At 40.0% G+C, this 144,179-nt stretch overlaps 1 protein-coding gene and 2 pseudogenes across 2 annotated transcripts; all 3 read right to left on the reverse strand.

The window, feature by feature from the left end:
- Positions 1-13,041: 13,041 nt before the first annotated feature.
- LOC101011421 lies at positions 13,042-14,809 on the reverse strand (annotated as a pseudogene).
- A 6,860-nt stretch (positions 14,810-21,669) lies between these two features.
- On the reverse strand, positions 21,670-86,296 carry ELOVL7 (ELOVL fatty acid elongase 7). Its single transcript, XM_021939378.2, has 8 exons — positions 85,971-86,296; positions 56,688-56,785; positions 40,186-40,376; positions 36,072-36,152; positions 34,771-34,827; positions 32,428-32,533; positions 27,394-27,530; positions 21,670-24,721 (listed from the first exon to the last, which is right to left on the reverse strand). The coding sequence occupies exons 2-8, from the start codon at positions 56,749-56,751 to the stop codon at positions 24,512-24,514; spliced, it is 846 nt and encodes a 281-aa protein (XP_021795070.1). The 5' UTR covers positions 56,752-56,785; positions 85,971-86,296; the 3' UTR covers positions 21,670-24,511.
- On the reverse strand, positions 82,958-85,981 carry LOC103885125 (annotated as a pseudogene). The gene has a single exon (XR_001903410.3). The product of XR_001903410.3 is annotated as a dihydrolipoyllysine-residue acetyltransferase component of pyruvate dehydrogenase complex, mitochondrial pseudogene (transcript).
- Positions 86,297-144,179: the final 57,883 nt, after the last annotated feature.

The following is a 144,179-nucleotide window of genomic DNA, read 5'->3' on the forward strand; positions in this document are numbered from 1 at the left end:
CTAAAAATACAAAAAATTAGCCGGGCGAGGTGGCGGGCGCCTGTAGTCCCAGCTACTCGGAGGCTGAGGCAGGAGAATGGCATGAACCCGGGAGGCGGAGCTTGCAGTGAGCCGAGATCGCGCCACTGCATTCCAGCCTGGGTGACAAAGCGAGATTCCGTCTCAAAAAAAAAAAAAAAAAAAGAAATAAATAAAATCCTTTACAGACAAGCAAATGCTGAGAGATTTTGTCACCACCAGGCCTGCCTTACAAGAGCTTCTGAAGGAAACGCTAAACACGGAAAGAAACAACCAGTACCATCCACTGCAAAAACATGCCAAATTGTAAAGACTGTCAACACTGTGAAAAAACTGCATCAATTAACAGGTAAAATAACCAGCTAGCATCATAATGACGGGATCAAATTCACATATAACAATATTAACCTTAAATGTAAATGGGTTAAAGGCCCCAATTAAAAGACACAGACTGGCAAATTGGATAGAGTCAAGACCTATTGGTGTGCTGTATTCAGGAGACCCACCTCACGTGCAAAGACACACATAGGCTCAAAATAAAGGGATGGAGGAAGTTCTACCAAGCAAATGGAAAGAAAAAACAAAACAAAACAAAACAAGGGTTACAATCCTGGTCTCTGATAAAACAGACTTTAAAGCAACAAAGATCAAAAGAGACAAAGAAGGTCATTACATAATGGTAAAGGAATCAATGCAACAAGAAGAGCTAACTATCCTAAATATATATGCACGCAATACAGCAGCACCCAGATTCATAAAGCAAGTTCTTAGAGACCTACAAAGAGACTTAGACTCCCACACAATAATAATGGGAAACTTTAACATCCCACTGTTAACATTAGACAGATCAACAAGACAGAAAATTAACAAGGATATCCAGGACTTGAACTTAGCTCTGGACAAAGCCAACCTAATAGAATATACAGAACTCTCCACCCCAAATCAAGAGAATATACATTCTTCCCAGCACCACATCACACTTATTCTAAAACTGACCACATAATTGGAAGTAAAACACTCCTCAGCAAATGTAAAAGAACAGAAATAACAACAAACCGTCACTCAGATCACAGTGCCATCAAATCAGAACTCAGGATTAAAAAACTCACTCAAAACCACACAACTACATGGAAACTGAACAACCTGCTCCTGAATGGCTACTGGCTAAATAACAAAATGAAACCAGAAATAAAGATGTTCTTTGAAACCAATGAGAACAAAGACACAATGTACCAGAATCTCTGGGACACAGCAAAAGCAGTGTGCAGAGGGAAATTTATAGCACCAATTGCCCATAAGAGAAAGCAGGAGAGAAAACAAGTTCAAAGATCAGAGCAGAACTGAAGGAGACAGAGACATAAAAAACCCTTCAAAAAAAAAAAAAAAAATCAATGAATCCCGGAGCTGTTTTTTTGAAAAGATCAACAGAATAGATAGACTGCTAGCCAGGCAAATAAAGAAGGAAAGAGAGAAGAATCAAACAGACACAATAAAAGGTGATAAAGGGGATATCACCACTGATCCCGCAGAAATACAAACTACCATCAGAGAATACTATAAACACCTCTATGCAAATAAACTAGAAAATCTAGAAGAAATGGATAAATTCCTGGACATATATACCCTCCCAAGAATCAACCAGGAAGAAGCTGAATCTCTGAATAGACCAACAACAGGTTCTGAAATTGAGGCAATAATTAACACCCTACCAAGCAAAAAAAGTCCAGGACCAGAGGGATTCACAGCTGAATTCTACCAGAGGTACAAGGAGGAGCTGGTACCATTTCTTCTGAAACTATTCCAATCAATAGAAAAAGAGGGAATCCTCCCTAACTCATTTTTTGAGGCCAGCATCATCCTGATACCAAAGCCTGGCAGAGACACAACCAAAAACGAGAATTTTAGACCAATATCCCTGATGAAAATCAATGCAAAAATCCTGAATAAAATACTGGCAAACCAAATCCAGCAGCACATCCAAAAGCTTATCCACCACAATCAAATCAGCTTCATCCCTGGGATGCAAGGTTGGTTCAACATATGCAAATCAATAAATGTAATCCATCACATATACAGAACTAAAGACAAAAACCACATGATTATCTCAATAGATGCAGAAAAGGCCTTTGACAAAATTCAACAGCCTTTCATGCTAAAAACTCTCAATAAACTAGGGGTTGATGGGACGTATCTCAAAATAATAAAAGCTATTTATGATAAACCCACAGCCAATATCATACTGAATGGGAAAAAACTGGAAGCATTCTTTTTGAAAACCAGCACAAGATAAGGATGACCTCTCTCATCACTCCTATTCAACATAGTATTGGAAGTTCTGCCCAGGGCACTAGGCAAGAGAAAGCAATAAAGCATATTCAGATTGGAAGAGAGGAAGTAAAATTGTCTCTGTTTGCAGATGACATGATTGTATATTTTGAAAATCCCATCTCTCAGCCCAAAATCTCCTTAAGCTAATAAGTAACTTCAGCAAAGTCTCAGGATACAAAATCAATGTGCAAAAATCACAAGCATTCCTATACACCAATAACAGACAAACGGAGAGCCAAATCATGAGCAAACTCCCATTCACAATTGCTACTAAGAGAATAAAATACCTAGGAATCCAACTTACAAGGGATGTAAAGGACCTCTTCAAGGAGAACTACAAACCACTGCTCAGTGAAATAAAAGAGGACACAAACAAATGGAAGAACATACCATGCTCATGGATAGGAAGAATCAATATCGTGAAAATGGCCATACTGCCCAAGGTTATTTATAGATTCAATGCCATCCCCATCAAGCTACCAATGAGTTTCTTCACAGAATTGGAGAAAACTGCTTTAAAGTTCATATGGAACCAAAAAAAAGCCCGCATCTCCAAGACAATCCTAAGTCAAAAGAACAAAGCTGGAGGCATCACGCTACCTGACTTCAAACTATACTACAAGGCTACAGTAACCAAAAGAGCATGGTACAGGTACCAAAATAGATATATAGACCAATGGAACAGGATGGAAGCCTCAGAAATAACACTACACATCTACCACAATCTGATCTTTGACAACCCTGATATACACAAGCAATGGGGAAAAGATTCCCTATTTAATAAATGGTTTTGGGAAAACTGGCTAGCCATATGCAGAAAACTGTGCCCCTTCCTTATACAAAAATCAACTCAAGATGGATCAAAGACTTAAATGTAAGACCTAGGACTATAAAAATTTTAGAAGAAAACCTAGGCAATACCATTCAGGATATAGGCATAGGCAAAGACTTCATGTCTAAAACACCAAAAGCAATGCAACAAAAGCCAAAATTGACAAATGGGATCTAATTAAACTAAAGAGCTTTTGCACAGCAAAATAAACTATCATCAGTTTATTTTGAATGGGAGAAACCTATAGAATGGGAGAAAATTTTTGCAATCTATCCATCTGACAAAGTGCTAATATCCAGAATCTACAAAGAACTTAAACAAATTCTCAAGAAACAAACAAACAACCACCTCAAAACATGGGCAAAGGATATGAACAGACACTTCTCAAAAGAAGACATTTGTGCAGCCAACAGATATATGAAAAAATGCTCATCATCACTGGTCATTAGAGAAATGCAAATCAAAACCACAATGAGATACCATCTCACACCAGTTAGAAAGGCGATCATTAAAAAGTCAGGAAACGACTGGGTGTGGTGGCTCATGCCTGTAATCCTGGCACTTTGGGAGGCCGAGGTGGGCAGATCATGAGGTCAAGAGATTGAGATCATCCTGGCCAAGATGGTGAAACCCTGTCTCTACTAAAAATACAAAAATTACCTGGGTGTGGTGGTGCATGCCTATAGTCCCAGTCACTCGGGAAGCTGAGGCAGGAGAATCACTTGAACCAGGGAAGTGGAGGTTGCAGTGAGCTGAGATCATGCCACTGCACTCCAGCCAGGTGACAGAGTGAGACTCTGTTTCCAAAAAAAAAAAAAAAAAAAAAAAAAAAAAGTCAGGAAGCAACAGATGCTGGAGAGATTGTGGAAAAATAGGAACATTTTTACACTGTTGGTGGGAGTGTAAATTAGTTCAACCATTGTGGAAGACAGTGTGGTGATTCCTTAATGATCTAGAATTAGAAATACCATTTGACCCAGCCATCCCATTACTGGGCATATACTCAAAGGATTATAAATCATTCTATGATAAAGACACATGTACATGTATGTTTATTGTGGCACTTTTCACAATAGGAAAGACTTGGAACCAACCCAAATGTCCATCAGTGATAGACTGGATTAAGAAAATGTGGCACATATACACTATGGAATACTATGCAGCCATTAAAAAAAGATGAGTTCTTGTCCTTTGCAGGGACATGGATGAAGCTGGAAACATCACTCTCAGCAAACTATCACAATGACAGAAAACCAAACGCTGCATATTCTCACTCATAAGTGGGAGTTGAAGAATGAGAACACTTGGACACAGAGAGGGGAACATCACACACTGGGGCCTGTGGTGGTTGGGGGATAGGAGAGGGATAACATTAGGAGAAATACCTAATGTTGGTGATGGGTTGATGGGTGCAGCAAGCCACCATGGCACGTGTACACCTATGTAACAAAACTGCATATTCCGCACATGTAACCCAGAACTTAAAGTGTAATTAAAAAATAATAAAACTAAAAATAAATAAACAAATAAAAGGAAGTCCCATGTGCTGTTGAATAGAATGTATGTTCTGTGGTTGCTGGATGGAATGTTCTGTATATATCTGTTAAGTCCATTTGTTCTAAGGGTATAGTTTAAATCCGTTTTTCTTTGTTGACTTTCTGTCTTGATGAACTGTCTAGTGCCGTCAGTGGAGTATTGAAGTCCTGCACTACTACTGTATTGCTTTCTATCTCGTTTCTTAGGTCTATTAGTAACTGTTTTATAAATTTGAGAGCTCTAGTGTCAGGTGCATATATGTTTAGGATTGTGATATTTTTGTGTTGGATAAGTCATTTGTCATTATATAATGCCCCTCTTTGTCTTTTTTAACTACTGTTGCTTTAAAGTTTGTTTTGTCTGATATAAGAATACCTACTCCTGCTCGCTTTTGGTGTCCATTTGCATGAAATGTCTTTTTCCACCACTTTACCTTAAGTTTATGTGAGTCCTTATGTGTTAGGTAAGTCTTTTGAAGGCAGCAGATGGTTGGGGGGTGAATTCTTATACTTTCTGCAGTTTTGTATCTTTTAAATGGAGCATTTAGGCTATTTGCATTCAATGTTAGTATTGAGATGTGAGTTACCATTCCATTCATTGTGCTATTTGTTGTCTGTGTACCTTAATTTTTCATTTTTAAATTGTATTTTTTTAATATGTCCTGTGAGATTTATGCTTTAAAGAAGTTCTGTTTTGATGTATTTCCAGGGTTCATTTCAAGATTTAGAGCTCCTTTTAGTAGTTCTTGTAGTGGTGGTTTGGTAGTTGTGAATTATCTCAGCATTTGTTTATCTGAAAAAGACGGTATCTTTCCTTCATATATGAAGCTTAGCTTCGCTGGATACAAAATTCTTGGCTGATAATTGTTTTGTTTGAGGAGGTTGATGATAGGGCCCCAATCCCTTCTAGCTGGTAGGATTTCTGCTGAGAAATCTGCTGTTAATCTGATAGGTTTTCCTTTATGGGTTACCTGGTGCTTTTGTCTCACAATTCTTAAGATTCTTTCCTTTGTCTTAACTTTAGATAACCTGATGACAATGTGCCTAGGCAGTGATCTTTTTGTGATGAATTTCCCAGGCATTCTTTGTGCTTCTTGTATTTGGATGTCTAGGTCTCTAGCAAGGCTGGGTAAGTTTTCCTCGATTATTCCCCCAAATATGTTTTCCGAGATTTTAGATTTCTCTTCTTTCTCAGGAATGTTGATTATTCTTAGGTTCAGTTGTTTAACATAATCCCAGACTTCTTGGAGGATTTGTTCATATTTTCTTATTCTTTTTTCTTTATCTTTGTTGGATTGAGTTAATTTGAAGACCTTGTCTTCGAGTTCTGAATTTCTTTCTATTTGTTTGCTTCTGTTGCTGAGACACTCCAGAGCATTTTGCATTTCTGTGTGTCCAATGTTTCCTGAAGTTTTGATTGTTTTCTTTGTGCTATCTATTTCATTGAATATTTCTCCCTTCACTTCTCATATCATTTAAAAAATTTCCTTACATTGGGCTTCACCTTTGTCTGGTGACTCCCTGATTAGCTTAAAGACTAACCTCCTGAACTTTTTTTTTCAGGTAAATCAGGGATTTGATTTCTTCCTGGTTTGGATCCATTGCCGATGAACTAGTGTGATTTTTGGGGGTACTAAAGAATCTTGTTTTGTCATATTACCGGAGTTGGCTTTCTGGTTCCTTCTCATTTGGGTAGGCTCTGTCAGAGGAAGGGTCTAGGGATGAAGGCTGTTGTTCAGATTCTTTTGCCCCACTATTCCCTTAATGTAGTACTCTCCTCCTTTTCCTATAGATGTGCTTCCTGAGAGCCAAGGTGTAGTGATTTTTATCTCTCTTCTGGATCCAGCCATTCAACAAGTCTACCAGGCTCTGGGCTGGTACTGGATTGTCTGCACAGAGTCCTGTGATGTGAACCGTCAGTGGGTCTCTCAGTCGTGGATACCAGAACAGTATTTGGGGTGTCTCCTGGGTCCTGCAGGAACAATCCACTTCCTTCAGAGGGTCTGTGGGTCCTCTTGGGTTTCCTGATTTATTCCTGTAGTCATTCTGGAGCAAAAATTCACTATGTGAATTCACTATGTGAATTTTTCGGATCATGTGGTTCCTCCACATGTTGTTCTGTCCATCCAAGTCAAAGTTGCAATCTAGTCCTGCCACCTATCTGCCACAATCCCTAATGTTGAATGGATTTTAAAATGTAGTATTTACGGCCAGGTGCGGTGGCTCCTGTGTGTAATCCCAGAACTCTGGGAGGCTGAGGTGGGTGGATCAACTGAGGTCAGGAGTTCGAGACCAGGCTGGCCAACATGGTGAAACCCCATCTCTACTAAAAATAAAAAAATTAGCCGGGCACAGTGTCAAGCACCTGTAGTCCCAGCTACTCAGGAGGCTGAGGCAGGAGAATTGCTTGAACCCAGGAGGTGGAGGTTGCAGTGAGCCGAGATCATGCCACTGTACTCCAGCCTGGGTGACAGAGTGAGACTCCATCTCAAAAAAAAAAAAAAAAAAAAAAAAAAGTAGTATTTATATACAGTGCTGTTTGGCCTTAACACACACACACACACACACACACACAGAGGAAATTCTAGGCCAGGCAGAGTAGTTCACGCCTGTAATGCTCCGGGAGGCTGAGGCAGGAGATCTTGTGAGGTCAAGAGTTCAAGACCAGCCTTGGCAGTACAGCAAGACCTCGTCTCTACCCTCTACTGTCTTTAAACACCTAAACCACACGTTTCTGCCTTATTTTAAAAACAGTTTGTTAATTGTAAAACAAGAAAAAGAGAGACTGTGAAGGATTGATATGTTATTTAATCATCAACTAACTACAGGGAAAAGATTGAAATGTAGCTCTCATGATAGTGAAGAATCCCACCTATTTATCTACTTTTAAACCATGATAATACTCTGTTCCACGTTCTTATTTCATGTGTCACAGTAAAAGTTATTTATCTATACAGCTAAGTTCTTTTTCCATATTAGCTCATATTGTCTTTAATTATAAGTGAGTGCCCATGTTTGCTACCTTGCTCTTTTCAGCCATAAAAACATATCCTGGGGAGTCAGAGCAAGATAGCTAAACAGAAGTCATCGTCCTCCCAACAGGAACACCAAATTTAACAACTGTCTACACAAAAAAGCACCTTCATAAGAACCAAAACTCAGATGAATGGTCACAGTGCTGGTGCTGAAGAGGGTAGAAAAGACAGTCTTGAATCACCAACACCACCCCTCCACCATTCCCCAGCAGCAGCCATGTGGTGCAGATAATCTGTGCACTTTAGGGAGGGAGAACACAGTGATTGTGAAACTTTGCATTGGAACTCAGTGCTGTCAACCTTAGGCAGAACTCAGCCAATGTCCACAGCAGGCGCATTCGGACCAGCCCTAGCTAGAGGGGAACCACCCATGCCAACAGTCAGAACATGAGTTTCAGCAAGCCTCGCCACTGCAGGTTAAAGTGCTCTAGGGAACTAAATAAACTTGAAGTCTAGGCCACAAGGATTGCAACTCCCAGGCAAGTCTGAGTGCTGTGCTAGGTGAGCTCAAAGCCAATGGACTTGGAGAGCATGCAACCTAGTAAGACACTAGCCAGGGCAGTTAAGGAAGAGCTTGCACCACCCCTCTCACAAACCCAGGCACTGTAACTTACCACTCTTAAAGATGATTTTGTCTTGCAAATTGGATACCAGCTCAGCCATATTACAATAGGGCACCAGGCAGAGTTGAGAGGCCCCCATTCCAGGCCTTAGCTCCCAGATGACATGTCTAGACACACTCTGGGCCAGAAGAGAAACTGCTGCCTTGAAGGAAAAAACCCAGTCCTGGCAGGATTCATGACCTGCTGATGGAAGGCTGTGCCCTGAATAATCAGCAGAGTAACCAGGTAGTACACTCCATGGGTCATGGACGAGATTCACATGTGTTAGCATCATGTGTGATCCATCATATTCCCAGCTGTGATGGTCATAGGGAGAAACTCCTTCTGATTAAGAAAAGGAGATGGAAAAATAAAGGGGACTTTGTCTTGCAGCTTAGATACTAGCTTGGCCACCCTGGGGTAGAGCACCAAGCAGGCCTGTGGGGCCCCTGATGCCAGGCCTTGGATCTTGTACAGCATTTCTGGACCTACCCTGGACCAGAGAGGAAGTCATTGCCCTGAAGGATGAGTCCCAGGCCTGGCAGCATTCACCCCACAAGCTAACTGAAGAGTCCTTGGGCCTTAAGCGAACATTGCTGGCACCCTGGAGTACTCCCTGTGGATCTGTGGTGGTGGGGGCACAGGGAGAGATACCTCTGCTTATGGAAAGGGGAGGGAAGAGTGGGAAGGACTTTGTCTTGTGGTTTTGGTACCAGCTTAGCCACAGTAGAATAGAGCAGTAGGTTGAGTTCAAAGGTTTCTGACTCTAGGCCCTGGCTTTTAGACAGCATCTCTGGACCTGCTTGGGACCCAGGGGAACTGGCTGCCCTGAAGGGAAGGACACAAGCCTGGATGGCTTCACCCCTTCTGACTGTAGAGCCCTAGAGGCTTGAGCAAACATAGGTAGTAGCCAGGTAGTAGTCACAGTGGGCCTTGTGCAAGACCTAGGGCTGTGTTGCTTTCAGGTATGGCCCAGTGCAGTCCCAGTCATGGTGGCCACAGGGGTCCATGTGTCACCCCTTTCCCAGCTACATGCAGCTCAGCACAGAGAAAGAGACTCCACTTGTTTGGGAGAAAGTAAGAGAAGAGAACAAGAGTCTCTGCTTGGTAATTCAGAAAATTCTTCCAGATCTTATCCAAGGTCACCAAGGTAGTACCTCTATGAGTCTGCAAGAACCACAGATGCAGTGGCCAAAAACTTAGATTACAGCACCCAAGTTCTTTCAAATACTTGGAAAGCCTTCCCAGAAAGGATGAGTACAAACAAACCCAGTCTGTGAAGACTACAAGAAATACTGAACTCTTCAATGCTCAGACACTGACAAACATCCACAAACATCAAAACCATCCAGGAAAACATCCCCTCACCAAATAAACTGAATAATACACTGGAGACCAATCCTGGAGAGATAGAGACATGTGACGTTTAGACAGATAATTCAAAATAGCTCTTTGAGGAAACTCAAAGAAATTCAAGGTCACACAAAAGGAATTCATAATCCTATCAGATAAATCTAACAAAGAGATTGAAATCATTTAAAAGAATCAGGCAGAAATACTGGAGTTGAAAAATATAATTGACACACTGAAGAATGCATCAGAGTCTCTTAATAGCAGAACTCATCAAGCAGAAAAAAAGATTTACTGACCTTGACAACAAGCTGTTTGAAAAACACATTCACAGAAGACAGAAGAAAAAAGAATAGAAATGAATAAAGCACACCTACAAGATATACACAATAGCCTCAACAGGACAAATTTAAGAGTTATTGGCCTTAAAGAGGAGGTAGAGAGAGAGAGGAGTAGAAAATTTAGTCAAAGGAATAATAACAGAGAACTTCCCAAACCTAGAGAAAGATATTAATATTCAAGTACAAAAATATTTAACCCAAAGAAGACTACCTCAAGGCATTTAATAATCAAATTCCCAAAGGTCAAGGATAAAGAAAGGACCCAAAAGCAACAAAGAAAATAAACAAATAACATACAATGGAGCTCCAAAATGTCTGGTAGCAGACTCCTCAGGAGAAATCTTATAGGCCAGGAGAGAGTGGCATGACATATTTAAAGGGCTGAAGGAAAAAAAATCTTTTATCCTAGAATAGTATATCCAGCAAAAATATCCTTCATGCATGAAGGAGATACAAAGACTTTCCTAGAAAAACAAAAGCCACGCGATTTCACCAATACCAGACCTGTCCTACAATAAATGCTAAAGGGAGTTTATCAGTCTTCAAGAAAAGGATGTTAATGAGCAACAATAAGTCACCTGAAGGCATGAAACTCACTAGTAATAGTAACTACACAGAAAAACACAGAATATTATAATGCTGTAATTGTGATATGTAAAGTACTCATATCTTAAATAGAAAGATGAAAAGATGAACCAATTAAAAATAATAATTACAATAACTTTTTAAGATATACACAGTATAATAAGATATAAATGGAAACAACAAAACATTAAAAAGTGGGGAAATGAAGTGAAGTGTAGAGTTTTTATTAGTTTTCTTTTTGCTTGTTACTTCGTTTGCTTATGCAATCAGTGCTATCATTGGTTTAAAATAATGGGTTATGGCTGGGTGCGGTGGCTCACGCCTGTGATCCCAGCACTTTGGGAGGCCAAGGCAGGTGGATCACCTTAGGTCAGGAGTTCGAGACCATCCTGGCCAACATGATGAAACCCCGTCTCTATTAAAAATACAAAAATTAAGCCCGGGTGAAGTGGTTCCTGCCTGTAATCCCAGCACTTTGGGAGGCTGAGGCAGGTGGATCATGAGGTCAGGAGTCCAAGACCAGCCTGGCCAATATGGTGAAACCCTGTCCCTACTAAAACTACAAAAATTAGCCAGATGCAGTGACAGGTGCCTATAATCCCAGCTACTCTGGAGGCTGAGGCAGGAGAATCACTTGAACCTGGGCAACAGAGGTTGCGCTACTGCACTCCATCCTGGGCAACAGAGTGAGACTTTGTCTCAAACAAACAAACAAACAAAAAAACAACAAAAATTAGCTGGCTGTGGTGGCAGGCACCTGTAATCCCAGCTACTCGGGAGGCTGAGGCAGGAGAATCGCTTGAATCCAGGAAGCAGAGGTTGTAGTGAGCCAAGATCGCTCCATTGTACTCCAGCCTGTGGGAGAAGAGCAAGACTTTGTCTCAAAAAAAAAAAAAAAAAAAAAAAAAGGATTATAAGATAGTATTTGCAAGCCACATGATAGCCTCAAATATAAAAATATACAACAGATGCAAAAAAAATAAAAAATAAAAATTAAAAATAAATTATGACATACCACCACAGAAAATAACATTCACTAATAGGAAGTCAGGAAGGAAGAGAAGACTACAAAACAATTAGAAAACAAATAACAAAATGACAGAAGAAAGTCCTTACTTATCAGTAATAACAATGAATGTAAACGGAGTAAACGTTCCAATTAAAAGACATAGGGTGGCTGAATAAATTTAAAAAAATATATCCAATGATCTGTTGCCCACAAGAAATACATTTTGTCTGTAATGACACACACAGACTGAAAACAAAGTGATGAGAAAAGATAATCCATGCAAAGGGAAACCAAAAAAGGGCAGGAGTAGCTATACTTATATCAGACAAAATAGATTTCAAGACAGAATCTACAAGAAGATACAAGGAAAGTCATTATAGAATGATAAAGGGGTCAATTCAGCAAAAGGATATCACAATTGTAAATATATGTGCACTCAACACTGGAGCACCCAGATGTATGAAGCAAATATTATGAGAGCTAAAGAAAGAGATAGACCCCAATACAATATTAGCTGGAGACTTCAACACCCCACTTTCAGGATTGGACAGATCTTCCAAACAAAAGATAATTAAGATGTGTTGGACTTAATCTGCCCTATGGAACAAAGGGACCTAATAGATATTTACAGAACATTTCATCCAACAGCTGCAAAATACACATTCTTTTCTTCATCACATGGATTGTTCTCCAAGAATAGGCCATAGTTATATTACAAAACAAATCTTAAAACATTCGGGAAAACAAATAACATCAATCATCTTCTCTGACCACAAACAACTCACCATTCACCCCGCCCCTCCCATCCCAATCAGTACTTCTCCTGGTCCTGCACTCTTGAAGCCGAAACACTGGGCTCGCCTTTCACATCTTCCTCAAGCTCAGGCCAGGGTGTTTCTTTCCTTTTCTCACCTGCAATTACCTGTTGGGCACACTCTTCTCCCTCATTTTCTGTCTAGCAAACATCCCCTTATTGTTCATGAGGCAGCTGTTATTACCTCCCCTTTCAAGTCTCTGCTTAAGTCCTACCCACAGCCCAGATAGAACTATTTCTCCTTTCTGCCCCTACATTGTACAGGCTAAAAACTTCTTCCTTCTCCCTTCGCCTTCCCTTCTCCTCCCTTCTCTTCCCTTCCCCTTTCCTTCCCCTTCCCTTCCCCTTCCCTTCCCCTTCCCTTCCCCTTCCCTTCCCCTTCCCTTCCCCTTCCCTTCTCCTTCCCTTCCCTTCTTCCCTTCCTTCTTTTCTTCCTTTCTTTCTTCTTTCCTTTTCTTTCTGCAGAGCTAGCTGAGGTTTTATTTTGGACCCCCTCTCCTCCCCCCCAAAAAAGCAACTGAATTGTTTTGTAGCTGGAGGCACGGGCAAGGGGGATCCCCAGGCAGTAAACTCCCCTGGGGGTGGGCTGAGGGCTAGGGCTGAGCCTCAGGTGGGTGGGTCTCCCATTCTTTGTGCTCCTCTGCACAGCTGTCGCCCTCGCGTGCTCCAGGGCAGCCGCAGGAGGGGCAGGCTGGGAGGGGCTGCCGCCTCAGCTGTTCACTTGGGCAGGACATCAGAGGACTCGGACACTAGCTTCCCATCGCCGGTGTCGATCTTCTCTACAATCATGGCCCTAATGGAGCTGGTGTGGCTGAAGGCGCTGGAGCCCAGGCCTTAGCTGAGGCCGGGGCTTGTGAGGCCGCCATAGGTCGAGCTCAGACCACCTGCATAGCCGCTGGTGGTCTTCGTATGGATACGCATGTTTTGAATCCCAGACGCCAGCCGGCTCTCATCGCCCTCCAGCAGCTTCCTGTAGGTGGCGATCTCGATGTCCAGGGCCAGCTTGACGTTCATCAGCTCCTGGTACTCACGCAGCTGCCGTGCCATGTCCTGCTTGGTCCGCGGCAGGGCGGCCTCCAGCTCAGACAGCTTGGCCTTGGCATCCTTAAGGGCCAGCTCCCCAGGCTGCTCGGCATCCGTGATGGCGGCCTCCAGGGAAGCCCGCTGGCCTTCCAGGCCCTCAGTCTCAGCCTGAAGCCAGCTTATGTTCCAGTTCATCTGGGAGATCTCAGTCTTCGTTCACTGCAGGTCATCCCCCTGCTTCCCAGCCAGCGTCTGGAGCTCCTCATACTTGATCCGGTTACATGCTCTCAGCCTCAGCCCAGCTGCGGTTGCCGATCTCCTCGTACTGCGCCTTGACCTCAGCGATGACGCTGTCCATGTCCAGGGAGCGGCTGTTGTCCGTGGACAGCACCACAGACGTGTCTGAGATCTGGGACTGCAGCTCCCGGATCTCCTCTTCGTACAGCTGCCTGAGAAAGTTGATCTCCTCAGTCAGCCCTTGCAGGTGAGACTCCAGCTCCACCCTGTGCATGTAAGCTTCATCCACATCCTTCTTGATGAGGACAAATTCATTCTCCATCTTTGCACCCTTATTGATCTCATCCTCATACTTGTTCGTGAAGTCCTCCAGCGGCCCCTGCATGTTGCCATGCTCCGCCTCCAGCTTCATCTTCTCCTGGCCCAGCCTCCAGCTGCCACCTAAAGTTGTTGATGTAGCTCTGGAACATGTTGTCCATGTTGCTCCCAGCCTTCTTCTGCTGCCGCAGGAGGCTCCACTTGGTCTCCAGTATCTTGTTCTCTGTACCTTGTCTATGATGGAGGCAAACTTGTTGTTGAGGGTCTTGACCTGGTCCTTCTCCTGGGTGTGGACTCCTGGATGTTGGAGTCCCTTTCCAGGTAAGGGGGCTCAGCAGGCTCTGCTTGACCATGATGGTGGTGATGCCTTCCATGCCACTGGCCCCACTATAGCCTCTGCCCAGGCCGCCCTGGAAGCCGCTGCTGCCCACTTGGGAGAGGCTCCAGGAGCTGATGCTGGCACCGGGCCCACAAAGTGGACACCTTGAAGGACCTCTGGGTCATCCTGATGGACATGGTGGAGGCAGGAGTGGAGGCAGGTGGGCTGAACCAGGCAGAGATTCCAGAAGGAGAGGAGAAGCTGCTTCTTGGTATTTACTTATTTATATTTTAAATTCAGGGGTACATGTGCAGGTTTGTTTTATAGGTAAACCTGTGCCGCGGGGGTGTGTTGCATACATTGTTTCATCACTCCGGTATTAAGCCTAGACTCTCATTATTTTTCCTGATCCTCTCCCTCCTCCCAGCCTTCACCCTCAGATCCCAGTGTCTGTTGTTCCCTCTATATGTCCATGCGTTCTCATCATTTAGCTTCCACTTATAAGTGAGAACATGTGTTATTTGGTTTTCTGATCCTGTGTTAGTTTGCTAAGGATAATAGCCTCCAGCCCCATCCAGGTTCCTGCAAAGGGCATGACCTTGTTCCTTGTTATGGCTGCATGTATTCCATGGTGTATCTGTACCACATTTTCCTTATGCAGCCTACTATTGGTGGGCATTTAGGTTGATTCCATGTCTTTACCATTGTGAATAGTGCTGGAGTGAACATATGTGTGCATGTGTCTTTATGATAGAATGATTTATATTTCTTTGGATATATACCCTGTAATGGGATGGCTGGATCAAATGGTAGTTCTGTTTTAAGCTCTTTGAGGAATCACCACATTGCTTTCTACAGTGGTTGAACTAATTTACACTCCCACCAACAGTGTATAAGCATTCTTTTTCTCTGCAACCTTGCCAGCATCTGTTTTATTTTTTGACTTTTTAATAATAGTCATTCTGACTGGTGTGACATGAAATCTCATTGTGATTTTGATTTGTATTTCTCTAATGATCAGTGATGTTGAGTTTTTTTTCATGTGCTTACTGGGCGCATATATGTCTTCTTCTGAAAACTGTTCATGTCCTTTGCCCACTTTTTAATGTTTTTTTCTTGTACATTTGTTTAAGTTCCTTATAGATGCTGGATATCAGACCTTTGTTAGATGCATAGTTTCCAAAAATTTTCTTTCATTCTATAAACTGTCTACTTATGCTCTTGATAGTTTCTTTTGCTGTGCAGAAGCTCTTTAGTTTAATTATATCCCATTTGTCAATTTTTGCTTTTGTTGCAATTGTGTTTGGCATCTTTGTCACGAAATCTTTGCTTGTTCCCATGTCCAGAATGGTATTACCTAGGTTGTCCTTCAGGGTTTTTATAGTTTGGGGTTATACATTTAAGTCTTTAATCCATTGTATCTGGTGTAAGGAAGGGGTCCAGTTTTTATTGTCTCTACTAAAAATACAAAAATTAGCCAGGTGTGATGGCAGGTGTCTACAATCCCAGCTACTCAGAAGGCTAAGGCAGGAGAATTGCTTGTACCCGGAAGGCGGAGGTTGCAGTGAGCTGAGATCACGCCTCTGTACTCCATCCTGGACGACAGAGAGATACTCCATCTCAAAACAAACAAACAAACAAGCAAGCAAACAAACAAAAACTACTCGTTTAACAGCAGAATATCTGACTTGACTTGTTTACATGTTTGTTGCCCTCTAGCCAAGTGAAAATCTCTGTGGGGATTGGTATTATTTGACTTGTTTTTTTATATTCTAGCACAGTGGTTGGCATACAGTAGGAGTTTAACAAATTGTTGGATGATTGCCTAAACCACTAGAGTGAGCAGAGGAAGAAAACTTATAACAATAGCACATGCTTATTCAGTGCTTCATTCATTCATTCAACAACAGTTATTGAACTCCTGTAATATGCCAGTCATTGTTCTAGGCACTTGCAGTGAACAAAATAGACAAAATCATCTACCCTTGAAGAGATTACTTTCTCATGAGGAAGACAGTTAATAAACAATATTAATAGTAACTAAATGCATTGTAGAGCATGTTAGAAGGTAATAAGTGCTGTATAGAAAAAAGAAAGATCAGGGTGCAGGCTGCAGTGCTGAAAAAGTGAGATTTGAACAAAGGAGGGAATTGAAGGGTTTAGCCAAGCAGTTATTTTGGAAACAGTCCTGTAGGCAGAGAAAAATAAATGAAGAACCCTAAGATGGAAATGCACTTATAATGGTCCAGCGACCAGCAAGGAGGCCAGTGTGGCTGGAGCAGAGGGAGCAAAGTGGGGGTTTGTACGCGGTGAGAACAGAGAAGCAATGACACGGTTTTTATGCTCAGTAAAACCAGAAACCTTTGGAGGGTTCGTAACAAAAGAGTTACATGGTCTGATGTATATTTCAAGAGATGACTTTGGTTGCTATTTGGACAAGAAGTTTTAGGGAAGTAAAGGCAGAAGCAGAGAGTCAGATAGGAAGCTATTCCAGGAACCCAGGCATGACATGATAAGGGCCCAGGGTTGGTGAGATTCTGGTTATACTTTGAGAGGAAGCCAGTAGGATTTCTTGTTGGATTTGACGTTGAGTGAGAGAGAAAGGACCTGAGGATGACTCTGAGGTTTTTAGCCTGAGTAACTGGAAGGAAAGCACTGCTCTAAAAGTTTTCCCTGTTTTAACTCATCTAATATCCCTCAATAAGTGGATAAAGAAGTATTGTCTCCATTTTCAGTTGGGACACTAAGAGACAGAGAAGCTGTCCAGGTTATAGACCTATTAAAAAACAGAGTCAGGATTTCACCAGGCAGGCTGTGCTCCCAACCAGTCTACCATGCTTCCTCACCATGACAGCATCTAGTAGGATGAAAGGCTTTTATACAGAGATAATATAATAATATTATAATCTAGGCAAATATTATTATAATATAATCTAGACTATATTATAATCTAGGATAATATGATAATCTAGGAAAAATTATTCGGGTCTGAACAAGGAGGGTGGCCACAAGAATAAAAGGAAAGGCATAAATTCATGGGCGAGATAACCCATAATGGGCAAAAGACACACTGACCAGAATTTGTGCAACTTTTAAGATAGAAGGTTAGGCAAGGGGGCTCCTGTCTGTAATCCCAGTGCTTTGAGAGGCTGAAGTGGGAGAATCGTTTGATGCTAGGAGTTCAAGACCAGCCAGGGCTACATGACAAGACCTCGTCTCTACAAAAGATAAAAAAAATTATCCAGGCATGTTGCCACTCAGGAAGCTGAGGCAGGAAGATTGCTTGAACCCAGTAGTGTGAGGCTACTGTGAGCTATGAAGGTGCCACTGTGCTCCAGCTGGGGCAACAGAGCAAGACCCATCTCTTTAAAAAAAAGAAAAAAAGAAAAAAGAACACAGTAGCTCTGAGTTTACATCTCCACATTCAAATACTCAGATGCTTATATCATTCTTATTTAAGTTGTAAGGACTATGTACAGAGTGTCCTTTGGTGTGGCCTGGGCACTTAGAGATACTACCTCATGCCAAGCTTTCTCCCTTTAGTAACCTGAGTGCATCCCACACTAACTGAATCCTGTAGGTCCTAGAATACAAACAAGGTGCAGCAATGTTTTCATAATGCTGTAGTTTGAATATAGGCAAAAATGTTCATATTTAGATTTGAAGAGTGTTATAGTTTGTAACTTTGTTGAGTTATAGGTACATGTACAGCCTGACCTGATACCCGCTGTCAATAAAAGGTATGAACATGCCCAGCCAGCACCAGGAAGAGCCCTGTGGCCCTCTCTCTGGGGCAGCCTGGTATAAAAGACATGTTGTGTGGCCTGTTATATTGTGGTTGTATCTGCTAGAAACATCTAGAGGGATTTCCATCCCCACCCCCTCCCCAATCATTATGTACCTTATGCTGCTTGAAACAAAGAGAACTATAACCCTTGCTCTCATTTAATCAAGGGACCTACCTTCAACTCCACACTCAAATCTGAGTCTATTTCTCTGTGCAAGGGGCCATTTTCTTAGTGAAAAAATAAAACAGCACTTACTTTCATCTACAGAACTAGTCAATACAAACCAGAACTGTGTGAATTAAAGATAGGCTTTAACTCTTCTAAAGAGAAAAATAAGTATTCCTATCCATTTTAGGTAATACTTTGTGTGGCAGACTGCATTTTCCAAGTACAGTATTTCTCCCATCCTACATGTTCTTATGAGGTAACTTTTACATTCCTCCCGTTGAGGGACATGGTCTGTGTCCTCTCCTCTTGAAAATGGGTGGGCTTTTGTACAGGGGAAGTGACATTCCCTGACTTCTATGGCTATGTTATAAAAGGCAATACTGCTTTCATTTTGTTCACTGGAATGCTTACTGCTGAAGCCTTCGGTCCGACTCCCCTGAGACTGCCATGCTCTGAGGAAGCTCAAAGTAGCCCAACGGGAAAGACCACACGGAGAGGACTTGAGACTACACAGAGATCTCCAGTCATCCCCCACTGTCTCAACATCCTGGTTCCTGGTTAAGCCACAGTCTGACTGCAATTGCACCAGGGACCCCAAACAATAACCACTCAGCTCCTCAAATCATTGATCCTTCAAAGTGGTGAGAGATGTAGCTTTGATGTAGCTGTAAGTCATCACATTTAGGGGTGATTTGTTAGTCAATAATAGATAAACTGTAACAGCTTGAGAAACAACAATACTATTTATATAAAGATAATAAAGGCTATACAAATACTATGCTAACTGATGGGAAAATATATGCTAAATATATACACTGAATTATAATATATAGACTATATTTTAAATTATATATCATTTTGAATGAATCTATTATATATAATACATTATGTGTAACTTATGTGTATATATATTCATCCAAAAGTAATGATTTAATCATTTGCTGATGCCAGGCACAGTGCTGGCCCTAAATAAGTGTGTTCAATCACTTTTCCATTTAGACACTTGAAAAATTATATGTACTTCTGTGCAAAATAATGGCCCATCATGGTGGTGGATTCTCAGTGGGTGAGGTTACATCAGGTGCTTACTCAAACTTCATCTCTTACCTTCTTTCTTACTAACAGAATCTAATTTCGTTGGAGAGGACAATGTACCTGTCTAGAAAATTAGTTCACAGCTTCCCTTGCAGCTAGAGATGGCCATGAGGCAGTTTTGACCATTGACATGTAAGTGAAAGTTGTTGTGTAGGACTCCTGGGAAAGTAGAAGGAAACAGACCTAGACTCTATTGTATTTGGTACCCAAGGAGGCATACAAAGACATCTTCTTCCCTGGTGGTATATGGTATATGCAGATTTTCTCTGTATCCCTGCCCCTCCCCAGAGTACTTAGCTACATGGCATGATGCTTTGGAATGACAGACAATAACTACAGTCTGTTACACCCAATTACCTCCTACAAGAGGGAAATACTGGAAAATGCTGGTGACAGGGAGCCTTGGGCTCCATGGAAGGGATTCTTTTCCAGAGGCTCTCCTAACCAGGCTGATATTGCTACTCCTCCATCAAACATCTTCAGTGGGTCCTGATGAACATTATTTTTTGTTTCATCAAAGGTAACTACTTAACATTAGGAAAATATATATTGCAAATCTGTAATACACTTTTCACTTGTCAACAGGTATGCCACCTTTGTTTTTATTAAAATGTGATGTAGGCCTGTCTTTTCAAACTGTACTGTAAACATTTTAAGGGCAGGGACCACGTCTAGTACATTTTAAAGTTTCTCATGACATTTAGATGCAGTGAGCACCCTAAATACTAACTACCAGTGAAAATCATGTCAATTCTGTCATTTTGGTTCCTAACTTAAATAACATCTATACAAAATATTATAATACATACATTGCTTTTTAAAAACTGGATAATTTCAAACATACACAAAAGTAGACAGAAGAGTAAAATAAACTCCTATTAAGTGAACCCATTAGCCAACTTTAACAATTACGAACACCTCCTTTCTTTTTACTAGAGTATGTTAAAGTGAAATCAGACAACCTATCATTTTACATATACATACTTCAGTGTATGTATCTCACATCTAAGGACTTTAAAAATATACATCTGCAATACAGTAATAATATCCAATATTAATCATTTGTCTTTTAAAGTTTAGTTCCTGTTCAGTTATATCTGATTATTATAAGAATATCCTTTTATGATTTGGTTTGTTCAAATCAGGATTCAAATGACATTTGGTTAGTATATCTTTTTTTTTTTTTTTTTTTGAGACGGAGTCTTGCTCTGTCGCCCAGGCTGGAGTGCAGTGGCCGGATCTCAGCTCACTGCAAGCTCCGCCTCCCGGGTTCACGCCATTCTCCTGCCTCAGCCTCCCGAGTAGCTGGGACTACAGGCGCCCGTCACAGCGCCCGGCTAGTTTTTTGTATTTTTTAGTAGAGACGGGGTTTCACCGGTTAGCCAGGATGGTCTTGATCTCCTGACCTCGTGATCCACCCGTCTCGGCCTCCCAAAGTGCTGGGATTACAGGCTTGAGCCACCGTGCCCGGCTGGTTAGTATATCTTAAGTCTTTTATCTACAAAAGTTGCCTTCTCTGCTTTTCTTTTTTTTTAAATGTCATTTATTTATTAAAGAAACCAGGTCATTTGTTCTATGGAATTTCCTACATTTTGGACTTGGCTGATTGTATCCTCTTGGCGTCTTTTAACTCTTCCTCTATATATTGTATTTCCTGTAACTAGTAGTTTATAAAAAGAGGATTGATTAGATTCAAGTTCAAAAAAATTTTTGCCATGAAAACCTCAGAGTATTATAGTGTATTAAGAGACAAAACATCTGGTTGTCCCACTCTGAATGACATTAAGATTGATCAATGGGTTCAGTCGTATCAGCACAAGTCATCCCCATCAACCTTTCATCTAATTGTTTTAGCAACCAGTGATCCCATTTATTAGAGCCAGCAGGATGGCAAAATTATTCTTTTTTGTTAATTCTTTCCACTTAAAAAACCTTGCCTACTAACATACCACCAATTTTGAAATTCTGTACAACCAAAACACATAACTCAAATTCAAATTCCTTCATAGAGTCTTCCCTGTCTGCTAAGTGGCAGAATTGTCACTCATCTGGCACCTGTCATCTACTGCCCTGTCACATAATTTCATCCGCCAGTTGGTAAGCTCCAGGAGATCCCAATTATGTCCCAGGTATCTCTGTATCCCAAAGATGAACACAGCACGTGTACAAGAAATATGTAAAATAACTTTGATTGGTGAGTATTCAAATTAAAAGCCACCAACCCATGCAAACACATGCAGCTAGATTCCAAAATGAAAAATACACACACATATACATGCGATATCACAAATTTATTATAGTACACGGAAAAACAAACTCAAACTTTGACAACATCCACAGAATGTTCCAGTCTTTAAAAAGTTAACAGAAATAAAGGGTAATGGAGAGAATATAATCTCATAATTTTATAATTAAGGCTGTAAATGGCAAAGTCCCATAGATATTTAAAAATCTATATTTGTATTTATTTATAATATAGATATAGGCCCTCAAGGATTCATAGAGATTTATGTAATAAACTAGATTTTGGAACTGCTTATTTTGTTGTTGTTGCTGGTTAGGTAAGCAAACCCAAACAAATTAAGTCCTGAAAAGTGGGATGAAATCCCAAAAGAACTCTATGTGACCAAACAGAACTCTTTTAATAAATATGGCCCATACAAATTCTATATCCAGTGAAAATCATTTTGATCCACAATCATGTTGATGTTTCTATGGAGGATACTTCTAGCAGCCGTGATTTCTTTTGTAGCATTCTGGCTCTCCACTTCTATTCATATAATTGAGTACGTGCTTTATTACATGTTAGCTCATAGGCAAGTTAAACATTTTAAAGACTACGGGGAGGTTAGGAGAGGTTGTATGATGAAGGTCGGAAAGTATGCAAGAAATAAACTCTCCTGTTTCATCTCTTTTATTTTTGCCTCATTTTGGTCTCTATACTACTTGGGGTCTTTGGAAATGGTGTGATTTATAACAGCACCTAGCATACCTTCTCATTTTAGCACACGTTAGATATGAAGAGCCAAACCTGGAAAACAGTTAAGGAGTCCTGAGACCTTTCCAGTGGAATAAATTAGAGCAGTAGTTTCATTTAGCTGTGCTTTTTTGTCCTTTATTCTTTTTTTCCTAAAAATATAAAATTATGGCCGGGCGCAGTGGTTCACCCCTGTAATCCCAGCACTTTGGGAGCGCGAGGTGGGAGGATCACCTGAGGTCAGGAGTTCGAGACCAGCCTGGCCAACCCTGTATCTACTAAAAATACAAAAATCAGCTGGGCGTGGTGGCAGGCGCCTGTAATCCCAGCTACTTGGGAGGCTGAGGCAGGAGAATCACTTGAACCAGAGAGGCAAGGTCGCAGTGAGCCAAGATCGTGCCATTGCACTCTAGCCTGGTCAACAAGCGTAAAACTCTGCTTCAGAAAAAAAAAAAAAATAAATGTTATATATATAATTACTCCCATTTATCAACCTTTACCTTCTCATACAGTAATCAAGTAAAATCACAAGAGATCACTTAAAGGCAAATAACCTTATGAATCTGGTAAGTGTAAACATAAAAGGCCATGGTATTGAGTAAAACTTAGGCATTGTTGTACAATAAGTATCTCTGTGTGTTCAACATTCACTGGGGCTTTAAGTACTAGTTGTTTAAAGTCCTACAAACATAAACAGTCCTTCAAAATTGACTATAAATAAAAGAAGAAAAAAATAGGGAAAAATTCACAAATGTCCAAATATTGTTATTTCTTGGACAAAACTCTATTGACTAGTAGTTTTGATTCTCTAACAGGAAAATGTAAAAATAACAGAATTTTAGAAAGTAGCAATTTTAAAGAAACAAAGCCTATGCCAAATGAATTTCAGTCTTTCATTACATGGTTTATAGGTCTGGAAACAGAAATCCAGGTTGTTAATTAATTCATAATTCCAGAAAATACTTTATTGGTCAGTGTATCTATAACATTAATTATATAATCTATAACTATTATATAGTCTGTCTGTCTCTCTCTCAAAGTAGAACAGCCCTTGCTTACATAATCAATTTTCCCCTGGATATTCTCTGTGCCACAATTTGCCTCTAGTTGCTTCACAGCCACTCTAAACCATATCTGGAAACTGTGTACAATGGGTAATATTATTTATAATTTAAGGGTAGTACCTGTAGTGTGCTCATGATATGAACATTTAAGTATCTAACCTATATATTTAACCAAGATAATAATTTAAACCATGACAATGTAAGACAGTGATGTGATACTATAACAGACAACAGGTTTTTCCCACTGAACCACACAGTACTTTTTCATTGACAAATTCACCTCTTTCCAGAGATCTACAAAGTTAATTGTAAAACAGTAATAGCAAAGTGTTCATTAACCCATTAAAACAAATCACCTTGTTTTGAAAATAATCAGCTGAATGAAACTTGGTGTCAAGTGCATTAGTGTACTAACCCAAAGTATGGTTACTCTGAAACAGTTTGTACAACAAATGGGTTGTGAGGAAGTCTTATCAGCAAAACTGGTGTTGGCTACTCAAAAGATCCATTGAAAATTATCAATGATGATTTTGAATGACAAGTTATCAAAAACTCACTCAATTTTCACCGTGCTAGCTTGCTAAAATGGGAGTTAACTCTAAAGCAAACATAGCATCTTCTGAATACAGCCAATAAATGACAAAGCTAGGGCCTATGGTTGGTTTCCAGACTTTCCAGACCCGGCAGAAGGAATCTATTGTAACACATGGATCTCTGTTTGTGCTCAAAATATCTAATGATATCTTTCATCTTTACTGGACTTCCTTGAAGAGTACTGTATTGCTTCATATCTTTTTGCACTGTAACAAAATGTGTTAAACAAAACCTTTGGATTAGCTTTAAAAGCAGCTAAAAAAAAAAAAAAAAAAACTTCTGGATGCTGTAGGCTCTAATTATCAGAAGACTGTTATCTGGAAGCTTCGGGCTCTCAAATATCAGACATCCCAATAACTTATCATAAAAATACAAGCTCTTAGTTTTGAAAAATATACAAAATGCACTGCATAGGCAAATATCTCTTGATTGTCAAGGAAGACAATGTATCAGTTTCGATCATAGACTTATGTTGGGCTTCAGTTATCTTTGTATTTGCAAGTTCCATTTTTCACAGTTTTGGGCAACCTCTGACCTTTGGTGTAAGCACAGTACCAAAAATGGAGAAAGAGCAGCAGAAACATGCAACTGTAACTCATTATGATGCACGCAAAGACTGGAAACTGATACTTGCAATCCTCCATGAAAAAGAACTGGCTTATGTGGATGGTGACAATAACAAACTGGACCTAAGAAATGAAAACACGAAAAAAAAATTATTCAGATATCGAGAGTTACAATTCTTTACCTACCTATGTTTACGCACTCCCAAAGTGCAGGGAGTGCACTGTTGGGCAGAGAAGTCCATCTTTAAATCTAGCCTCCTTGGGAGTGATAATGGGTAGTATAATGTCAAAAGCCAGTTGGAAGTATGGATCCACCATTCAGAACCACAAAATGGCACAACCGCAGGGTCTATATTTAAATGTTCCCTGGAGCTGTGCAGTGCAGCAACCTTTTTACTACTCAGAGAATCAACAGAGCAGGTTTTCCCTATAAGTCTCTGACTTGAGTCCTTGACTATGATGAAATGACCATGTACTACATTGTGGCCTATTTTCTCAGGATGAGTTCAGTTTCAAATATTCTGTCCTGTTATTGGACCAGATATTTTAATTTTTGGAAAATACTTACATTTTACTTAGAGCCCCTTGAATTTTGTAGTAGCCAAAGCATCTCTGAGTCCTTATACCTGCCACTTGTCCTCCACGGTCATAGATAAAAATGTGTCTGGGCCAGGTGCAGTGGATTACGCCTGTAATCGCAGCACTTTGGGAGGCTGAGGCGGGTGGATCACGAGGTCAGGAGTTCGAGACCAGCCTGGCCGAGATAGTGAAACCCCGTCTTTACTAAAAATACAAAAATTAGCCAAGCGCCTGTAGTCCCAGCTACTCAGGAGGCTGAGGCAGAAGAATTGCTTGAACCTGGGAGGCCGAGGTTGCAGTGAGCCGAAATTGTGCCACTGCACTCTAGCCTGGGTGACAGAGCGAGATTCCATCTCAAAAAAAAAAAAGGGTCTGAACTGCCAACTGAGGTAGAGAATCTATAAGGTGTGAGAGAGAACTGGTGGCCCTTCTAGTAGTGCTCAAGGGCTCTGTGGGGCAGAACATCTTACACAGTCCCAAGAAGGACCTTTTCTAAGCTAATATTCAGATTTTCTGGTTATCATGTTTTCCCTGATTAAAAAGCAACATGTATTCTGCAGAAATTTTAGAAAAGTAAAACTCTATAAAGAAATAGGTAACAATTACCCACAATTGGTCTTATTAATCATGGTTAAGATTTTCATATAGTTTATTTTATTATTTTATCCTTATCATCAACTTTCCTTGCATTATCTTAATGTATATTTATGACATTCCCATAGCATAGCCACTTGTTCCTCTCATTTTGCAAAAGAGAAAAAAAAAACTTTAGGAAGGCTAAGCGATGTCCTCAACATTCTATGCATGTGTATGTTTGTGTATAATTGACATCTTTGATAATATAATAAACAAATGTTCATCCTATTTTTTCTACATCCATATTTTTCCACATTATTAAAAAGTTTGTATAACATTTAAGAGTATGCTAAGAGAAAAAAAAAGCCTAAATACAAAATACAAAATTATATATGCAATCTATACAAATAATGTAAAAGGTGTACACATATGCCTGAGAGAAAAACTGGATGAAAACAAAATAAAAATATCATCAGTGATTATCCCTGGGTGGCAGAATTACATGTATTTTTTTCTCTTTTCTTAATTAGGTGTTCTCACATATTTGCAATGAGCATATACTACTTTGAGAAAATAATATTTTTTAAAGAAGCAATGGTGAGTAATTTTCATGACTTCATAGTATCTCAAAGTATGAATTAAAATAATCTGTTTTACCATTTCCTTATGGTTGGTCATTTAGTTTGCTGCCTGTTTCAGATACAACAAATAACTCTGCAAGGAAATACTCTGATCTTGATTTAGGATCCTTATACATTAAAATGTCAGTCTCTCACCTGGGAGAATACATTATATGAATGTGCCAAATTTCATTTAGGAAGTTACAGAATTTTAATAAAGAATTGATCTTCAACACGCTATCTAAATCAAATTCATACTTTCTCATTGATGTTACTGGCAGAATATGACATCAATTTATCATAGATTGCAAATGTGGAAATACAAGGATGGCAGAATTCTCCTTTTAATGGACACTAATAAAATGTAAAGCAAATCATCATCTCAAACCCATAATGAGTCTCCAAAAAAGTTAAATACCATATATGTTGAGAATTAATACTTAGAATGTATTATTAGGTCTAAACTGAGTGCCTCTGCTCTTTCAAACATTGTTTATATAAGGGCAGTATTCAAATTTAGGTAATACATATATGTTGGTCTAACCCTCTACATGTTTAATTCTCACAATGCTTTTTATTGACTGGAGGAAAGACGGACTTATAAATGTTAGGACTAGATAGGTAAGCACACAGGAAGGCTCATCGTTCCCTCAAAGTTGCATTCCCTCAAGGCCATCTAGAGCTAATGGAATTTCTAATTTCTAATAGGTATTATGCCTATTGAGGGTCATATAACTTTGGAGTTATTTTAATCACAAATTTATTTATTCTTGTATAAATGCATAAAATAGTATAAAGATGGCATAAAAATGCACACTTGTTTAATTGTCTCAGCCTTTTGGTTACCAAAGTTCATCTAATGTTATTAAGAACAATGATGGCATATCATGTAGGGGACAGACACTCTACCCCTATTGTTTTGTTAACTTTCTTCTTTATATAACTAGTATCCTAGTTCACAGTGAAAACAAGTGACTGTAGTTGCTTCATATATGGTTTTAAAGAGAGTTAATTACTCACAAGCTGTAATGACGTCAAATATTTTTTCCACCACAGATACTTCTGGTAGGCTGGTCCCAGTGCAGAGAGTCCGTAGTAGGAATACATGACTACATGTACAGCTGTATTTAGAAGGGCATGGAATGTTCCCAAACCACCTGGAAAATAAAATTATTGTAACGTGGGGCCATTGTTCCTTAAAATGAACCACATTTTCATCCGAACTGAGATTTTTGTATAATTATTTCTTGAATTTTGGAAAAAAATATATAAAATATCAATCCTGTTAAATAACTATCAACTTAGAGGGGGCTGGATAGTATATTTAGTAAAATATAAGATATGAACCTGAGAAAGTAAATTAGCATATCTTCATTTTGTTATATCTTAGCTTAAGGTGGTCTTACAATTTGAGTTTACTTACACTTAGTTGAGTTACCTTTTAAATATATGTTGCTAAATAATAGTATGCTAAATGCTAAATAAATATATGTTGCTAAATAATAATAGTTGCTAAATAATGTTAATTGATATTTTAGTGAGGGTTAATGTATAAAAATATACAAAGTACATTAATCTTAACTTGATGATTTTTCATGTATGTATGCACCCATGTCACTACCAAGATCAAGATATAGAACATTTCCAACACCACTTAAGATTCCCATGAGCTCCCAAGGTAGCTTTAACTTCTTATCACCAACTATTACTTTTGTCTGCTATTAAACTTCACATAAATGGAATTACACAGGATGTACTCTTTTGTACCTGGTACATATATTGGTAGTTTGTATTTTTACTACTGTGTAGTATTATACCATATAAATGCATCATCATTTACCCATTCTCCTATCGACAGACATGTGGGTTGCTTCCAAACTGGGCTGTTCTGAATAAAGCTGCTAAGAATATTTTTGTATATGTGTGGAATCAAATTTACTTTTCCTACTCTCAATAATCTTCATTAAATAATTTTGGCAGTAAAACCACTGGCTTTCATTAGCAAACTGCTGAATTTACTTTAATGAATTATTGTTTTCCCAAAGTAAATATCTACTAACTGTTACACCATCCTTATTTACGGCTTCCAATTGATTATGCCTTCCTATCTTGGTTTTCCTCTTCTCATTTCACCACATTTCCTACCGATCCCCTTCAATTGAGAATAGAAGCAAAGAACACATGGGAATGTAAGAAAAGATCACTTCAGTTGTCTTTAGCTGGACCAGTAATACAGCAGAAGGGGTAATGGTGTTTAGCTGAAAGTGTGGCGGAGGGAACACTCTCCCTGGGGTCCCTTGCCTAAGAGAACAATCTGGAAGAATATGTGTTCTTTATGTATAGCCTGACTCAGCTTAGTAATGTTGACCTGGAATTTACATTTTTCTCAGAAACATTCTATTTTCTTAATTCCAGTATTCTTTAATTCTGGAAATAAAGCAAAACCTCATCGATTTAGATTATGGTAGAAGAACTGAATTCATAAACACTATGCATTACGGAAAGTTTAAAGGAAAATACAAATTCATCACTTCTAATATAATCTAATGAAAAATCTAATAAAACCATTACACAGTAGAAATTGCTTTTAAATAATTATTCATAATTGCAGCAATTCTAGATATTTCTAGATACTAGCAATGCTGAAGTACTCTGTTAAAATAACCTGTTTTAAATAATTACTTTTAAGTAGTTAAGTATTCTCCCAAAGCCTCATTTATGCTACACTGTTCTACATAAACTTTCTCCTTCTGACGAGAGAAAGCCATATTTTAGCTAATCCCTCAATTACCATAAATTTCAAGTCAGAAGGAACTGAATTAATTAAGCTTATTAACAACTTTCCAGCTTGTATTATTTACATTTGGATTGGTCTTCTTTCCCAAAGGAAATTTGAATAAACACATTATTGTGGTGTAAGAACACCTTTTCTAGGTTAATTTAAAAATAGAATAGTTGTCTACTACTGATAGTTTAGGAGTCAAGGTGCTTAAAAGGAAGATAAGCCAAATACCTCTCAAATTCATTTGTGTTTCATAATAATACACACATAGGAAATCTATTTCACCTTTGATATGGAACTATGTCAGAGCTTTTCTAAGACACCTATCCTATTATTTAATAGAGGAGTGCCTATTTTCTGTTTGGATACTGTCACCATTAAATGTCCTAAAATGAGGATGTTAGACACAGGGATTTAACAAAGCACTAGCGTAGCCAAAAGTATTTAGTAAGGTTTACTGATCAAAATAAGCTATCAAATAAAAGTAACATGTTTACTTTCTCTAGTTATGATTTTTTCTGACAAGCTATTTTAATAAGTTTATTTACAAAACAACCATATTTTAATTAGTAATGTTTTTTGTATCTTCTTTGGAAAGCTTTCCTAACAAAATATTTTCTAAGCCTGTTTGTTTTCTGCTTTATGACAATGGGTCTGTAAACAAACATCTCAGAATGAATTACGATTAGTACCCATCACATTTTACTCCTTTGCACAAAACAAAGGAATCACCTGGGTAATTATCACAATTCTCCCTATCTCTGGAAGGGGATATATGCATAAATTAATATTATAATTCACATAATTAATATTATAATATAATTAATATTATAATTAATATAAAAACCTACCACAGAAATATTTACATCCTATTCAAAAGAAAAGCTGGATTGCTATTACCCTATTGAAGAGTACAACAGAAAAATAGGAAATTAAATACTAGATAGAGATCAGCTGTGCTCAAGTTTTTGCAAAGAACAGTTTAGAATGGACAGTTTCATTCTAGGAATGGACATCAGTACCAAACATTTCTGGGAACAGCTTTTGTTGCTGTGTTTGTCACTGAAATAGGTATCAGATCTGCTAAACAAGTGTTTACTAGAATTCCACATGTAAGACTGAACAGAAGTGCCAATGCATGGAACATATGAGAGAGAAGAAAACTATCTTGTACTATTTTCATTTTGTAAAGAAGAAGAAGGATTAAGGTGTGGACAAGAAACCTGTTATAAAGTGACTGATGTCCATAAACATAGTACCACTTAAAAACTGTGGTATGTCACTTGAACCTGGGAAGAGGAGGTTGCAGTGATCCGAGATCACACCATTGCACTCCACTTGGGCAACAAGAGTGAAACTCTGCCTCAAAAAAAAAAAAAGTTGAGGTATATCATATTTAAATTATCATTATTGAAAGCACTGCTTGCTTTTTAAACGGAAACCACACTATCAATGAACTCAAACATAGAAGTTAGAAAAATGCTCAATTGTATTCATTAAATAAAATTTATTTCTCCCATTCTTTAACAGTCAGATATTCAGTATTTAACAATTAGAAAATACAGAGAAAGGGAAATACAGAGGGAGAAAAAAACCACTTTTTGTTTCAATATCTCCCAATTACCTCTGTTTATATTTTGGGATATTGCCTTCCAATCTTTCTTCTATTCACATTTAGTTTTCAGTGTGTATCCTGGCCTCATGAGAGAAACCAGAATAAATAAACTATAAGAATGTGAAAGCACCTTTTCTAGCATACTTTAAAAATAAAATAAGTTCATCTACTTCTGATAATTTTGGAGTCAAGTTGCTTAACAAAGAAGATGAGCTTTGTTAAATCCTTATGTATAGAATCCTCATTTTAGGACATTTAATACCTCTCAATATCATTTTTGTTTCACAGTTATATACACACAAGTAATAATAACCACTCTATTAGTGAATGTTTAGGTATTTTCCAGTTTTTCACAAACACCAGTAAGTGTCAATGTATATCACTGTAGAAAGAATGGGAAGGGGCAATATGCATATAAGAGGAAACAAAAACACAGAAAGTAAGGATAAGTAAAATAATGGAGATTAATATAGTCACTGTTGATTTGGCAAATGGACACCGCTGAGACTATCTTGTTTTAATGTAAATGAAATGTTTATACTAACAAACCTCGTAAGAAAAAGCAGCCAGTTTTAAGCCACTTTTGAGCAAGGAGGTACTTTACATCCTGGAAAATCCGATGCCCATAAGCCATGGTAGCGACAACTGTTCACTCATGATTCACGGCCCCTGTGGCTCCTCTGAGTTTTGGCATCCCCTTCCTGACATGGGCTTATCCATGTCCTCTCATGCTCTGAGACACACAGATCTTTTTCCTCCATGCTTAGAGAGTCTAGAACTCAAACAAGAGTTCCTCAATTGTGGTTCCCCCTTTCTTTTAGTCTGGCAGAGTTAGAAAGGCCAAAAGAGGCAAGCTATTCACAGAAATGTTATGAACTATGGGTCTATTTGAAGACTTTTAAAATTTAAGAAACTGGAGCAAATAAATCCCCCAACCAAATTTTCCTAAGGTAAAAACATATCCTTGGGGATATCACTTATTTAAAACTGTGTAATAGGATAAAATTACTTCTGGTTTCTCCAATTCTAGACGATCAGAAGCCTAAAACGAAAAAGAAACAACCAACCTGTTTTCCACGCTTTCAAATTAAACTATTTTGGACCTTAAAAATAGTATCAACACATTCTTTACTATGGTAGGATGCTTTAGGAAGTTGGGGTAACCACAATTTGACACATCTTTAAAGAGCTGTTAGGGGTTACAGTGTGTGTCAGCTATTAGAAATTTGAAGGCAAATAAGACATAGAATTTGAGATAAGCATTCTAACTTCCTGGGAACATGCAGGAAATTGTTCTCTATACTTCTATAAAGTCAAAGCTTTTGCCATTTTAGTTATTTGTTTGTTTATATTATTTATTTCTTTAAATGTATTTAATAAACCTCTCTGGGAAAATAATAAAATACAAACAAAATGACTAAAGAATATGTGCAGAAGGCTGTGCCCAGAAATTATGCATATCTAAAGAGTGGGGTAAACCTAATTATTATGAGTCTTACGTTTATTTTTCAAGTAATAGTTAATGAAAGAAGTAGAAACAAAGGGACTCTTTGATTTTTTGAGTTTCTTATAAATCACATTTCAGAAAAATATTTTGTTTATAGCATATAGAAATGTTATTGTTTATAACACATGATCCCAACTTCCCCTTATCTACCTGCAGCAAATTTGACTCCAAACCACCAGGTCCACGGCATGATGGTATGATGGAATACATGAAGGAAAGTCACTTGGTTATTTTTCTTGCGCAGAACAAAAAAGATCTGAAATAATTTAAAGAATATCAAGTTCATAGAAAATCATGTGATAGTGTATTGAGTATTATTAAAATATTGGCAAAGTGCAAAGTATTTCATATCATGATTTCCTCTAAAAGCGTTGCCTTATAGAATGCTTACAGAAGCAGCTAATTCCCCGAAGGGCAGCTCAAAATCTCATTATTATGAAGTAACTGAGGTACGATGCCTACACATGGAAGAACCAACAAAAAGGTGAAAAGAAATTGTATGCAGATTTAAAAATCAAAGATATAAAGTAAGGAATATGACCAAAAATTATTGAAAGAAACTGTATTAGTAAAAAAAAAAAAAAAAAATCCAGTGGATTTTGAAGTATATGGGAAAGCAGGAGACTTAGGATTGAAATATTCTACATTGCTCTCTAATACATCTTACCGATATGGATAAGGGATTAGGCAAACGAAGAGGACTTGCAACAAATCAAAAGTTAGCAAATTATTATTAAAGAAAAATGAAGGGAGAAAAAGTTGAAAAGTTAATTTGAGAAATATGAGGGAAAATAAAGCAAAACTGTATAGAAAAAAATGAGAAGGGGAAGGAAGGTAACACTCAGAATGAACATTATCCAGTGGTTTGTAAAAACCCTATAAACAAGATGGTAGAATTTGGGAGAGGGGGAAATGTTTAAAAAATATTCGAAAGTGAAATTCAGAATACAAGTGTTAAGATTTTTAAACACAAGACTGAATAGAATAGCACAAAGAAAAGTATTAAGAGGAGTATTTGAGAAATGTAGTTTACGGAAGGACATAGAAGCAGTACAGTTTCCTTATGGAAGCTGGAACTGAGAATATGCAAAGCAACTGAGAATATGGAAATTTTGCACATTTCCAAGTGCAAAATGCATTTGCTTATGCACATGGAAGAAGGCTGAGTGGCGCAACAGAAAAAGCCATACACTAACAATCTAGGTCCTTGTCCCACTTAGTAGGAGCATTCCTCTGGGTAAGTCACTTAACTTCTTGGCTTCAGTTTCTCAGAGTGAAGGTTCTGGACTAATGCTTCTCAATCCTGGCTGCATATTACAATATCCAAGAAGCTTTTTAAAAATAGCTATGCTTGGTCTCTGTTCCAAACCATTTGGCACCAAATCTCTGGAGGTAGGGCCTTTTTTTGTCGTCGTCGTTTTCCCTAATGCAATTAATTCTATTGCACAATGCGGGCTGAGAACCACTAGAATACAGGTTCTCAAAACGTGGTCCCTGTATTAGCATCATCTGAGAACTTGTTAGAAATGCAAATTTTGAGCCCCCATCCAAGGCCTAGTGAATTAGAAACTCTGGGAGTAGGGGGTTCAGGCATCTGTGTTTTAACAAGTCTTCCAGGTGATGCTAAACGCATAAAGTTCGAGAACCACTAGATTGTATGTTCACACAAGTCCTTTCCAATTCTAACGTTATGTGATTAGTCATTTTAAAAGGTGAAGCATATTGAGATTTCCTACAAGAAATATCATGGTATGCATTCCAAAGAAAACACACTTTTCAGTCTCAGAGCCAAAACTAGCTCCAAATAACTAAGATACACTTGCTGCAAAGATACAACAAATATTCAGCTTTCCTAAGCTCCTCTGGAAACAAAGGTTCATGGCTTTCTCCTCTAAATCACAGACCTAATTCATGACACTTGCTTCTCCCAGGACCCGTTCATACAAGTTCAGAGGCGATCCTACTTCCAAAGTAGGAAGAGATAGGGCCCAGTAAGCAAAGACTTCAGAAAAGCAGCTGAATTACTGATACCCCAGGGGTAATGCAACATTCTCACGTAAGTTTATGAATTTTTAAGCATTTATCCTCCTAAAGGAATATAGATGACTGTGCTTTGGGATTAAAAAAAAAAAAAAAAGTAAGATGTTTTCTGCTTTTTACTTCCTGAACTTGATTCATAAAACAACTGTCATCCATCTATATATAGATGCAGTTTTGTAGTATATGACACAGTTACTGTGCTTATCTTAATCAACTGATAGCTACATAACAGAAACCTTTCAGAGTCTGTAAAATACTGAAAAAGTAAGTTTATCCTATCTATTCTCTAAAGTTACTGATAATAAAAGGTAAAAAAGATAACAGTAGGTCTGCCTGAAAAGGAGAAATGACCAAAGTTATCAGACAACTGAAACTACAGCAGTTTATTGGTTTCATTGAAAGATCAAACATTTAAGATCAAACATTTACCAAATGTGGTGGCCATATACTCACCGTATCTAATAGCTCAACAAATTTGGAGAAGTAATAAAGCCAGCAGGTACGTGCCATCTGCAGAAGCACAAATAAACCTAAATTTATTTTGTTTTACTTTGTATATGGAAGAAAAGCTTGTATTTTTAAATTTTGGTAAAATATGCATATATTTTATGTTAACCATTTTTAACATAATGGTTATGTTAACCATTTTTTAGTGCACAGTTAAGTGGCATTAAGTACCTTTCACATTGTTGTTCAACTATTACCACCATCCATCCATAGAACTTCTTTCATCTTGCAAAACTGAAACTACACCCACTAAACTACATCCCATTCCCCCTTTCCCCTCACCCCAGTTACAATTCTACTTTTTGTGTCTATGAATTTGACTACCCTAGGCTCCTCATATAAGCCAAATCATGCAGTATTTGTCCTTTTGTGACCTAATTATTTCACTTTGCATAGTGTTCTCAGGGTTCATCCATGTTGCAGCATGAGTTAGAATTCCCTTCCTTTTAAAGGCCGAATCATATTTCATTCTATGCATATGCCACATTTTGTTTATCCATTTATCTTATTTATCTTTTTTTTGTTTTTTTTTTTTTTTGAGACGGAGTCTCACTTTGTCACCTAGGTTGGAGTGCAATGGTACGATCTCGGCTCACTGCAACCTCTGCCTCCTGAGTTCAAGCGATTTTCCTGCCTCAGCCTCCCGAGTAGCTGGGACTACAGACCCACGCTGCCATGGCCGGCTAATTATTGTATTGTAGTAGAGACGGGGTTTCACCACATTGCCCAGGCTGGTTTCAAACTTCTGAGCTCAGGCAATCCACCCGCTTCAGCCTCCCAAAGTGCTAGGATTACAAGCGTGAGCCACTGAGCCTGGCCTTGTTTATCCATTTATCTATCCATGGACTATTGAGTTGCTTCTACCTTTTGGCTATTATGAATAATACTGCTATAAACATGAGTATACAAATATCTCTTCAAGTATCTGTTTTCAATTCTTTTAGGTATATACCCAGAAGTGGAATTGCTGGATCTTATGGTAATTCTATTTTCAATTTTTTGAGGACCCAGATGTTTATTTATTTTTAAATCCAAGAAATTCAAAAAGTAAAGCACCAATTTTCATTTTATACAAAATTATACACGACTTTCTTTTATTCTTGTAATTTTTCACTTTCTCCACCACAACACACACAATCTGATAACTGAGTCATTTGCTTATTCTAAGTTTACATTAAATGTTACAAACAGTTCACAAAATTTTAACATTGATTTTGAATTTCAAGTTTTTCCAAAGAGAAACTTACCCTCAAAGCTGTGGGTGACTGTGAATAGTCAACAATTTCACATCGAAATGAATAACCTATACCCCAGCCAGACATCACAAACTGCAAGAGAGCACATGCATATTAAGAAAGGAAAGCATTTTCCCAACAGCCACAACAAAGGTAGTTTTGATAGTGTCTCTTCATTACATTTTCAGCTGAGTCAGTGCAGAGGAAAAGTAGCTGGAACAAATACAAACTATGAATATGCTTGATATCAGAGCTTGATATCAAGAATTTTCAAAACCACAAACCCATATATTATTTATATAAACTGTGTTCTGACTAAAATGCTCATCTCTTGGGATGATTATTCTAACATGTGAAGAATAAAACACTTGCAGTGTTTTGCTTAAACAGCAAATACTGGTAGGTGACTTATCTTAGGTTCATCTGTATATGTGTGAGTGAATGTGTTTCTATACTCTTAAAGGGGACACTTGGATCTGAATCAGTCATTTCTAGCAATTTCCAGTCTTTCTACTTAGTCAAGAACTAAACATGCAAACCAAAATGCCTCAATGTACTCATAAGATGGCTGCGAAAACTAGGCTTTTCCCATCATTGGCTGGTGAGTGTGATGTGAGGTGGTAGTCCATGGCTCAGATATTATTAATAGTTTTACTGTGGACTCACAAGACAAGCAAAAGAAGAAAATGCTCTTGTTAACAATAAAAGTGCAATCTGGCACGCCTTAATTCCAACACACCCACAAAGTGATCCAAGGCTGATGGTGAGAAGAAAGAGCCTATTGTTGATAAATCTGAACTGTAATTCAAAGATTATAAAGATTATACTGACATTCTTTCAGTCTGATGGTGGGACGGTCTTCTTTTAAAACAGTATCTGAAAAGGAAAAGCCAAGGGCTCCAATTTTAACTTAACACATACATGAAATGATTGGCTTAATTTAGGGTACTGACAATACGATCAGTTCTTCTCTTTTCTGACTTCTTATTCTCATACACGCCAAATCCGCCCTGGGAGATCTTCTCTCTCAGTATAATGGTTATATCCTTTTCTGCCATCGAATCATATTTTAAATTTCTAGTTTTAATTACTATTAAAGCTAAAATTGCAACCTTACAATAAATTAAATTCTAAAAACAAAAGCTTATGAGGCATTGTCAGAATAAAATTCTGATGGTGTAAAGAAAAGAAATGAAGAACAATTATTAGACACTATGGTATTATAAAATGTATCGCTCTTTTCTGAGATTAGCCCCTAGCTTGACTTATAAGATAATTTAATCACACTGTTAACTTAGTAAGTTATAAAATCTTGAAAATTAAGACTCAGAAAAGCACAAGACATATATTTCATGAATGAGAAAAATATTTAACAAAAACAAATCAATAGATTTTGCCAAATGAAAAAGGGGACATGACATAGAAATGGCTAATTCTGTTTTGAAAATCCTACTGTGAGTGAGTGTCCTCATATTCTCTTGTGCTCAGACTCATTTTTGACTAATGTAACGCTCCATAGCCAGGAGCTATTTACTGGAATTGTGATGAATAATTCTCCACCTTACCCTACCCCAAACAAGCACTGTGTTGAATGAAAGTTGCGTGACTTGGCCTTCTGTTGGGTCTTAAGTGGTCTCTGCTAGTGTCTGACTGGTGCCAAGTAACTAGCACTTTCAAACAATCACTACGCAAGAAGGCATCTGAGTTCCTTGAGTCTAATGTGCTTCCCTTTCAACTTCCTCAAATTTGGCCTAATATCACTGGTGGAGGTGTTTGCTTTGTTAACCAAATGAAATCATACTCCATACAATAAACCATGTGTTCAGATGTGCCATCAACAAATGGATGGCACGCTGTGTGGCTATTAAAAGCCTTTGTTTAAATAAAGAAGAACACTTAAGAACATTCCAACAGCCTGTGGAACTTTTTACATATATGTCTATATTTCAGGCTAGTAATAAGAAAAATCAGGCCAGGCCCAGTGGGTCACACCTCTAATCCCAGCGCTTTGGGAGGCTCAGGCAGGTGGATCACTAGAGCCTAGGAGTTTGAGACCAGTCTGGGCAACATGGCAAAACACCATCTCTACAAAAAATACAAAAAATTAGCTAGACATGGTAGCGCCATGCCTGTAGTCCCAGCCACTTGGGAGGCTGAGGTGGGAGGATCACTAGAGTCTGGGAGGTCAAGGCTGCAGTGAGCCAAGATTGTGCCACTGTACTCCAGCTTGGGCAACAGAGAGAGACCCTTTTTGGAGCGGGGGGAAGTGGGGGAAGAATTCCCTGAATTCAAAAAGTAATAATTTATATTTGGCAGGTAGTTCCTGAAACTGACACATAAGTAACTCAAGTATTAGCAGTAAATGAGAGTCAGAAACTCTCAAATTCAGATATTTTAAAACCTTCTTTTACATTGTAATTCATCAAGTAGGAATCAAAGCTGCCTGGTGATGACTGGATTCTTTCCAAGCCTGAGAAATATATTTGGGGACATTACAATCAATGACAAATCAGACATAGACTCTAAGAATATGAGAGCAAGGAGGGACCTGAGTGACTATTTGGTTCAATCCTGTCTTTATAAAATGACAGAACTGAGGCCCAGAGAGGTTAAATAACTTGCTAAAAATCAGGCAGCCAGTCAGTGGCAGAACCAGAACTAACTAGTCCCTAATCTCCTGGCTTCCAGGTATGTTCTTAACACCTTACTACAACATGCTGTCCCCTAAGACCATGCTAGGACCTTGTGTTTTCTTTGCTCTCACCTCTATCACTCTTTTCCTCTCAGTTGCTCATACTCCTGAAGGGACATTAAGAGTGGCCTGTGAGTTAATTTTGAAAATAAAATAGAAGAAATGGAAAGCAGCAGAGTGAGTCTAGATTATAGGGAGGACTGTGAGAAATAAGGCCAGAGTATTTTATTTATTTATCTATATATTTATTTATTTATTTATTTATTTTGAGACAGGGTCTTGCTCCATCACTAGACATGATCACGGCTCATTGCAGTCTTGATCTCCCAGGCTCAAGTAATCCTCTCACCTCAGCCTCCCAAGTAGCTGGGACCACGGGCATGCACCGCCATGCTGGGCTAATTTTTTTTGTATTTTTTGTAGATACGAGGTCTTCCTATGTTGTCCAGGCTAGTCTCAAACTCCGGGGCTCAAGCAATCCTCTTACTTCAGCCTACCAAAGTGCTGGGATTACAGGTGTAGGCCACCACACCTGGTCAGCCAGAGTAGATTTAAAGTGATCAATATGATGGATCTATAGTAAGAGTCAGGTCAGAAGAATGTATGTGGATAAACTATGGTGTCAGGAGAGGTCAGTGGGGCCACATTGGGCCCTCATGAGCCCTACTTATGACTAAGCATGAGGTATGCTATAGAGGAAGTTAATAAAAAAGGATGATGAAGCCAGCCAGAGTTGGAAAAGAAGGAAGGAATCTCAGAAAAGAACATACACGGGGGTGGCTGAGGCATGTTAATAGCACAGGGGAAGAGAGAGAATTCATGAATCTGTTTTAGGGTCCTGGAAGAGCCCTATCTCTCTTATTAACAATTAAGGAACAGCAATGAATTAATGAGTTAATGGGAAAAAAAATGAAGGAACAGGCTCCCTCACCTATTGCTTTATATGAGTCTAGGCTCTCTGTCCCCACAAAGCCCAGCTAAACCAACCAAAACAGTCTACCATCCTATAGTTCATCAGAGTATCCAGAAACCAAAGGTTCCTACCATGATGATGACATAGTGAACTCTGATGTCCGACAGACCTGGGTTCAAATATCAGCCCTCCACTTACCAGCTATGTTACTTTAAGTTATGAGTTTCCTCAAAACTAAAATTTATGGATTAATTCAATCATCCACTAAGGCAATTATGTACAAATCCATGGACTAGATGTTAATTTTTCTCATTATCTGTGAGATAGATTATACCGAGATCCTCAAATGAGGTTATTATGTGGTCTATACCCAACACTATTTTGGCAAACACCTGCTCTAGTGAGATCAGTTTCTTAATTCCTTAAATTGCAAAGGTTACCCTTATAACAGAAAACATAATGACACATAGACAGAAAAACTCAGGCAAAATTCTCCCATTAGGAATACTGAAGACACTTGCCTCATAACACATATACACAGAAAAGAGTACTATTAAAAAATTGTACGTTATCATCACTTTCTTGAGTTCAAAGGGCTTGCGATTTTCCATGAGCTTTGGTCCCAGAGAAGTGACAAAATAGACGTAGAATCCTAGAAGGATGGTTTGCGGCAGAGGCGAGGACATGAGGAGCCAATCTTCAACTCTTGGATCTAAGAGAAAAACAATATGTGAGTATACACCTGCTTAGCCAAGGGATAACTAACAGCAACCAACATTTCTTTAATTGAGCATCCAGATCCTACTATTGACTGTGAGCTATTTGGACAATGATCACTAGTATCTGTAGAAAGGTGGAAAATAAATCAACAGGCATAAGGAAGTATCTGGGCCTAGAAACAGTGGGGCTCTCAACAACCCCAGGCCTCAACAGGCTAGGGGAAATAGTAGTTACCAGAACTCAAAAGGAAAGAGAAGCCCTCCTGGAGAGGAGCTGTGTTATGCTCTGATCGCCTGCATGATGGTGTCAGTGTCCTGATAAAAGGCACCCCAGGGAGCCCTCTTTCCCCATGTAAGGATACAATGAGAGGATGGCAGTCTGCAACCTGGAAGAGGGTCCTCACCAGTACCTGACAGTGCTGGCACCCTGATCTCAGACTTCTACCCTCAGAACTGTTAGAAATAAATTTCCATTGCTTATAAACTACCCAGTCTATGATAATTTCTTATAGCATCCTGAGTATGCTAAGACAAGCTTTGACTGTCAGTTGAGGGATTCGGCCAGCCCAAGACAATTTTGTAAGTATGGGGCCAGAGAAATAGATACCCCAACTCCACCCTCCTCCCTCTCTCCACTGGGTGAACCTAACCAGAAAGTATACAGCAGGGGAGCAAACCCAAGGATACAGTCTTCATGGATCGTTCTCCAGGGCCCAGCACAGGGCGCAAAGCTATCTGGAAGACAGAACATCCAGCAACATCCTGCCATGTGTCTATAGCCACTATTAATATCTTGGAGTTTTTCCATCCATATGTGCTTTTATATATTTAAAAAATGTTTGTATTTGCTGCTTATTTTTTTTCCTTCCCTAGGAAAACTGGCACACTTCCACATATACTGCATCACAGGATCACAGAATAGAAAGGGGGCTGAACATCCTCTAAGTAGCTAAAGTATGGGATTTTGGAGTCCATGTGGGCTAACCACTGTGATATTCTGAGCAAAAAAAAATGCACCGGCCTCACAATTGCAAACAGAAACTTATCTGCTTACTGTCAGCTCCAGGCCAGCAGAGATGGATGAATAAAAAATTACAACTCAGGATGAAATGTGATTAAGTCTATAATTTCTAGTAGTTCAAGTTTAATTTTACTAAATGGCCTCATGAAGCCAGATTATTATGAAGGAAAGGAAGTATGGACAAGTTTTCAGAAGGATCTGACTCAAAATTATGCCATGACTAACCTCAGGATGCTAACTACTGTCACTTTTATCAGTTGGAAATGAAGGGTAGGGAGAATGCTGCTCTTGCTTTTTTAAGCTGCTAATTATGTGGCCAAGCACTGACAAATTCTGAATACCCCGGCAAGTGTGACTTCCCACTCAAAATTTCTTCAGTAGGACTCTATGACTGATAACTCACTTGGCCTCAATTTTAGTGCTGGAGTGCTTACATTTGACCGTCAGATGTGCATGGGTGATTATTCTGCATTCAAATAAGCCTCCCTCAAAAATACTGGCAGAAGTCTCTGTCTCAAAAAAATAAAGAAATAAATAAAGCCAAAGAGTCAAGAGTCAGCTCCAGACTAGATCCCAGGACATTTAAGAATTTAATATATGATTAAGGAAGTGCTCGCTTCGGCAGCACATATACTAAAAATAGGAAGTCCCAGAAACAAGCAGGGAAGGAAGAGATCTTTAACAAATGTTGATAGGAAAACTGACTGCTTGGGAGAAAAATGAGTTTGGTTCTTATCCGATATTCTATAAGAGTATGTTCCAAACTATGCATGGAAACAAGCTATTTAAAGACTTTCCACAAAGAATTGGGGAGTACTGGAATGCTGGGTTAAACAAACAGGTTGCATTACTACAGGATTTCTTAATACTTCATGTTCATCATGAATTGCCAAGATGGGAATGGTAGTATGCCATAGTCTCCAAACTTATTTGACCAAAAAACACTTTTTTTTTTAGTAGAATATTATTTAACATCTTATGAAACTAGTGTTCTGTGGAACACAGTTTGGGAAATATAGCCATTCACTAAAATAAATTTATAAATTAAACGACTGAAGATTAGGTGGTCAGACATACAAAGAAGAGTTAGTACCAATCCTACGGAAACTATTCCAAAAAATTGAGGAAGAGAGATTCCTCCCTAACTTATTCTATGAAACCAGTATCATCCTGACACCAAAATCTGGCACAGACACCACTATCACCACCACCACCACAACAAAGAAAACTACAGGACAATATCCCTCAGGAACACAGATATAAAAATCCTCAACAAACTAGCCAGGTGAATCCAGGAGCACATCAAAAAGTTAATTCACCACAATCAAGTGGGCTTTATTCCTGGGATGCAAAGTTGGTTCAACACAGTCAAGTCAATAAATGTGATTCACCACATATATAGAATTTAAAACAAAGACCATATGATTATCTCAATAGATGCAGAAAAAGCTTTCAATAAAATCTAACATCTATTCATGATAAAAACCCTCAAAACTAGGCATTAAAGGAATATACCTCAAATAATAAGGGCCATCTATGACAAACCCACAGCCAACATCATACCTAATGGGCAAACATTGGAAGTATTACCTTTAAGAGCTGCAATAAGACAAGGATGCCCACTCCTATTCGACATAGTACTAGAAATCCTAGCCCAGAGCAATCAGGCAAGAGAAAGAAATACAAGGCATCCAAATTTGAAAAGAGGAAGTAAAATTATCCCTGCTTGCTGATAATATGATCTTCTACCTAGAAAAACATAAAGACTCCACCATAAAACTTTTTTTTTTTTGAGACGGAATCTTGCTCTTGTTGCCCAGGCTGGAGTGCAATGGCATGATCTCAGCTCACTGCAACCTCTGCCTCCTGGGTTCAAGCGAAACTCCTGCCTCATCCTCCTGAGGAGCTGGGATTACAGGTGCCCGCCACCATGCCCAGCTAATTTTTGTATTTTTAGTAGAGACGGGGTTTCGCCATGTTGGCCAGGCTAGTCTCAAACTCCTGACCTCGTGATCTGCCCACCTCGGCCTCCCAAAGTGCTGGGATTACAGGCGTGAGCCACCGTGCCTGGCCAAAACTCTTATATTTGATAAATGAATTCAGTAAAGTTACAGGATACAAAATCAATGTATGAAAATCAGTAGCATTTCTATGCAGCGAAGTATTATCCTCAAGAGCTGGAACAGCTCTTCAACCCTCAAGCTGACAGCCAAATCAAGAGTTCAATCCTATTTACAATAACCACACGCACAAAAAATAAAACACATAGGAATACATCAAACCAAGGAGGTAAAAGATCTCTACAAGGAGCATTACAAAACACTGCTGAAAGAAATATGGAAAACACAAATGGAAGAACATTCCATGCTCAATGATTAGAAGAATCGACATTGTTAAGATGTTCATACTGTCCAAAACAATCTAAAGATTCAATGCTATTCCTATCAAATTACCAATGTTATTTTTTACAAAATTAGAAAAAACTATTCTCAAATTCATAGAAAACCAAAAACGAGCCCAAATAGCCAAAGCAATCCTATGCAAAAAGAACAAAGCTGGAGGCATCACATTATCTTACTTCAAACTATACTACACAGCTACAGTAACCAAAACAGAACGGTATTGATACAAAAATAGACACATCGGCCAATGGAACGAAATAGAAAACCCAGAAATAAAGGAGCATACCTAAAACTAACTGATATTCAACAAAGCCAATGAAAATAAGCAATGGGTCCTTGAGGAATCGCCATACTGTTTTCCATAATGGTTGAACTAGTTTACAATCCACCAACAGTTAGCCAAAAAGTGTTCCTGTTCTCCACATCCTCTCAGCACCATTTGTTTTCCGGCTTTTTAATGATGCAGCCATTCTAACTGGTGTGAGATGAGGTATCTCATTACTGTGGTTTTGATTTACATTTCTCTGAAGTGGCGAGAGTGATGATGAGGCATTTTTCATGTGTCTGTTGGCTGTATGAATGTCTTCTTTTGAAATTGTCTGTTCATATCCTTTGCCCACTTTTGATGGGGTTGTTTGTTTTTTCTTGTAAATTTGTTTTGAGTTCTTTTGTAGGTTCTGGATATTAGCCCCTTTGTCAGATGAGTAGTTGCAAAAATTTTCTCCCATTCTGTAGGTTGCCTGTTCACTCTGATGCTAGTTTCTTTTGCTGTGCAGAAGCTCTTTAGTTTAATGAGATCCCATTTGTCAATTATGGCTTTTGCTGCCGTTGCTTTTGGTGTTTTAGACTGGCAAAGTCTTTGCCCATGCCTATGTCCTGAATGGGTTACTACCTAGGTTTTCCTCTAGGGTTTTGTAATTATTGGGTCTATCTAGAACTATATGTACCATATGGCCCAGCCATCCATTACTGGGTATACCCAAAGGATTATAAATCATGCTGCTATAAAGACACATGCACCGCGTGTGTTTATTGCGGCTTTTATTCACAATATAGCAAGGGCTGGAATCAACCCAGTATGCATCAGTGACAGACTGGATTAAGAAAATGTGGCACATATACACCATGGAATACTATGCAGCCATAAAAAGGATGAGTTAGGTGTCCTTTGTAGGGACATGGATGCAGCTAGAGTATCATTCTCAGCAAACTATCACAAGAACAGAAACCAAACACGCATGTTCTCACTCACTTAGGTGGGAACTGAACAATGAATTACTTGGACTTCCGGGAAGGGGAACATCACACACGGGCCTATCATGGGGAGGGAGGGGGAGGGAGGGGGGGAGGGAGGGATTGCATTAGGAGTTATACCTAGAATGTAAATGACAGTTGATAGGTGCTGACGAGTTGATAAGGTGCAACACAACAACATAGCACAAGGCATACATATGTGAAAACAAACCTGCCACGTTATGCACATGTACCTAGAACTTAAAAGGAAGTATAATAATAATAAAAAAAATAATAAAAAAAATAAATAAATAAATAAAAAGAAAATATCTCAGGGAAAAAAAAGAAAAAAGGAAATAAGCAATGGGGAAAGGATTCCCTATTCAATAGATGGTTCTAGGAAAACTGGCTAATCATATGTGGAAGACTGAAACTGGACCACTACCTACCACCATAAACAAAAATTAACTTAAGATGGATTAAAGACTTAAATGCAAGACCTAAAACTATAAAAATCCCAGGAGAAAACCTAGGAAACACTCTTCTGGACACTGGCCTTGGCAGAGGCTTTATCACCAAGTCCTCAAAAGCAATTGCAACACAAATAAAAATCAACAATTAAGACCTAATTAAACTAAAGAGCTTTTGCACAGTAAAAGAAACTACCTGTGAACTGGGGAAAACACTTACAAACTATGCATCCAACACAGGACTAATATCCAGAATCCACAAGAAACTTAAATTGACATGAAAAAATAAATAACTTCATTTAAAAGTGGGCAAAGAACATGAACAGACACTTCACAAAAGAAGACATACAAGTGGCCAACAAACATTAAAAAGTCAAATAATTACAGAAGTTGTTGAGGCTGTGGAGAAAAGGGAATGCTTAAACACTGTTGGTGGGAATGTAAATTAGTTCAGCCACTGTGGAAAGCAGTTTGGAGATTTCTCAAAGAACTGCAAATAGAACTATTATTCAACCCAGCAATTCCACTATTGAGTATATACTGAAAGGAAAATGCCAAAAATATACATACACTTGCATGTTCACTGCAGGACGATTCTTAACAGCAAAGACATGTAATCAACCTAGGTGCCCATTAATGGTGGATTGGATAAAGAAAATGTGGTACATATACACTGTGGAGTACTATGCAGTCATTAAAAAGAACAAAATCATATCGTTTGCAGCAACATGAATGTAGCTGGAGACTATTATCCTAAGCAAATGAACACAGAAATGCAAAAACAAACACTGCATGTTCTCACTTATAAGTGGAAGCTAAGTCTTGGGTACACGCAGGTATAGATGGGAACAACAGACTGGAGAATCCAAAATGTGGGAGGGAAGAAAGGGGACAAGGGCTGAAAAACATCCTTTTAAGTACTATGTTCACTATATTCATGATGCAATCACTAAAAGCCCAAACCTCAGCATCACGCAATATACCCTAGTAAAAAACTTGCACGTGTACCACCTGAATCTAAAATAAAAAGGAAAATTTTAAAACCAGGTAGTGATAGCGAAAGATAAATAGGAGATTATTTTGATATACAGTAAGGAAGAAGAAAATATAAAAATTTATAATTGGTTAAACACAGGGAATGGAAATAGGTAAATGTTAAGAAAAATATTCAGATGATCTCATTTATATGTGGGATGTAAGAATCAAAACAATTAAGCTCATGGAGATAGAGTAGAAGGGTGGTTGCCAGAGGCTAGGAAGGGTACTAGGCGGTGGGGGTGGTGGTGGGAATAGCTAATGGGTACAAAGAAAATAGAATGAATAAGACCTAGTATTTGGTAGCACAACAGGGTGACTTATAGTCAATAATAAGATCTAGAATTAGGAGAGAGATCTGTGCCAGAGATGTAGGATTGAGGGTTGCCATCACGTAAATGATGAACAATAAAAGCAGTGAGATTGGCTTAGGTTAAGTGGGTAGAGTAAGGAGAGTAAGTGCTGAAGTCAGGATCCTGAGGACTCAGCATTCACAAAAGGAATTACTGAAGGAAAAAACATAAAAACCAAAAAGGAGCAGTTAAAGAGGTAGAGTGAAAACCATAAAAGTGAGATATCCTGAAGCCAGGGAAGAGTGAATTTTCAGGAGTCAAAACATTAAGTGTGGCAGAAAGGGGAAATAATATATGGAAAGAAAAGTGCCACTACATTTAACAAAAAGAAGTCACTGATGCTCTTAGCAAGAATAATTTTAACAAGGTATCATGCACAAAATGAAATTAAACAAAAGTTTGATGACAGACACTTTTCAAAACATAAAGTTCTAACAACTTTGGAAGTATTTTCTCATATTAAGATTTGTCACAGTTCTAAATCAGGAAAAACTTCGAAATCAGCTATCCAGGTACACATCACTGAAATCTTTTATTGTTTCTATTGGTTCCCCTCCTTGCTTTTAACAATGACAACTTTTCTAGGATGTCTAATTGCTTTGTGCAATTAAAACCACCACAAGGAATGCTTGCTATGGGTCTGCATGTCACAAAGAAGTCTCCAAATATAAAAGTTGTCACAGAACCAGGGACCAAGGGAAAAAATTAGAACTGATCAAACTTTGATAGATTTCTTCTATAAGTGGGTAGTACAAACCTTAAATACATGAATATCAGTATATTAATCCATTCTTGCGCTGCTATGAAGAAATACCCGAGACTGGGTAATTTATAAAGGAAAGAAGTTTAATTGACTCACAGTTCTGCATGGTTGGGGAGATGTCAGGAAACTTACAATCACAATGGAAGGCACCTCTTCATGAAGTGGCAGGAGAGAGAATGCGTGCCAGCAGGGGAAATGCCACACACTTAAAAAACCATCAGCTCTTGTGAGAAACAATCACGACAACAGCATGGGGCAACCGTCCCCATGATTCAATTACCTCCCACCAGGCCCCTCCCATAACATGTGGGAATTATGGGAACTATAATTCAAGATGAAATTCGGGTGGGGACACAGTCAAACCATATCATTCTGCCCCTGGGCCCTCCCAAATCTCATGTCCTCACATTTCAAAACACAATCATGCCTTCCCAACAGTCCCCCAAAGTCTTAATGCATTCCAGCATTAACTCAAAAGTCCAAATCCAAAGTCTCATCTGAGACAAGGCAAATCCCTTCTGCCTATGAGCCTGTAAAATCAAAAGCAAGTTAGTTATTTACTAAATATAATGGGAATACAGGCACTGCATAAATATATCCATTCCAAATGGCAGAAATTGGCCAAAACAAAGGGGCTACAGGCCATGCAAGTCCAAAATCCGATAGGGCAGCCATTAAATCTTAATGCTCCAGAATGATCACCTTTGACTCCACATCTCACATCTAGGTCATACTGATGCAAGAGGTGGGCTCCCATGGCCTTGAGCAGCTCTGCCCCTGTGGCTTTGTATGGTACAGTGCCCCTTTCCTGCTGCTTTCACTGGCTAGAACTGATTGATTGTGGCTTCTCCAGGTACACAGTGCAAGTTGTCAGTGGATCTACCGTTCTGGGGTCTGGAGCATGGTGGCCCTCTTCTCACAGCTTCACTAGGCAGTGCCCCAGTGGGGTCTCTGTGTTTTGGGTCTGACCCCACATTTCTCTTCCACATTGCCCTAGTAGAGGCTCTCCATGAGGGCTCCACCTCTGCAGCAAACTTTGGCTTGGACATCCAGCAGTTTCCATACATCCTTTGAAATCTAGACAGAGGTTCCCAAACCTCAATTCTTGATTTCTGTGCATCTACAGGCTCAGCACTATGTAAAAGCTGCCAAAGCTTGGGGCCTGCACTCTCTGAAGCTATGGCCTAAGCTGCACCTTGGCTCTTTTTGGCCATTCCAGGAGCAGCTGGCATGCAGGGCATCAAGTCCCTAGGCTGCACACATCAGGGAGGCCCTGAGCCCAGCCCAAAAAACCATTTTTTCCTCCTAGGCCTCCAGGTCTGTGATGGGAGGGGCTGCTGCCAAGGTCTCTGACATACCCTGGAGTTCAGTTCCTGCTACTTATGCAAATTTCTGCAGCAGGCTTGAATTTCACCCTAGAAAATTGTATTTTCTTTTCTATTGCATCATCAGGCTGCAAATTTTCCAAACTTTTATGATCCTTCCTCTTGAATGCTTTGCTGCTTAGAAATTTCTTCTGCCAGATACCCTCAATCATCTCTCTCAAATTAAAAGTTTCACAGATCTTTAGGGCAGGGGCAAAATGCTGCCAGTCTCTTTTCTAAAGCATAGTATTATTTATTCCAGTTCCCAGCAAGTACCTCCTCCCCATCTGAGACCACCTCAGCCTGACCTTCATTGTCCATATTACTATCAGCATTTTGGTCAAAGCTATTCAACAAGTCTCTAGTAAGTTCCAAACTTTCCCACATTTTTTCTTTTTTTTGAGATGGAGTTTTGTTCTTGTTGCCCAGGCTGGAGTGCAATGGCGTGATCTCGGCTCACTGCAACCTCTGCCTCCTGGGTTCAAGTGATTCTCCTGCCTCAGCCTCCCCAGTAGCTGGGATTACAGGCATGCGCCACCACGCCCAGTTAATTTTGTATTTTTCGGTAGAGATGGGGTTTCTCCATGTTGGTCAGGCTGGTCCCGAACTCCTGACCTCAGGTGATTCACCTGCCTCGGCCTCCCAAAGTGCTCGGATTACAGGCGTGAGCCACCGTGCCCAGCCAAACTTTCCCACATTTTCCTGTCTTCTTCTGACCCCTCCAAACAGCTCTAACCTCTGCCTTTAGCCTGTTTCAAAGTCAATTCCACATTTTTGGGTATCCTTATAGTAGCGCCCCATTCTCTGAGATACCAATTTACTGTATTAGTCCATTCTCACACTGCTCTGAAGAAATACCCAAGATTGGGTAATTTATAAAGGAAAGAGGTTTAAATTTGCTGGGGAGGCCTCAGGAAACTTACAGTCATGATGGAAGGCACCTCTTCACTGGGCAGCAGGAGACAGAATGAGTGCCAGCAGGGGAAATGCCAGATGCTTAAAAAACCATCCGATCTTGTGAGAACTCACAATCATGAGAAGAGCATGGGGGAGCTGTGCCCATGATTCAATTACCTCCCACTGGGTCCCACCCAAGACACGTGGGAATTATGGGAACTACAGTCCAAGATGAGATCCATATTACTATGTCTAGTTTTCATTGCTAATGAAATTAAAAACTACTGAAAACAATAATAGCCAGGCACCATGGCTCACACCTGTAATCCCAGCACTTTGGGAGGCCAAGGCAGGTGATCACTTGAGATCAGGAGTTTGAGACCAGCCTGGCCAACATGGTGAAACCCTGTCTCTACTAAAAATACAAAAACTAGCCAGGCATGGTGGCACACGCCTGTAATCCCAGCTACTTAGGAGACTAAGGCAAGAAAATAGCCTGAACCTGGGAGGTGGAGGTTGCAGTGAACTGGAGATCATGCCATCGCACTCCAGCCTGGGCAACAGAGTAAGACCCTGTCTCAAAACAACAACAACAACAACAACAACAACAAAAAAAAAAAAAAAAAAAAAAAAAAAGGAAAGGAAAAAAAACAATACCAAAAGAAGCCCTCTGGAAAGATGTTACATCACCACCTTTGCATGGTGAGAGTTTAGTTGACTTTTGTTCTTTCTTTTGCTCTATAAACAATTTCAAATAACTCTATTATTAACAGTCATCACACATATGGTTAGAAACTAGCTTAAATGTCAGTAAAAGAATTGCTGAATTAGAGATATATTTTCTTTTATTCTTTCATTGACTCAGGAGGGGGAAAAATCAAATGACATCATTTTCTCTGTTCTTCCTCTGGTAGCAGTAGAAAGAAAACAAGCCAGGAAAAGCATGCTGGGCTGGCTCAGGAAGCAGAACAAAATAATTTTAAAATAAATAACTTTTTCCTGTAATTTAATATTTTCAGCACACACCTTAAGTCCTGTATGTGACTTTCAAGTTCTACAGATAAAAAATAATTATGGGAAACACTGATTAATTTAATTGGATATTTTCAAAGCAAATAATAAAACAAAATACCAAGCTTTAGAAATTCGACTTCGGCAAAACTCTGGAGTCAGATAGTTTGCATTCTGATCCTGGTTCTCCCACTGGCTCACTATGTCACCTTGGGCAATTGACTCACCTTCTTTGTATTTAGTTTCCTCATCTGCAAATTTGGCATTAAAAGGCATGTATTTCATAGAGGATTGATTGAGTTATTATATGTAAAGAGCCTAAGTACTCAGTATGCTTGCTACTGTTATTACAGCAGATCTCAATTCTGTTAGCACAGCCAAATTGCCTCCGCAGTATTTAAAAGTCAAATTGCAAAAAGCAATCTTGGTCCAATTGAATCAGAATCCTAGGACGTGGTTTCTATGCATCATTTTTTTAAATGGGCAAAGGACCTGAATAGACATTTCTCAAAAGATGACAAATGGCCAACAGATAGATGAAAATAATTCTCAACATCACTAATTATCAGGAAAATCCAAATTAAAAAGACAAAGAGATATAACCTTACACCTGTAAGAATGTCTGTTATCAAAAAGAAAAAAGATAACTAGTGTTGGCAAGGATGTGGAGAAAAGAGAACCCTTGTACAATGTTGGTGGGACTGTAAATTACTATACCTATAAGGAAAGCTACAGGGAGGTTCTATAAAAAACTAAAAATAGAATTACCATATGATCCTGTAATCTCATTTCCAGATATATATCCAAAGGAAATGAAATCAGCATATTGAAGGGATATCTGCACTCTCATGTTCACTGCAGCATTATTCATAATAGCCAAGATGTGGAATCAACCTAAGTGTCCATCAGTGGGTGAATGGATAAAGAAAATGTGATATCTGTCAATCTAAAGTTATGCCTTTCTGAGTTACAGACCTGTAGATATATAGAGAGAAATAACCAATGGACAATTATTCAGCCTTCAAAAAGAAAATCCTAAAATTTGTGACAATGTGGATGAACTTGGAAGACATTATGCTAAGTAAGATAAACCAGGCACAGAAAGACATGTTCTCACTTATAAAGAAGTCTAAAATAATCACATTTATATAAGCAGAGTAGAATGGTGGTTACCAGAGGCCAGGAGGTTGGGGGAGTTGGGAGATGTTGATCAAAGGGTACAAAGTTTCAGTTCAACAGAAATATCTTTTTGAGATTTATTGCACAGCATAACTAGAGCTAATAATAATGTGTATTTCAAAATTGTAAAAAGTAAATTTCAAATGTTTTCACCACAAAAAGATAAGTATTTGAAGTGATGGACAAGCTATTTAGATTGATTTAATCATTTTACATTGGATACATATATCACAACATCACTTTGTACCCCATAAATATATGTAATTATAATTTGTCAGCAGTCAACAATTTGTTAATTGGTAACTGTGATGAGCTGTCATTGTTAAGAGCTAGGGGTCTGGTGTGAGACCAAGTTTCCTCACCTATATTTAGGGCTCCAGCACCCCTCACTGGGTATTCTTCAATAGTCTTTTATATGGTTTCACTGCCTCCTGATCCAATCTGCTACACTAGTCTTCCATGCAATTGTCAAATTCATTTTCTAAAAATCAAGTTGTCCCTAAATTCTTCCTTTCATTAAATTAGCTCTCCCTTACTGAGCAAATGAAATTGCTTAAATTAGCTCTCCCTGACTCAGCAAATAAAATACAAAATCATTAGGATGACACCCATGACTCTGGCCATTGTTCACTTTTCTGGCTGTCTCTCTTAACAACAATTATACCTTTCTGAATAGAGTCCACTTCCATGTAAGGTAGTGGGCATGTTACAGGGAGTATCAATGCACCTGCTGGGTGACAGTTAAAGTTAATTCTGACTCCGTCTATGATCCCATTTGGGATAGTGAATAGCAACATTTGGATAGCAGGGGATCTGTTCTTCAAAACAGCTCTATTTCAAAAAAACTGCACCCAAATCTACTTGGTTCCTAAGCTCAAATAATGAGAGTTCAGGTAGCAAGGCACAGCTCTATTTGAAAAGCAATGAAAATATTAGTACTGAAGTTAAATACTGAATTTATGAGAACTACTATAAACCTTCAGAAAAGGATGACCCCCTAAAGAAACTTGAATGTTCCCTGTATCATTACATAAGTTGAAAAAGTTAGATTTAGGCATGAGGTGCTCTGTCTGCCCCAGAAAAAAAAAGGCAAATGGGGTGGGGGATGTTTCATGTACCTTCTTTTCGGCATCAGATTTGGTTTAAGTGTCATGAGTAGAGCCATGATAGAAGCAGAGGATGGGAAGGCTGTCTGACAGTCTATATCCCAATGATTACCAAAGTTCTGATTTATCACTTGCTTAATAATTGTTTTCTAAGAGTGTCCCAGGGAAAGAGCATAGGGAAAGTAGAATGCCACATACATAGAATATTAATGAGCTTTTCCATAGAATATTAATGAGCTTCTAAGAGAGTGTTCTCTTCTTAAGTAGCATGTACTGGCTCAAACAGTACATCTTTAAGATACCAAGTACCAATGAAATGAAGAAGCTGGAAGGAAAAGCAAACATGTACCTTAAGTACTTTTTGAAGTACTAAAGTTTCAGAATGGCAGCAATCTTACTCATACTCCATCTTCTTGCAAAAAAGGATCATGACTAAGTCTGAAAAGTCATCATTTCTAATCAAATACAAGGAAAGCTGTATTTTAAACATTAAAAACTTTTTTCATTTCTCTATAATCCAAAATGCTACTATAGAATTATTTCAAAATCTCACCATTTTACATCTAAGAATCCAAATAAATCCTCTTATAGCTAAGTATTAATTAAACCATTTTTTATTCTGTAGCTGTGGAATTTTTCCACATGAAATAACTATGCATGACCACTACTTCTCTAGCAATCAGAAAGCCAATGAATATCAGTAAGTTTCCTTAGGCTACTCAGGGTTAGGGCTAAAGCCAAGAATACACTTGAAATTCTTGGCCCTTGATCATAAGTTCAGACATTTCCAGGGTAAGCAAACTAAAACTGGACTAAGATGGCCAGAAATGATTACTAATGGATCTCAGAGATCAATATTACACTAAGTAGAAGGCAAAAACTTTCCTGTTACACCTGACAGGGTTTCCATAAAGCTGTATATCTCAAAACAAAACATTTTAACCCTTTTAGACCATGCCTGGGAAAAAATAATGTAAAGAAAACAATTTTTAAGTATACGCTATATGAAGAGTATTTTCAGATGAAATCTATCATCTGTAACAACCAGCACCACTATTTATGTTGGGATACTTCCAAAATAGCAGAGCACTTTCATGTATGTTACCTGGTAGCTGGTAGATGCTATTCTCACTTATGTTTTGCTAATAAACAAACAAAGACTCACAGCCAATAAATAACACATTCAAGATCATCCAGCTGGGCTACAGCAGTGTCAGACCTTAAATCTAGGTATTCTCACTCCACATCCCCGTACCCTCTTTCCCCTCCCAAGTCTTCAAATATGCTGCATAACTTCAAATACAGGTATTCCTTGCCTTCTCCCTGCCTCTCTCCCCTCATCTGCCCTGCACCGTTTGCAATGCTGTTTTCAGGCCTCCACTCCACATCTAATCTAATTTTACCCAGCAATTTCAATGTAGGTATTCCTAATAAAAATTAAGGAGTTGATCCAAGGATAAAAGTGGAAGTGGAATTCTAAAGAAGTTCATATTAAGGCATTTTTAACTTCTAGGACTACATAGATATTATCATTATCTACATCTATTGGGCTCTTAAGTTAGCATGTTGATTATTTGAGTCTCGGATTCTTGTATTTGGCATAATGACTGTCAAGAATTGGATAGCAAGAGATCTGTTCTTCCAAATAACTCTATTTCAAAAACCATACCCAAATTTACTTGGTTCCTAAGTTCAAATAGTGAGAGTTCAGGTAGTAAGGCACATCTCTCTTTGAAAAGCAATGAAAATATTAGTATTTAAATTAATACTGACTTTATGAGAACTACTGTAAACCGTCAGAGAAGGATGACTCCTAAAGAAACTTGAATGCTCTCTGTACCCTTACATATATTGGAAAACTAAGAAAAAAAAAACTAAGAAGAAAAGATTGGCACAGTCACTATGTATCCCCTACCAGAGTGAAGTTTCTCTATCTATGAGATACTTACAAAGAGCCTTGGCGTTCCTCAAAGGAAAAACTGTTGGGAACATTTTTAGTGAAATAAATTTGGTTTTTAGCAGCTACTGAGAAAGCTGCAAACCATGAAACAGGGTATCTTTGCTGAAATCATTGTAAATTGGAATATAATTTCAACTGTGGTAGGTGCCAAGAGGTGGTGCATTTCCCTCCTGAATTTGATAGACTTGCAATTTCTAGGTGATAGGTAAGAATCAACCTAAAGTAGTGATGTTGGTAAGTATGTATAGCTCAGTATCTCAAAAATAAACTCAAATGTTAAATACCATACTACTACAACTAATAATCAGAACACATAGGTTCTACTCTTTTCTGCCATCAACTAACCATGACTTTGAGGTCACATTTCTTCAACTGTAAAATGAGGCATAAGCTTCAATGATATCTAAGATCCATCTCAGCTGTAAGATGCTCTGATTCTTTCTTTTTGAAATTTTACTTTTGTTCTGCTTTTAAAACTTCAAAAAATGGTTATAAAAGCAACACAACATATTTGTTGTGATTTAAAAATATGTAGACAAATATAGGTAAGGAAATAAAAAAATACCCATAATCCTACTACCCAGAGATAACTGCTAAACCCTGTGAAAGAAACGTATGGGGTATTTTATAACCTGCTTTCATTTAACATATTTTAGACTTCTTGCTATGGCATTAATGTTCTTCTGAAACACTGACTTGTAAAATAAATGGGCAAGGGTAAAACGCAGGCATATCAGAATCACTCAGGGGTGTCCCAGGCAGTCATTCCCTGGCTTTTCTGTTCCCTGTTCACTCTGACAGGTTCCTGGGGGCTGCAACTCTTTCATTCAAAAGAGCTGGCAGTGGCCGAGTGCCGTGGCTCACGCCTGTAATCCCAGCACTTTGGGAGGCCGAGGCAGGCAGATCACGAGGTCAGAAGATCAAGACCATCCTAACACAGTGAAACCGTCTCTACTAAAAATACAAAAATTTAGCCAGGCGTGGTGGTGGGCACCTGTAGTCCCAGCTACTCAGGAGGCTGAAGCAGGAGAATGGCGTGAACTCGGGAGAAGGAGCTTACAGTGAGCCAAGATTGTGCCACTGCACGACACAGCGACACTCTGTCTCAAAAACAAAAAACAAAAAAAAAAAAGAAAAGAAAAAAAAAAAGAGTTGGCAGTAACTGTAATTTCCCTCAGGAGCATTACGGAAGAATCAAGCCGAAGAGCACTGTCCCTCCGAAATCACTTTTAATGGCTACTCAGTTAGAATGAGCCATCATTTATTGATCAGTTCCTTTCACTGGATATCTAGGCTATTTTCATTACTGTAAACATTGTAATGAACATCTGTGTAGCTCCATCTTTGTACATATCAGTAATGAAACTCGTGCACTTCCTCTTCATTAACTAGTAATAAGGGACTGTTAAGTTGCAAAGTCTCTCATTTTGTTCCAATGAAATCCTATTAAATATGAGAATCTGACATAAAAAGGAAGGATGAACCTCAATTAGGAAATGTGGCTACTCACCAGCATCTTTGATCCAATTATCATAAAGATGCACAGTCCTCGATGTAAGATCACTGAAGGCCATTTTCCACTGGATTTACTGGCTCTTTTAATGGGTTCTTCAGTAAAATAAAACAGAAATGAGTTTATGATCTATAAATGCAAATAAAGATAAGCTTATAGTAATACATTATTTAAAATGCTAAAAATTTAATATGAATAACTGGCAAGACAACAAACTCCCACTGAAGGCAAATGCATTAGTAAATTACTTTAAACCCTGATGCAGTTGCAAACATTTCAGCTTTTCTATCCTTCTAGAGACACTGCTAACTTCACTGAAAAAGACTAATATTCTATGTACAAGACTCAAAGCAGTAAATGAGTCTAAGAACTTTCATAGGAGCAGCTCCCTTTTATGCTGACAATATAGATCAGGAATGGACTGCACTTGAAGTGACAAAGCTAAAGCAGAAACCCAGGAGAAGAAAGTCAAGAGATACACAAACTTTCAGAGAAGATCAGCTGATCCTAGACTTAGAGCTCATCTGCAGGCCTCATAAGGTCATCTACATGAAAATTTTTATAATTTAAGTAGAATAGAGATAGAAAGAGGGAAAGGAAGGTCTATAAGAGCCAAGGAAAGGCGGCTTAGTTTATCTAGACAGCTACACAAGAATAACTGGAGAAAGAAATCTGAAAAAGAAGACCAGTGAGGAGAAACTAGCCTTATTATGTATTAAAAGATATTGTAAATCTGCAATAATTAAGACAGTGTGGCACTGGCACATGGAGAGAAAAATGAATGTAATAGATTAGAATGTTCAGAAATAAACTAAATACACTTGAAAATTGAAAACTATACTTCAGTAACTAAAATATACCTAAGATGTATATTTTACCATATTTTAATATCTCTAAAATCAGGGCTTACCTTACAAATGAATGGTATGTCATAAAATTACTGGTATATTTGATTCAAAGCCATGTGATGGGAACATGAAAAAGTCCTAGAGATGATGGTGGTGATGGTTGCACAACAATGTAAATATACTTAATGCCACGGAACTTCACACTTAAAAATGGTTAAAGTAGTAACTATTTAAATTAAAATATATATAAAACATAAAAATAATATTTTACCACGATTTAAAAAAAATCGGCTGGGCGTGCTGGCTCACACCTGTAATCTCAGCACTTTGGGAGACTGAGGCAGGCAGATCACCTGAGGTCAGGAGTTGGAGACCAGCCTGACCAACATGGTGAAACCCCGTCTCTACTAAAAATATAAAAACTAGCCAGGCATGGTGATGGGCGCCTGTAATCCCAGCTACTCAGGAGGCTGAGGCAGGAGAATTGCTTGAATCCAGGAGGCAGAGGCTGCAGTGAGAAGATTGTGCCACTGCACTCCAGCCTGGTCCAGCCTAGGCGACAGAGTGAGACTCGGTCTTAAAAAAAAAAAAATCCTCTAGTGTTCCCACAAGAAAATTCAGACTTTCCCCTAGGATTCTAAAGTAAAGCCATTCTATTTACATAAGTATAGATAAAATTATATATGGCATATGGAATATGATAAAGGTGGTATCTCCAATGACTGGGGATTGAATTACCAGGCATTATTCACTAAATGGTGTGGTACACCTGGACAGCCATCTGAGAAAAAAAGGTTCAATCCAAGTGTTATAATATAAACCAAGGCCGGTTGCGTTGGCTCAAGCCTGTAATCCCAGCACTTTGGGAAGCCGAGGCGGAAGGATCACAAGGTCAGGAGATCGAGACCATCCTGGCTAACACAGTGAAACCCTGTCTCTACTAAAAATACAAAAAATTAGCCAGGCGTGGTGGCAGGCGCCTGTAGTCCGAGCTACTCGGGAGGCTGAGGCAGGAGAATGGCGTGAACCCGGGAGGCGGAGCTTGCAGTGAGCCCAGATCGCGCCACTGCACTCCGGCGACAGAGCAAGACTCTGTCTCGAAATAATAAATAATAATAATAATAATAATAATAATAATAATAATATAAACCAAGATAAACTCCAAGTAAAGCAAATATTTAAGTAAGAAAAACCGAACTATGAAATCACTAGATGACACAGTAGAAGACTTGTATAACCTTGTAGTGGGAAAGGCCTTACTAAGATCTAAAATTCAGAAGACATAAGAGAAGGCTAACAAGTTTAAACATAAATAAATGGCAAACAGTAAAAAATATGCTCAATTCATATCATAGTCAAGGACAACTTTCCCTAATATAGGATGAGTTTCTAGAAATTGATAAAAGACCTTAAGAGGAAATGGGCAAAGTTCATAGAAAAGGAAATACAAGTGGCACTTAAAAATATGAAAAGTTGCTTAACTAATCATATTTAAATAATCTGCAATATTTCTTATCTATTGAATAGGCCAAAATCCAAACATTTTTAATCAAATGGGCCAAAATCCAAACAACCATTAGCTATGTTGGCAGGAGTGTGGGAAATTCTCTCACTTCATGCATTACTAGTGGAAGTACAAATTAGTATAACTCTTATTGTGGATAATTTGCCATTATCAGTCAAAATTATAAATGCATACTTTTAACACAGCATTTCTACTTCTAGAAACTTATCCTGTAGAAATACATACACATATTCAGAGTGGCATATATGCAAGTTTATTCATTGCATCAGTAAGAGCAAAAGACTGGAAACAACCCAAATATCTACTAATAGAGAGCTGGTTAATAAATGATAATAGATTTAACACCATGAAATATTATGACATTGTAAATAAGAATGAAGAATCTCTCCAAGTGCTGATATGGAAATATTTCCAAGATAAATCACTATCTGAAAAAGCAAAGAGCTGGGCACGGTGGCTCACATCTGTAATCCCAGCGCTTTGGGAGGCTAAGGTGGACAGATCATCTGAGGTCAGGAGTTCGAGACTAGCCTGGCCAACACGGTGAAATCCTGTCTCTATAAAAATACAGAAATTAGCCGGGCATGGTGGCAGGCGCCTGTAATTCCAGCTACTCGGGAGGCTGAGGCAGGGGAATCACTTGAACCTGGGAGGCAGAGGTTGCAATGAGCCAAGATTGCGCCATTGTACCCTAGCTTAGGCGACAAGAGCGAGACACTACCTCAAAAAAAAAAAAAAAGAAAAAAAAGGAAGAAGAAAGAAAGAAAGAAAAGAAAAAAGCAAAGAAAGTACAAAATTTAAAAATGATGACCTTGTATATAAAAGGAGAAAAGGCATATGAATATAATTTTACATTTACTCAAAGTTGTATAAAAGGAATTCTTAAGAGGTAGACATGAAAAAGGGAATGGGGTATAAACTGGGCTGAAGGAATAGAAGAAAGATTTTATATTGTTGTTTTGTGGCTCATATGGATATTTTACCTGTCTAAAAATAAAGAATAAAATCAGTTGTACCTTTACTGGAACATTCCTATTCAAAAACCCATAAATAAATACACATATGTAGATACACCCAAAATAGAAATTTCCTCTAAATTCTTTAAGAGTCCATCCTCTCCAGAGAATTTCTCCAAGTCCAGGAAGTCATGTCGGCATGGCCTCTGTATTGATACACCCAGTCATCTCAGCTGAGTTCAGACTCAAGACTGGCGTGGTGATGCCAGGGTCTTGCCAGAGTCAGCCTGGACTCTTAGTTTCCTAAAAAATCATCTCTCATCTCTATAGCAAAGGTGTAATGTGGGGCTGTGAGCAGGGGCTCTGGGCTCCCAACGACCTTGGTTTTTCAGCCCCACCATTTAATAGCTGTGTGACTCCAGCAAAATTACAGCTCAATTTCTTAACCTGTAAAATGGGAATTCCATTCATTACTCACCAAGATAAAAGAAACTAACTCACAGAGTTGTTTTGAGGACCACATTAAATAATATATATTTGTAAAGTTTGTAAGCATAGAATCTGATTTTTAAGAATGAGCATTCAATCAAACTCATCCTTTTGTTTTAGTTTTAGGGTTTTTTTTTTTTCTTTCTTTCTTTTTTCTTTTTTTTCTGAGACAGGGTCTGGCTCTGTCACCCAGGCTGGAGTGCACTTGAGAGAGCTTGGCTCACTGCAGCCTCAACCACTCAGGCTCAAGAGATCTTCCTGTCTCAGTCTCCCAAGTAGCTGTGACTACCAAAGAGTGCCACCATACCTGGCTAATTGTTTTATTTTTTGCAGAGATGGGTTTCACTACGTTGCTTAGGCTGGTCTCAAACTCCTTGGGCTCAAGCAGTCCACCTGCCTCAGCCTCCCAAAGTGCTGGGATTACAGGTGTGAGCAACCGCACCCAGCCAAAATCAGTCATTTATCATTTAGAGAGAGAAGTTGTGCCAATTTATGGGTATATACAGACATAAAGATTAGACACTGGAGACTTCAAAAAGGTGGGGGAGGAAGAGGAAAGGAGAGAGGAGGACGCAGTCTGTAAAACTTCCTATGGGTACTACGTTCACTATATGGGTGACAAGGGTAATAGAAGCCCAAATCTCAGCATCACACACTATATACCCTTGTAAGAAACCTGCACATGTACCCCCTAAATCTAAAATATATATATTTTAAGTTGTGCCAATTTAATTGGAAAATATCTGGCCATCTCATTAGCTGGTACAGTTAAATGGCAGTTTATGGAACAAATCTAGAAAAAACTCTACTACTTTCCTTTTAAGAGCTAGCATATAACAGATTGCATGATTCTTCCCTTTGGGTCTTCCAGTTGTCTTAGTATGAGTGCTTTAGACCACACAAAAAGCTACATTTCCCCTCATCTTAACCACAGATATACCAGCCCTTGACCCATTATTCTCAAAATTAAAGTAATGAAATAATATTCATTAAGTTATTTAGAATCAGAGTGAAATATTCTAGTTTTACAAGCCATGTGGCAGGGTTACCTTTCAAAGTATTATTCTGTTTCTGTGCGATTTTTTCCTCTTCTTCTTTCACTAGCTCCACATAGGCCATTTTCCCCTCCCCAGTCCTCACCAAGGCACAAAGACTCAAAGAAACCACACTCCAATGCAGGTCAGAAATATTCACAGGCAGCCAAGAAAGCTGGTTTATCCAACCCCAAAAACTACACAAGACTGAGACGAAGGAAGGAGGAAAGGCAGAGAGAAGAAGAACCCAAACTGGATGAGGCAGGAGTAGATGTTATCAAAGCCAGCAGGGGATGAAGGACTACAGAGGTATGAAAAAGATCCAGTAACCATAGCTTTTTGGAGTGTGGACTCCTCTCTCACTAATCTACTGCTTGTAGAGAACCTGTTTTCCTGTCGGACTCCTCTCTCACTAATCTACTGCTTGTAGATAACCTGTTTTCCTGTCCATAGTCTTTAACATTTGTGGGCCCACCAGAAAAGAAGGAACATCCACAATTGCACAGGGATGGGGCACGACAGAAAAACCTGATCCCCTTACCTTATTGGAAGTGAATACAAACTACTGAGTATTTCATTATGAGCTGAGAGTGATGGACTGGATGCCAGTGTTGCATTGTAGGGACTGACTGATCTAGAAAACTGTTAACAACTGAATTATACTGCAAGTATAGTGATATCCCTAGACTAGACCCAGACATATCTTTGCCTTCTTTTACCATGACTCATCATGGGCACTTGATAGCTAGACAATGGGCACATAAAGATAGGAGGCAAGCCTGGCATGGTGGCATGTGCCTGTAGTTCCAGCTGTATGAGAGGCCGAGGTGGGAGGATTGCTTGAGCCTGGGCAACACAGCAAGACCCCATCTCTAAAAAGAAAGCAGGGGGAGCAATTTGCTCCATGTGGTATAGGTATATAGGTAATAGAGATATCCTTTAGTTAGCAGAACTAGGACCTGAAAAGACAATTTAGAATATTTGATGGCAAAGAAGCTCAGACCTGGCAGTGGCTTAAAAATCAAGGCTCTTGTATGAATGAAGCTCACCAGACTATTAAGCACAAGAAGGAAGATCCTAAAAATAATCTACAAACCTATCCCTTTGATGCATCCCTGCCTCATCCCAGATCTGACCATCGCTGGCCTAAGTTTAGTGGAGGTGCCCCATAGCCTAAACATGGCCCATACAAACTTTTCATGGAACAGAGAGCTGGAGCAGGGAGTTGGTTGATTGCTTGAGCTATTATGAGAAGACTGAAGAGATACTATCAAGGGTTTGAGGAGTGGGAGGCCCTTCATGATGGGTCACAGGGAGCTTTAATGTTCAGGTTGTTCTTGGACAAGCACCCACTGTACCTCTCAATGCAGTAGTTAAAGAGGTTGGTGTTATGCCACAGAGGTTCAGAAACTCATCTCATACTTGGGTAACATGATCATTAGATTGCAATTTCTCAAAGGAAGAGTGGTAATTCATGAATAGGATAATACTGCTACGATTTTTTTTGCTCAGACCTGGAAGCCATGGGGAGAAAAATGGACTCACGAGACTGAACTCCAGCATCTTCAAAGTGCTAGCTCAACACTGCCCTAAGCTAGCAGGCACCAAATACCAGGATGACATGTTGCTGCTTACGGTAAAATCAAGTAGAGGAAAACTAGATTTGGGTTTGGGGGTAGCATCCACAGAGCCCTGGAAACATTAAAGTTCAAGAGCTTTAATCTGACAGACTTCTGATACCCAAGAAATGAAGCAGGGACTTAAAACTCTAAACCAGGGTAATATCTTATCCTGCTGCTAAGGGGATGTGGACCTCTTACAAAGTGAGCAGCAGAGGACAGAAGCAAGAGATCCTTGTCCTTTTTCTGGGAGGACTCTTGAAGGACTTGTCTGAAATGATCTACTTGTAAGACTATAATAAAGAGGTGCTAGCTGCATACAATATCCAAGTCCTGGGGCCCATGATGGTGAAAAAGAAAGTAGACTTAAAAAAAAGGTATTGTACCATAATACTACCTGACTATATTTTTAGCAGTTGTTAGAGATCAGAGCTCAGCAATGAAGACATTGAGAGGTTGACAGGAAGGTAATCACAAGCAAGCAGTGGCCCAGAATTTGGGGCTACGTTAGATTACAAGGCAGTAGAAAAATCACCACCCCTCCATTAAGGGTGGAAGAAACAAGAGAGGTAATTCAGAGAAATAGCTAAGGCTCACAGTCAGAGCTCAGCCTGCCTCCAAAGGCCTGAAAAATGTGTGGCAGGAGTAGAGTAAACAGGAGCTTACTCTTGAGTCCTGGTGCCGGTGTTTCATTCCCCTCGCCTGCAACTGCCCCATGAATACTGCTCCTTGATTTTGATAGTATCACATGACAACTCAGTCATTTGGTAAAGAAGTGACTTAATTTGCCTCTTTAGACCCAAATTAAAGATGTCAGGTTCAAACGTGAGAAATATGCCTTCTTCGTAGAGCAGAAATCCCTTCCCATAGGATAACCTGCCTGGAGACTACTCAGAGCCACAAGCTGCCTACGTTAGCATGATGTAGACCTAACACCAGAACATACACAGTGTGCTTGGGCACCTCGTCACTTTGTCCTTTTTGCTCAGGTCTATTTCAACAGTGATCAGAAGGCAGAACTCTGGAAGAGCATCTTGCTGGAATTCACTCAGATGAGGATGGGACCTGAGAGGTGCTTGCAGTGGGAAGTACCAGACAAGAGCCCAGAAATCATGGCCAAACATTTCCAGGTGAACTTTCAAATGTACAGATTTATTCTAATTCTGCAACAGACATTGGAGACACTGTACCTGAGGGAAAGGAGTGGTAGAACCAGCACATGGCTTTCTAGGGCATGTTTTAATCCAGGAACAGAGCCATATGGTTTTCTCTTTCTCTTTTGAAGTTTGGGAGGATCTGGCCTCCCCACTGATCTCTGCTTTGGGAATCAGATATCAGGGACAAACCTGGAAGAATAAAACTGACTAGCCACAGATGCTGCTCAAGGGACCACACACTGAAATGAATTGCAGGAAGGTACCAACATAGGGATGGAACTCTGTGGTGAAACTATGGACTACAGGGTAAAAACCAAACAGCTAACCTTCCTATGGAAAGCTATGTCTGGCCTCATATGGGGAATGGGGTATTTGAAACTTTACCCTCGCACACAGTAAGGGAGGAGAAGGGCACAGGGCAAATCAAGTTATTCCACAGAAATAACAAATGCTTAATAAAGAACGGATCAGAACATGCCTTCAAATGCAGAAACTGTTGAGCAAGAGCAGTGTGGAGAATAAAAAGGCAAAGGCAGCTAACTGTGACTGATTAGATAGGGACAGGGAAGTCCAGATGTGAGTCAGAATGGGGCAGTGGGATCACAGCCCACAAGGTGGTGAAAGCCTCTCCGAGAGGAAGGTATTGAGAGACAGGACTAGCTGGATTTCCTGGGCCAACTAAGAATTCCTAAGCCTAGCTGGGGAAGGTGACCACACCCACTTTTAAACATGGGGCTTGTAACTCAGCTCACACCCAACCAATCAGGTAGTAAAGAGGGCTCACTAAAATACAAACTAGGCTAAAAGCAGGAAGTAAAGAAATAGTCAAATCATATATCGCCTGAGAGCACAGGAGGAGGGACAATGATCGGGATATAAACCCAGGCACTGGAGCTGGGAGCGGCAACCCCTTTGGGTCCCCTCCCATCGTATGGGAGCTCTGTTTTCACTCTATTAAATCTTGCAACTGCACTCTCTTCTGGTCTGTGTTTGTTCCAGCTTGAGCTGCACTTTCGCTCGCCATCCACCACTGCTGAACGCTGACGTCGTGGACCGGCTGCTGACCTCCACCCCTCCGGATCCCGCAGGGTGTCACTGTGTTTCTGATCCAGTGAGGCGCCCATTGCTACCTCCCATGGGGCTAAAGGCTCGCCATTGTTGCTGCATGGCTAAGTGCCCAGGTTCATCCTAACCAAGCTGAACATTAGTCCCTAGGTTCCACGGTTCTCTTCCGTGACCCATGGCTTCTAAAAGAGCTATAACACTCACCGCATGGCCCAAGGTGCCATTCCCTGGAATCCCTGAGGCCAAGAACCCCAGGTCAGAGAACAAAAGGCTTGCTGCCATCTCGGGAGCGCTCGCCACCACCTTGGGAGCTCTAAGAACAAAGACCCATGTGTGGTAACAGTATTGCACAGACAGTCTCTCTCTGGGTTATGACCCTAGAAAATCAGAGGCCCCAAGTCTCTACTCGTACCATGTTAGGCAGGAAAAATCCCTGAGATAAGACATAAACTTCTTAGTAAGCATTCAAAGGTTGCTAGGGAAACTTCCACTTAGATATTACTCCACACATTTCCTAGTATTCCTTTCCTCATCTATTTTCTCACTGGAACTGGTTCCCCAGTCTCGTCCCCACCCTTTATACTTTAGCAGAAACAAAATCTCAAAGAGGCCGTGAGGCTGGAGGAAAGTGACCAGAAGTTCTGAAGTATATTAAAACACGAGGGATGACTATAAAGTAATTATTTGTTTAAAGCAGGATTTCTCAACCTCGACAGTATTGATATTTGGGAGCAGATAATTCTTAGTTGTGGGGAAGTGTCCTGATTATTGTAGTCCTGGCTTCCATCCACAAGTGCCAGGAACAAGTCCTACCCAGTTGAGACGATCAAAAACATTTCCAGAAATTGACAAACGTCCCCTGTGGGGCAAAATCCTCCCAAGTTGAGAACTATTGTTCTAAAGGAAGCTACCAACATGTATTCATTCAAATAAAAGCTTGCTTCTGAGTAATCACTTTGGCAATTATACACTTGTGTCAGTGATACAGTCATTAAAACAATTTTTGAGCTTTTCTTTAAAAATCAACTTCAGAGTTTTTTGGAATTTCATTTAAATGGTTTTAAAGGAGGAAAAATTTTGGCCTACTGCTTCTATACAACAAGTTCATAACCAATCAGAAGTTAAGGTTGGTTTAGAGGCAAATGGATCAAGTGGAGCTACATTTTGAGGTGGGAAAGGGTGGGGAATAAAGCTGGGTTTAATGAAAAAGTAATTTGCTACGGACATTTTCAGCTCATGGTTTATAAAACAAGAACAATTCCAAAAAAACTTGGGAAATGTTTGGGGCTATGGCAATATTAGTGGAAAAGATATATAGTAGGCTGAGGTGAATATTTTTGAGGAAACACTCATTAGATGTATATATTCCAGCAGAATAGTTTATCTGCTGGAATTATCACTTATTATAACTCCAATTAAAAGGAAGCAAACCTAGAATGTGGAACAGTCTCAGTGAAAAATTATTTCAAATGACAAATTTTCAAATGTGTTAATTATAACATACACGCATGTCTGTATGCGACAATATATACATACCACACACACACACATTACAGAAGCAAAAATACATGTCCATTCCACCTACTACACAGGATTTTGTGTTTTGTTTTGATGGTTCATGTTTATTAACCCACATTTCTCCCTGGTATTTTATCACCCTCCATTCTCTTTTTGCCATTTCTCTCCATTGAATAGGTTGTTAACACTGCCTTGGAAATAAAAGAGAACAGCAGAAAGCAAAGAAAGTTTTATCGTAGCTTTTGGGTTACAAAAGCTTAGGCACTTAGCCATACAGAACACAGGGTAGACACAAGAGGTGCCCATGCGTCCTGGCACAGAAAAGCATCCTTCAGGCTTGAGGGAAGGAGAGTTCGAGGAAAGGAATTAGTACAGATCCCGGACAGAAAGGTAATAAGCCCTGAGGAAGTGCCAGGTAGGAAAACGGGAGGCAAGAACAGAAGAGCTCAGGCACTATTGCCTAGGCAGAGCTGGGACAGGTGGCCAGTTGGACTTTAGGCAGCCACTGAAAGTTTCTTTTGCTCCAGTCTGGTGCAAGAGCAGTATAAAGACTTCTGAGCACCCCCAATAGGCATGGAAGTGTGAAAGGAAAATATCTTGGGCCCCCACAACCACTAAAGGGAAAAAGCAGCTGTGAACTGCTTAGGGCAAATCTGCCCCCAATTCTTTTCAAAGTTATCCTCTGCTCTCTGAGATAAATGCGTTCCTGATCACCTCTTTTGTAAAGGTTAATCAGAAATGCAAAAGAATGCAAGCAATCCTTTGTCTCTCACCTATCTGTGACCTGCAAGCCCCCTCCCTGCTTCGAGTCTTCCTGCCTTTGCTTTGAGTTGTCCCGCCTTTCCACATCGAACCAATGTACTTCTTGCATACACTGATTGATGTCTCATGTCTCCCTAAAATGTATAAAACTAAGCTGTGCCCTGACCACCATGGGTACATGTTGTCAGGACCTCCTGAGGCTGTGTCACAGGTGTGTGTCCTCAACCTTGGCAAAAAAAGTTTCTAAATTAACTGAGAAAACTTTCAGATTTTCTAGGTTTATGGAAGTATTGCATAAGAGCCATAGAAAATGAAGGAGTCATAAAAGTAGAAACAATGTATATCTCTTCGGATCTGCAAGTATAACTGGCCAAAGACCTGATGGGACCCTGAATATCTCAAAGGATGGCATTGTAGACAGAGAACATGGAGGATTAAAGGGTTCCTCCTCCCAATTACCTTGATACTACATAAGCTTTTTTAACTTGCTGAGGTCGGAGGGGAGGTACTTAGAGATTAAAGCTGACTAAAATAGTTTTCTACCACCCCAAGGAATAAAAGTTTGAAATAAAAATAAAGCTGTAAAAAAAATAATTATTTACTTATATCAGACCAAATAGACTTTAAGTCAAAAACTGTCACAAAAGGTAAGATCATTATATGGTGATAAAGGGGTCAATTCATCAAGAGAATATAACAATTATAAATATATATGTATCCAACATAGTAGCACCAAAAATAATGCAAAGATTAATAGATCTGAAAGGAGAGAGAGACTACAATACAACAATAGTAGGGGACTTTAATGTCCTACTTTCAACATTGCATAAATCATGAAGACATAAAATAAATAAGGAAACACTGAACTTGAAGTATGCATTAGACTAAATGAACCTAACAGACATGTGCTGAACATTCTATCCAACAGCAGCAAAATACACATTCTCCTTAAGTGTACACAGAACATTCTCCATGACAGATGATATACTGAGCCACAAAACAAGTGTTACCAAATTTAAGAAGACTGAAATCATATCAAGCATCTTTTCTTATCACAACGGTGTGAAACTACAAATCAGTAACAGGAGGAAAAGTGGAAAATTCACAAATACATGGAAAGTAAGCAACATGCACCTGAACAACTCATGGTCAAAAAAGAAATCAAAACGGAAATTTTAAAATATTGAGACAAATGAAAATGAAAACACAACTTACAGGGCCGGGCGCGGTGGCTCAAGCCTGTAATCCCAGCACTTTGGGAGGCCGAGGCGGGTGGATCACGAGGTCAGGAGATCGAGACCATCCTGGCTAACATGGTGAAACCCCGTCTCTACTAAAAATACAAAAAACTAGCCGGGCGTGGTGGCGGGCGCCTGTAGTCCCAGCTACTCGGAGGCTGAGGCAGGAAAATGGCGTGAACCTGGGAGGCGGAGCTTGCAGTGAGCCGAGATCGCGCCACTGCACTCCAGCCTGGGTGACACAGCGCGAGACTCCGTCTCAAAAAAAAAAAAAAAAAAAACTTCGGGAGGCTGAGGCGGGAGAATGGCGTGAACCCAGGAGGCGGAGCTTGCAGTGAGCTGAGATCCGGCCACTGCACTCCAGTCTGGGCGAAAGAGCAAGACTCCGTCTCAAAAAAAAAAAAAAAAAAAAAAAAAATAATAATTAACATTACACTTCAAGTAACTAGAAAAAGAAAAACAAAGTCAGCAGAAGCAAGAAAAAATATAGATTAGAGTCGAACTAAATGAAATAAAGACTAGAAAAACAATAAAAAGATAACAAAACTAACAGCTGGTTATCTAAAAAGCTCAACAAAATTGACAAACCTTTAGCTGGACAAAGGAAAAAAAGAGTATTAACAAATAAAATTGGAAATGAAAAAAGAGACATTGTAACTGATACCACAGAAATGCAAAGGATCATAAGAACTGCTATGAAAAATGATACACCAGCATATCCCAGAATAAATGGATACACTCCTGGAAACATATAACCTTCCACGATTGAATCATGAAGCGGGAGAAAATCTAAACAGACCAATAGTGGGTAAGGAGATCAAGTCAGTAATCAAAAACCTCCCATAAAATAAAAGTCCAGGACCTGATAACTTCACTGTTAAATTCTTCCAAACATTTAAAGAATAACTAATAGTGATTCTTCTCAAACTCTCCCAAAAAAAACTGAAGAGGAGGGAATAATGAAGAGGAGGGAATACTTCAGAACTCATTTCATAAGGTCAGCATTACCCAGATACCAAAGCCAGACAAGGACACTACAAGAAAAGAAAACTTCAAGCCAATACCCTTGATGAACACACAGGCAAAAATCCTCAAGAAAATACCAGCAAATGAAATTCAATAGCACATAAAAAGATCATTCACTATGATCAAGTGGGATTTATCCCTAGGATACAAGGATGGTTCAACACATGCAGATCAATAAATGTGATACACCACATTAATAACATGGAAGACAAAGACCACATAATCATTCCAATGGATGCATAAAGAGCATTTGACAAAATTCAGCACCCTTTTATAATAAAAACTCAATGAATTTGGTTTAGAAGAAACCTCAAAACAATAAAGGCCATATATAAAAAGCTAACATAATACTCAGCAGTAAAGAGTTGAAAGCTTTTCCTCTAAGATCAAGACAAGGATGCCCACTCTCACCACTTTGTTTTTTGTTTTAAAAAATAGAAATTTATTTCTCACAGTTCTAGAGGCTGGAAGTTCATGATCAAGGTGCCAGAAAGATAAGGTCTCACTCTGAGGTCTCTTCTCTTGGCTTGTGGGTGGCAACCATCTCACTGTGTGTTTGAATGACCTCTTTGTTGCGCCCTCACTTCTATTCAACATAGTAGTCTTCCCTCCATATTCATGGGTTCTGCATCCATGGAATCAGAGGGTCAATTATACATATTTTCAATCCACTGTTGGTGGATGTGGAATCCTCAGTTATGCAAGGTCAACTGTACTATACCATTAAGCATTCTACTTTTTAAAAATGTTTTACTTATTTATTTGGAGACAGGGTCTCGTTTTGTCACCAAGGCTAGAATGCAGTGGCATGATCACAACTCACTGCAGCCTTGATCTCCTGGGCTAAGGCAATTCTCCCACTATAGCCTCCTGAGTAGCTGGGACTACAGGCATATGCCAAAATGCCTGGCTAATTTTTTATTTTTTGTAGAGATGGGTGTCTTACTGTGTTGCCCGGGCTGGTCTCAAACTCCTGGGCTCAGGTGATCCTCCCACCTTGACCTCCTGAAGTGCTCAGATTATAGGCATGAGCCACTGTGCCTGGCCTGGACTACAGCAATCTCAGATTTTGGTATGGGGTCCTGTAACCAATCCCCTACAGATACGAAAGGCAGACTGTATTGGAGGATCTACCCACAGCAATTATGCAAAAAAGAAATAAAAAGGCATCTAAATCAGAAAGGAAGAAGTTAATGTGTCTCCTTGTAGACAATAGGGTCTTACAACTAGAAAACCCTAAAGAGTACTGGGTGTGGTGGCTCACATCCATAATCCCAGCACTTGGGAGGCCAAGGCAAGGGGATCACTTGAGCCTAGGAGTTGAAGACCAGCATGGGCAACAAAGTAAGCCCCCATCTCTACAAAAAAAATAAAAAAATTAGCCAGGCATGGTGGCGCACACCTGTGGTTTCAGCTACACAGGAGGCTAAGGCAGGAGGATGGCTTGAGCACGGGAGGTCAAGGCTGCAGTGAGTCATGATCGTGCCACTGCACTCTAGCCTGGGTGACAGAGCAAGATCCTGTCTCAAAAAAAGAAAAAAAAGAATGAAGAAACTAGAACAAAGCAGGCAGAAGGAAGGATAAGCAGCTTGCTGAGTCTGTTCACTCTTTTTCCCTTGCAGGACGCTTGCTCCATCTCCTCCTGCCGTTGAATGTCAGATTCCAGGCTCTTTGGCCTTTGGACTCTGGGAACTTGTACCAGCGGCCTCTCAGGGGCTCTCAGGTCTTTCACCTCAGACTGAGGGCTGCACTGTCGGCTTTCCTGGTTTTGAGGCTTTTGAACTTCAAACGAGTCACACTACTAGCTTCTCTCTCTCCAGCTTGCAGATGGCCTATTGTGAGACTTTGCCCTGTGAGCCAATTCTCCCTAATAAACTCTCTTTTATATATATACATATATCCTATTGGTTCTGTCCCTCTGGAGGACTCTAATACAGACTTGTGAGTTTGTCAAGTGAGATTTAAAACCATTTACTTTAGGTATGGGATTGGGTCAGTACAATTTTTCTTTTATATCCCTTATGTCAGTGGTTTTTAAACATGGTTGAAAACCAGAATCACCCAGAGAGAGATTTGGATTCAGTTAATGTTTGGGAAAATTCTGATGGGCCAGGTTTGAGAATCTTTTCTTAAAGCTTCATAAATCATTCTCAGACATGACGACACCCATGACAACATGAGCAACAGGCATAAAATACGTGACAAAGGATTCAGTTAAAGAAGGTCGGAGCAGTGTGAAGAAGAAGCGAGAATGACCCCCGGACCAACCAAAGCCCGCGCGCGCTGCATCTCGCGTCCAGCTCCTACCTCCCGCCGCGTCGCCACCACGCCCAAGAGAAAGGCTGAAGGGGATGCTAAAGGAGATAAAGCCAAGGTGAAGGACGAACCACAGAGAAGATCCGCGAGGTTGTCTGCTAAACCTGCTCCTCCAAAGTCAGAGCCCAAGCCTAAAAAGGCCCCTGCAAAGAAGGGAGAGAAGGTATCCAAAGGGAAAAAGGGAAAAGCTGATGCTGGCAAGGAGGGGAAACAGACCAGGCACAGAAAGCTGAAGGTGCTGGAGATGTCAAGTGAAGTGTGTGCATTTTTGATAACTGTGTACTTCTGGTGACTGTACAGTTTGAAATACTATTTTTTATCAGGTTTTATAAAAATGCAGAATTTTGTTTTACTTTTTTTTTTTTTTAAGTTATGTTGTTAGCACACAAAACACTTCGTTGTTGTTTTTGGGGGAAGGGGCATATGTCACTAACAGAATGTCTCAAAGCTGGATTGATGTGGGGAAAACACCATTCCCTTCCAGTTTTGACAGACTTCCTCTTGGCTCTCAGGAGGAGGGATTCCCTGACTTTGACACACATGGCCACCTTGGCACAAAAGCCTTGTGGTATGGAAAAAGAAGTTTGTTTTTATGTCCTCTTCTCCCTTTCTACCTTTCAGCACAGACTTAACTCCCTTAAGCCCAGACATCTGTTGGGACCTGACCCCTAGTCAATGGTTACCAGTGTGTCAGGCAATCTGGACTTTCCAGTGATGCCACTGAGATGGCACCTGTCAAAACAGCAGTGGTTTCATTTCTAGATTGTGGATCTTCAGATAAATTCTGCCATTTTCATTTCACTTCCTGAAAGTCAGGGTCGGCTTGTGAAAAGTTGTTAAACAACATGCTAAATGTGAAATGTCAACCCTCACTCTAAACTTTCCCTGTTCAGACCATCAGATGAAGACTTCATTGGGTTTTATAGTGGCTTTCTGATTTTTGGTAGTCCATTGAAGAAGGGAGTTTGAAAGTTGTTGTATACTGTTAACAACTGTCTGCCCATGTCCTGCCTGAAATACCATGATTGTTTATGGAAAGTATCTTTAATAAAGCTGGATACAGTTTGGCTTGGGGGAAAAAAAAAAAAAAAAGGTCACTCAGGAATGATAAGGCTTCTGGGTCAAGAAGGGCAGGAATAGGAGGTGCAATCAATGCTGGAAAAGATTAATCTGGGGTTTCAAAAGAACTCATGAGAGATGTGAAATATGGGGACAGATGTTTGAATCAGCACATATATCCAGGATGTAAACTAACATTTTATATCAGGGACGATTGCTTAAAGTTCTTAAGTATCTGTGAAAGAGAAAATCACTACCTACTATATCTTGTATCTTAGTAAATTACAGAAAATTAGACCACAAGCCTTGTAATTTAGGCAAACAAAACTGATGGAGAAACGTTAAAGATACTAGTCACCTAACTTTCTATTTTTCAAATGGCAATGTTATAGAATCAGGGAAGATGCTTTCATCTGCAAGTAACAGAAAACTCAAAATGGCTTAACCAGTAAGAGGATATGTTTTCTCATAGTATAAGAAGTCCAAAGATAGGCGAGTTCTCCTGAGTTGGCAAAATTCTCTTTTGTCGTTTTTACGGAAAAAGATAGTAGCAACCATTCCAAATAGCACATTCTCATACACCTTTATTTAGAGCAGTGAAAGAGAATTTTCTCTGTGTCTCTTTTTAGGAGCTTCAAAATCCTTCTTAATGCTCCTCCAGAGGCCCTTAAATGACCCTTCCCAGAATTGCATCACATGCCAACATTTAAACCAACCACTGAAAACAAAAACAAAAACAAAAACAAAACAAAACACTGGGACTGCAGTGATTTCTTTGTTAATCTACATTTTACCGTCCCATCCCACCCCGCAAGTCACAAGCGGAAGCACATGACCTCAGGGAGAAAGGAGAATCCCAGAATAAGGAAGAAGAGTGGTTAGCTCACATGGAAGAAGGAAGGCTGAGAGACAATGCTGCCTGTAGCCGTGACACAGAGATTACCCTGTAGTGTCTTTTCAAATATAAACTGAAGCTTACAGCCTAAGCCTATCCAAGTGATCTCTACCTCTCCTCTGATAGGTGCTCAGGCTAAACTAATCTTGATTTTCGTTTAAACAAAGCATGATCAATAAGTGAATATGTTAAGTATGCCCGATAAACATACTTTGCAACACCATATAAGACTTGTTAGTGAATTTTATATCTGCTATTTAGAAGTATCTTGTGCCATTGTCTCTTTGATACAGATAACACACTATAAACCTATAAACACAGAGAGCTTAGGGTTGGGCTACTACTTGTAATTGTTGTTTTATCACTTCCATGAACTCATGTTGTTCTGACAGGTATACAACATATTTAAATAAAATAGATGTTTCCCATCCCCCAATAATAGAACATATTACCACGTTTTCTATATGAATTAACTCAGGCCTGTCTTTCAATTAGGTTTAAAAGTAATCATTTCCATGTCAAACAGAACCTCAAACAAGTATTTTTACCATCCTTTCCACTCCCTACTACTCCGTTATTTCATCTCAATTTTCACTTCCTCATTTTCCCTTCATAAAGGGATTTATTAAGAATTAAATGCCTCTAGAAAGGATAACATATGTGCATGACCTACCAAAGTAATTCAGATTGCATTTCTGTTTGGCACAGGCTCTTCAGTATAATCATGACAAACTAGATGTTTACTCACCAACCTCAACTAGTTTACATGATAACTGGTAAGAAATGAAGGAGTCCTAGAAGCCAGTGATACAGCAACAGGAACCACTAGCAAATACAATTCATGTAAAAACCTTATCACGAGTGTTAAACATTGTGCTACTTATTGCGCTTATTTTTACTCTTATTGATAATAGACGGCCTCTCAATCTAAGCAGAGCAATCAGTATCCTTCTGAAGTCTCTGGTCCTAACTCAGCATTCTATAACTGGAGAGACAGGGCAAACTTAGAAAAGAGTCAGAGCATCTTTAGGGGAAATAAAGGACCCACTGAAGTCACCATCAAGTATAAGCTCAGTGCTAGGCAGTGCGGAATGGGAGGATAAATACAAGGGCCCTACTCTCAGGCAGCCTTAACATGTGCAAAGAGTCTGGACTCTGGGATGAATAAATGTGAGTAAAGAAAAGCATCCTAAAAACTGTACAGATGATAGTGACCACTGGGACCAACTGGGACGTCTATCAGAAGAAGTGATAAGTACCCCAAAGGCAGTTTAATTCTTGTTTGTAATTCAAGTGCTAGGACTTGAATAGTCCTAGTCTTGAATAGAACAGGTGCTTAATAAATATCTACTGAATGAATTTAAAAATGTTGTAAACTCAGAAAAATAAGGGAAGGCAAGAGGGACAGACCAAATGCTCCATTTCTTAGGCCTTCTTCCCTACTTTTTTTGAAACAAATACAAAATACTCCTCTCATTCATTTTCTCTTCAAACATAAAGTAACTTTTGAGCATCTGTTATTGTGCAAGAAGTGCTAAGCAAGACACAATATTATTTTTAAAATATGATTCCTAAATTCAAACAACTGAATCTGGCAGGGAAAAGGTACCTACTCAGATTTCTACAATGCAAAGCAGAATGCAGGGGCATGCAAACAGTTCACACTGACTGCAAAAGTCTTTAGGAATGAAGAGTCACATCTGTACCCACACGTGACCTAGAAGAAAGGCATAATGGAGGAAAGGACACATGAGCTGAGCCTTGAGAATAAAATTTCAATAGGGCAAAAATGTGCACAGCTGAGAGAAAGGAGAGGCCTGCATTGCAAGTAGAGAAAATTCATTTGCTTATTCAACCAATATTCTGAAGTATATGTTATAGGCCAAACACTTTTTTAGATGACAATGATACAGTAGGAAACAAAACAAAAATCCTGGCTTCATGAGATTATGAAAAGTTGCAGATGTGTTTCCAAAATGTTTGTTGCTACACTTGGCAACATACAGGGCTAACGATGGAAACAACAGGAAGATCAAGACAGGAAAGGTAGATTACAGCAGTGGCACCTGATTCTGGAGGAACCAAAGGCCAGCGAGGCTAAATAATTTCTTTAGAGTTAGTTCTGTTGACCATGAGGAGTCATTACAGGTTTCTCAACTGAGAAATGTCTTAATCAAAGTGGTGCTTTGGAAAGATTGACTGGGTGGTGGAATCCAGGGCTGGGTAACTAAGGGTGTGGTTTAAAAGCAGGGAGAGCAATTACACAGTATTGCATCCTATTGGGAAGGATCCAGCATAAGCCAGTATTGCATCCTACTGGGAAGGATCCAGCATAAGCATCACTTCCTTCAAGATGTCATTCTTGATTCAGCCAGTCAGGGCCAGGTGTGCCACTAAGGTATCCTCAAAAGAATCCCTCATCTATGAGAGCACTTCCTGTACACAGTATTGCAAATCTATTCTTATGTTTTCTACTCATGAAGAGGAAAGAGACTGAGCCTCATCACCTCCGTGTTCCCAGGGCCTAGACCAACGCCTGGCATGTAGCAAGAAATATGTGTGGTATGAGGAAATATCCAAGTGTTATGGATTGAATTGTGTCTTCCCAACATTTCCTTGTTAAAGTCCTAACCTCCAGTTCTTCAGGATATGACCTTATCTGGAGAAAGAGTCTTTCTAGAAGTCATCAAATTATAATGAGGTCATTACGTGGTCCCTAATCCACTATGACTGGGGTCTCTATAAAAAGGGGAAATTCAGACATAGACATGCACACAGGAAGAACACCCACCTATAAGCCAAGGGGAGAGGCCTGTACAGATCCTTTCCTCACAGCCCTCAGAGAGAACCAACCCTACCAACACTTGGATTTCAGATTTCTCATCTTCAGAACTATGAGGTAATAAACATCTGTTGCTTAAACTACCTAGTTTATGTCACTTTATTATAGCAGTTGTAGCAAACTAATACACCAAAGTGAAGATGTTCACTCAACTTGAAGAAAAATCCAAAATTGGAGCCCAGGATTAAGGCCAGGGTTACCTATAAAGAGAAGCAATCATTGTCGTGGGAGCAGACTAAATCTCTGTGAGAAATAATATAGGAGGAGACATGGCAAAGGGTAACACTTAGGGGACACCAGTGTTTAGGAATCAGGAAGAGCAGCTGAGACAAATTTAAAGAAGGAATAGCCAGAAAGGTGCAGAAGGAAGCTGCCTGGTAGGAGCTTCAAATACTGCAAAAAAAGAAGAAGAAATGATGGAAAAAAAAAAGTAACAGAAATTTATTGTCTCACAGTTCTGGATGCTAGAAGTCTAAAACCAAAGTGTTGGTAGGGTCGGTTCCTTCTGAGGGCTGAAGGAACTGTTTGTGGTCTCTCTCCTTGGCTTGTGAACTGCCATCTTTACGTTCACAGGAAGGCAGCCCCTCAGGGAACACCCATGTTGGCGAATAGAAAGATAATCCAGGGACAAACATAAAGAAGCAAGTCAGAGAGCTGCAGAAGGGAGCTTCTACTTTGGTATTGGTAGCAGCTGCAAATACAGAAAAAAGAAAAATAAATGGTCAAAAGAAAAACTGCCCACAAAATTTCAGAGAGGCAACCAAATAAGGAACGGCTACACACAAATGTTCTAAATTGCAAAACGCTGTGGCCCAGGAAAGGGTTGGGAGCACAGTGGCGTCTACAACATAGCAGGGTTCCTAACCCAACACGGCCTCTTTCTCCAGCTGCACTGGGGATGCAAAAGAGCCTGAGAATCCTCACAAGCAACCCCACATCGGAGGAGAAGCAAATGGACTAACAATCCTAATTTTTTTTTTCTCCAGGTGGTGAACGGAACAACAGGATTGATTCTGATTATGGAAACTCCATATACTAGTAAACAGATAAAAATGCCTTAAAGGGAATGGGATGCAACCTATGAGGTGGAATGAATCTTGGTATGAATATTGAAAACTACTTAAAAGTGAAAATACAACCCAGGTTCCTGAATTCTTCTTTCCTTCACTTTTCATGTCCTCAGGCTACAGGAAAAAATGACTATGAACTGAAATTATCAGCCCTCAAACTATTGCTCAGTGAGAAAAAACAAACTGGCTCAAAAATACTGAGGGAAAGAGACAGCAAAGCACCCAAATTGTATCAGAGCGAGTCTGACTAGAGGTGCCCTAATATTCATTTGATGAAAAAAAAAATCACTGGAAAACTTTATAAATAAACTGTAAGGGGAAAGAAAGCAAAGCAAAAAGGACCCAGAAGACAAAAAAGAACCAAGAACAACAAAAGGTAACTAAAGGAACAAAAGGAAATTCTCCAGAAGTGTTTTGAGTTAAAAACATGTATTCACAAAATGATAAAAGAATAAAATGGAATGGGAGACTGTAGAACCAATGAAACAAATTGAGGACCGAAGCATCATTAGCACACTAAAAAATAAATCAGAAACAGCCAGAAACAGAGTATTCAGAGCCAAGCAGTGATTTCTAGGTATAGGAGAAAAACTGAAGCGTTCAAATGAAAATGATAAAGGTTAAAGCAATATATATGTAAAAAAAAAGGAGGGCAAAGATGATCCTAAACAAGGGTAATTGGTCTTTCTAAAGTACAAGATTCAACCAAAGAAAAAGTAACATATTCAAATACATAACAAAAAATAATTTCCTACTGACTTTATGACAGACTGAGAAAACAAAATTGTAACAAAATCTGATGCATAACAATCAATAGCAAGACAAATCCTGATTAAATTGATGAACTCAAAGAATAGGAAAAAATTCTTATGCATCGATGCAGAAAAATCAAATTAAAGAAATCAAAGAAAACCTAAATAAATGGTAAGTGATACCATGTTCATGGTTTGGAAAACTTAATATTGTTATCAATTCTCCTAAATTGATCAACACAATTCTTATTAAAATCCCATACGCTTAGCACATGACCCAGCAATTTTACCCTTAATATTAACCCAAGAGAAAGACTTATATTCATTCCAAAACTTGTACATAAATGTTTACAGTGACTTTATTCATAGTCACCCAAAATAATAAACAACTGAAATTTTCTTTGACTAATAAATGGATAAACAGTGGTATATCCATTCAATGAATTACTACGCAGCAATAAAAAGAAAAAGGCTACTGATACAACATGGATGAATCTGAACTGTATTTCTGTTAAGTGAAATAAGACAGACTCCAAAGAATACATACTATGAAATTCATTTATGAAATTCTGGAGAAAGCTAAACTATAAAGATAGAGAACGTGTCAGAGGTTGCCTGGGGTTGGAGGATGGAGGGGGGTTCACTACAAAGCACAGCACAAAAGAATTCTGGAGGGTGATAGAAATGTTATGAGAACAAAATGATTTTTTTCTTTAAAAAATAGTATTAAGAGACTGGTGAAATGTTGACAATTTTTGAGAATGATTGATGATAGTACATGGGTGTTAATCTCTACTTCTGTGTATGTCTGACAACTCTATTTTAAAATGTTTAAAAATGAAAAAAAGAAAATGTTAAGGATGACAACTGGTATTGGTAGTGTCAAAGAATCTAAAGAAGAACACTAGTTCTTCAGTGTTGAGTGAATATGAAGAAAAAACCTACTGAATTATGAAACTAGCTAATAATTTATAAACTTCTACAGTATAATACACAGTTGGGTGGCAGAAATCAAACCTAGGCTCCAAGGAGTGAGGAGGCATTGAAAGTAGCTTGTCTTGATAAATATAAACTCATCCCAGAGGAAGGTTTGAACTGGAGGGACTTCTAGAGTTTGTCTAGCTGTGATGACTGAAGTTCTGAAGGATTTTTCAAGAAAGAGTTGGATCCAACACTCAGCTCAACCGACTTCTGGGATCACTCCCTTTCTATGATCCAGTTACTCAAGATACTTATTTATAGGAGAAAGAAAGAAGGTAGTAGAGAGAAGGACAGACTTATTTCAAGGACGAAAACATCTTGAATACATTTGTAAGGCCAAGAAAAGTTGGTGGAAGAGGAGAAGCTGAAATTGCACGAGTGTTTAGGGATATGCCTCAGGCGAAAGCTTTGATTTCACAGGAAATCAGAAAAAAGTAGGAAAATACAGAAACCATAGCCTCAAGTGAAGTTCCACTGGCCACAAATGCAAAGCAGGCACGCAAGATAAAGTCCTTATTTTAGCACCTGCACTCAACCTAAACCAGCTAGGGTTCTAAAGCATATTTGCATTTCAGTCAGCTGGAAATTCACAGTAAGTATTTCACTGAAACAAAAGCAGAATAGGTAGTTTTCTAGATAAGCCACAGACACTGACTTAGCCCACCATCTGAGTACATTTTAGCTGGAGTTCTAGTTTTGAGAAATGGAGAGATGATTGGCGCAACAGAAGGAAGGAACAGAAGGGTGTAAGATCCCTTACACCCAGGGATCTCATTCTGTCCTAAATCCATCAAGGCCTTAAATCCACCAAAAATGTCCCAAGTACACAACTGCCTAACTCTCCTCAAACAAACAAACAAAAAGTCAGTTTATTAAACTGCAACACATGTTGGCTACATAATGGAAAGAAAGTAATTTCATCATTAATTCTGAAGCTTGAATGTACATTAGGCTTTCCTGAGGTACTTGGTGAAAGATATTTCCAGGGCCTCCCCCACAGGCAATCTCATTTAGGTGGTCCTTCAACCACACTTAGGGAAACACAGCACTATGATTTTCTGGTTTTGTTTTTTAAGACAATGCTTGTTAACACAAATGAATCTTTGAATGTTTTAGGTACTTAAGAAAATGGAGCATTTCTTATAGTATGAAGGAAAACATTTGTGGGCAGAAGAACAAAAGAAGCAGTTTGGCCCAGTTTAAGGCAGTACCCCTAGGATCCTCCTCCTGTTATATTTTAATACTTAACACATACCTTCATTTCCCATTCATGGGTGAGGACATGGACACTGGAATCACATACTGAAGGGAAAGGGAGATGGTGAATTCATTCATTTATTAAAGGCTTTTCATGTGGATTTTTCTAAGCCCACTGCTTATCTAAACTTCTGTTTAAAAGCTTCTACAGGCCGGGCGCGGTGGCTCACGCCTGTAATCCCAGCACTTTGGGAGGCTGAGGCGGGCGGATCACAAGGTCAGGAGATCAAGACCATCCTGGCTAACACAGTGAAACCCCATCTCTACTAAACTACAAAAATTAGCCGGTGTGGTGGCGGGCACCTGTGGTCCCAGCTGGCTGGGAGGCTGAGGCAGGAGAATGGGGCCTGAGGCGGAGCTTGCAGTGAGCTGAGATCGTGCCACTGCACTACAGGCCTGGGCGACAGGAGCAAGACTCTGTCTCAAAAAAAAAGGTCGGGCTGTGGCTCAAGCCTGTAATCCCAGCACTTTGGGGAGGCCGAGATGGGCGGATCATGAGGTCAGGAGATCGAGACCATCCTGGCTAACACGGTGAAACCCGTCTCTACTAAGAAATACAAAAATAGCCGGGATGCAGGGTGGCAGCCTGTAGTCCCAGCTACTCGGGAGGCTGAGGCCGGAGAATGGCGTGAACCCGGGAGGCGGAGCTTGGAGTGAGCTGAGATCCGCCACACTCCAGCCTGGCGACAGCCACTCCGCCTCCCAAAAAAAAAAAAAGTTTCTACAAAGGCCGGGTGGGCATCGTGGCTCAGCCTCCAGGTCCTGCACTTTGAGAAGCTTCCAGGCGGCGGATCACGAGGTCAGGAGATCCGGAGACACATATCCCTGGCTAACACACAGTGAAACCCGCCTCTACTAAAAAATACAAGAAAAATTAGCCGGGCGTGTGGCGGATGCCCAGTCCCAGCTACTCGGGAGGCTGAGGCAGGAGAATGGCTTGAACCTGGGAGGCAGCCAGGTGAGCCGAGATCGCACTCACTGCACTCCAGCCTGACGCACAGAGACTCCCCATCTCAAAAGAAAAAAAAAAAAGCTTCTACAGAGAATTCATGTTAGAAACATTATTTTATTCAAAACTGAAGATAGATTAGCCCATTACCTATACGTGATTATTCAGTGGAATCAATAATTACTAAAATACACAAATATGCAACCCTACAGCACATTATATGTAACCAGTACTGATATTCCACTCTTGTGCTTTAGGACAGGCAGGACAGTTTTTCAGGGCTGGCATCTGATCTGATTCATTGGACAGCCATACCACACTAGTTTATTAATATTTTGGTTCTAACTCCTGCACATACCTCTATATTTGGGAGTCATTATACTGCATTTCATTTGCAGATATGTTTCACCTCACCTAGAATTTTGTAAGTTCTTGTAGGGTAGGGTGGAAGGGTTTCTTAAGCAAATTTGTATTGTGTACAGTACTGACTCAGGGGAGGTTAGTCAAGGACTAAATATCCATGGTATTCATCAATCAGTAAAGAAATTCTCATAGCTCTACTGGGCAGTAAGAAGGCCCAATTTTGTCAGTTTCAATTTTAACTTAGAAGAATAAGTAAATAAGGTATATTTCTCTGTAAATAACTCACATGACAAGGTCAACCTCTCAGCTTTCTGTTATCTAACTGTATTCTATTTGTGCTTCTGCCCTTTACTGAGAGGCTGTATTTGATATTCTCAAAAGATTTTCTTCACTGAGATTGGTTCTCAAAAACTTGAGGAATGCGTTTTCATTAAGGTCAGTTGTACTTTTTTATTAAAAAAAACTTTGTGAATTAGCTGCATTTTATTCATTTGAACTATGATCACTCATACCTAGAAGGAAAAAATAGTATATCGTATGTGTGTGTATATGCACATACTATATATATAGAGAGAGTACTATATATAGTATAGAAGACAGTATAGTCATTAGCATACTGGGCATTCTAAGTGTTTCTCTTTATTGGCTTCAGTGTCTTTCTCAAGTAGTCCATCTGACTTATTTTCTGATAAGTAGCAGGCACCTTCCTCTTTCCCACTACATTTTGTTAGACTAATAAATAATGACATATTCCTGAAAGGGGAAATGGAAAAGGTAAAAATAAAAATAAATAAATAATGACATACCAAGAATAAAAGATTAGAAACTGAAAAACTGGGGCCTGTATAACTCACACAAAGGCCATCAACCTTTGTCTTCACGGATGTATATATTTTTTTCTTTCATTTATAAGTGGCTGGTTTATATTTAGATTATCTCAAGAGGAAGGGAAACAACTGTGTATAGGGATTCACAGAAAAATAAACAATCAGCTGAAAAGGTCTAACAAAACGTTGACTTTGAAAATTTCACTTATTTTCCTTGAAGTTTTCTACCCTTCCCATCGATGATAAACCAAGATCATATAATGGAAAATTTCAAACCAGGGTTAAATTCTAAAGTAAAGCTTCAATTCAAGCCCTTCCCCTACGAGAATTAGTTTTCCTGATTTCTCCTTCTCTCACATCTAAGGAGAACATTTTAGGAGATTAAATTTCAGAACTTCAAGGTTCCATCCAGGTTACCTTTATGTCCTTTTCTTTAGGGAACCACAATTCTACCTATTCTACATTTCCTAGTGGAAGTACTTATCACCAGAGGGCTAGGCAAGGCCACATGTTCCTTAATTAGGAGTACAGAGCTAAAAATCTGGTGTCTGATTATTAAATGTGCACAATATTTGGGTGTAATCGGCATTTTAAAAATTCAGTAATGTCCATTATAAATAACTTATCTAGACAGACTCAATAATAAAAATAACTGGTTAAAATAAAACGAACCACCTGTTTAATACATAAATATATTGATAAGAATGAATCATTGTGACCTGGGAGAGTCTTTTCTTCATACCCCTGCACTTCATACCCCTGCACTGGAGGATTTCTCCCCTCAATCTTTGGTGCTCTCTTTTCTTTCTATTGAGTTAGTTACAACAACATGATGATAGGTTTTTCAAGGTACTTTCTAAACTCAGCAAGTCACTGGTCTCTAACTGCTCCATCCACCACCTGGTGATCACAACTGAGTGTAACAGACATCATGCTAGCCACATCAAACCCTTTTTCATTATCTGTGGGAACCAGTTTATCCTCTGAAGCACCAATTGCCAAAATACATGCTTGAGGTAGGTTAATAATAGCAGAGAAATTCTTAATTCCAAACATTCCTAAATTGGAGATCGTAAAAGTGCCACCCTGGAATTCGTGTGGCTGTAGTTTACCCTCTCTTGCTTTGGTTGCTAAAGAAACATCATCATTAGTAATGGTTTCCAGCCCTTTTATATGTGCATTAAACACAATAGGTGTGATGAGTCCTATAGGAGTACTGACTGCAACACTGATATCAACAATGTGATTTTGTCTCATAACTGTGTCCATCCAAGAAGAATTTGCTTCGGGAACTTTTAGACATGCCAAAGCTGAAGCTTTTATGATGAAGTCATTGACAGAAATTTTGCTTCTCCCTTCTAAAATCTTATTAAGTTCTTTCCGTACCAACAAAACTTCTCCCATATTTACATCTATAGAAAGGTAATAATGAGGTATGGTTTGCTTTGATTGCATTAATCGTTGTGCAATAACCTGACGAATGTTGCTAATTGGGATATCTGTGAAGACATCTGTAGGAACTGGTGCCATTCCAGGACCTGTGGGAGGCACAACAGCTGCTGGAGCAGGAGCAGCTTTACTAGGCACAAAAGAGTCAATATCCTTCTTGGTGATTCTACCATCTGGTCCTGTACCTTTTACTTGTGTAAGATCAATCCCTTTCTCTACTGCCAACTTCTTTGCAAGAGGGCTAACAAACACCCTTCCCTTTGGTCCAGCAGGAGTAGCTGGGCAGGGTGCTGAAGGTGTAGGAGCTAAAGGCTGGGGAGTTGGAGGAACAGTGGCCACCGGGGGTGGGGTAGGTGGTAGTGCTTGTGGTTTTAAATCTGTTACTTCAGTTGGCCTATAGTCAGCAAATGCTGATATATCTGCCTCTTTTTCTACAATGATACAGAGTAGGGTTCCTAGAGGGACATCTCTTGTGCCTTCAGGGACCAGGATTTTTGCCAGATAACCTGCTTCCTGTACTTCAAAACCTATAGTGGCTTTGTCGGTCTCTATCTCTGCCAGTAAGTCTCCTTCACTTAGCTTCTCACCCACTTTTTTTTCCCATCTCTGAACTGTGCCCATGGTCATGGTGGGAGAGAGGGCAGGAAGAAGTACCTGCATGTGAGGGGGATATGAGCTACCAGGAGCCTGAGCAGAAGGTGTAGGTGGTGAAGCAGTGGCAGCAGGGGTTGGTGCTGGGGCCATCTGTGGGGTAGGTGCTGCTGAGGAATCCAATGTATAATTTTTAAAAGCCTCAATATCCTCAGGCTTGCCAACTGTGATACAGATGATCGCTCCAATGGGAACATCCCTGGTACCTTCAGCAACAAGTATCTTTGCCATATAACACTCCTCCAGGCTCTCAAATCCAACAGTGGCTTTATCAGTTTCAACTTCTGCAATTGGGTCACCTTCGTTGATTTTGCCCCCGTCTTTTTTTTCCCAATGGGCTATGGTGCCTGACTGCATTGTGGGGGAAAGAGAAGGCAATGGAACCTTCTGATGCGGGGGAAGACTGTAACAGCAGCAGCCGGGTGACCCCAAAAGCTGCAGCAGTAAGCGGTTCCGTGGCGTGGCCCCAGAGCTGGGGGTCCAGCCACACAGTGCCCGGACTCCGCCATATCCTGTAGTCGGATGTATGTTTTTTAAGACATCCATGTTGTATCAATAGCCTTTTTCTTTTTATTGCTTTTTATTTCTTTTTATTCCTCCATAATGGGTTATGGAGGGAGTGAGTTACTTACCAGGAGAGTGAGTCTGTTATAAAAGCCAGTCTAGCCAACTCTCATGAGCCCCCTCACCATGTGATGCCTTGTACCATCTCAGGACTTTGTAGAGAGTCCCACCAGCAAGAAGGCCCTCACCAGATGTGGCCCCTTGGCCTTGGACTTCAGCCTCCAGAACTGTAAGGAATAAATTTTTTCTTATAAATGACCCATTCTTTAGTATTCTCTTATAGCAACATAAAGGGTAAGACACCTAATCTCAATCTTAATCTAAATTTTAGAAAAAGAACATAAAAGAGAAATATAATTCCAGGTACGGTGGCTCAGACCTTTAATCCTAGCAATTTTGGCGGCCGAGGCAGGAGGATTGCTTGAGACCAGGAGTTTGAAACCAGTCTGGACAGCACGGAGAGACCTCATCTCTACAAAATTGTTTTTTAAAAATTAACTGGGCATGATGGCACACACCTGTTGTCCCAGTTACTCAGGAGACCAAGGCAAGAGGATCACTGAAGCCCAGTAGTTTGAGGTTACAGTAAGCAATGACTGTGCCACTGCACTGCAGCCTAAGCAACATAACAAGATCCTCTCTCTCAAAATAAATAAATAAATAAATAAATAAATAAATAAATAAATAAATGAAAAGAAAAGGAAATATAAAGAATAAAATGCTATCTTGAGAGGAAATGAAACAGTTCAATGTTTAACAAAGAGTTTCTTGCTGTTAAGTTTGACAATAGAGAACCAAATTTATTGCTTGGTATATATTTAATTTTCATCAGAAAATGTGTTAGAATAGAAAAAAGTTTTACTGGTTGTGACCTATGTTGTTCAATAACAATAGTGACAAGCCCTCTCTAGGCTGGAGAGGACAAGTTGCAAAATTTAATTGGAAAAAAAAAAAAAGAATAGGCATATAATAATGAAATAAAGGAAAGGGATAGTTCTTCAGTAGATCTGACAGACTGTGATTCAGCACGGCAGGGATTCTGGATCACAGCATCCAGAAAAGGGATGCTTGATGGAATGTGTGACTCTTCTCAGGTAACTATCTTGCTTGGTTAAAGGTTTCCTCTCTCACTGGAATTATAAACAAAGGTTAGGAACCTCCCTCTTGCTAAACCCCAAGGCTTCTCCTAAGTTTTTGTCTACTCTGATCTGCCTGCAGTCCCTCATTGTTGACCTCTCCTTCCTTCTCACAGCCCTGACCTTGGCTTCCACAGTATAGCATTCATCGCACTGGCCTCAAGCCTTTCCATCATTTAGCTCTTGCTTCTTTTGTTTCGTTGGTTCTTTTCTTCATACGCCTGCACTGGAGGATTTCTCCCCTCAATCCTTGGTGCTCTCTTTTCTTTCTTTTCTTTTTTTTTTTTTTTTTTGAGATCTGAGTCTCGCCTGTCAGCCCCAGGCTGGAGTGTAGTGGCCGGATCTCAGCTCACTGCAGCCCGGCCCCGGGTTCACTTCATTCTCCTGCCTCAGCCTCCGGAAAGTAGCTGGGACTACATGCTCACCACCTCACTCAAGGTTTTTGTATTTTTTAGTAGAGACGGGTTTCACTGTGGTTAGCCAGGATGGTCTCATTTCCTGACCTCGGATCCTGCCTGCCTCGGCCTCCCCAAAGTGCAGGGATTACAGGCTGAGCCACCGCTGCCCGCCGTGCTCTTTTCTTTGTATCTACTTGTTCCTAAAAAAAATGGCAATGACTCCTAAGTCTACACTCTGAACCCTAACCTTTCATCCATGCCAGAGTCCATTTTTTCCAACTGCCGATAAACATTATAATTTGGATATTCCACCATCACAGGAAGCCTAACTAATCCCAAAAGGAACTCATCTTGCCCAGCTTCTGTCTTCAACCAACAGGTTTCTTTATTCATCGCCTTCACAGGTGTTAATGGCTTGACTTTTCTTTTACTCCAAACCATTGGAATCATCTTTGACTGTGTTCTTTCACCTCCAACCTGTGAGCTGTTACAACTTGACTTTTCTCAAGTGAAAATGTTCCCCACAATTCTTACTGCTAACAACTAGAACTTCAGTTGACACGTGTATTACTATAACTGGGCCTGGATAACTCTTGCCTCTACTCGTATATCTCTTAAATCTATGCTTAGGGTTAGTCTTGTTAAGAGAAAAAAACAGTCCTAAAATACCACTTTCATCACCTTTTCCCCTTTCCCTATTTTAAATTACATCAAGTCCCAAGTTCTCAGCTCTACTATCTGACTCCACTCTTCTCATTCAACACTCCCTACTGCCCTCCGATACAAAAATCTCTATTTCCCTTCAGTAAGTTATTTCTCACCTGCTCCCATTCCTCCCTCCCAATCTCAGGAGTCATCAACTCTTTGTTTTTGTTTCTATCATATTTTTTTTCTGTCAACAGAAACAGGGATTGTTACTTCAGAGAACACTTTTTAAAAGACCACTAGCCTGGTTGTAGTACAAAACGGATTTGCCAAGAGGAGAAGCGGGAGCTAAAACTGGACAGGTAGATTGGGGCTGACTAAGAAGGTCCCTAAGGGCAAGTGCATCACAGTCTTTTCTCTTAGACAGTTAGTTCTCAGGCAAAAACACTGAAACAATCATCAAATTATGGTAAAGCCCAGACAAGCAAAACAAAATACGAAGGTCTCCCTTGTGACCACCACGTATGAGATTTGTAAGAACAAACATTTCCTGCCATGGGAACTTTGCCACTGTCTGCCTCAGATGAAAGCAGTTCCTCTGCTTTCATACATTAACCAAGAGGCTCAAAAGCAAGGTGGCAACAAGAACGAACTCAGCTAAGTTACTTCTCTGACAAAAGTCGGAAAGACTTCTCAGTTGCCCAAATCAGCCTGTGCCAACCTGGAATCCTCATTATCAAAATCTTTTGCAATAAGAAAGCTGTCTTGATTAAAGTTTTAAAAATTGGTGGTTCTGAAAAGAATAAAATTTTCATAATGAGTTATTACGAAATCTGTGAAATGGGTCAAAAATGCATAAGGAAGAAGCAGAACCACAGGTGACAATCAGCCTTCTCATCCAGCCTCAGTAGTCATCCTGGAGTATTGCTCAAAAGTCAAAGAGGTGTTAACAGATTCTGTGAGACGATTGCAAAGTTTTCTTGAAACAAAGGGAGCTGACCCAGCATATCACACACAGCCTCTACTTCTTGAGGCAAAGGAGTACAGTGAGTTACTACCCAAGTTATCCAAGAGAATAACAACAACGCCCACTAACTGAAGGCTCTGGGTCATGTACTGTGCTAGGTATTCCACTGACATTATCACATTCAATCTTCCTAGCAGCTCTATCAGAGAAATGCCATTATCTTTATTTTACAGATAAGGAAACTGAAGCTCAGAGAAGTTAAGGAACTTGCTCCAGATCACATAGTTATTAAGCTGTAGAGGAAGTGTTCAAAGTTCAGGGTTCCAGTCTATGCTCATCATGATAGCACACAGCTTCCCAGTGTGAAGGGCAGTAAGAACAAGATGGTGAAATGAATTTTGTCAATCACCCAACATTTATTAACAGCACACTAAGCACTATGCTGGGCTTAATTGTGAATGGTAGGCAGAAAATACAGGGCTGGAGACTCACCTCCACTCCATCCCCATTTACTGCTCCTAAAATCCCTATCCCATGAAAAACATCACATGAACTACATTGCAACTAATTGCCAGGAAACTATAAGTGGACCTAACAAAGCATATGAGCTGATAGTCTTAAATTCTAAGTATATACAGAATTTTAAGTGGTAGACTTTAAACATATGCTACCAAGCTGATATATAATAAACTGAAATCAAAACTACTATTATACAATAATCAGCCCACATGACTTTTCATAACAAGTGTGATTTTAATTGGATTAAGGAATTTGTAGCATGTTTTCCCTCTAAATAACCCACATGAAAATACTTATCATTCTTTAAATGTTTTTGTTCACTTCCTCCTATATGGGAACATCAAACTATGGAAAATACTAGCAAGAATCATACAGCTGGGAAAGAATTTTAGAATTACCTAAATCTAAATAACCTAAATATACACTAAATCTACTACTTACATTCAGGTAATGAAATAAGCAGATGAGTATTTCATTTTCCTTTAGCATCACTCAGAGTGAAATCACAAAAACCTTGCAGAAGTTATCTACCTTTGCTTAACCCTTTTATTAAAAAGTAGAAACTAAAAATGAACATCACATTGTAATGTGATGTTCACATTACATTACACAAATATACACAATAAAATGTATTTATTTTTTTTAAGACAGAGTCTCGTTCTGTTATCCAGGCTGGAATGCAATGGCACTATCTCAGCTCACTGCAACCTCTGCCTCCTGGACTCAAGTGATTCTCCTGCCTCAGCTTCCCAAATAGCTGGGATTACAGGGGTGCACCACCATGCCTGGCTAATTTTTGTATTTCTTTTTAGTAGAGACGGGGTTTCACCATGTTGTTTAACATTTATTTTAAAAATAAAATAAAAATGGTGAAAGTCTTTAGGTTTGCTAAAGCAAAGATGGAATAGTAGAGTTATGTGTAGCTCACAAGTTATGGTAGTTTTTATCTGAGGTCAATGGAGTGAAAAGACATCTTGGGCAGATCTGAGGCATGTCCTGGAATGGTATGGAATAACACTAGTAATCAAAAGACCAGAACCTGGGTTTGAGCTCTGCCAACTTGCTCTGTGACTGGATATCAGAGCAACTTTAATCTTTGAGTCTCTATTATCTACAAAATGGAGATAATATATGTCATTTAAAAGAGTTTTGGGAAGGGCCGGGCACGGTGGCTCACCCCTGTAATCCCAGCACTTTGGGAGGCCAAGGCAGGTGGATCACTTGAGGTCAAGAGTTCGACACCAACCTGGTCAACATGATGAATCCCCGTCTCTACTAAAACTACAAAAATTAGCCAGGCATGGTGGAGGGACCCTGTAGTCCCGGCTACTCAGGAGGTTGAGGTAGGAGAATTGCTACCAGGATTCAGAGGAGATGGCGGTTGCAGTGAGCCAAGATCCTGTCACTGCACTCCAGCCTGAGCAACAGGAGCAAGACTCCATCTCAAAAAAAAAAAAAAAAAAAAAAAAAAAAAAGAGAAAAAAAAAAAGGGTATAGGGAGGATTAATTGGTTAACTTTAAGCACTACATAGTCTAAAGACTTCACCTGAATAGATTGGGATCAACAGACAGCAGAACTCCTGAGGGCAAAGAATAAACAAGTTATTTACCTATACCCCACCACACAACCCATAAGACCACACAGTTCTAGCCAAATAGGCCAAATTACACTATAAACGGATTTTTGAAACAAAGTCAGCACTGGTTATTTCAACATGTGGCCCTTGAAAAAATGTACAATGATAATGCCATGGCAACTTCTCTTCCAGTTGATACTTTAAACATTTAAGAAATTAACCAGCAGACTTAGGAGTTAGTTGATGATAGATACACATGCATTTTAAATTATTGGGGAAAATACAGATTATTCAACAAATTATGTGAGGATCAATGGGTAGCCAATTGGAAAAGAATAAATTGAAACTATATCTCATATTAAACAAATTTCAGATAAATAAAACATTCAAATGTAAAAATGAAATTATAAAAATACCTGGTGTTTGGGGAAACTGAATGAAAAGTACACAGATCTCTCTGTAGTAATATTGCAACTTTTGTGAATCTATAATTATTTCAAAATTAAAAATTAAATAATTGGTAAACCTGAGATAATTATTTTATAATACTGGAATGAGGCAGGCTTTTCCAAACAATGACAATAAAACATATAGAAGCCACAGGATGTAAAGAGATTGAATATGACCACTTTAAATATTTATACAGTGAAAAGCTTAAGCACACAAAATCAAAAAAGAGAAATCAAACTGAAAGAAAATGGGTATCTCATATTCCAAACATTACTTCTCTGATATATAAAGGTTTCAACAAATTAAAAAAAAAAACTCAACATGTCTGGAGGGGAGAGAAATGAAAAAAAGACACAAAAATCAGAGGGCTCACAGAAAGGAAATACAAATAGCTCTAAAATGTATTCAAAAAAAGATGCCCAATGTTACTCAACAATGCGGACAAGTGCAAATTTAAATCAGAGTGAAATATCATTTTACTTATCAGATTGGCCAAGACCATAAAGTCTGATAACACACTTTGTTAGTCAAGGTGTGGAGAAACAGGGTGGCACTCTCATACATTGCTGATGGAATGTGAACTGGTACAACCTCTATGGGAGGATTTCCAGCAATATCAACTATAAAAACAAAATGGTGTGTGTGTGTGTGTGTGTGTATATGTGTATATATGCATATATATGGTGTGTGTGTATATATATGGTGTGTGTATAACATGGTGTGTGTATATTATACATTATTACATACCATATATGCAATAACTACATGCATATACCATAGATACAATAATAACCATATATACCATATATACACACCATATATACACATACATACTTATACTCTGCATGAAAGATAAACATAGAGATTTTATTGTAGCAATCTCAATAGCAAAAGAAGTGGAACAATCCAAATGTCCACCAATATAAGACTGGTCTAAAAACTGGTATATTTGAACAATGAAATACTATGCCATAAAAAAAAAGAATAAAGAGTAAAAGGGCCAGGTGTGATGGCTCACATCTGGAATCCCAGCACTTTGGGAGGCTGGAGGCAGGTGGATCACTCTGAGGTCAGGAGTTCGAGAACAGCCTGGCCAACATGATGAAGCAATCGCCTGTACTAAAATACAAAATTAGCTAGGCCTGGTGGTGGGCACCTGTAATCCCAGCTACTCTGGAGGCTGAGGCAGAATTGCTTGAACCCAGGAGGCGGAGGTCGGCGGAGCCAAGATCGCGACTACTGGCGCCCAGACTGGGCAATGGAGTGAGGCTCCATCTCAAAAAAAAAAAAAAAAAAAAAAAAAAAAAAAAGGTTATTAAAAGAATAAAGGAATGAAGCCAGTTTCTTTTTACCTTATGCTTTGCTATGGAATAATCAATTAAAAATATATAATTAATGCCAGACACAAGACAAATACTTCCTTGTATATGCACAGATCTCTGAAAGAGTAATAAGCAACTGTAACACTGGTTACTTGAATAAAGTTAAAATGAAAGCAACGATAAGATACATGTAGTAATGGTTCCTAAATTCCCTTATGGCCATATTAGAAGGAAGTAAACTAAACAGTAATTATAATAATTACTCACATTTACTCTAGAACTTGGTACAGGGCTTGGAAGCTATAGCATACTAAAAACAGATAATTCAATTATATACAGAGAAGAAAACATCAACATAAGACAAACTTATCAGTAGACAGCATAGATCTAAGAAATTCTGAGGCTGGGCATGGTGGCTCCATGCCTGTAAACCCAGCACTTCGGGAGGCTGAGGCGGTGTATCACGAGGTCAGGAGTTCCCGAGACCAGCCTGGTCAACATGGTGAAACCCCCTGCCTCTACTAAAAATCCAAAAAAATTAGCCAGGCATGGTGGTAAGCATGTAATCCCAGCTAGGGAGGCTGAGACAGGAGAATTATTTGGACCTGGGAGGCGGAAGTTACAGGGCTGAGACACCAAGGCCACTGCACTCGCTCAACAGGGTGAGACTCCATCTCAAAATTTAAAAATAAAGAAAGGTGGGGGGAGAGAGAGGGAGGAAAAGGGAGGGAGGGGGAGGGGGAGAGAGAGAGAGAGAGAGAGAGAGAGAGAAAGAAAGAGAAAGAAAGCAAAAGAAAGTGCAAAAGAAAGAAAACTTGATATAGACCTCAATATACTAAAAAACTAACTGACAGAAATCATCAGGTGTCATCTTTTGTATCTCACTTTCTTCCTCATTTCTCAACCTAGCATAGACTCTTTAAAAAAATGCTACCAACAAGCTTATGAATTAATGAATGAATGACTACTAGTTGAATAGATGGATAGGATGGATAGACAGATGGATGAGATGGACAATGTAATTACAGAAGAAAGAGTGGAAGCTGAAGGGTCATGATCTATCTCTGTTCATTCCCTTCTGACACTGGAGCAACCAGTCCCTTTGCTTCCCTGTACAAAATGAGAGGTCCCACAATGTACAATGTTTATGAACCACGCATCAGGCTGGGAACGGTGGCTCATGCCTGTAATCCCAGCACTTTGGGAGGCCGAGGGAGGGTGTGGATCACCTGGGAGGTCAGGAGTTTGAGACCAGCCTGACCAACATGGTGAAACTCCGCCTCTACTAAAATACAAAAAATTAGAAGCGCGGAGCAAGATGGCCGAATAGAACAGCTCCAGTCTCCAACTCCCACAGCCACACAGAAGACCGGGTGATTTCTGCATTTTCAACTGAGGTACTGGGTTCATCTCACTGGGGAGTGCCGATATCGGTGCTGGTCAGCTGCCGCAGCCCCACCAGCGAGCTGAAGCAGGCATGAAAAAGTAATCACCACCTGGGGAAGCGCAAAGGGGAAGGGAATCCTTTTCCCAGCCAGGGAACTGAGACACACAACACCTGGAAAAATCGGCAACTCCCACCCCAATATTGGCGCTTAAGCAAACAGGCACACCAGGAGAGATCATATCCCACACCTGGGTCGGGAGGGTCCCATCACCACGAGCCTCCCTCATTGCTAGCACAGCAGTCTGTGATCTAGGGCAAGGCAGCAGCCAGGCTGGGGAGGGGCCCGGCCATTGCTGAGGCTTGCTGGGAAGCTCCAACTGTGGAGCTCACAGCAGCTCAAGGAAACCTGCCTGTCTCTGTAGACTCCACCTCTGGGACAGGGCACAGCCACACAACAACAACAACAACAACAACAACAAAAAGCAGCAGAAAACCTCTGGCACGAAACTACCTCTGTCTGGACAGCTTTGAAGAGAGCAGTGGGATCTCCCAACACGGAGGTTGAGATCTGAGAAGGGACAGACTGCCTGCCTCAAGTGGGTCCCTGACCCTGAGTAGCTCTGCTAACTGGGAGACATCCCCACTAGGGGCAGTCTGACACCCCACACCTCACAGGGTGGAGTACACCCCGAGAGGAAGCTTCAAAGCAAGAATCAGACAGGTACACTCGCTGTTCAGAAATATTCTATCTTCTGCAGCCTCTGCTGCTGATACCAGGCAAACAGGGTCTGAGTGGACCTCAAGCAATTCCAACAGACTCCACAGCTGAGGGTCCTGATCAATAGAAGGAAAACTATAAACAGGAAGGACACTCTACACCAAAAACCCCATCAGTACATCATCATCATCAAAGACCAGAGGCAGATAAAACCACAAAGATGGGGAAAAAAGCAGGGCAGAAAAGCTGGAAATTCAAAAAAATAAGAGCACATCTCCCAGCAAAGGAGCCGCAGCTCATCGCCACAACGGATCAAAGCTGGACGGAGAATGACTTTGACGAGATGAGAGAAGAAGGCTTCAGTCCATCAAATTTCAGAGCTAAAGGAGGAATTACTTACTCCAGCTTAAAGAAAAACTAAAAATCTTGAAAAAAGTGGAAGAATTGACGGCTAGAGTAATTAATGCAGAGAAGGTCATAAACTAAATGAAAGAGATGGAAAACCATGACACGCAGAAATACGCGGATAAATGCACAAGCTTCAGTAACCGACTGACCAACTGGAAGAAAGAGTATCAGCCATTGAGGATCAAATGAATGAAATGAAGTTTGGTGAAGAGAAACCAAAAGAAAAAGAAGAAAAGAAATGAACAAAGCCTGCAAGAAGTATGGGATTATGTAAAAAAGACCAAATCTACGCCTGATTGGGGTGCCTGGAAAGGAGGGGGAAATGGAACCAAGTTGGAAAACACTCTCAGGATATCATCATCCAGGAGAACTTCCCCAACCTAGTAGGGCAGGCTGGGCCCAAATCCAGGAAATACAGAGAACGCACAAAGATACCTCGAGAAGAGCAAGATCCCAAGACACACATAATTGCCAGATTCAAAGTTGAAATGAAGGAAAATCTTAAGGGCAGCCAGAGAGAAAGGTCGGTTACCCACAAAGGAAGCCCATCAGACTCACAGCAGATCCTCGGCAGAAACTCTACAAGCCAGAAGAGAGTGGGGCCAATATTCAACATTCTTAAAGAAAAGAATTTCCAACCCAGAATTTCATATCCAGCCAAAACTAAGTTTCATAAGTGAAGGAGAAATAAAATCCTTTACAGATAAGCAATGCTTAGAGATTTTGTCACCACCAGGCCTGCCTACAAGAGACCCTGAAGGAAGCACTAACATGGAAAGGAACAACCGGGTACCAGCCATTGCAAAACATGCCAAATGTAAAGACCATCGAGGCTAGGAAGAAACTGCATCAACTAACGAGCAAAATAACCAGTTAATACTTCATAATGGCAGGATCAAGTTCACATAACAATCTTAACCTTTAAATGTAAATGGACTAAATGCTCCAATGAAAAGACACAGACTGGCAAACGGATAAAGAGTCAAGATCCATCAGTCTGCTGTATTCAGGAGACCCATCTCACACCAGAGACATACATAGGCTCAAAATAAAGGGGATGGGAGGAAGATTTACCAAGCAAATGGAGAACAAAAAGCAGGGTTGCAATCCTAGTCTCTGATAAAACAGACTTTAAACCATCAAAGATCAAAAGAGACAAAAGAAGGCCATTACATAATGGTAAAGGACTAATTCAACAGGAAGAGCTAACTATCCTAAATATATATGCACCTAATACAGGAGCACCCAGATTCATAAAGCAAGTCCTTAGAGACTTACAAGAGACTTAGACTCCCATACAATAATAATGGGAGACTTCAACACACTCCACTGTCAACATTAGACAGATCAACAAGACAGAAAGTTAACAAGGATATCCAGGAATTGAACTCATCTCTGCAGCAAGCAGACCTTAATAGACATCTATAGAACTCTCCACCCCAAAATGGCATCTCAGCACCACCCACTGCACTGTTCCACCTAATTGGAAGTAAAGCACCCTCAGCAAATGTACAAGAACAGAAATTATAAATAAACTGTCTCTCAGACCACAGTGCAAATCAAACTAGAACTCAGGACTAAGAAACTCCAATCAAAACCTACTAACCATATGGAAACTCGAACAACCTGCTCCTGAATGACTACTGGGTACATAACCTAAATGAAGTAGAAATAAAAGATGTTCTTTTTGAAACCAATGAGAACAAAGCAAGATACAAATATACCAGAATCTCTGGGACACATTTAAAGCAGTGTGTAGAGGGAAATTTATAGCACTAAATGCCCACAAGAGAAAGCAGGAAAGATCAAAAATTGACACTCTAACATCGCAGAATTAAAAGAACTAGGAGAAGCAAGAGCAAACACATTCCAAAGCTAGCAGAAGGCAAGAAGGACAACTAAGATCAGAGCAGAACTGAAGGAGATAGAGATAACAAAACCCTCCAAAAAATCAAAATGAATCCAGGAGTTATTTTTGAAAAAGATCAACAAAATTGACAGACCACCAGCAAGACTAATAAAGAAGAAAAGAGAGAAGAATCAAATCGACGCACTAAAAATGATAAAGGGGATATCACCAACGACCCCACAGAAATACAAACTACCATCAGAGAATACTATAAACACCTCTAATGCAAGTAAACTGAAAAACCTAGGAAGAAATGGATAATTTCCTGACACTTACACTTTCCAAGACTAAACCAGGAAGAAGTTGGAATCCCTGAATAGATTCAATAGTAGGCTCTGAAATTGAGGCACACTCATTAGCCTACCAACCAAAAAAAAAAAGTCCAGGACCAGATGGATTCACAGCTGAATTCTACCAGAGGTATAAGGAGGAGTTGGTACCATTCCTTCTGAAACTATTCCAATCAATAGAAAAGAGGGAATCCTCCCAACTCATTTTATGAGGCCACCAACTGATACCAAAGCCTGGCAGACATTAACAAAAAGAGAATTTTAGACCAATATCCCTGATGAACATCGATGCAAAAAAATCCTCAATAAAAATACTGGCAAACCGATCCAACAACACATCAAAAGCTTATCCACCATGATCAAGTGGGCTTCATCCCTATGCAAGGCTGGTCTAACATTCTCCGCAAATCAATAAACATAATCCAGCATATGTAAACAGAACCAAAGACAAGAACCGATTATCTCTTAATAGATGCAGAAAAGGCTTTTGACAAAATTCAACAGCCCTTCATGCTAAAAATGCTCAATAAATTCGGGTATTGATGGAATGTATCTCAAAATAATAAGAGCTATTTAAGACAAACCCACAGCCAATATCATACTGAATGGGCAAAACTGGTACCTTTGAAAACTGGCACCAAGACAGGGATGCCCTCTCTCACCAATTCTATTCAACATAGTGTTGTGCTCTGCCTAGGCAATTAGGCAAGAGAAAGAAATCAGGGGTATTCAGTTAGAAAAGAAGAAGTCAAATTGTCCTCCTCGCTTTGCAGATGACATGATTGTATATTTAGAAAAACCCCATTGTCTCAGCCCAAAATCTCCTTAAGCTGATAAGCAACTTCAGCAAAGTCTCAGGATACAAAATTAATGTGCAAAATCACAAGCATTCTTATACACCAACACAAACACAGAGCCAAATCATGAATGAACTTCCATTCACAATTGCTTCAAAGAGAATAAAAATACCCAGGGAATCCAACTTACAAGGGATGTAAAACTGACCCTTCAAGGAGAACTACAAACCACTGCTCAGTGAAATAAAAGAGGACACAAAACAAATGGAAGAACATACCCATGCTCATGGATAGAAGAATCAATATCGTGAAAATGGCCATACTGCCTAAGGTAATTTATAGATTCAATGCCATCCCCATCAAGCTACCAATGAGTTTCTTCATACAGAATTGGAAAACTGCTTTAAAGTTCATATGGAACCAAAAAGGGCCCAGATCTCCAGACAATCCTAAGTCAAAAAGAACAAAGCTGGAGGCATCACGCCACCTGACTTCAAACTATACTACAAGGCTACAGTAACCAAACAGCATGGTAATTGGTACCAAAAACAGAGATATAGACCAATGGAACAGAACAGAGTCCCTCAGAAATAATAACACACATCTACACCCATCTGATCTTTGACAAACCTGAGAAAAACAAGAAATGGGGAAAGGATTCCCTATTTAATAAATGGTGCTGGTGTACCATTAGCCATAAGTAGAAAGCTGGAAACTGATCCTTTCCTCACTTTATAATGGGTAATTCAATTCAAGATGGATTAGAGACTTAAAATGTTAGACCAACACCATAAAAAATCCTAGAGGAAAACCTAGGTAGAACCATTCAGGACATAGGCATAAAAGACTTCATATGTCTAAAAACACTAAAAAGCAACGCAGCAAAGCTAAAATTGACAAATGGGATCTAATTAAATCCAAAGAGCTTCTGCAAAAGAAACTACCTACCAGAGTGAACAGGCAACCTGTGAGAATGGGAGAAAATTTTGCAATCTACTCATCTGACAAAGGGCTAATATCCAGAACCTACAAAGAACTCAAACAACTTACAAGAAAACAAACAACCCTATGACCAAAAAGTGGGCAAAGGATATGAACAGACATTTCAAAAGAAGACATTCATATGAAAACAACAGACATGCGAAAAAAAATGCTCATCATCACTGGCCATCAGAGAAAATGTGCAAAATCAAAACACCAAATGATACCATCTCACAACCAGTTAGAATGCATGCATCATTAAAAAAGTCAGGGAAACAACAGGTGCTGGAGAGGATGTGAAATAGGAACACTTTTAACTGTTGGTGGATTGTAAACTATCTAACCATTAAGTGGAAAACAGGCATGGCGACCTCAAGGATCTAGAACTAGATGCACTATTATGACCCAGCCATCCCATTACTGGGGATATATATCACCTAAAGGATTATAAATTATGCTGCTATAAAGACACACACATGCACGTGATGTTTATTGCAGCACTATTCACACAGCGTGACTGGAATCAACCCAAATGTCCATCATCAGTGACAGCTGATAGTACCGTGGCATTACATACACCCGGAATACTGGTGCAGCCATAAAAGCGATGAGTTTGCGCCCTTGTAGGACATGCAGCTGAAACCACTACTCTTAGCAAACTTCATCACAAGAACAGAAACCAAACACCGCATGTTCTCGTTCATATGGGAACTGAACAATGAGATTTTGACTCAGGAAGGGGAACATCAACACAATCGGCCCATCATGGGAGGGGGGGAGGGGGGAGGGATTGCACTGGGAGTTATACCTGATATAAATGACAAGTTGATGGGTGCAGCAGACCAACATGGCACAAGTATACATATGTAACAAACCTGCACGTTATGCACATGTACCCTACAACTTAAAGTATAATAATAATAAATAAATTTAAAAAAAAAAAATACAAAAATTAGCTGGGTGTGGTGGTTGGCGGGCGCCTATAATCCCAGCTACTCAGAAGGCTGAGGCACAAGAATCACTTGAACCTAGGAGGTGGAGGTTGCAGTGAGCCGAGATCGAGCCACTGCACTCCAGCTAGGGTGACAGAGTGAGACTCTGTCTTGAAAAAAAAAAAAGAAAGAAAGAAAAAACCACAATCATAATGCCTACATGACTTGGTGGATAACTACCATTGTAGTAGACAAAATGATGCTCACCCCTCCCACCAATATGTTCAAAAGGGTTTCTACAGATGTAATTAAATTTATAGACCTTAAAATAGAGAGTTACCCTGGATTATCATGGTGGGCCCGATGTAATCAAATGCATCCTTTAAAGTAGAGAACTGTCTCTGGCTGGAAGAAGGATTTGAAGCATGAATATTCAATGCAACTTTGCTGGCTCTGGGATGGACTGGCCCACATTCAAAGACTGGGGAGAGGTTCCTAGGAGATAAGGGTGGCCTCTGACAGACAGCCTGGAAACAGGAACCTCTGTCCTACAGCCACAAAAAAAGTAAATCCTGCCAACAACCTGAATGAGCTTAGAAATGGATTCCAAGCTCCCACTGGAGCTCCAAAAGGAGCCCCCTAATAAGAGCCCAATTGACCAACACCTTAATTGGGCCTGTGAAACACAGAGCAGAAAAACCAGCTGTGCCAACCTGGAATTCTGACCTACAGAACTGTGAGATAATACATTCGTGTTATTTCAATGAACTTAAAAAGTTTGTGGTGATTTGTTACAGCAGCAATAGAAAACTAATACACTATCTTTCAGTTTAGTTTAAGAACCATTTGTTAAGCCTGTTCCACATGTCAGGCCCTGTGCCCCATGTCTGGGATAGAAAAATGGGTACACATTCTCAAGGAGCTCACAAGTACTTCAGCCCAATGGACAATTCTATGCAAGAAGTTAGCACAAAGCATTACAGGAGCAGAGAGAGGCACCTAACTGGTATGACATCTTTAGATTCATGACTTCTCACTCCTCCAATACCCTCCCCTTCTATTATGCATTCTCTCAATGAGTTGGACCATGAACCTTATCACAAATCAGAAACTGTGAGCCATCCTTAAACTTCACTGATCCCTTAAGACCTGTGGTGTATACCACCTTTATGGTATTTCTCCTAAAAGTCCCTTTCCCTTTCCTTCAACCCCACTTCCTCCCCTCAACCCCTGACTGCTACTTCCTGAGCTTTATCATCTCTTGGCCACACACAGAAGGAAGTGAACTAATAAGTTTGTCTACTGATAAGTCTGTCTTGTGCTGATGTTTTCTTCTCTGCTTAGTGAATTATCTGTTTTTAGTATGCTGTAGCTTTAAGCCCTATACCAAGTTCTTAGTAAATTTGAGTAATAATTATAATTACTGCCTAGTTCACTTCATTCTTTGTGTGGCCAAGATTACTGAAATCACCTTTCAACTAACTTTCCTAAATGAACAGCCATCCATTGTACACAAGGCCACCAGAGTCATCTTCCCAAGGATTAAAACAATCACACCATGCTCTACTTCAAAATCCTTCAAAGACTGCCTAAAGTTACTAAAAAGTCTAACTCTTTGGTGATGCTTAGCACTCTTCTAATCTCTAGTAGAGAAAAACTGTCCCTGCTGGACTTCTAACCCCAGTGCCGAGGCAGGGTCTGGCACATGGTTGATTCCCAAAAAGTATTCGCTGAATGAATGATCTCAACCCCACGTGACTCTCTAGCCTCATCTCTTGCCTTACAGCAACCTTTTCTACTATGTCCCCTCTATCCCCCAACTCAGCAGGCCTAAGTGCTCCTCCTTCCCCCTCTATCTATGCTCCAGTTTCTGTTCATGACTAAAAATCCTTGTTCGGCTGGCTGGGAAGTCTAGTTCACTTTTTACAATTCTGCCTTCCTCTAACATGCTTTCTGTTCTCCTTACAGCTAAACCACCCAGACAAACTGTCCAGTCTCTTCTGAGCCCCTGACATAAGCTGTCCCCTCTCCTACCATGGCACCTATAGCAAATACTCTAGGGCAGTGGCCTGTGACCAGTACTGATGTACAAATTGTTTGTTACTAGATTGGTACCAGCTAAGTCCAGAAATCAAGTGTAAGCATTTAGAAATGTTTATAGCAATTTGACATTGCTGTGACATCCAAGGATGTGATGCCTGTTGAACAAGACATAGACCAGTTCAAGTGTTGCTGAATTTGTGAGGTGAGTCACATGTGGTGCAACCTGCATATTCATTATGTGCAATAGGACCATTGACTGATCCACGATAGGGAAAAAAAGAAAAAAAACAAATTGAAAACCCAGTTGGTCTATCACCACAGATAGTTTGAGAAGTACTTCTCTAATGCCTTCAGGCATGTTCTTACCTTCCTCCTTTGGGGAATGTTTGCTGCCTGGGACGATGCAAGTGTCTAATAAATATCAGTGAATAAACAAATGAAGATGTGAATGATAAGAAGGATTTGTGAAAGATGTGATACTGAGCTATTTCTTGGTGAACAGTAGGAATTGGGTACTTTGGGGTGATAGGATGGGCAAATGCACTGAGAAAGGAGTGCAAATGAGGAAGAGTGTGAAAGACATTGCATAGGCAATAGGAAGTGCTGAAAAGGTGAAATATTATTCAGAAGCTCAATATGTAAAAGAGCTCAACCACACAGGTCACCAGAGTGCTACCCACTGACAACCCCAAGCCTGTACCAGAAGAATCCCCTGAGTGCAAGCTTTAGCTATAGGCAAATCAGCTATGCAAAGGATGAATGTGAGGGGTGAGCCTAAGAGCAAGGAGACCGAGTGAGGTTTCATTCCAATCATCCCAGTGATAAATCCTTACAGGCCTGAACAAGGGCAGAGATAGTTTGGTGAAGTAAATCCCAATGTGACAAGCCCAGGGGACATTCAGGTGGAGATGTTTAGCAGACACTTGGGAGGAAGGTCAAGGCTAAGGATACAGCTTTTGGAACTTCACATCTAGATGGTGATTAAAACCACAGCGATAGATGCATGAGAACAATAGTGGTCTAAAGAAAAATGCCTGGAGAATACCATCATTTAAAGGGTGGGCCAGAAGATGGAATCTCACAAAGAAGACAAAAAAGAAAGAGTCAAAAAGACACGAGGAGAACTCAGTACATGCAGAATCACGAAAACAAAAGTGGGAAAAATTCTGAAGAGGGAGGCAGGGATGAACAGGGTCAAATGCACCAGAAAGGTTCAGTGCATAGAGTTGAATGGTCTTCAGCAAATTCACCAATATTCTAAATTTACTTGTTTATAGTCTGGCCCTCTCTGCCCCCAAGAATGCACTATAATATAAGCTACTTGGGGGCAGGGATCTTCTTCTGTTTTGTGCACTGCTGCCTCTCTGGCATCTGAAACAGTGCTTGACATGTAACAGACACCGAAATACTTGTTGAATGAATGAATGGATGAACCTTCTCATAAGCAGTGTATGGGCCTGAGGTTGAGGGAAAGAGCTGTGATTCAGTCATATATTCTGTGACTGGAAGGAAGCAATGATAAGGCTGAAGCCAAAATGCAAAGGCAGGTGATTAATAGAAGGCATTGAACAGGTCTTGTTCAAGAAGCCTGGCGGTGAAGGCTAGAAGAGAAGGAGAGGCAAAATCAAGTTTTATTGGTCTTAAGGCGATAATAGCTTGAGTATTTTTGCAGTGAGGGGATGAAAGAATACAGAGAAACAAGAAGGAACAACCAATGAAGGTCTAGAGGAGAAAATGAGAGGGGATGGACAGAAGCCCTACAAGGCAGCATTCTCCCTCTACTGGAGTAAGGGTGATACTCCTCCAAGAAGGAAAACAGGAAAGAAGGATGTGAAATAGATGAGTTACTAAAGGGGAGGAAGCCTTCTCCAGGGCCTCAGTCTGGATTAGGGCCCTTCCTACATGTGCCCGTAGCACTTACCATGTCCAGTAATTGCCTAATTAACCTGCCTGGATGCAGGGCTAGACCATAAGCACCAGGAAGGCATGGACTATACCTGTCCCATTTACCACTCTATGCCCAATACCTACCCACAGTGCCTGGCTTATCTAGGCCCTAATTAAATGTATAGTTGATTAAATGGAGACTAAAAATTAAAGAGGATTCACCAATAGATGCTTCAACTTTTCCTAGCAAGTAGAAGGCGGGATCAATTGCCAACGGTTTATAAAACGGAGTTAGGTAGAGGGTTTTTTAGAGATTAGTGAAAGAATAGAATAGCTTTTCAGGGAAATGGAAACTGAAAATCCTTCCAGAACAAGTTTAAAATAGTGGTTCTCAATCTTAGTTGCACATTAGAATCACCTAAAGAACATGAAGAACTACTGATGCCTGGGTCCTGCCTCCAAATTTCAGATTTAACTGGCCTCCGTAGCCTGGGCCCTAGGATTTTTTTAAGTTCCCAGTTGACTCTAGTATGCAGCCAAGATTGAGAGTCACTGAGTGAAATACTTAAGTAATGCTGGTCAGGATTGAGACAAGACTGGAAATCACAAACTGATCCATTTACCATTTTACTCAGTTTTCCACCATACTGTTCAGCTGCCTGGGTATCCATGCAGAGGATGACTGTAGGATTAATTTGGAATTAGATAAATATGGAGGTAGGATAAATAAAAAATTAAGAGACCAAGGGAAAATTATAGTCTCTGTAAGAGTGAAGAGAGGAAGGTATAAGAGAGTTGAGCAGCCAGAGACTGTGGCTTGAAAACGAGATAGTAGAGTTAATTATATCTTCTTGGCATATTTCTAGGTGATAAGGCTCAGAGATTGGTCATGAAGGCAGGTGGTTACAGTGCTGTAAAGGTTATCACAGTTGAGTCAGACAAGGAAAAAGGCCACTCACAAGTTGGCATCTGAAGGGACTTGGAAGTCTCCCAGAGCAACAGCAGGAGTGAGGATGGAGAAACGTCAAAGTCCCTAAGGCATGTGGGATTGAAGTGAAGAACAACAGACAAAGAGGACTAAGAAAGGCAGAGGCAACAAAGCCCAAGAGTGAGATGTTCAAAAAAGGAGAGTTTTGTTTCATTTAATTATGGAAGTTAAAAAGTAACAGATTCAAATGTGGCAATGGATAGATAGGGGAATCCTGGCCAGTCCACCCAGACCTTTAAATATGGAAGAAAGCCTCCATTTCTTTCTACATAAAATTCATGAACAAATCCTGACTACCCCATTTTCTAAATATATTCTAGAATCCAAATACTTTAACGGTGGCCCAAGAAACTGTTCTGTCTTATCTGGATTACTGCAGTAGCCTCTTAGCTGGTCTCCCTGACTTCATCTTTGTCCCTCTTTAATGTCTTCCTCACATTAAAAACAACAAAACAAAAACCCAAGTCATGTCCCTTCTCTGTTTAAAATGCACCAATATTTTCCCACCTCACTCACAGGAAAAGTCAAAGTTCTTATAATGAGCTCTACGGCCTTACATGATCTGGGCCCTGACTACCTCTCTGATCTCTGACCTTTCCTTCTTCTCACTTCTTTTTTTTCTTTTTTCTTTTTTTTTTTTTTTGAGACCGAGTCTCTCTCTGTCGCCCAGGCTGGAGTACAGTGGTGCAATCTCGGCTCACTGCAACCTCTACATCCTGGGTTCAAGTGATTCTCTTGCCTCAGCTTCCCAAGTAGCTGGGACTACAGGCACACACCCAGGCTGGGCTCAAACTCCTGGCCTCAGGTGGATCCACCTGCCTCAGCTTCCCAAAGTGCTGGGATTACAGGCATGCACCACCATGCCCGGCCTCACTTCTCATACTTAGCTTCAGCCACATTGATCCCCTTGTCCTTCCTTGAACACACCAAGAATGCCCTGCCTCAAGGTATTGGAAACCACTGTCCCCACAACCTGTAGTTCTTTTCCTCCAGATATCTGCCACGGCTCATTCCTTCACTTTCCTCAGATCCCTGCTAAAATGTCACCACCCCATGAACACGCACTTCCCTTACCTTGCTTCACTTTTCTCCATTGTACTCTTCAGTGTTATATATATTTATATGTATTTCACCAATATTCTAAATTAACTTGTTTACGGTCTGGCCCTCTGTGACCCCAAGAATGCACTATAATATAAGCTACTTAGGGGCAGGGATCTTCTTCTGTTTTGTCTGCTGCCTCTCTGGCACCTGAAACAGTGCTTGACATGTAACAGACACCGAAATACTTGTTGAATGAATGGATGGATGAACCTTCTCATAAGCAGTATATGGGCCTGAGGTTGAGGGAAAGAGCTGTGATTCAGTTATATTTGGAAAATGAGGATACAAGAGAGCTGGAACGCAATGGAACACCAGTCTCAGAATAAAGGACAGAGCTGAAAGTATGGTTAATAGTAACAGGAGCCAATAGAATATACAGCCAATAGAAAGGCTATAATACCCAGTAAAGGGTTTCTCTTTTAGTCAGTAACCAAAAATTACAAGAATGAGAGGAAGGGTGGGAATCAATAGCCTTAAATACCTTGCCTTGAGACAAGCAAGAATTGGCAGCCATAGGTTCAGTCCAAGTAGGGACAGGAATAGGGCATGGAGCCCCATCAGGGGAAGGAATGCCCAGCAGTGGACACGCAGGGCACGTGGACTGATGAATCCTATAGAGAGCAAAAAGCATGATGGTCTTTCCTATTACAAATCTGAACATAAGGGAGGTATTACATACATATACACCAAATAGTACGTATCTATATAATGTACAGGTAGGCCAGAAAGCGAGGAAAAATAAATGGTACTCAAGGAGAGGGGTGATTAAGAAAAGTAACCAACAGTAAGATCAAATTAATTCAACCTGTTTTGTATTTATGAGTACAGCTCATTTATCCAGTCTCATCTTGTAACGCAGTGTTTCATAAAAGTATTTTAGATAACTGAAATGCTTATCTCTAGGTGTAATCAAAGACACCTGCCTAGATACACCTATATCTGTGATTCTCATTTTTTTACTGTAAAACATTTTTTTAAAGATTTCAATCATCTTATAACTGAACTTTTCTGGATGATTCAGGGATGCTATTAAGAACAACAGTATCATAGCAGTGTCCTCTGGGACTACCCCTGTTTATGGCTATGGATCTTTGCCCTGCACTAAAAGTTCCAAATTGCAAGGCAGTTCTAATGCCTGTGTCTGTTTTTTAACAAATTTCCTGTCCCCTCCCTATCAGTTTGTTAGCCAGCCACTGCTCTTCTTACTGTTTGTTACTAGAATTCCTGCGTCTACAAAATCTCCCTCATTCTAATTTGTTTTCCCTAATATGCTATGGGATGGGAAATGAGAAAAACAACTATGTTGGAATGTTTAAAATAGTGCTAAATGGGCGGAGATTAAAAACTAGGGGGTTTCCCTCTGAACAGAGCACAGATGTACTCAAAAGACTTTTGGACATTGTTTTCTCTGATTGGGGATAATTTCTCTTCTTACTCATTTCCAGAAACATTTTAGGTACTGAAACTTCATGAAAAATGGCCTCTGGGTTAGCAGACTGTATCTGTATCCACACTACTTTCTTCAGTACAGTTACACTGAAACAATTGTTATTAAGGTGTCTCAATTTTCTTTAACAAATTAAACATGAACACAGATTTAGGACAACAGAGGATCTTCATTTATTCCATGTCTGCAAAAAACATCTCTAATTGAGAACGAAATTTATAATTTAGTTATTTTAGCTGAAGAAAACATTTTCCCAGGGAAAGTGTAGTTACACACCTAAGCTAGTAGACAAATTGATTTAATGCATAATATGTATATACATTTGCAACACAATATTGCTAAAAATATCATTACTTAATTTTTAGGTTACATAATTTCGAGATTAAGGAAAAGATGCCAGAAACAACTTAGACTAATATTTCCTTCCACAATCTATCTGGATAATATATATATAGTTTAATTCAATATTACCTCAATGTAGGTTCCTCCAACTATGGCCCTTTCAAACAGCAGCTGAACATCAACAAACAGAAACTGTAGACAATGCGAAATTAAAACAATGACTACCCTATAAAAAGCTGTCATGTCAAATATTTACAAATATCTTTCTACGTAAACACAGAAAAACATTTTCTTTCTAGACAACTTTATACAAGGTACTCAAATACCATGGGTTTTCTTCCTAGTTAGTTGGGAGTAGGAGAGAAATCCTGGTTATTCTGGCTGGCTTTATCTACTATAATGAGATTTCATACACTTGATGTTTGAAATAGCCCAATAATTTCTAAACCTTTAAATGCCCCATCATGAAAGAATTGCCCAGAAGAGTGAAAAGTCTCAAATTCTACAAATAAGCATGTAATTTATTAACTTAACCTGCAGCGATTAATAGGGAATAGAAATAAAGGAATTTTCATGATCACAACCAACACATGCCCTTGACCTAGTTTCCCTAGGTGACCAGTTTTGGCACCACAACCCACCTGCGTTACAGACCTAACCTTGGCCTCCTATCCTTCCTGCACACCCAGACTCTCCCCTTCTTCACCTTTCTTTCATTCTTTCTGCCCTTCTCACTCCTTTCCATCCACAGAGGCACAACCTCGTCTAGGCTTTGTGCTGGACCAAGTCCTCAATTTCCCCCATTTTACACCCCTAGTTCACTCTCCCCTAACAGTGTGTGGAGGCAGCAATCTGAATCCCCAGCTCAAAGCACCTGTCACCAGGTCCTTTGTCTTTTCAGAACCCTCTAGCAATTTGTTAGTGGAGTCTGGAACCAAGCTGGAATTCCTGCTCATGGGCTTCATCAACTGGACCCCTTTTACCCCCTCACCTTCACCTTGCACTCTGATTCCTGATAAACTAATCTTTCAGCCAAGTAAACTTTTTTGCTGTTCCCTGCATTCTCTCTGTTACACCCTCATATGGTAAAAATTATAACAGGAATAAATTATGCAGAGACTTGGAGGATTTAGCACTTTTCATTAAAAATTAACATATATCGGCCGGGAGCGGTGGCTCAAGCCTGTAATCCCCGCACTTTGGGAGGCCAAGGCAGGCGGATCACGAGGTCAGGAGATCGAGACCATCCTGGCTAACACGGTGAAACCCCGTCTCTACTAAAAAATACAAAAAACTAGCTGGGCGAGGTGGCGTGCGCCTGTAGTCCCAAGCTACTCGGGAGGCTGAGGCAGGAGAATGGCGTGAACCCGGGAGGCGGAGCTTGCAGTGAGCTGAGATCGGGCCACTGCACTCCAGCCTGGGCGACAGAGCAAGACTCCATCTCAAAAAAAAAAAAAAAAAAAAAAATTAACATATATCTTTAAGAGCACAAAAATTATTTCTACTACTGAAATTCTAAGAATGGATTTGCTCTGCTTTATTAATTTAACAAAGCATATGCCTAATATCTCATTTTTACTTTACTTCAGGTATTTATAGCTTTAGAAAAATATATTAACTGTATCATAGTATGGAAACCTATGGAAACATGTCAAAATGCTGACTTTTATGCATCCAGTTCATACTTTTTCCCTGTGCTGAGCCCAAAAATGCATAAGAGATTTAAAAAAAAATCATTAGGCATAGGCGAACACTGCATTTTGAATTTAAATCATGACAATAAAGAAATAGCAAAGTTATTAAAATATAAAATGACACATTGTTTACCAATGTATTAATAGTTATCTACATGCAGTAAGCACAGCTAAATAAATTACTTCTATTGTTTTAAAACTTTTCTTGTGATTATTTATACAATTTACTCCTTAGACTGCATATCATCCTATTACCCAAGAATCTCTCACTACTTTAGTCATAATAAAGTGGTGGTTTTTAAAAATTTTCAGGTTGATTGACTATATGATGACAGTAAGGGACTATTTTTAACTTCTTAGGCATGATAATGGTATGGCTGTAATTTTTTGAAGTCCTTATTTTTAGAGGTATACTGAAATATTTACAGAGGAAATAAGATTAGCCATGATTCTAAGTGATGAGTATATCAGTTCATTACATCATTCTACTTTTATAAATGTTTAGAAATTTCTATAATAAGAGTTTTTAAGAAAGAAATAAAATGTTTATGTTGGAAAGGTTTATATTTTATGTTTAGAGCTTACAAAAAAAACATACTAGGAGATGGTTCTTGTTCCTCATCTAAATATTTCCCAATTCTTTTCCTCAAGAAAAACTTCAAGAGCCTTTTTAAAAAGGCTACAAGAAGCTGTAAACCAGTTTATCAAAATGTTAGCAATTGTTATTTCTGGTTGGTAAAATATCTGTTTTCTTTGTTGTTTAAGTTTGTTTTATTTGTTATTTTCTGTTATAAGTTTTCTATATTTCTAAAGTCAGCATATATTATTAATACAGTCAGAAAACGATCTGATTTTTCTGATTACATGGAAGATTTTTGCATGCCAAGTACAAAAAATCTGTCTATATCATAAGTCCCTCTATCTTTTATATTTACCATGAAAAATATTAATGAACACATGAACACAAAAGCCTAGTTGTCTATAAATCTAACTGTCTGTGACAGCAGGATGGAAAGAGTGAGTTTTGATTGTCATAGGAGAAAGGCATACTAGAGAAGAAGATAATTCTGGAATGATGGAAAGGCTGGTAAGATTTTGGTCTCATTCTGGCAAGGCAGACATATTGACTCACACAACTGAGTGCTCATAATGGGCTCTCTAAGGGCAGAGGATGCACAGGAGTCAGGCATTTCTGGGAACATGACATACAATATCTTACACCACTTTCATTTTACATTTGGCTTAGGCAAGGTTCATGAGTGGCTACTGATATATAGTTTTATTTTTGTTTTCTCTTGTTTTTATTTTAGATGGGCAGGGAGATAGAAGAGAGAAAAAGTTTATTCTACCCTTGAATAGAGGAAACATTTACTGTAATTTTGGCTCTTTGCCTCCTACATCATCTGCTCCTCTTTCTCCTCTCCCGATCATTTCATTTTGAGAAATCATTGTCTATTCTCTACATGAGGCCTGGCTGACAGGTTCTTAAAGTCCTTGCTCACAGTCACAGCTCAGGGCTCCTGAGAATCAGACAGTATCAGAAACTGTCAGGTCCTTGAGGTACGGGACCATGTCTCTATTCATTTATTCAACAAATATTTGGTACCTGCTATGTGCCAAGCAGCCTTCTTGACACTAGGGATACAGTGAGATCCCTGCTCTCATTAAGTTACATTCGTGTGGGAAGACATACAAGTAAACAGATACAAACATAAAAATAAGACAAATAGTGGCAAAAGTGATGACGAAAATAAAGTGCCACAGAGTGAAGTGATAGTAACCGGGGCAGAGGGCTGTAATAGTAGAAGGGTAGTGAGAAAGAGCTAGAATACTGGGGAGGATGTGGCAGCCGAGTGGTCCTGAAGGACAACAGCAGAGGAACAGAAAGCAGAGCACAAGGACAGTGATGCTGGATGGCACAGAGAGATGGGCACTGATGGTCTTCCAACCTCAGTAAGGTACCTGGGTTTCATTCTGGGTACAAGAGGAAACCATCAGAGGCTTTTTTTTTCTTTCTTTTTTTTTTTTGGTAGTATGACTATTCATTTTCCAATTTTAAAATTTACAGTAAAATACAAATAAAATTTACCATCTTAACCATTTTCAAAAGTATATTTCAGTATTAAATGAAATACATTCAGACTGTTGTGCAACCATCATTACCATGCATCTCTAGAACTCTTCAGCTTGTGAAACTGGAACTCTCATCAGAGGCTTTTAAGCAAAGCAGTGACATGATCTGTCTTACATTTTAAAAAATAATTTTTGCTTGGCAGAGAATTGATTGTGGTAATACAGCAGGAGTAGGAGTTTCCTGAAGTAGATGGTTCAGGATGTATTTTGTTGACATAGCTGACATGAGTGCTACTAATTTACATATGGGCATGAGAAAGAGAAAAAATGAGGAGAGATGACTTCTAGATTTCATATGTCCAGTGTCTAACACATTGCAAATAGCTAATGTTTATTACATAAATGAATGAATACTGATTTAACATGTAAAAAGTAAAAACCTTTCTTCCTAGACAAGTAGGACAACAGAAAGGAAACTACTATGGACACAGGAGATTACCTTTTTTCTACTGTCTGACTATAATAATCATGTCCTTATAACATGGATAAAGTCTGTACAGTCGGTTCATGTCAACATAATTTGCCTAATTTCAATATTATCATTAAAGATCAACCCTTTATAATGCATACAGTAAGTTAAGTTTTACTAAACATTTTACATATATTATTTCATCCCTTTCTAAATAATAGCTTTTAAAATTTGAGACTATGGTGCTATGGGTCACCTCTCCAGAGATTACATAAATACACAAATGGGATGTTTTGGGAGTTTATGGACCTTCTGAAGTCCATCCATAGAGCAGCCTGAAGTTTTAAAAGGCTCTGCTCCATCTAGCGCTAGAGTTTTTATTGTATACATCATCAGGATAATCTTATTAGCCTAGCCCTGGAGTTTTTAGAGAAATGCTTTCAAAGAGTTTACCTTCATTAACATTCACAATTAGTGAGTTATCAAGAACCAATATTAATTTTTAAAATATCTTTGCATCTTCAGCAAAACTGTTAAAGTATTATCCATAAAGCGATTCAAGACCCTCTTTATTAGAGCCAACTTGATAAATTCCTTTTGCACTTTACTTCTAACAAAAGTACCTTATATATTTATGCTTTTTTTTTTTTTTTTTTTTTTTTTTGAGACAAGAGTCTCACTCTGTTGCCCAGGCTGGAGTGCAGTGGTGAGATTACGATTCACTGCAACCTCCGCCTCCCGGGTTCAAGCGATTCTCCTGCCTCAGCCTCCTGAGTAGCTGGGATTACAGGTGCCTACCATCACGCCCGGCTAATTTTTGTATTTTTAGTAGAGACAGGGTTTTCCCATGTTGGCCAGCATGGTCTTGAACTCCTGACCTCAGGTGATCCACCCGCCTCAGCCTCCCAAAGTGCTGGGATTACAGGCGTGAGCCACCGCGCCCGGCCATCATATTCATGCTTTTTAAAAAGCAAAAAACAAACCATTAGAGTTGTGGTAACTCTTTCAATATAAGCTCTTGGCTAACCATTAAAATCTAGTGTTCCATTTATCACAACTGCATTACCTAGATTTTCCCCTTCTATGCTCAGATCTTAATATATTTATTGCAAGTATTTCAAGTCTTTCTGGGAAAAAAGTAGAATGTGAATTATATATGATCATATTTAAAATTTGCAATATTCCTATTTCATAAGCATATTGGCTGCCTCTCCCAAACCAGCACTTTTTTTCTGAAGATAAGAAAATAAACTCTGAGGCAACATGTAGTAAGCAGCAAGATGTATAGTCAGAATCTTTATATTCTAGGAATCCAGGTCTGCCAGCCACCACTCAGGTGTCCCTGGGGAAATTCACTTAAATTTCTTGGAGCCTCAGAATTTTTGGTCTCTAAAAGTGAGTTTAGAGCACACGCCACATGCAGTGTTGCAATCAGAATTGAGCAGCAACATATATTTGCCTATTAATAAGGAGATGGCAACTCATACTTGCTCTGTGCTCTGTTGCCCAGGCTGGAGTGCCGTGGTGCTATCTAGGCTCACTGCAACCTCCGCCTCCCGGGTTCAAGCGATTCTCTTGCATTAGCCTCCCAAGTTACTGGGATTACAGGCGCCCACCACCACACACAGCTCATTTTTGTATTTTTGGTAGAGATGGAGTTTCACCATGTTGGCCAGGATGGTCTCGATCTCTTGACCCGTGATCTGCCTGCCTCGGGCTCCCAAAGTGCTGGGATTACAGGCATGAGCCACCATGCCTGGCTGGATTTTTTTTTTTTTTTGAGAGTGCACACCAAAGCAATGTCCACTAACTCTCCATTAACCTTGCCCCTTCCCAACTCCAAAAGTGCCACTTCCATGAGTGAGATACTCAGGCAGTCACCTAATGGGGATAAACTCAAGTGCTAAGGGCAGAGAATGAGAAAAGGAAGAGGGCTGTTAGATAAAGTCCAGGGCTTGGGCTAGGTAATTTAGTCACATCTGCTAAAATAATACCGCTTCTTTCACACCTTTACTCATGGTTCAGGCTTAGGTTTTATAATACATGGGCCTCAGGACTAGGCACAGCGTTGCATTGACTCAAGCTTCAGTTTCTGTACTTGTAATATGGGGGAAGCATAATCCTCGCCCTGCCATATTCTACAGTAAGTCTACAGTAACATATTCTACAGTAACATCTGTAGGAGTAATTAATGTTGTTACTTGTAGACAAAGATGGAGGTGGGCAATCCAAGAGCTTCAAAAATTTAGTGTCAAGTCACATTCAGAATTAAGGCTAATGATGAAAATATGACTATCAGTTAGCACCTGGGCTCTAGTTGGGAGAACTTGTTTCTGGTCCCAACATACTAAATAGGCTTGTGATCTTGGCTAAAATGAAATGGCATCATGTCCTCAACAGCATAAAAGGTCAGCCTGAATGACCCCTCAGGTCCTTTGCAGCTCAAAACACGAATGTTTCTCTGAAAAACGACCAACATGCTCATGTCCCAGCAAAAGCTTCACTTCTCAGCTCCTTGGGTGGGACAATGATGAGAGATGTCCCTTGGGACTGAGTGCCAGGTGTCCACAGAGATAGTAGACTCTTCATTAACACTCCCTGTGTTGGCTGCCTCCTTTTCCTGTCTCACTTCCCCACTCCCCAACTTGTGGTACTGTCTAGGATTACCTCTCAAATAAGTTGTTTACACTAAAAAAAGAAAAAAAAAATTAAACCTACATCAGAAATTAAATTCAGTTTTAAAGTACTAAGTTATAAAGTAGTAAGCGCACGAGCACTGAAGTTCAGACTAAACTAGGTCTGATTCCCAGTGCTATCACTAATCACGTGACCTTGGGCAAGGTTCTTCACTTCCATTTGTATCAGTTTCCTTGCTTATAACATGGGAACAATACCACCTTCTAGGGCTTCTGTGAGGATTAAATGAGATAAGGCATAAGTAGACTTTAGCACAGTGGTTGGAATATAGCCAGTGCTTAATTGCTAATGTTATAAAATACAAAATGATATTTTATAATTATAAAAGTATAAAATTAAAATTAAAATTAAAAGTATAAAATTAAAATTATAAAAGCATAAAATATCATTTTATATTTTATTATTGTAAAATATCATTTTATTTTTATATTTTTTTAAGTTTGGCCTTTTTTCATCAACCTACTCATACTTCAGAAAAGCATAACTATACTTTTATAACTACTGTTTGAATCTAAAATAAGTTACACCTTGACCAATTCAACTTGTCAGTTTAATAACACTAATAAATTTTTCAAGTTTAATAAACTCTAGCTAATGTTATACTATGTATTTTTGCTTTCAGTTTTTATGTAAGCCATTTAATGCAGGTAGGAACCAGCTCTAAGTTCTGCATATTGGTTCACATTATTAAAATAAACTTAAATGTTATATAGATGTTACTAATGAAAGCCCAATTTAAAATAAGAAGCATGAGCCAGGCAGAGTAGCTTAAACCTGTAATCCCAGCTACTTGGGAGGCTGAGATGGGAGGAATGTTTGATGCCAGAAGTTTGAGATCAGTTTGGGCAACACGGTAAGACACTGTCTCTCAAAAAATCACATAAAATAAGAAGTATGAGTTGATTATATACCATTAGTACGGTATGCTAAGTGAAGGTTCTGACTATGTACTACACTATAGCGTAAACTATTACAGTCAGACTAACAGGAGCAGGAATTCTGACTAGTTTTGATTAGTTGATTGTTAAAAATTTATTTATAGCAAAGAATCAAAAATTTATTTAGATACTATAAACATTTACTTTTTCTTAAAAAATATAAATAGGTATTAATTCTCCAATTTTCCAAAGTAGTCCCAAGGGCTGGGCACAGTGGTTCACACCTGTAATTCCAGCACTTTGGGAGGCCAAGGCGGGTAGATCACTTAAGCTCTGGAGTTCAAGACGAGCCTGGGCAACATAGCAAAACCCTGTCTCTACCAAAACACAAAAATTAGCCGGGTGTGGTGGTGCACACCTGTAGTCCCAGTTACGTGGGAGACTGAGGTGGGAGGATCAATTGAGCCTGGGAGGATCAACTGAGCCCAGCAGGCAGAGGTTGCAGCAGCTGAGACCATGCCACTGCATTCCAGCCTGGGTGACACAGTGAGATCCCATCTTGGGGAAAAAAAAAAAAGACAAAGTAGTCCCAAGGCTGTCCTTGGGGAAGAGCTCCTCGCCAATATTTTTCCGATATAAACCATACCTAGAACTTATCTTCTACAGTTTCCAATTTTAACTTTCTAAGTGAATTGAAAACAAAACAAAACAAAATAAAATAACACAACTACACACACTTTTCTGGCAAGCTCAGGATATTTTTCAAATTTTTACAATTTCTGTTTTTTTTATTAAAAAAAATTTTTTTTAGACAGGGTCTCACTCTGTCATCGAGGCTGAAGTACAGTGGTGCAATCATAGCTCACTGCAGCCTCAACCTCCTGGACTTAAGGGATTCTCCCACTTCAGCCTCTGGAGTAGCTAGGACTACAGATGCATGCCACCACACCCCGTTATTTTTAAAATTTTTTGTAGAGATGGATGTCTCACTATGTTGCCCAGGCTCGTCTTGAACTCTTGTCCTCAAGTGATCCTCCCACCTAGGCTTCCCAAAATGGTGGAATTACAGGCATGAGCTGTTACACCCAGCCATCTTTCTGATTTTTTTAGTTTTCCTGACCCCTTAGTGACTCACTTTTATGGAACCTTTCCAAAGAATTCAACATTCCTTTCATAATAACAATATTCTTTTTTTGCACTTACATTTCATAAGTTTATGCACATCTAAATTATCTATCACAATAACAAGTATAACTGGCACTAACATGTTTTCAATAAATACAATAAATTGTTGTTAAGCCAATAACCCAGCAGTTGGAGAAGGAAGGAGACTACTAGAAGCCAGTGTTCACCATGCCTGGGCACCACCCCATGTGCTTATAGGGAAATGAAGAGTATAGGCTCATTGGTCAACTGTTAGATGTCAACGGGATTGTATTTGAATCAGGATGAACCATATGCAAACTGCCAACATCCAACTGTTTATTCATCTATAGAAAGAGCAACTGCATATGTTCAACCATATTCACACACACACACACACACACTTTATTTAAAAACACTGACTATATTTTATGTTAAATATCACATCCACTACCATTTTTTTCCTTTTGAACAATGAATAGTGGTTCTCACAGCTTGATTTAAAAAATTCCATTCCACATTTGCTTAGGAACTCACCCTAAGCTACTGAATAATCAGTCATTGGACTATGGATTCCTAGGAATGCCATTTCTATCTTTCTTTCTGCAAGTTAAAGTCACACCTGTTAGAATTACAAAGAAGAGGATGAAGGATGAAGCTATCAGCTGTGCTTTCTAGCTAACTGAATGATAAGCGGCAGAGTGATTAAAATGTGGGTCAACATTGTTCAATGGCTGGTTTATTTCTGAGACATAAATCTTTCTGTCCTGCAGGATGCAGCACAGCACTGTCTGCCTGAAGAAGGCACAAAAAGACAGGTAAGATGAGGGACAGAGAAGTCCCTGAACAGACTTAAAATAAGTCACCTTTAAGTAATAAGTGCCCTTTACTTTTGTTCTGCCCTTGTTAGAGCATTTAATTAAAATAAACACACAAACAAATCACAAATGTGCTATTAGGACAAAACCCAAAAATTTGGGAGAGAAAGAAGGAGAAGAGTTGGGGGATGGGGCTGCATTTAGATTAAGGGCTGCTAATGAAACTCTCTTTGTCTAGATCTCACATTTCTACCATTGACCCTAAAAAGTCTGTATTTATTTTTATGGTTGCCCTTATGCCCTCACAAAACTATTGTAAGATATCAGAGTCCTAGGGCCTCCTATATTCTCAAATATATCAATCCACAGAGTAAGTATTCAGAGTGGGAAGAGCCTAAACCTTGTAATTACACCTCAGTTGAAACCCTGGCTGCATACTTCTAATAGTGTAGCCTGAGCACCCTTTCTGCTTTCTTCACCTTTCTGTACCTGTGCATACGATAAGCCAGACTTTGCTGGCTTCAAAAGATTCATTAGAAAATACATGTAAAGAGACTCACTGCAGGACGGACGGCCTGTAATTCCAGCACTTTGGGAGGCCGAGGTGGGCAGATCACCTGAGATCGGGAGTCGACACCAGCCTGGCTAACATGGTGAAATCCTGTCTCTACTAAAAATACAAAAATTAGTCGGGCGTGGTGGGGAGGCGTGGGAGGGGCGCCTGTCATCCCAGCTTGTCAGGAGGCTGAACCAGAAGAATTGCTTGAACCTGGGAGGCAGAGGTTGCAGTGAGCCGAGATCGCAACATTGCCCTTCAGACTGGGTGACACAGTGAGACTCTGTCTCAAAACAAAACAAAACAAAACAAAACTCATTGCAACTATTACTTATGCCTAAAAGATGACAAACCTTTCACCCCATAATTTTCAATAAGATGTTTTAAATGTAAATGCAGCCTTGAGTATCCTGTAAGGACAGAGGTACAGATGATGCCTATGAAGTTGATTTTCTGTTTCAAAATTCACATGCAAGCTAAGCATAATCAAGATATTTAATGTCGGCTGGGCACAGTGGCTCACGCCTGTAATCCCAGCACTTTAGGAGGCCAAGGCAGGTGCGTTGCCTGAGGGCAGGAGTTTGAGACCAGCCTGACCTAACATGGAGAAACCCCATCTCTACTAAAAATACAAAATTAGCCAGGCATGATGGTGCATGCCTGTAATCCCAGCTACTTGGGAGGCTGAGGCAGGAGAATCACTTGAACACGGGAGGCAGAGGTTGCAGTGAGCTGAAATCACATCATTGCACTCCAGCCTGGGCAACAGGAGTGAAACTCTGCCTCAAAAAAAAAAAAAGAAAAAAAAGATATCTAATGTAAACAAGGAAGGTAGCTGTCCTTTCCAAATCAGATAGGGAAAGGAAGGAGATAAAGGCTTGATGGGAGGAGGAGAGGTTTCATAAAGGTGAAATGACAAGCACCAGAGAGATACAAAACTTAACAGGTCCTTTTCCTTCTTATAGGCTTCCCAGGATTCCCCACTGACGTTATGACAAAATCCAAAACCTTTTTGGGGTCAAACAACGCTCTCAGTAAGCCTGCCCTCTACATGCCTAGGCAACTTCAACTTACACCCTCTTCTTGGTTACTTTAAAGTATCTGTATTTGCCTGATTGCACCTGCACTCTCTCTTCCTAGATTCTATTTCCCACTCCTCATTCCATTTCTCAGCTGCCCTAACTCACACTCTTCCTTCTCTCCTCTCAGAAGGACTTCCTGTCTGCCCACCTCTGCCTTGCTTCCCCAGGACCTGGTGTGTGTATATCACAGCACAGTTTATCATACTGAACTGTAATTTTGTAACTTACGTTTACTTATCTATAATTCATATGGACCTGGACTGGCTTTAGCATCCTGCCAGCCACTTTGCCTGACACAAAGCTAACACTCAAATGTTTGTTGAGTATGCAGCTTCTGAAACTCCCCAGTTTTATCTAGGTTTGGCTCTATTACCCTATATTAGAAAGTCCAGGAAGCAGGGCTGCTGGTGTTCATGGCTTAAGTAGCTGCTTATCCAGATTGATTAAGATTTGTCTTTAACACGGGGAACTTGTAAGCTATGTGGAAACTTATTTCATTTGAATAATAGTCTGTATGAAAATATTTAGGGGTCAGGCGTAGTGGCTCATGCCTGTAATCCCAGCACTTTGGGAAGCTGAGGAGGGCAGATCACCTGAGGTCAAGAGTTCAAGAGCAGCCCGGCCAACATAGTGAAACCCTGTCTCTACTGAAAACATAAAAATTAGTCGTGCATGGTGGTGAGCGCCTGTAATCCCAGCTACTCAGGAGGCTGAGGGTGGAGAATCACTTGAACGCAGGAGGCAGAGGTTGCAGTGGGCAGAGATGGTGCCATTGCACTCTAGCCTGGGTGACAAGAGTAAAACACTGTCTAAAAAAAAAAATATATTATATATATATATATATATATATATATGCATATATTTATGATGGCCAGGCATGATGGCTCATGCCTGTAATCCCAGCACTTTGGGAGGCCGAGGTGAGCCGATCATCACCTGAGTTCAGGAGTTCGAGAATAGACTGGGCAACAAGGTGAAACCCCGTCTCTACCAAAAATAGATAAATAAAAAATTAGCTGGCCATGGTGGCATAAGCCCGTAGTCCCAGCTACTCAGGAAGCTGCGGCAGGAGAATCGCTGAACCGGGGAGACAGAAGTTGCAGTGAGCCAAGATTGCACCACTTTACTGGTTGACAGAGCAAGATTCCGTCTCAAAAAAAAAAAAGAAAGGAAATTACGATGGTATGTCAACTTCTATCATTTACAAAAACAGTGATTTCACTTGCCAGTGTAATAATATGTACTTTTAGAAGCAATTAGAAATAATGGAAATTTCAAATTTTTTAGAAGACCAATGTTATAAAATGCCTAACTGGTATTAGTTTTCAACTTTTCGTAACTGCCTGGTCAAAACTGGATGAGTCACTGAAACACATGTAAGACATATTTCTAAAACTATGTTTATGGCATGCTTCTTTCCATGCTATATGATGTATCTTATTGAAATTCTGGCTATTCTCAGTTTAACATGCTAACATTTACCATGGCTCCAGAATTATGTGTTTGGTAAATAGCATCCTTCCAGGCCATGTACAATGGCTCACATCTGTAATCCTAGCACTTTGGGAAGCTGAGACAGAAGAATCACTTCAGCCCAGGAGTTCAAGACCAATTTGGGCAACATAGTGAGACTCTGTCTCTATAAAATACACAAAAAATTAGCCGGGCATGGTGACACGTGTCTGTAGTCCCAGCTACTGGGGAGGCTGACGTGGGCGGATTGCTTGAGTCTGGGGATTGAGGCTGCAGAAAGCCATGATTGTGCCACTGCACTCCCGCCTGGGTGACAGAGACCCTGTCTTGGGGGAAAAGAAAAACATCCTTCCGTATCTTAAAACTGATAAGCACAAGTGGCACATCATGGAGAATAAACAAATCTCAAAAATTAGAAAAAATCTTACTTTCTCAATTTGTCTAGAAATTATTTGAAGATAGAGGCTTTCTTTTATGCATATTTGAAGACCCTATGGCTGGCTGAATTGTGTGCCCCAAAGAGGATATGTTGAAATCCTAACCCCCAATACCTCACAGTGTCCTATTATTTGGAAATTGAATTTTTACAGATGTTAAAATGAGGTCATACTGGAGTGGGGTGGGCCCTAAATCCAATATGACTGGTGTATTTATAAGATGGTTAGGTGAAGACACAGACACAAAGGGAGAATGCATATGAAGACAGAGGCAGAGATTAGAGTGATGCTGGCACAAGGAATGCCAGAGATTGCTGCTGTCACCAGAACCTAGGAGAAGCATGGAACAAATTCTCCCCCAGAGCTTTCAGAAGGATTCAACACTGCTGACACCCTAATTTTAGACTTGTAGCCTCCAGAACTGAGACAATAAACTGCTGTTTTTTCAAGCTACCCAGTTTGTGGTACTTTGTTATGGCAGCCTGAGGAAACTGATACAACATTTTTAACAATACTGTTCATGTTTAATTGAATTGCTGTTACTTCATAGAGAGAAAAGTTAGGCAAAATGCATTGATCCTCTTTTTAAAATGGCTTTTAGGAATCTGACAATGTGTACTGAGAACCATAAAAATAACCATACTTGCTGACAAAGTAATTCTACTTCTGGAACAGTATCATTAGGAAATGAGTCCCAATTTGTAAAATGATACAGTTGCAAAGATAAGTATTACTATAACTTAGGTTGTTTATAATTTGTTGCTAATATACTTGTCCAACAATAGAGTTTTAGTTAAGTAAATCACATTATAATTACTAGAATACAAACAATATGAGTTCTGAAAATTACATAAGATGAAAAATGCTTACTAGGTATTATATGGAAAACACAGAATACTAAAAAAAAAAAAATCCTTTCCTTTTTTTTTTTTAGACAGTCTCCTTTGTTGCCCAGGCTGGAGTGCAGTGGCATGATCTCAGCTCACTGCAACCTCTGTTCAAGCAATTCTCCTGCCTCAGTCTTCCAAGTAGCTGGGATTACAGGCATGTGCCACCACACCCAGCTAACTTTTGTATTTTTAGTAGAGATGGGGTTTCACCATTTTGGCCAGGCTGGTCTCAAACTCCTGACCTCAGGTGATCCACTTGGCACATCCTTCCAAAGTGCTGGGATTACAGGTGTGAACCACTGTGCCCAGCCAGAGACTACTATAAAATTCTATATGGAGTATGATGTAGGAAAATACACATAGAAAAAAAGAGAGAGACAAAAGCACCCTGGTTAAATATTCATTGTGGTAGAATTATGCTCAGTGGGTCAGAACTCTCTTCTTGGCTCCCTGATTTTACCCTTTTGGTACCAATTTCCAGTCTCATTTTCTCCTCTCCTCAAGCCTCTCCATGCACAGCCAATTCTTTCTTGGCAATGCCTCTTGGGAGCAGTCCAGGCTCACTTCACCTTACACAGGTTTTGTGAAAAGATTCCTATTTGGCCTGACTGTAGCCTATCTATGGCCAGAATAACACAGTCATTCTACTGCTGAATATATCTACTGTGTTAATCTGACCATTTATGTTTTATGCACTTTTATGTATGTGCTGTTTTCCAATAAAAAGGGTTTTTTTCTTAACTTTCTGCGTTTTCATATTTTGTTTTGTCAAGATAAGGATAAATGGTTCTCCACTGATTTGCCCTGCTTCATTATACCTCTAAATGTAATGTTTCATCAGAACAGCAGGGTACCTGTTTGTGACAACGGAGTGAACACAGGCCTTTCTCTCCTTCATCTACAATGTCTACCAGCTCCTCCACGTTTACCAATGCAAACTCCTTAACATCCTGTAAAACCTGGCTTAAAAATTTCCACCATCATCAAACCTGCCTGATCCGTGCTACCAAAATTTATACTGTATCATATTCTATATGTATCAAGCAACTACTAGCTGTAAGGCCTGAAGATTTAATGTCCTAAGCTGTTTGCAATCTTTTTGTGGAAAGCAAACATAAAAGATGATAACAAGTAGTAGAAAAGGGCATATGATGTGTTCAAAGTGGGGAAGAGAGTGGTGAAGAGAGGATGGGATGGGTGAGGCTGATAAAGGCTAGAAGAGACCATGTAAAAATTGGATAGAACATATTTAACGAATGGGAGAGGAATGGCATGAGACACCGTGGAGACCAGGATAATGGCAGGACCCTTAATGCAAATGAGCATCTAGAGCTGTTTTGGGGAAAAGCCAGTCAAGTCCAAGTAGAATATTATAATGAGCACTGAGAGATGTTACACTAAAACTGAAGAAGACATGGAAAGCACAGAATCTTAAGCCAGATAAATACAGGTGACAGATTAAGTAACAAAGTCCCATAAATCTATTTTTCTTTAAAAAAAAAAAAAAAAAAAGCCAGGGGGAGCGTGTGGGGATCCTAAACTAGTATAAAGACACATAAGAAGGAAAGGAGGGATCTGAGATTGACAGCCTGGTCAACGATGCCTGAAACAGCACAGGACTTCAGAAAATAAGGACGAGCAAAGGAACTCTAGGTGAGGCAGTGTAGGACAGTGGTTAACAGCTCCAGTGCTGGAGACAGAACTCCAGAGCTGGAATCTCCTACTGCTGAGATGGGTGTGGCCTTGGGTAAGTTACTTAACCTCTCCGTGCCTCAGTTACCTCATCATTAAAATGAGAATAATATTAATATCTACTTCCCAGGATGGTTGTGAAGATTAAAAGCTTTAATACAAGAACTGATATCAGTGCCTGGCACCTAAGCACTGATAAATGACTGCCACGGGGTGAGGGGTGGATTTTATTTGGTTCTCAGTGACCTTGGGGAGACCAATTTCTGAACAGTAGTACGAAGGGAAACTACAAAGAAAGGGAATTGAATAAGCTGGTGCGCGGTAAGAACGCAGACGCAGCCACCAGGTATCAATGACCCTTTGGGAGCACGTAAGCAATAAAAGCGAGGAGCGAAATAAAGGGTAATCCGAGAACACAGGGTTAAAGTGAATATGCTTTCCAAGGGGAGATCGTAGCAAGAGGGAAAAGACCACTGGGCGAGGAACTCGGGTCGCTAAAACTGTTCTTCAGTCGGCGCGGGACTAACTACACAGGGAGTGGGACAGGTGTAAAGACCCGCTCCTTCCCATCCCGAGTTCCCCAGGGAGCTCCAAAGAGCGCTCTCCCCCGCACCGGGTGAAGTTTGAAACAGCGCTGACTTGAAGGGAGAAAGCCCATTTCCCAACGAACCAACGATACCTGGGACGACAAAACAACAGGCTTTCCTGTTTCCATCTCCGGCAGGACCTGTTCCACGGCTCTGTATTCATCAGCCTCCTCCCGGCCAGCAGCAGCCACCGGGACAGGATGCGGCTCGGGGAGCCGATGGGACAGCGCCCCAAGTTCATCCGGCCGCGGGAGCAAAAAAAGCGCCCAAAGGGGAAGGAAGGAAACAGAAAGAAAGGGGCTCCGGAATTTGGAGGGCTGGCTAGCGAGACCAGACCCCGGAGCTGGGACAATGACCTCCGCGTCCAAGGTCGAGCAAGTCCTTCTCCCTCCCAGTCCCGCCGGCGAGCACCTCTGTCCCTCCCGCTCCGCAGAGCCGGCGCCGCGCGGGACCCCAGTCCAGGCTCCGCTCCGCAGCGCGCCCACCGGGCCCGACTTCCCTTCAGGATGCTGCCGGGAGTAGGCTCCTGGAGAAGGCGCAGGTGAGCGCCGCGGCCCCGCGCTCTGGCGGAAAAGGGCCTCGGCCCTCCCCACGCGCAGGCGGCGGGGACAGAACTTCCTAAACGCCTCCCGAGCCCAGGGAGGGCCTGGCCCGGCTCCCGGGGCCCCCGCACCCGGGCCCCACTTCTCGCTCGCCGCGCCCAGGTTCCTCCATCCGGCTGCTCCCGACGCCGTTTCCCTCGGCTCTGCCTCCCTCCCGCGTCTCTTCTCCTCCGCGCCCCGGGAAAGTTTGGCCCCTGCCCGCCGGCCTGGAGCCCCGCACTCACCGCACAGGGAGCCGAGCCGAAGCGCCCGGCGCGCGCGGGAGAGAGGGCGGCGGCTGGCAGTGCGAGCGCGGAGCTCCTCACAGCGGCCCCTGCTGTCCCGGCCGCCGACTGGGCTGGAAAGGGGAGGAGGCCGCCGGGTGTCACCTGCCCGCTATCCCACCCAGACGCGTGACGCGCGCAGCGCCGCCCCCTGCCCGCCGCCGCCAGGTGCCCGCCGAGGGCCGGAGGGAGGAGCCGGCGCGGGGCTAGGGGGAGCGGCCGGGAGGGGCGGGGGCCGCCCTGGCCTCGCCTCCGCCGCGCGCCCTGACTGTACTAGGGCTCACCGGCCCCTCTGGGCTAGCGGGGCTGGTCGTGGTACCGATGACCTTTCTTTCCGAGAGCAGATGCCATCACTTGGAGGACATCTCCAGGCTGACAGAGCAGAGTGGAAATTGTCGTCACGCGTGACTCTTTGGGAATGAGTTGTAGAAAAATCCGAAATGAGGAAAACCAAGCTGAGGCTGAGGCTGGAGGCGGAGAAAAAGGGGACTCCCTGCTCCTGAAAGGGTAACGGGAGGGTTAATTAGCATCTAAAATGGAGGCCAGACCAAGAGGAGAAGGCCCTGGGAGGGGAAGGCCGACTTGGGTCAGCTCCATCCCCTGCTTATAACGAATAAGAAACTAGAGAATTGCGGCAGCCTGGGGGCCATGGGGGAGAGGACTTTTAGAGCAATGAAGAGTAGATTGTATATAATCTAACTTTGTTTCTGGTAACAGCAACTGCTGCAGGAACAAAGTCTAGCAAATTCATTTCTCGTTATCTACTGTGGGATTGGAAAGTGGGATTGGGGATGAGTGTTCGGCGTGTGCACCTGCGCTTGGTTTATTTATTTTTTTAAACGTACCTGGCCTTGTGTCTGGTAATGATCCTCCTAATCGCTGGTATGATTTGGAGTCGTGGCATCATAGCTGGAAGGCAAAATAGGGGCTAGAGAAGTTCCCTGCTTCTGAGGCAAAACCAAAGGCTGGTACTGAGCGGTCCAGAAACCTAAAAAAAATAACCATTTTTAGTTGCAGTCCTGACCCAAGCACCTCACAAATGTGGGCTTTGAGTTTGTGTTGTGAGTTCTCAGCATGGAATCAAGAAACACAAAAAGGGGCGGGGAGCATCAGGACAACCAAAGAAGATGGGCAGGGAGAAAAAAAAATTGGGGGGATCAGAAACATATTTTCCTCACGTTTAGGGATTGCCTTCGACAGCTTAATCCCACTACATTGAACAAGAAGTTTTAATGTTTTATGTAAAACTTAAGTGTCCATTGAAAGGAAAGAAAAAAAAATCTTAAATTGCAAAGAATCTCCAAGTCGAAGAAACTGAAGATTTCTCCTTCCTTTTAGATAACTTTGCTTTCATATTAAAAAGGGATCATTTAGTAGACTTAGAAAGTCTTTTGGGAATGGGAGACAATTGCCTAATGAAAGGAAAGAAAAAAAAATCTTAAATTGCAAAGAATCTCCAAGTCGAAGAAACTGAAGATTTCTCCTTCCTTTTAGGTAACTTTGCTTTCATATTAAAAAGAGATCATTTAGTAGACTTAGAAAGTCTTTTGGGAATGGGAGACAATTGCCTAATGATACTTGCCTTTGAGTCTATCACTACTTACCATTTATATATACTTATGAAATTTCAAATATGCAGAAGCTCAAATGAATTCATTTATTTAACAAATACTGGAGTGCTGCTATGTTCCAGGCCCTGAAGTTTCAATAGATAACAAATTTCCCGTTCTTAGGGACTAGACGTTCATTCTAGTTGGAGATGACAGATAATAAATGAATAAAGAAGGTCAAAATGTAGTGTTCGGCCAGGCGCGGTGACTCACGCTTGTAATCCCAGCACTTTGGGAGGCCGAGGCGGGTGGATCATGAGGTCAGGAGTTCGAGACCAAACTGTTCAATACAGTGAAACGCCGTCTCTACTAAAAATACAAAAATTAGCTGAGTGTGGTGGTGCGTGCCTGTAGTCCCAACTACTTGGGAGGCTGAGGCAGGAGAGTCGCTTGAACCTGGGAGGTGGAGGTTGCAGTGAGCAGAGATCAAGCCACTGCACTCCTCCAGCCTGGGCGACAGAGCTAGACTGTCTCAAAAAAAAAAAAAAAAGAAAAAAAAAATGAAAAAAATGTAGTGTTCAGGGTTTGATAAGTGCTATGAAGAAAAATAAAGAAGGGGCCGGGCGCGGTGGCTCACGCCTGTAATCCCAGCACTTTAGGAGGCTGAGGCGGGTGGATCACAAGGTCAGGAGATCGAGACCATCCTGGCTAACACGGTGAAATCCCGTCTCTACTAAAAAAAAAAAAAAAAAATTAGCCAGGCGTGGTGGCGGAGGCTGAGGCAGGAGAATGGCGTGAACCCGGGAGACGGAGCTTGCAGTGAGCCGAGATCGCGCCACTGCACTCCAGCCTGGGCGACAGAGCGAGACTCCGTCTCAAAAAACAAGCAACAGCAACAACAAAACAAGCAAAGAAAAGAAAAATAAAGAAGGGAAGAGGATAGAGACTTTTGGAGGCAGGGAGTTGTGTTAACTGTTAAAGTGGTTAGGAAAGGCCCCAATGGAAGCAGGCATTTCAGCCAAGATTTTGAACAGGTAAGGTGACACACCTGTATGCCTATCCAGTAACATTCCACTTAATGGGAATGGCAAGGTTAAAAGCCCTGGGGGCATGGCGTGGGATATTCCATTCACAGACCAGCAAAGGGGAGAGGTCAGATGAATTTCAGTGAGTGAGGACATAAGGACAGTGAGAAATGAGGTCAAAGAGTTAAGGAAGCAGTTTAAGTAGAGAAGTGACATACTTTGACATTTTCAAGAGTATTTTGGCAACTTTTTTGAGAATAGGGCATGGAGAATGGAGGTGGAGAGGAAGGACAGAAGTAAGATGATGATCAGGAAGCTCTTGGGAAATCCAGATGAGAGATAAAGGTGGCTTTGGTCAAGTTGGTAGTAGTGAAAGGTAAGATTTTAAGAAATACATTCCTAAGGTAATATCAACAGGATTTCCTGAGAATTTGATATGGGCTATGAGAGAGAGAAAAAGGAAGTCAAGGATGACTCCAGGGTGTTTGCCTTGGGTAGCTGGAAGAAAAAAAAAAAAAGCCATTTACTGAAAGAAAAAAAAAAAAGACTGTGAAAAAAAAGTAGGGAGAAGGGCAGGTCAGGAGTTGTTTGGCATTGCTTTAATTTGAGATGCCTGTTACCTATATAAATGGGAATGAATGTCAAGTAGGTAGTTGATTACACTAGTCTGGAGGTCAAGAAAGAGAAGTCTGGGCTAGCAATATAAATCTGGGTGCAGTCAGTTTCCAGATGACACTGAAAGGCATGAGAATGACTAAGAGTACCAAGAGTGAGAATAGAGAAGAGATTATCCCCTCCTCCTCCATTTGCTAAAATCCCACACACATGGGGTTCTGTGTTTAGGCTCTTGATTCCGTTCCACGGTCTATGTGTCCTGCCTTATATTTTCTTTTTCTTTTACTATTTTATGTAAATGTGAAAAGAAGCTTTCTTTCTTGTTTTCAATGAAAAGCTATGGCCGGATTTTTATTTTAATTGTCTTAAAGTTATTTAGGGTTAACCTGTCATCTTTATGATATTGAGGTGACCCTTCCATGAACATATATCTCCATTTCTATAAATCTTCTTTTTTAATGAAGCTTTCATTTTATCTCCATTGGTCTTTCACATATTTTATTATGCTTATTCTTAGGAACCTTATAATTATTGCCATTACTATCAATTTTTTTTTTTTTTTTTTTTTAGACAGGGTGTCACTCTGTTGCCCCAGGCTGCAGTGCAGTGACACAATTATAGCTCACTGCAGCCTTGAACTTCTGGGCTCAAGCGATCTTCCAGCCTCGGCATCAGAGTAGCTAGCACTACAGGCATGCACCACCATGGGGGGCTAATTTTTTAATTTTTTGTAGAGACAGGGTCTTGCTATGTTGCCCAGACTGGTCTCAAACTCCTGGTCTCAAGAGAACCTCCTTCTTCAGCCTCCCAAAGTACTGGGATTACAGGTATGAGCCACTGTGCCTGGCCTGGTATATGTATTTTTAAATTACATTTTCTGAATGTAAATATAAGAATTTTAATTTTTGTTTAATGGTTGTAAATCCTTTGTCTTTACTAAACTATTAGTAATTTGTAGAGCACCTTTGGTATTCTCTTGAGGCAATGAAAACCCTTGTGAATAATTACAATTTTATTTTTATCACTGTATTTTATTCTTTAAGAGAAAATTGAACCCTGTCAACTTCTTACTCTATGTATCATATGGATTTAACTTTTACCAGTGATTCTCAAACTTTGCTGAGAATCACAATCCTTGGGATGTTATGCAAGTTCCTGAAAATTATTTTCACATGCTGATTTAGTAAGTCTGGAGAGTGGGCCAAGAAATGTGCATTTTAACACACACTCTAAATGATTCTGTTAGAGTTGCTGAGACACCTTACGTGTGACCTATCTTTTCTGATATTTATCATTGCCTCCCCAGCAGCACTATAAACCCTAAAGGGAAGATATTTTATCTACTCTCTCTTTATATCTGTGGTGCCTAGGATATTAGCCTACAAACAGTGGGTGCTAAATAAATACGTAGATGGCAAAAATAAATTTAGAAAAGTTGTGGAATGTACTATTGTGAGTTTCATATTTAAATGCTTTACAATATTTTCTTATGTTTATTTTATATAGATTTCATAATGCTAACTCTGATATCATCAGAGGAAGAACATAATTGCAATATGATAGGTTCATTGAGTAAGTGACTATCAACCATTCCCACATCTTGTTTCTTTACCACAAGGTATCTGTAGCCTGCCAGACTTAAAGGCTTCATCCTTTTAATTTTTTTTGGGCATTGAAATGCAAACTGTGAGTTCCAGAAAAATCATTTTCTTTCTGGTAATCCTGCTCACATATCTAAGATATATGTAAAATTAATATCTCCACGGCAATGTGAGATACGGAATGAGACCATCTCTTAAGTTATTATAACAATCAATATAATTATTTTCCTGTAAACCCCAATCATTTGAAAATACTCATGATTTTTGACTGTGAAGAAATGCCACTTATTGTGATCATGAAATTAACTTTGATCTGACTTCAAATATCATTAAAATGCTTTCTGTGCCAACTGTATTATCTGAATGTTTATGCAATCAGTTTATCTTGATATCACAGTTTTGTGAAGGCCAAATCTAACATAGTATCTAGTTAAAATTCTCATGTCCTATATTTCATAATAATAAACTGCTCTTGGCCGGGCGCGGTGGCTCATGCCTGTAATCCCAGCACTTTGGGAGGCCGAGGCGGGCGGATCACAAGGTCAGGAGATCGAGATCACCCTGGCTAACACAGTGAAACCCCGTCTCTACTAAAAATACAAAAAATTAGCCGGGTGTGGTGGCGGGCGCCTGTAGTCCCAGCTACTCAGGAGACTGAGGCAGGAGAATGGTGTGAACCCAGGAGGCAGAGGTTGCAGTGAGCCGAGATCGCGCCACTGCACTCCATCTTGGGCGACAGAGCCAGACTTTGTCTCAAAATAAATAAATAAATAAATAAACTGCTCTTTAAATAGATAAGACTACTATCATAATTTATATTTTATTGCATGGGTAAATAATATACCATCAGGAAAAACTATATTTTAGTGATTTAATGGAAACAATAAAGAAGAAAACATAAAAAATATTTATACTTTAAAACTCCATTTAACTCTCATGAGTTTTGGGACTTTGTACTAGACACTATATGTTATTGGCACTGCATGTTACTCATAATTTTTTGTGCTATATGTTACTCTAAGTTTTATGTAATAATAGTTAACTGATGTCTAATGTATCTTACAGGTTTACATAACAATTCATCAAATGGAGGCTCTGTCTTCCTGGAGGAGTATCGTTTATGCTAGGTTGGTGTTTCCCAAATTAGCCTGATTTTAATAATCACTAAGGATAAATGCTAAAAAACACAAATTTTGAGGCCCCTCCAATAGAAGACCAGTCATACTTTGGATAGCAATGAAATAACCAATGAAAAGAATTTTAATGAGTTTCATCTGTGTCTTTTCACATTGTACATTTTATTTTTATTCCCTAGATATACCTGCTTTTGGAGAGATAACCTGTATATTTTATTATCAATCCTGGATGATTACTTTCTTGGATAATCATTACAGTTTTAGTGTAGTGATTGAAAGGCTTATCAATTTGGGGTAAGAAAAAAACAAAGAATACTTTTATTAATAGGCTATCACATTTTATAAGATTTTATAAAAACATTAGGATTTATATATTAGATTTTATATATTGTATGATACTCTGTTAAAAAATTTCTTTTTAGAGATGGAGTCTCACTATGTTGCCCAGGCTAGAGTGTAGCAGCTATTCACAGATACAATCATAGTGCACCACAACTTCAAATTCCTGGGCTCAATCCTCCTGCCTCAGCCTCCTGAGTATCTGGGACTAGAGGCATGTGCCATCATGCCCAGCTCGTAAATTTTTTATAGGTTTTGAATATTTCCAAGACTTCTTGTCTTAGTCTGATCAAGTTGTTACCACACTGAGTAGCTTATAAAGAGCAGAAATGTATTTCTCAGAGTTCTGGAGGCTAGGAAGCCCAAGATCAAGCAGCTAGCACATTCAGTGTTTGGTGCAGTCCTTCTTGATTTATCAATGGCCCTTTCTTTTCTTTTTCTCCCTCCTTCCCTTCCTCCCTTCTTCTCTCCCCTCCTCCCTTTCTTTCTTCTTTCTTGTCAGGGTCTCACTCTGTCACCCAGGCTGGAGTACAGTGGCACAATCACAGCTTACTGCAGCCTCAACTTTCTGGGCTTAAGCAATCCTCCCTCCTGAGCTTCCCAAGTAGCTGGGACCACAGGCATGCACCACCACACCCAGCTAATTTTTGTATTTTTTTTAAGAGATGTGGTTTTGCCATTTTGCCCAGGCTGGCCTCGAACTCCTGATCTCAAACCATCCTCCTACCCTAGACTCCCAAAGTGCTGGCATTATAGGAATGAGCCACTGAACCCAGCCTTGATGTCTCTTTCTATGAAAGGGGCAATCTGGGGCCTCTTTTATAAAGGCACTAATACCATGTGTGAGGGCTCCTATCCTCATGATCTAATCATCTCCGAAAGGCCCTCTCTCCTGATATCATCACATTGGTGATTAGGTTTGAGCATACGAATTTAGGAGGACAGAAACATTCAGACCATAGCAATGCTACCCTAATAAAATTGTGGTAAGCAAAATGAGGCACTGGGGATTTTTTTAATATATATATATATATATAAAATATACATATTACCCTATGTATCATATAGAGTTTTTATATATATACTCATATAGAGTTTTTATATATATAATATATAAAATATAAAATATATAATATATAAAATATATAATATATATAAAATATATATACACACATGCACGCGTGCACGTGCACACACACACACATATATATATATATTTTTAAAGATGGAGTCTTGCTCTGTCACCCAGGCTGTAGTGGAGTGGTGCAATCTTAGCTCATTGCAACCTCCATCTCCCAGGTTCAAGCAATTATCCCACCTCAGCCTCCGAGTGGCTGGGATTACAGGCGCCCACCTAATTTTTGTATTTTTAGTAGAGACGGGTTTCGCCATGTTGGCCATGCTGGTCTTGAACTCCTGACCTCAGATGATCCATCTGCCTTGGCCTCCCAAAGTGCTGGGATTATAGGCATGAGCCACCAAGTCCGACCTAGGGGATTATATTTATTAGACAATATGTGTGAACCTTGGTTGCATACAAGAATATCAAATTAGTCAAATTATTTTTACTTGTCCAAGGAACATAGTCTTTGATTGAAATGTACATTTTAAACTGTTATTAGAATGTTTTTATTTTATAGTTTAAGATATATTTTCACAATGATTTATCATATGGTATAATCTGTAGTCAGTTAATCAGTGTTTACTGTAGTCAGTTAATCAGTGTTTACAGATCTTTTGGCATAAATGACAGTGGAGGCCAGCTTTAAAAATCAGACTGAGTAGAGATGAGCATATATGTGTTAGTGACTGATTTCCTTTTTTTATTTTGAGAAAGAGTTTCGCTCTTGTTGCCCAGGCTGGAGTGCAATGGCACGGTCTCAGCTCACTGCAGCCTCCACCTCCCCAGTTCAAGCGATTCTCCTGCGTCAGGCTCCTGAGTAGCTGTGATTACAGGTGTGCACCACCATGCCCGGCTAATTTTTTTGTATTTTTAGTAGAGACAAGGTTTTACCATGTTGGTTAGGCTGGTCTCAAACTCCTGACTCTGTGATCCGCCCGCCTCGGCCTCCCAAAATGCTGGGATTACAGGCATGAGCCATTGGGCCTGGTCATGACTGACTTCCTAAGTGAAGAAAAGAAATTGTAAATTGCTTTATATTACTCATGTTTCTTTTTCTTTGGTATAGATCATCAAGAGCTGACCCTGCAAATTGATGTGATTTAAAAAATGGTATCTTTTATCTCTGTTGTTCTTGGTTTTATATATCCATTTAATGCATTTAAAATGAGTTCCCTATCTATTTTTAAGCAATTCTGCAGATAAAGCATTCTAGGAAATGAGGATGAAGGAGCTGTGACATACCCCCAAAGCAAAGTTTGTGAGTCATTTATTTACAGCTCATTTGTTTCAGCTGTTTTTTCTAGATTAGGATGAGGAAAAATTAGACTTGTTCAGAACGCTTAAGAAAAGAGTTATTGTAAGGGAAAACAGTGATGGGCAAAGAAATGATGAGATTTAATTTAATTTAATTTTATTTTATTTTTAAGAGACAGGGTCTCGCTCTGTCGCCCAGTCTAGAGGGCAGTGGAGTAGTCATAGCTCACTGCAACTTCAAACTCCTGGGCTCAGGTGATCCTTAGGCGACTAGCTGAGACTACAGGTATGAGCCACCACAACTTTTCGTTGTTGTTGTTGTTGTTTTAGATAGGGTCTTGCTCTGACACCCAGGCTGGAGTGCAGTGGTATGATCTTAGCTCATTGCAACCTCTGCCTGCTGAGTAGAAATGAAAAGCATGCCCACTCACAGTTAAAGTAGATAATGGCTAGTTATTCACTAGATCTGTTTCCTCGTTCTCCTGGGCACACAGCTGAATTATATCTCCCAGTCTTCCTTACAGTTTAGCAGTGGCCATGAAAGTGAATTCTGGCCAATGAATTTGAGCAAAGTGTTGCTTGTCCCTTCCAGGACTCGCTCATTCACACTTACCAGGTGAAATCCTGTGTGCTCTTTCTCCTGCATCACCCTGAATGATTCTGCATTCTCAAATTACCCTGTGGAGGGGAAGGATCTTCTAGGAATTATAAACAAATTTATATTGCATTAAGCCTCCGAAATTGTGTAGTTAATCTGTTACAACAGTTAGCCTGCCTCAAGTGATAAAATACTCTGAGAAGATAGTACCCAGAGAAGGATTTACAGTCTCATCCTGCAGAAAGCAGGAAATGGTTAGCTCTTCCTTTGGCCTCTCCTTGATATTTTGCTAGGTCAGGGTGGACCACCTCTTGGTGTTCTTCCTTAATGGACTAGTTTTCCTAACTTTACCTTATTACAATAGCCTCTTAACTAGCTCCCTACTTCTGTTGTCGCCCTTTGCTCTTAGAGTTTATTATCAAAACAATGACCAGACTGACCTCAGGACATTCTGCTAAATCCTCCAAGCTTTCCATTTGTTTGAAAGAATAGCCAAAGTCTTTTCAATGACCTACAAGAGCCTTTGTGATCTGCCACCTCTCCCTATTACCTTTTATCCTAATCTCCTATACTCTCCCTTTCTGCTCAGTCTGATACACCTACACAGATTTCCTTGCTATCTCTTGGACCTGGCAGGCATGCTTTAGCCTCAGGGCTTCTATGCTTGTTCCCTCTGCCTAGAATGCTTTTCTCCCAGATACCCACATGGCTTGCTCTCTTAAATCCTCGCAGTGTTTGCTCAGAGAGGCATTTTCTGAGCATGCTATTTAAAACTAAAACTCACATTCCCTATCCCTCTCTTCTACATTATTTTTCTACATAGCACTTATCACCTAACATACTATACACATTTCCTCTGAAATATTGTCTATTGTCTGCCCCTCTCCACACCCCAATTAAAATGAAAGCTTCATGAGAAAGAATTTTTGACCTTTTTTTTTTTTAAATTGCCCATCTAGAGTAGTCCTTGGCAAACAATAATACATGTTTTAAAAATAATTAAGTGCTATTATATAGATAAGCAAAGTATGCCAAAGGAACACTAAAGAGAAACTCCTAATTCAAACTGGTTCTGGCAGGGGAAAACTTTCTGGAGAAATTTGCTCCTCTTCCAGGACTAAGGGGTGATGTAGTTGTTGCGAGCCTGAGCCAGTGGTCACTTCTTAGTCCTTATCTTAGCTGACCTATCGTCATCATTTGACACAGTTGATTACAGTTTTTTTGAAATGCTGCCTTCACTTGACATCAGGGATACCACACTTGCCTGGCTCTTCTCCTTTTTCTGGAAATTCTGTTTTAGGCTCTTCACCAATTTTTCCCTCATCTTCCACCTCTAAATTTTGCAGTGCTCCAAGGTTCAGTTCTTAGCTGTCTTCTCTCATCTATCTGCACTCATACTTCAGGTGATCTGAGTAAGAAAGGCTTAAATGCCATCTCTATGGTCATGATTCCCAAATGTGTTTTCCAGCTGTGTCTTTTTCTTGAACTCCAGATTTGTATATCTGAGTGCCCACTGGGCCTCACCATTTGATTAATAATTTGTATCTCAAACTTAAATGTCCAAACCAGAGCCACTGATATTTCCCCTTCTTGTAGTCTTCTCTACCTCATTCAATGGCAACTCTATTCTTTTGGTTGCTCAGGCCAAAATCCTTGGAGTCATCTTTGACTCTTCTCTTCCTCTCTGCCAACTCGTCAAAATATATCTAAAACCACTTCCCACCGCTTCCACTGCTATCCTGTTAGTACTGCCACCATCATCTCTTGCTTGGAATATTTCAATAGCCTCTTTACTGATTTCTTGGATTTTGCTTATTGTTCCCTTAGTCTCTTTGGGCTGCTATAACAACATACACTAAACTGGGCGACTTCTAAACAACAGAAATTGATTTCTTACAGTTCTGGAGGCTCAGATGTCCAAGATCAAGACACCAGCAGATTTGGTGCCTGGTCAGGACTAGTTTGCTGTTTTGGTTCATGGTGGTGCCTTGTTGCTGTGTCTTCACATGGTGGAAGGGGAAAAGGCAGTGCTCTGTTCTCATGACCTAATCACCTCCTAAAGTCCCTACCGCCTAATACATTGGTGATTAGGTTTCAACATATGGATTTAGGGGAGACACAAACAATCAGACCATAGCACTTTCCTTCAGCCAATCCCCAATCTGACACCAGAGTTCCCCTGTTAACACCAAAGTCAGATTATGTCTCTCCTTTGCTCAAAACCTTTCAATGGCTTCCTGTCAGCCCTATAGGTACCTACAAGGCCCTTCTTGACCTGAGGTAATCTGTTACCACTATCCCGCTAATTATCCTTCTCCATTCAGCTTTCTTGCTGATCCTCTGACATGCCATTGTGCTCTTATCTCAGGGCCTTTATACTTGATACTCCCTTTGTTGGGAATGTTCTTTCCTCAGATATCTGTATGGTTAGGTCCCTCACTTCCTTGAGGTCATTACTCAAAATTCACCTTTCTCAATGAAGATTTTCCTGGATACCACATCTAAAATTGTAATGCTGTTCCCTCCTCCCACTTCCCATTCCTTTTCTCTGCTTCTTTTCCCTCCTTTGTAGTTTAATAATATACCTTATTTTACACATTTACATTGTCTTTTTCCTCCACTTCAGTATAATAAGGTCATATATGCTCAGTTTTTCAAGCCTGCTTTCTTACACTATGCCCATTTCTGCAGTCACAACTTTAAATTCATGCTACTAAACATCCACTCTCGAGGGGAATGTTTGAGCATAGGTAAGGATTTGGTCTGTTTTATTCATTGTCACTTAGTTGGAGCTCAACTCGTGAATGAATGATTCAATAGATGAATTTGAGCTGGTAAAACTGTTTCCTAAGTGAATAAGGGTCTTTCCACCCCTAGGATTTATTGGATTTGTGAGTTGTTTAGGCTATGAAAATTTTTTGAATTGTCAACATCTGAAAATTTCACAGTTTCATATAAAAATATGAATTTTTCATTTCTTTTTGGATAATGAGCATTTCTAGCCACAACAGGCCCACATTCCCACATGGTGTAAGTTAGCTGGAGTTGAGTAGTCAAATACCATAGACTGTTGATTACTCCCAGTCTCTGTTTTCTTTTTTGGGAACAGTAATGGAACTCCCATTTTTTGGCTGAGGACATGGCCACCTGGAATAAAGATAGCTTCCTTTTCAGTTAGGTGTGACCAGGAGTTCTGGCCAATAGGATGTCAGTGAAAATGGTGTGTGAAACCTCTGGGAAGTGTTCCCAAGGGGAGGGAGTGTGCCTTTTTCCTTCCTATTTTTCCTGTTGGGTTAGAATGTGGATATCATGATTAGAGCAATTACCTTGTACCACAAGGAGGAAGCTGTTGAGAGAGGGTGCAAGACTCATCTGATAGAAAGAGCCTAGGTTCCTGATGATCTTGGAACCAGCATACCAACTGAGGACTACTTTCCTGGATTTTATCAAAAGAAACTTAATCTATATTCTATTGTAGGTATGTTATTTTGGGTTTTCAGATAAACCTACTTCTAATTCATGAAAGTCATTGCCATTGGGCAAGTGTTCTTAAGTTTGTCTTAATTCCTACCACTACCTAATGTCTCCCTAACATTGATGCGGAGCTGCCATTTATCATCACATCACAATACTATTTTTCTCTTTATTATAAATGGGACAGTGAAAAACTGCACAGCCATGTGTTTCAAAAGAAGAGCATATATCCTTGTGGAAGTAGAGATTGTTCCTACATGACTAATACTGCACACCAACTATGAATGCACTAATTGTACATGATTTAGGAAGCTATTTTGAAACAAAATACAGTAAGAAATAATGACCAGAATAGTAAAGACATGTAATGAGAAACTTAATTTAATGAAAAACTCAATGAACTGAAAGCAGGGACTAGAATTATAGCAGACTTTTTTCATAAAAATACAGTAAGTGGTAATGGTGCAAAATACATTTAATGAAAAAATTTTCTTGGCATGAAAACCTTGTGCCAATGATGAGTTTATAAAAAGATTGATTGCAGCAAAAATTGTGTCCTGAACAGAAACTAATATTTGCAAATAGAAGTTTAACCAGGTATAATATTTCTTAGTATAGTGAAGCTGGGGTGAAGGGACTTATACAAAGTTTCATGAAAAGGTTAAACTATTTGTAGCTTTTTTTAAGCTATTAAGAGTAGAGATATAAAAGATATAAATACCATCCAGTTAGCTATAGTCATTTGTGGTATCAGAAAGGTTTTAAGTGTTTGAATAACCTTTTTTTTTTTTTTTTTGAGATGGAGTTTCGCTCCTCGCCCAGGATAGAATGCAATGGCGTGATCTTGGCTCATTGCAACCTCCGCCTCCCAGGTTCAAGTCCTTTTGAGTAGCTGGGACTACAGGTGCATGCCACCACACCCGCCTAATTTTTGTATTTTTAGTAGAGCTGAAGTTTCGCCATGTTGGTCAGGCTGGTCTCAAACTCCTGATCTCAGGTGATCCACCCGCCTCAGCCCGCCAAAGTGCTGGGATAACAGGCGTGAGCCACCGCGCCCGGCCTGAATAACTTTTTAAAAACTTTTTTTTTTTTGAGACGGAGTCGCACTCTGTCGCCCAGGCTGGAGTGCAGTGGCACGATCTCCGCTCACTGCAAGTTCTGCCTCCCAGGTTCACGCCATTCTCCTGCCTCAGCTTCCCGAGTAGCTGGGACTACAGGCGCCCACCACCACGCCCAGCTAATTTTTTTGTATTTTTAGTAGAGACGGGGTTTCACCATGTTAGCCAGGATGGTCTTGATCTCCTGACCTCGTGATCTGCCCACCTCAGCCTCCCAAAGTGCTGGGATTACAGGTGTGAGCCACCGCACCCAGCCTAAAAACTTTTTTAAAGACAGGATCTTGCTGTGTTGGCCAGGCTGGTCTCAAATTCTTGGCCTCAAGCAATCCTCCCACCTTGGCCTCTCTGTGTTGGGATTACAGGTGTGAGCCACTGTGACTGGCCTTGAATAACTTGAACATTGTGACAGCAGTGGGTACATCAGGAAATCATTTTTGTGTGTTAAGTGAAGTGCTTATAAACAGGACTGCAGGAGGTACTCCAGCAAATCAATGTTAACACCGAACTTGGTTTAGAAAACGTAAACCCACAGAGGCAATTTGCACAAGTCATATGATGTTTGTTTCATAATTCAATAGGAGTAATGTTTAACTGAAAAAGAAAACATGTTATGAATGTAGTAGTTCATCCTATGAAATGGATGTGCTACCATGGTTTGAACCACAGGAGGCATATCCATGCTTTACTTGATAAATTGTGCACAATAGAAGAGGTACGACACTGGAGATCTTTTCTTGGATGGTTGTGAGAAATTGGTTTGTGTTGTCTAAAGCAAGTGTTAGTTAAAGATTTAGTCAAAGATTGTGCCTTTGGTTGAGATTATATACACTCTATTTCTCTGCACGTATGTTTATAACCAGTTACACAAATGAGCGTATGTTCATAACCAGTTACATACACTCTGTTTTTCTGCAACTATGTTCATAACCATTTTATTGATCGAATTTCTTGCCAAACTCTGTCTTTGGGAAATTCAGCCAGGAAAAATCTGGCCTTTCACATGCAGAAGTTATTTTCCAGAAATTTAAGTGATGTTTACCCCTCGGGGGGCTAAGAATTGAATTCCAAAATAGTTGAGTTTAAAATTTATAAAAATGAAGGAACTTGGATCAGTTTGCCTTTTTTCTTTTTCTTTTTTTTTGAGACAGAGTGGGCTCTGTTGCCCTGGCTGCAGTCAGTGGCACAATCTCAGCTCATTGCAACCTCTGCATCCCGGGTTCAAGGATTCTCCTGCCTCAGCTTCCAAGTAGCTGGGACTACAGGTATGTGCCACCACGCCTGGCTAATTTTTTTTTTTTTTTTTTTTTTGTATTTTTAGTAGAGATGGGGTTTCACCGTGTTAGCCAGGATGGTCTTGATCTCCTGACCTCGTGATCTGCCTGCTTCAGCCTCCCAAAGTGCCGGGATTATAGGCGTGAGCCAACGTGCCCGGCCGCTTTTTTTAAACTAATATTAATAATGGTAAGGCCGGGCGTGGTGGCTCACTCTTGTAATCCCAGCACTTTGAGAGGCGGAGGTGGGCAGATCACCTGACGGCAGGAGTTTAAGACCAGCCTGGCCAAGATGGTGAAACCCTGTCTCTACTGAAAATACAAAAATTAGCCAGACATGGTGGCATGCACCTGTAATCCCAGCTACTCCGGAGGCTGAGGCAGGAGAATCGCTTGAACCCGGGAGGCGGAGTTTGCAGTGAGCTGAGATCAGGCCATTGCACTGCAGCCTGGGCGACAGGGCAAGACTCCATTTCAAAAAAAAAAAAAGAAAAAAAAATTGATAAGAGCTCAAAAATTGAAGTTACCACAGTATACTGTAGTTTTGAAAACTAACCTTGAACTGAATTATATAAATAACTCATGGTGATATTTATTATTATTTTTTGAGACAGAGTCTCACTCTGTTATCCAGGCTGGAGTACAATGGCACAATCTCAGCTCACTGCAACCTCTGCCTCCCGGGTTCAAGTGATTCTCCCTCCTCAGCTTCCCAAGTAGCTGGGATTATGGGCATGGGCCACCACGCCTGGCTAGTTTTTGTATTTTTGTAGAGACGGGGTTTCACCATGTTGGCCAGACTGCTCTTGAACTCCTGACCTCAGGTAATCTGCCTGCCTCAGCCTCCCAAAGTGCTGGGATTACAGGCATGAGCCACCATGTCCGGCCCAGGTAGCTATTTTAAGTGTATGAAAAAAAAAAAACACAAAACAAAACCCACAAAAAACAAAACTGAGCAAGGAAATCTATTTTAGAAAAACCATGTCTGTGAAAAACATTTTTATTTATTGGACTAAAATATTGACTTAAATAGGGTATATAAACTACTACATTTCTCTGGTTCCAGGCAAAAAGATGCATTTATTTATTTATTTATTTATTTTTGAGGATTTGAGTCTCGCCTTCTGTCACCCAGGCTGGCGACAGTGGCTGATCTCGCTCACTGCAAAGCCCTACTTCCCAGGTTCACCATTTCTCCTGCCTCAGCCTCCTGAGTAGCTGGGACTACAGGCAGCCTGCCACCACACCTGGCTGATTTTTGTATTTTTTTGAGATGGAGTCTCGGGCCTGGGTCACCCAGGCTGGGAGGCAGTGGCCGGATCTCAGCTCACTGCAAGCCTGGGCCTGGAAGGTCTACGCCGCATTCTCCCTGCCCTTCTTCAGCCTCCCGGTAGCTGGGACTACAGGCGCCTGCCGGCCACGCCTGGCTACGCTTTTGTATTTTAGTAGAGACGGGTTTCAATTGCACAGCTAGGATGGTCTCAATTCTCCTGACTCCGTGATCCTTCTGTCTCAGCCTCCCAAAGTGCTGGGATTACAGGCTTGGAGCCACTGCCGATTGTATTTTAATAGAGACGGGGTTCTTACTGTATTAGCTGGAGATGGTCTGATCTCCTGGACTCAGGGATTCACCTTGGCCTCCCAAAGTACTGGGATTACAGGCGTGAGCCACCGTGCCCGGCAGGCAAAAATATTTATAGAAGAAAAATATAATCAAAATACCTATTTTTAATTGGATATTTGAATTTTACATCAGAAAATTTAATGTCTAACATAGTTATGTTACATTCTTATACCACAGTACAATACAAAAAATAAAATTCTTACATTTGCTTCTTGCTACCCCGACTCTTTCATTAATTTACCATGTCCTCCTGCCCTTTGTGAGGATTTGAGATTTCCTGCATTTTTTTCTGGGTACAAAGCAGTGACCCGAAACATTCAGACTTTTCAGAACAATTTGTCATTTTTCCATAATGGAGGAAAACAAGAGCAGAAAGTCCAGAACTTTAGAGTCAAGGGCAATGGAGAAATTCAGTCCAACCATATTACCAAATGGGAACAGACTAGAAGTGAAGATCTTATTTAAAAAATCTGAACTCAAGATTTCCTAAAGTTCTCTTACTTTTGTTTTGCTGTTGAGTCACAAGGCAAGTCTCAATATAACCTGTCTATGGGAGAAAATTACTAAGCCCCAAGAGCCCACTAGAAAGATGCAGGGAGGATCTGTGTTGGGTGTACAGGCCAATAGCAACTTAGAGAATGGAATCCTCTGCCATACTGTGAGAAGAAAAACTACAAGATTAATGTGATACCCAGCTTATCAACTAGTATTTCATAACACCTTAAAAAATTCATACATCATAAATTACAGAAATAATAACCAATTAAGAACTTAATCATTTGTGAAGTAGAGCTATTGGTTCGTAGTTAAGTGCTTGGTAATTGTGTTGTTCCCTAATTAATTTTAAAAAATATGTATTTTTTGGCATCAACTATCTGCCAAGCAGTTTTCCAGGTGCTGGAGAGCAGTAAGAACAAAAATCTCTGCCCTTATGGAGTATATATTTTAGAAGGGAGAGAAAGACTAAATAAGCAGATCATGTCCTGGAGAAGGTGAAATTTGAGTGAATTTTGACAAGAGCTCAGAGCCCAATAATCCTGAGGTTTTTAAGTAAAAACAGTGCTATTGGCCAGGTGCGGTGGCTCACGCCTGTAATGCCAGCACTTTGGGAGGCAGAGTCGGGTGGATCATGAGGTCACGAGATCGAGACCATCCTGGCTAACATGTTGAAACCCTATCTCTACTAAAAATACAAAAAATTAGCCAGGCGTGGTGGCGGGCACCTGTAGTCCCAGCTACTGGGGAGGCTGAGGCAGGTGGATGGCGTGAACCCGGGAGGCTGAGCTTGCAGTGAGTCAAGATTGTGCCACTGCATTCCAGCCTGGGCGACAGAGTGAGACTCCATCTCAAAAAAAAAAAAGAGTTCGATTGGCTGAGTGATTCTTATAATTCAGAAGTTTATTTCATTTATTCTTACAACTTTCTAAGGGGTATTTTATTCCCTTTCTACAAATGAAGAAACTTTCAAAATCAAAAGCTGATCAATGATGGCTTCATAATAATTCACATGGAAACTTTACTTTAAAAGTGTAATTCAGGCAAAATTCATTCCATTAGAATTTGAGTGTTCTTTCACTATTAAGACAATTCATGAAACTTTTATAATGACACTCTACCTCTGCCTTCAATGAACTTTAATTCGTTTTGAACATAAGCCTCTAATTATTTATGCATACCATTTTAAAATGCTTTCTAAATATGACAACATGTGATTTCAGAGCAGGAATAAACCTTAATAATTTTCTATTCCAGTTTTCTATCCCCTTCCTTTTTTTTTTTTTTGAGATGGAGTCTCGCTGTGTTGCCCAGGCTGGAGTGCAGTGGTGCGATCTCACATGCCTCTGGGGTTCACGCCATTTCCTGCCTCAGCCTCCGGAGTGGCTGGGACTACCGGTGCCTGCCTAATTTTTTAAAAATATTTTTAGTAAAGATGGAGTTTCACTGTGTT

The sequence above is a fragment of the Papio anubis genome, chromosome 5 (genome assembly GCF_008728515.1).
Source record: "Papio anubis isolate 15944 chromosome 5, Panubis1.0, whole genome shotgun sequence".
Lineage (NCBI taxonomy): Eukaryota > Metazoa > Chordata > Mammalia > Primates > Cercopithecidae > Papio > Papio anubis.

Excerpts from the sequence above, each read along its gene's own strand:
- ELOVL7 (XM_021939378.2), bottom strand. The coding sequence starts at position 56,751 with ATGGCCTTCAGTGATCTTACATCGAGGACTGTGCATCTTTATGATAAT. Across the intron at positions 27,531-32,427 it reads TGGAGTCAAATTTGCTGCAG|GTGGTTTGGGAACATTCCAT; the intron begins GTAGATAAGGGG and ends TTTATTTTCCAG. Across the intron at positions 24,722-27,393 it reads ATTTGACGTCATTACAGCTT|GTCCAGTTTGTTATTGTCAC; the intron begins GTGAGTAATTAA and ends TTCATTTCTTAG.